At 43.4% G+C, this 144,179-nt stretch overlaps 1 protein-coding gene across 2 annotated transcripts; it reads right to left on the bottom strand.

Moving 5' to 3' along the window:
• Nucleotides 1-52,089: 52,089 nt before the first annotated feature.
• Nucleotides 52,090-120,505, bottom strand: MFGE8 (milk fat globule EGF and factor V/VIII domain containing). 2 transcript variants are annotated; one of them, XM_088452653.1, is made up of 10 exons: nt 120,207-120,505; nt 108,851-108,973; nt 88,033-88,164; nt 79,055-79,168; nt 77,110-77,291; nt 73,545-73,700; nt 69,744-69,888; nt 67,028-67,230; nt 62,566-62,721; nt 52,090-58,789 (listed from the first exon to the last, which is right to left on the bottom strand). In XM_088452653.1, the coding sequence occupies exons 1-10, from the start codon at nt 120,277-120,279 to the stop codon at nt 58,646-58,648; spliced, it is 1,428 nt and encodes a 475-aa protein (XP_088308779.1). In that variant the 5' UTR covers nt 120,280-120,505; the 3' UTR covers nt 52,090-58,645. The 2 variants fall into 2 exon arrangements, with proteins under 2 accessions (XP_088308779.1, XP_088308780.1); XM_088452654.1 differs by having other exon boundaries at nt 67,028-67,212.
• Between the last annotated feature and the right edge of the window lie 23,674 nt (nt 120,506-144,179).

Here is a 144,179-nt window from a genome sequence, read left to right as displayed (position 1 = left end):
ACCCGGATAAGATTTAGTAAGGCAACTTCCACACCTATGGAAGTTTGTATATCGGCCACTTCCACGCACCTCTCTACAACAAAGACAACATGTACACCTGCTACTGTGTATAGAACGGTAAAGCTGCTTACTGAGCGACTAGCACTTAGCCCTTAAAGGTCATACGGTACCTTTAACTGTAGGGAACAAGTTACCCCTACCAACAAACACTCACTGTTACACACTTTTTTTCCTGCGCAGAAAAATACACGTTAACCCAGATATTGATAATAATTGAAAAATGTAAACCTCCAACGGCTTTATTTAAACACGTGGCAGCACAACCGGAAGTACGTATACGTTATTGTGCGACCAGTCGCATACACAATAATGCGACTACCACACAACCGTATGACAACCTATAGCTGCGTACACAAAAGTGCGTCTTTGCTGTGCGCAAACCTGCGACTCAGCCGCATACTCAGTACTGCGGCACCCCTTTAAACGTAAGGTTCTATCAACAGAGGAAAACAAACTTTTTCCTCTCTTGTCCCTGGATTCTAGTCAGCTTCCTTGATTCACACGGAGATAGATAGCGATCTTTCAGCACAAAGCGGTTGCAGGTAAACCCTGCATGTGGCCACTCCACCCTTTGCTGAAATATCGATAGTATGTACCGTGTGAGCAGGTAAGTGACTTCACTACGAGCCCCCAACTAACGATACTGGATCAGAACCTCTATATACCCTTGCCTATACCTTCTAATATCCTACCTATAAACCTCTAAGGATGACGCTAATTTGCGTACGCAGTCATTCAGTAAATAAAGACTTAAGACCTGGAATCTGTGAAATGTTAGGCATCAGCAAGAAACCCCTCGTCTATCAGCATTCAGCACGAAGACTAAAGACCCAGTGTTGGAGCACACATATTTATACCCCCCAGGAATAGACAAAACAATTGAGACGTTTGTTGCTGATGCTATTGGTTCCCAAGGGGGATCCATCTGTTACAGAGCATTTAACAGGCTGATTCAAATAGACACAACCCAGCCTCCGACAACTGAGGGTCCCTAGATTCCCGCCACCTGCAACATCCTAACAGTTATTCATATCATATACATTTTGTTGCTTGAAGTCTCTGCGGTCCATAAGTCGAGAATGCATGATGCGATCTTCCCACCGATAATACCGGAATGGTGTGGAAAGAGTACGCATCAGTACAAAACCAAGCACGGCTTACTTATCATATATAATACCTTAGTTACCAAACAATCTTTATTTCATAGCATTTATACTAAATGAACAAACTTAAATCTTATACCTTAAAGCTTATGAAACCTTGCATGGGAATATGTAATGTGTGAGTATGCGGGGTTTGATATAAAGACGCTGGTTAACTTGGTGCGGGTGCGTGCGCATTTAGCTACTAAACGGTGTTTTCATATAGGAATTTAGGCATTTGCTAAAACGCGACTAGTTAACAGCGCAATTGTGAGTATTACTGTGTATATGAGAAATGATGAAAGATGCAATCGCATGGTGCTAATAGTAATATTGCCATATGTACTTAAATGTGAGTTTATCTAAAATGGCTCTTGGGCGGCCATTCGCAAAATGGCGTCTTGCGATCTAATTTCCAAGATGGCGTCTTGCGGCCAGTCGCAAGATGGCGTCGCCGCGATTCAATTTTAAACTGATCTTGTCTCAGCCAATTATCCAGCTTCGACAATAGATAGATAGAATTGGTAAACTGCAGGTAGGATGTGATTTATAACCTCAATTAGTGGCGTCGCCAGGTCTGCTGACACCCAATGCGCACTCTGGCTAACCACCAAGCGCAACTGAAAAAGGTGCGTGATCTAAATAAAGGGGTCATGGCCTCATGGGGCATCCCAAAACATCACTCTGGGGGCAACCCAGCATCACCGGAGATGCTGGGCTGCCCCTGGACACTGGACTGTCAGCATTGTCGGCTCCTCTTCTATGACAGGAGCTGGGTGCTGTAGTAGATTGTCACACGGTAGCACCCGGCTCCTGTCATTGCAGAGGAGCTGGCATTTTTGTGTCACCCCCTCTGAGGGTGACACACAGTGCGACTCGCACCCCCCGCATCTCCCTCATGACGCCACTGACCTCAATAGGCTGATCATGAGACTTGCTATAAAGCTGTCAGTTATCAACTGTAACTGTTATTATGCCTGCTGACTGTGTAGTGTAAGCTTATTTTAACATGATAGATAGATAGATAGATAGATAGATAGATAGATAGATAGATAGATAGATAGATAGATAGATAACCCTAACCTTCCCCCGCTGAAGCCTAACCCTCCCCCTAGTGCCCTACCGTAACCCTAAACTGAGCCCTCCCCCTAACCCTAATACTTACCGTGGAGATGGATTCTGGAGCTGGGATTCCGAATGTTGTTGGGATTCAGGCGCCAGTATTCTGAGCGCCGACTACCTCCCATTTTATTTTATGCTTAATGAATAATGACAATGTAATACCTGTTATTTATCACATGAGATTAGATTTATGAAATGTTAGGACTAGATGATTGTTATGTCCTGATATATAAAAATACAGATTTGGAAAGTTGGGGGACCTTCTTTTTCACGTGACTCTATGCAGGGCCATCAAGAATAATATGGTGGGCCCAAGTGATACTGAGGGGGTGTTGCCAAATTAAGTAAACATGACCACGCCCCTCCACAAAATCAATTCATACAAGAGCATTTGTCCCTTTTTACTCCCCCACCACTCAGTGCCCCTAACTGTATGTGGCCATTCCACAAATCCAGGCTTATATATGTGATACTATATAGTATAATAAATGATAGTGCCTATATTAAATATGATACTAAACTTAATATTACTGAAAGATTGCACTTAATCTGGTTCAGCTAACTATGAGAGGATATATTTAATTTTCCCATGAATGGCCAACATACTGTAGCACAGACATTTCCAGCTGCTGCCAACAAACTTAGGGGACTATTTTTGCAATGGGAGAAGATCCCAAAACCTGGCAATAATAGTGTGACTATTTAGTGATGTTCTACTCTTATCGTACACACTAGAGTCACGCAACTTCATTCCACATTTTTGTCATAAGTTGTAAAAAATAGGGAATAACCTAATACAGTATGTGATACAGTACTGTGCAGCTTCCCCAGATAGGACATCTAAGGAATGACACAGAGAAGATTCCATATTGCACCACATTGAGAGCACAGGATACCACGTTTCGCACAGCTGGTTCCATGGAAGTCTGCTTTTTTGTCCATTGTAGTATCCTGTGCATTCAACAACTACCAGCAGCTGGTGCTGTGAGTTTATGAACCTTAGATGCATGTTATAGCATATAGACATTACTTCAGTTTCCTGCTTGTAACCAGTTTTATAGATTTAGCTTTGTGAGGTGTAATCAGTGAGGTCACGGTAGGGCTATAGTCTTATACAGCAGTTGCACATTTTCCTTGCGTTAAAAGCTTTGGACAGTGGGCCTGATTCAGAGCCGGACGCCATTTGCGCTCGCTCGTTCAGAAAAAGGGGCCGGATATTTAAATTGAGCGCTCGCTCTTTGCGGTCTGTTGACGCCTCTATGTCTGAGCTAGCGAACGAAACATGCGCTCGCTATTTTGTAAAGACGCCCCCTGGCCGTTCGCATCATACGTCATCTCCGCTATTTATTAGATTAATCGAGTACATCGAAAGGCGTCTGAACTGCTTGCAGTGCTTGTGGTTGGATTTTCCTACCGCAATCATGCGAACAGTTCAGGCTAAGAGACAACCAAGTGACATGGTCGATGACGCTGCTTTGTTAATTATGCACACCCTTAAAATGGCAGTTTTGACCGTTTGGCACACCTGCGTTCGGATCTCCACTCCCCGTTTTCAAGCACCTTCCCCTGTTACCACCCACAAGCGCCTCATCCTGTCACTCAAATTAGCAGGCACTTGCTATTTTGCGAATACACGATTTCCGACCGCACTGACTGGTTGGCGCATGCGCATTACGACCCATACGCATGCGCAGATGTGCGAACATCGCTCGGAGCGAACGAGCAGCCGCTTACGAGCGGCTCTGAATCAGGCCCAGTGATTGGTTCAGGCCAGAGCAAGTCTGAAATAAAGAAAAGCACTGAATGGTCAGAGAAATTAAATTTGGAAAATTACATAAAAGGCAAAACAAAGTTATAATCAAGTCTAGCAGCTTTGTAGTTTGTCACTTGGGAATTGCTGCTTAAAAACCAAAACAAAGTTTATTTTCTAATGGTATCTGTTAAAATGTTCCTCATTATGCAGAAGTATGATATGAATTAAAATCCATGTTTTAAAGTCAGTTTTTACTTCGCACACTGTGGCGAGATGTATTAAGCCTTGGGGCTCTATTTACTACAATCCGCATACTGAATGCAGATTGTAGTGTGATATTACAGAGTGAATTCGCATTGCGAATTCCGGCAATATCACAGGGATTTACTACAAATCCCTTACAGGGACAGAGCTTGCGATAAAGCTCTGTCCCTGCAAATCCCACAAAAAATACCGTGATTAAGTGCCCGCGCATGCGCCGACCGATCGCCGCTGCTACCCCCCCGGCGCTAAGCCCTGCCCCCGGTGCTAAGCCCCGCCTCCGCGATCACGGAACCCCCCCACGCGACCCCCCTCCCTTAATAGCACTTACCTGTATGCTCCGGGCCTCCGGTGATGTTCTCCATTCCTCCGGTCAGGTGATCTCCCATACTGCACTGGGGCCCGATCACCTGATGACCGGGCCGCAGTGCACTATGGGAGACCAGCTGACCGGAGGGGAGACATCACCGGAGCTCCGATCACCAATTCCTGGAGTCAGGTAAGTAAATTTTTTTTTTACTCTTTTTTTTTTCTTTTTTTTTAAAGTAATCAGCTTGCGGTCTGATTACTGGGACCGACTCCCGGCTCTGCTCTCCCTGTTAGAGCAGGCCAGGAGTCCGGTAACCGGGGGAGACCCTGGATAACGCCACCTCCAGGTGGCGTTATCACAGGGCTTTCCCCGATATTTTTTCACATTTTATTTTTAGTTACTCTGGTCGGCTAACGTTTCCAATTACAGTTATGGGAAATGCGATCTGCTTTACTAAAAATACGTGATACTTAGGGGTTGGAGTAGAATTTTACGAATTCTACTCCAATTGCCCTGTAAAAACTATAGGTGACACTAAAATATTGTGAAAAGGGTGTGAAAACACCCTTTTTCACATTAATTTAGTAAAAATAATGTTGATAAATAGAGCCCTTGGAGAGAGATAAAGTGGAAAGAGATAAACTACCAACCAGCTCCTAACTGTCATTTTTCAAACACAGCCTGTAAAGTGACAGTTAGGAGCTGATTGGTTGGTACTATATTTATCTTCACTTTAGCTCCCTCCAGGTTTTGATACATCTCCCTCACTGACTGAAATTATTTTTGCAAAGACAACAGTTGCCCGTTGCTAATACCTGGTTACGGGTGACTTTCCACATTAGCAGGGGAATGGTTTTTGGAAAAGAACGTGTGGTTCCTTGAAGAAATAAGTGAGATTAATTATACTGTGCCTCAGTCAGGCTTTGTCAGCAATTCTGACCTCACCAGGACTGCTTTATGCATGTTTATTGGAAGAATGTGCCACACATGCAAAATCACTTTCACATTTTTTTCTGCTACTAAGACAGAACTAATTGCAGAATGTGACAGAATTTGCTCTTAAACCAGAGCCGTGACCACCGTTATGAGAGCTCAGGAACTCACTGACATTTAGCTGGTCCAGAATAGGCCTTTTGTCATTCAGAGGAACCAGGAAACTGTACAGGAGACCAATCAAGTTAAGTCTCAGAAATTTGAAAAATAAATAAAAGTTAGATACTTTGAATGTGGAACTGCCATGGTTATTTTTACTTGTCAAAGCGTAGATGACATATAGTATACTTTTCCCATTTAAAATGCTTCTGCTGTTTAGATTGAATAAATAAGAAAAAGAAAATAATTTACTATGTTGATTCCAGCTCATGCATACTGTACCTGTCATTAATCGTGATTTCCTCAGGAAATTCCCACCTTTGGTGTTACCAATGGGAGCAGCCTACCAGCCGGGGGTGTGTGGTCTCACATGACATTGGTGTGATTTGGGGAGATCTGGATATGATTTGTGTTATTCTGGAAGTGACTTGTGTTGATCAGGGTGTGTGACCTACTTTCCGATAGGGAATCCTAGGCAAGTGTGGATTATGACACTACACTCTTTCAGGCTGGGGAATTTGTTCTGAACAGCTAACATCCCATGGGGTTATGTGGTGACTTTTATGTTGGTGTTATAAAATGAAAACAATAAATACTCAATATTGGCATTATACCAGAGCCAGGTGAAGAAGGGAGGGGGCACAGGGGACTTGAACCCTGGTTCCCCTCCCTCAGAGGGTCCCTTGGCACATTAAATACAGCTATACAGTTGGACTAGTGTTGATCATTGACGATTGAAAGTACTTATTTTCTCCTTTGCACATGCACAGTAATGGTCTGGGCATGCACAGTTGAGAATGATCAATGATTTTCAGACAATGGCTGTTAACTGTTGACTATCAATGGCATAATATTCGATGGACAACCCTATGCTGGACTGCCCTGTGAGCAGGAAATGGAAGGAGGGGTGGTGTCTGAGTAAGGGGGAAGGGCTACAAGGTAGGAATAGCATCCACCATCAATAGTTAACAACTATCAATGGTGTGTCACCGATTAGAATGCCATCGATGGTGGAGATTTGATGTTTATACACCATTGATAGCAGATAGGATGCCAATGATTTTTTTCCTCTCAATGCAAGGAGCAAAAGAGATTAGCTCCAACCTTGACAGCCCATGTTGAAGTCTGTTTGCTTGTGAGAATATGTGTGTGATCCTGTTTATGGGTGCACTGCTATAGACCATCAGCAGAGTTAATTATTAATATAATTTAATAATACACTATCCAGTGCATAAGGAGACCAATATGTACATATATGTCCAGGCAGTGATGTGCGGTGAGGTGAGGCAGGTTTGCAGAGCCTTTCCTGTCATACTCAGGTATACTCTAATTTTTTCTTATAATCTTTGTAGTCAAAACTTTGAAGAAAATATTATAAATATCTTCTTTGTGTCATTCTAATAATTTTTATAGTCAAGACTTTAGAGTAAAAAATCTATGGCAGGTCAGGCACTGCCTCCCCTGTTGATATTTTCCGCACATCCCTGATCAAAACTCACCAAATTTCCAGCACTATATAGTGCTGCACCTTTGTATAATGCCCACATGAACCCTCAGGTTCATATATGTATGTTTAAATCTGGCTCTGATACTAGCCAGTGCAACCCAGCCATTTACCTGGCTGGGGAGGCACCACACGTCACTGTGTCCAGGGCAGTGCTAGGTTCTGCTGCTCCTCCACCAGACTCCCGGACTAGCTCCAATGCTCTGGAATGGTGTCAACATCTGAAATAAAAACATTCTGCTCAGGCAGGATGGCCCTACTGCTGCATTTAATGGCTTACTTTGATCACTGGTCCTGTATATGCTGGAATTATAACACACAATACACTTTGTATGACGCATATTGAAGCTGGATAAGTGCTAATTATGTCCTTTTCATGGACTGGCCACACTCTCTTTAAAATTAAGCATTTGGAAACCCCCCTCTAGAAATCCTGCATTTTACACCGATTATGCAAGCCCCCTCCATGATTTGGCCATAACCCTTCTGGCAGAACACATTGGGCCACTTGGGTGGACTTTTCCCCTATGATAAAAGTTGACAACTAAAGTAAGTAGCAGCAGTGCTAAAGTAACATTAAAACTGTTACTTTTGCACTATTGTGTTTCAATATGAGTTAATAAATATATATTATATGATTTAATTAAAATTTAAAGCCTCTTTAATATTCCAAACGTACTAACAACTTTAGCCAGATCTGAGCTATACAGAGTCCCAGGCAGTGGCGTAACTATGGAGGGTGCAGGGGGTGCGGTTGCTATGGGGCCCGGCGGCTTAAGGGGCCCGCTGGCCCAGTGATCGCACCCCCTACACCCTCCATATGCCGGGCGCCCGCTGAGACTGTGTTACCAGCGGACTCCCGGCTCCTACTCAGACCCCCGGCGGCAGTCGGAGGACGGAGCTCACTCCGTCTTCCGGGTCCCGCAGTGCACTATGGGAGTGACGTCATGACGTCACTCCCATAGTGCCGAGGAGCGGGCGACGGGGCGGACGGCGGCTTCACAGGAGCGGGGATAAAGGTAAGTGGTTTTTTTTGTTTGTGTGTGTGTGTGTGCGCACGCGGGGGGAGGGGAGGCAGCTACTGGGATCTCACTACTGGGGGCAGCTACTGGGATCTCACTACTGGGGGCAGCTACTGGGATCTCACTACTGGGGGCAGCTACTGGGATCTCACTACTGGGGGCAGCTACTGGGATCTCACTACTGGGGGCAGCTACTGGGATCTCACTACTGGGAGCAGCTACTGGGATCTCACTACTGGGGGCAGCTACAGGGGGCTCACTACTGGGGGCAGCTACAGGGGGTCACTACTGAGGGCAGCTACTGGGATCTCACTACTGGGGGCAGCTACTGGGATCTCACTACTGGGGGCAGCTACAGGGGGTCACTACTGGGGGCAGCTACTGGGATCTCACTACTGGGGGCAGCTACAAGGGGTCACTACTGGGGGCAGCTACTGGGATCTCACTACTGGGGGCAGCTACAGGGGGCTCACTACTGGGGGCAGCTACAGGGGGTTCACTACTGGGGGCAGCTACAGGGGGTGACTACTGGGGGCAGCTACTGGGATCTCACTACTGGGGGCAGCTACCGGGGGCTCACTACTGGGGGCAGCTATTGGGATCTCACTACTGGGGGCAGCTATTGGGATCTCACTACTGGGGGCAGCTACTGGGATCTCACTACTGGGGGCAGCTACAGGGGGCTCACTACTGGGGGCAGCTACAGGGGGTCACTACTGGGGGCAGCTACTGGGGCAGCTACAGGGGGCTCATGACTGGGGGCAGCTACAGGGGGCTCACTACTGGGAGCAGCTACAAGGGGCTCACTACTGGGAGCAGCTACAAGGGGCTCACTACTGGGGGCAATTACAAGGGGCTCACTACTGGGGGCATTACAGGGGGCTCACTACTGGGAGCAGCTACAAGGGGCTCACTACTGGGGGCACTTACAAGGGGTTCACTACTGGGGGCAATTACAAGTGGTTCACTACTGGGAGCACTACAGGAGGCTCATAACTGGGGGCAACTACTGGGGGCTCACTACTGGGGGCACTGCGTAACTGGTACCATTTCAGTGGGCATTGCATAAGGGGCACCATTACAGTGGGCATTTAATGTTTTAGGGGAACTACTGTGGTTATTGTGTAAGACCTAAGTAAGGGGGGCCCCTTTAAAAATGTTGGGGCCCAATAAGTTCTAGTTACGCCCCTGGTCCCAGGAGCATAGAATCCACACATACAGGTTTCATGAGCATGATTTTCCTCTATGATATCTACCCATGAAGACATTAATATCAATGTAGGAATTTTGGTTATCTGGTAGAATTGCTCGGAACAATTACCTATAAAAACTGATGATAAATAATGTTTTAGGTATTTCTGTAAAATGATTTGCACCTACTTTGCATGATTTGTTGTTCCGATGCGTCAAAATCGCCAAATCGTGCAAAATATCTGACAGTGTGTGGGCACCTTAAGATGGTGCAATTTCAATGACCTTGAATAGCCTGCTTGAAAATCACTCTGTATCAAAGCTTTCCTGTAGCCTCTTCCAACTCATAGAGGGTTTGAGCCCTATTCAGAGGGGGAGGCCGCAGCCAAGTCTTTTGGCTGTTGCCCATCTGCGACTTTATACAAATGCCGCTACAAAGTCCTTCCCTGGCGAGACGCTCACTTTCAGCAACTGTATACGCTGTTATACCACCTGATGCGAATGTAGGTGCCAACATCGATCGCACAATCGAAACTTGCACTAGCCCTGTTAGATGCAGATTTACCACCTGAGTACGGCTTCCAAAGTGAACGATTGAGCATCTGAGTAGGCAAACACTTCAGTGATTAACCTGCGACACTCTTATAACACATCCATTAGACAGACCAGCTCCATGCATCTGTTTAGCTACTTCCCAGTCACCGTCCAGGAAAGCCCAGTACTCTTCTAAGACATCTGTGATATTGTGCATCTCAATCTCAACAGCGCCTTTGTGCACACACTCTGTAACGCATTCACCATAGGGATTTTCGCGAACCACAGTAGAAAAAAAATCACTCAACTCTGTGAACATTGGCAATGCATGCGGCTCTGAATCAGGCCCTTTGTGTCACTGGTTATCATATGGAGGAAATAAAATGTATACAGTCTCTAAGATCTATGATAACCATATACAGCACAGATATATCATCTTCATGGTCTATTGTGACCAAATACAGCACAGATATATCATCTACATGGTCTATTGTGACCATATATAGCACAGATATATCATCTACATGGTCTATTATTACCATATACAGCACAGATATATCATCTACATGGTCTATTGTGACCATATACAGCACAGATATATCAACTATATGGTCTATGATTACCATATAAAGCACAGATATGAGTATTCAATCTACATGGTCTATTGTGACCACATACAGTACAGATATATCATTTACATGGTCTATTGTGACCATATACAGCACAGATATATCATCTACATGGTCTATTGTGACCATATAAAGCACATATATATCACTACATGGTCTATTGTGACCATATACAGTACAGATATATCAACTATATGGTCTATGATTACCATATAAAGCACAGATATGAGTATTCTATCTACATGGTCTATTGTGACCACATACAGTACAGATATATAATTTACATGGTCTATTGTGACCATATACAGCACAGATATATCATCTACATGGTCTATTGTGACCATATAAAGCACATATATATCACTACATGGTCTATTGTGACCATATACAGTACAGATATATCATCTACATGGTCTATTGTGACCATATACAGCACAGATATATCAACTACATGGTCTATTGTGACCATATAAAGCACATATATATCACTACATGGTCTATTGTGACCATATACAGTACAGATATATCATCTACATGGTCTATTGTGACCATATACAGCACAGATATATCATCTACATGGTCTATTGTGACCATATAAAGCACATATATATCACTACATGGTCTATTGTGACCATATACAGCACAGATATATCATCTACATGGTCTATTGTGACCATATGCAGCACAGATATATCATCTACATGGTCTATTGTGACCATATACAGCACAGATATATCAACTACATGGTCTATTATTATCATACACTGTACATATATATATAATCTACATGGTCTATTGTGACTATTTACAGCACAGATATATAATCTACATGGTCTATTGTGACTATTTACAGCACAGATATATCATCTACATGGTCTATTGTGACCATATAGAGCACAGATATATGAACTACAATAACAAGTACTGTAATCATTTAAGGTGCTTGCATTCTTACGATGGGGTAAATTTACTCATGAGCAGTTTTTCAAAGCTGCTGATCATCACCCTATTCAACATCCAAACATACATTATCCACATTTAACCTCTGCTTTGATCAGTGTGCACTATTCCTCTCTCCTCATTTTGAGCGTCTGAGTGCATTATACATACTTGCTCAGTTGGGCAAGTGTTTTAAGTACACACAAGTCCTCTATTATACCGATCTCAGGGGACTTGCAATAATACAGTAAGCTTGCGAGCATGGGCTCTCTTACCACTTTGTCTGTCTGTTATTACCCAGTCTTGAGTTATTAATGTTTTGTTCCCAATTGTAAAGCGCAACAGAATATGCTGTCGCTATATAAGTAACTGTTAATAAATACATAAGATAATTTCTAGTTAATATAGAGCTCCATCCCTTGTACACTACACATTCCCTCACACCTCCCTGCCCTCTTATGTGGGGTACACACTTAGCCAATGGATCATCTGGCCCACCGACTGACTGGCCGACCAACCTATTTGGTAAGTATGCGGCTGTACATACTGCACATACACACTTACCAATTGGCCAACTGATAAGTCTGGCTGCAGGAACCAGTTGTGACGTCATTGTCGCTGGTTCCTGTCGACAGCATATGGGTTAGTAGGTCAGTCCTCGTACACACAGGCAGATGTGCATCCACCATGCTGCACAGCCAATGCAATATATCTGAACAACGTAGTTCACAGATATATCGTGTGTACACACCGGCCGAAAGTCAGGATGATATATCGTTCATCGGCTGTACGAACTATATATCATCCAGTGTGTACTCAGCATTACTCAGCTATATTCTGGGAATGTTTGTAAAGAAAGTCATCCTTGTACACAGCAGAGGGGTTGTAGTGGTGGGTGATCCTTAGACAACAGAAGAGAGCTACCACTCTCAGCATGGGTTTGTGAAATAGGTAACATTATATGAATGAAGGAACTTGTGACCACAAATGTCTGGTACAGTCAAAGAACCTAATGTAGCTTCCATATCTAACCCTTAGACTAATACAGGTGTCAGGGATTGGCCAGTGGTAAATTCTTTCCCTCCCAATAGTCACTGCAATAGCCAATTGACATCAGTAGAACATTTTTAGTCATTCTTAAGTTGCCCACTCTCCCGAAATTTCCATGAGACTCCTGAATTTGAGAAAGTTCTCCTGACTCCCAGGTTAGTAAGCAAATCTGCAACCAGCCCACTTCTACCATGTGGGGTGGGGCTGTGATTACTGTGTCACACCCCGTCCCTTCCACCTTGATGCCATAGCCTTTGATGGTCAATGATTCTACCCCATAGTCCAAGAACCATGCACAGCACATGCAGAGATGAAAGGAGCAGAGGCCGGGTATGCGTAAAGTACTGGTACTTCAATCATTGGACTTCCACCATCAACTTGCAATTTTGTTTTTTTGGAGGAGAGCTGAAGCAAGATTATTGAAATGAAATTAAATGGTGGAGAAGGAACATCTTTAGGACCAATCTTTAGGACCATTCCTTAATGTACAAAGCTGATCATAACCATTTCAACTACTCATAAAGACTTGATTTCCGCACCAACTCATTGCTGGCAGTGATAAGTTCTTGTGTTATACTTTTAGTGAGACAAATTTTGTGCCTTTTAGTAACACGTCAACAGAGAAACGTATTTATAGAAGAACCAATGTAAATAAAGGAAAAGCTTAGTTTAAGGGAAGGGGTGGTTATAAAGTAGAAGGAGGTTGAACGTGGATGTGGCATTTACACTTTTGCATAGTGAGTGTGTGTGGGAGCGGTTAGTAGGCAGTGATATGTGGTGAGGTGAGGCAGAGCCTTTCCTGTCATACTTATGTATACCCCACAGTTTTCACTATAAAAATTATTATAAATATCTTCTTTGTATTAATCTAATCATTTTTATAGTCAAAACTCTGGAGTAAAAAGTGTATGGCAGGTGAGGCACTGCCTCCCCTGACTACTTTTTCCACACATCCCTGATCACAACTCAGTGAATTTCCAGCACTATATACTGCTGCACCTTTGTATAATGCCCACGTGAACTGTCAAGTTCATATATGTATGTGTAAATCTGGCTCTGATACTAGCCAGTTCCTCACCAGCCATTTACCTCACCGCACGTCACTGGTGACAGGAAATATAGATTGTAAGCTACACTGGGGCCTGATTGTCTGGTACTTTATCTCCATCTACTTTATCACTCTCCAAGGCTAAGTACATCTTGTCCATACTGTGAAATCATTCAGTTGCCTGCGTCAGCACTAAAGTACAGTCTCCACGTACAACAGAAAACTCCCTATCAATAGAACGTTCTCTAAGCAAACCGTAATTATCTACCAAATCTATCCCAACCTCCAGTATTTGTCCCATGCTCAAATCTCCCAAACTACTCTTGGGCTAGCTATTTCCAAGGAAAGCTCAAGATCTAAGACAGTGTATATAACCTATTGTTAATCTAAAAACATATCCCAGTATTCACTATGGTCAAGTTGTCTCATCAAGTGTACCAACATCAATTGCGAAGACAGAATCTTCAGTCAAGGACTCAGAGTAAAATAATGTGATATAAACTGTTTTTATAGAGCACAACTACAGGTACATAGTAAACACAAGTGTGAGACTGGTTTACTGATGTTGATAGCCAGCCATATATGGCAAACAAAGAAGATAACATTTGACTTCAGAGTGTATGTACATAGTTATTTCCGACAAAATATAAGTAATATTATTAGGAGAAAATATATTGTTATATGTATTAGTATTACTAGAAAACAGAATAGTAGTACAAAAGAGACACTGTTGTATTTTGTTCTTGTATACTGCATGACTTTGTGATTGTGAATATAATAAATTGTAAAGCTAATTGTTGTTTTCTGAAAAGGAGAGAAGCATAGAAGCAAAATACGTGATTCCCGACTACTGCTTTAAGGGAAATTCCCCAGGTCATCACCAAAATAATAAAGGAAACCTTGGCTTCATTTCTTTGTTTTGAGGTGTGGAAACTCTTGCCTCTCTACTGTGATATGGGAACAGAGCCGGCCCTAGCCAAGTTACTGCCCTAGGCAAGATTTTGGGTGGTGCCCCCCGTGGGATCCTGAAATGGGGTGTGGCCTCATGGAAGGGGTGTGGCCTCACTGTGCTGTGGCCCCTTCCCCCACTGTGCTGTGCTCCCAGAACAGCACATTTCACCCCTCTCCCAGCATAGCACATATCACAGCACCCCTTTCCCAGTACAGATCACAGCACCCAGCACACCTCTCCCAGAACAGCACAGCACAGATAACAGCATCCATCACCCTTCTCCAAGCACAGCACCCCTTTCCCAGTACAGATCACAGCACCCAGCACAGCACCAATATAGCACACCACCCATTACCCCTCTCCCAGCACAGCACAAATCACAGCATCCACCACCCCTCTCCCAGCACAACACCCCTCACCCAGAACCCCAGCCCTCACCAGCACAGAACCCCTCAAACCTCCGCTGGCCCTAGGTGGGCTTGGATGCCCCTAGGCATTTGCTTAGTTTGCCTATGCCTAGGGCCGGCTCTGTATGGGAAAGAAGAAAGAGATGACTGCAGGGGTGTATCTAGGGGTCCAAGCGCCCCTGGCAAAATAAGGGACTAGCACCCCCCCTCAGATATAATACATTATTCCTAAACAATATAATGTATAAAGTTTCATATAGCCCACAAGGGAAAATGGTGCCTTCACATTGCTGTTAATAAATAACACACATTCTAGAGACAGGAAAGGTAACAGAGTTGTTTTGGCATGCAGTTGTGTGGGGTTCGGTATGTGATGCCAGGGTAGGGATCCCGGCAGTCACAGTCCTGACGCTCGCATCCTGACAGGGTTGGGGTATCCTAATCCCTCCCATAAACCTAACCCTTCCTCCCCGCAGCCTTAACCTAACCTCCCCCCTGCAACCTGGGCCTAACTGTAACCCTCCCCCTAGTGCTTAACCCTAACCCCTAACACTTAAGGTAATCGTGCACAAATTGTGCAGTAATCGTGCACAAATTGTGCACTTTTATGTCAGAAACGACCAGCGATGCGCGCTCCCGCTGGTCGCTTCCGACATTGTCCATTGCCTGCACATGCAGCCCAATCTGCCGATAACAACAGATTGGCATGTTCAGGAATGATGGACTGTGCCTGCACTGACTGACTAATCGTTCAGTGCAGACACTACAAGTGATCAGGAACGACGGTTCGATTATGATGTCGTAATCGTACTGTTTTTCCTGATCGCCCAGTGTGTACGACCTTTACCATCGTGATGCTGGCGGTTGGTATGCTGGTGCCGGGATTCTGACTGGTGTCGGGATTCTGGCACCAGCATCCTGACAGCCGGGATTTAAACTACATCCTATTGTATGGTGATACTGGAAATTACACACTGCGCAGGGCTTGGAAGTCCCGGCGGTGCATGCGATCATGGTGTTCAGTGCTTACTGATCAGTCATTTCACATGTTCTATTCTGGGAAAAACATAATCAGTGTTGATCCCATGTATCCATCTCCAATAAGTAAATAAACCTTCCATCCCTTAAAGCTTATAATTAGCATTAATATTTAATAAATTACCCTTCACCCCATCTTAAATTAATAGACATTGCCAAGATGCTACTATTATATTATTAAATATCCCTTCTCATTAAATATTTAGTTGCCACCCACAGTTAAATGATTTACCCCACCACATTAATAAATTAATAGCCCAGCCCCCACCCCATTACATAAATTATTAACCCTCACCACACTAATAAATGGTCAACCCACAAAATAATAATTAAATTTATAGCTCAGTCCCCTCCCTATTACATTATGATTCACCCCCACTATACTAATAAATTAATAGAACAGCCCCATTACATTAATAAGTTCCCCTCACCATCATCTCCTCCACACTTACTTTGTTTGATCCTCTTCAAGCTTTTTACAGTACAGTGCCAGCTGCAGCCTCTACAGACATCTGGGGACGGAGTCCAGGGCGGAGTCATAGAGATCCGGGGGCGGAGTCACTCTGTGTGGCTGCCTGTGAGGGGAGGAGCAGGAGCGTGCCAGCGTCTGTCCAACTGATACACAGCTAAGGACGGCTGGCTGCTGCAATTAATGATTGATCTTTGATGCCGATGCTGCTGTAATTAAACTCCGTGGGCTGCGGCTGTCGCTATTGTTAAATTAACAGCCGGGTATGCACTGTGGGAGCAGAGAGTCATGCATTCAGTTAGGTGTGTATCTACCCACTGTCCGTGGGTGGCACCGCTGGGTAGCACCCCCCCTCAGCCGGCGCCCCTGGCGAGTGCCATCCTGGCCAATGGGTAGATACGCCCCTGGATGACTGTGTAGCAGAGCATGGACTTTTTTAGAAAAAGCGGATGGTTCCATAACCTGCCACCACCAGGTAACATAAGGGGTAAATTTACTAAAGTGAGAGTTTTTAGAAGTGGAGATGTTGCCCATAGCAACCAATAAGATTCTACTTAACATTTAACTAGCTAGATAATAGCTAGAATCTGATTGGTTGCTATGGGCAACATCTCCATTTCTAAAAACTCTAATTTTAGTAAATTTACCCCTAGAAGTGAAGAAGATCCAAATCCACAACCACATACACTCACACACACAAGCTTGTATGAGATGAATATTAAATGTACCTATAACCGTCTATAGTAAACAAAATATTGTGTCAAGATGTATAACATTTTGTAGCTTGGCAGACACTTTCTCAGAACATCCCAGGGGAGCTCATCAATTCATAAATCTTACATGCTTATGTATTCTCTTTTTGCATTAATCATTTATGACACTGGGGATTGTATACTTAATAACACATTCATAAATCTTCATAAAAAGTCTTCTTCAAAAGCTTGAAAAATTAGACCTTGTCCTATACATGACATATTAATTCTCCATTGAGTATCACTGGTGCATTTTAGCATGTGTCAGTGTCAGATTCAGACTGTCCTACATTTACCTGGGGAATGGGTTTTTCAATTAATGATCTGAAAGCTCTTATAACTGATTGTAAACGTCATTCAGAAATAGGAACAAGGAGTTTGAAGGATATACCATACGAAAATCCATTGCTTTACTTATTGAAGCAAATATTGGAAGATTTAGGGGCAAAGTATTTAACCTGAGTTTACTATATATACAGTAAATGCTGGCATTGTAGCTATAACAATTATTATTAGATATTTTATGGTGAAAAAATATTTCTATACCAATAATGTGGCTGCACTTACTAGCGCTGCAAGCTGACTCGCAGCTAAATGAAATGAGCCCATATTTAGGGTTGCTATATTTAAAAAATAAAAAACCGGGACACAATAGGGGCATGGCTAAATCAGGGAGGCATGGCCAAATCTGGGAGGCGTGGTCATGTCCCTCACACAAAAAGTGAATAAAACTACAATGTGTGGAGGGGTATTCAATATGAAACGTAAACTTCGCTGTCGAAGTTTACGTTTCATATTGGAGCTTTTACCTGCGTTAAAGTATCAGGCGCGCGCCCGCTTATCCCCGTATTCAATATGAAACTAACGAAAACGGGAGCCTGCGAAGTGGGATTTGCGTAAAGTTACGAAATTTTCCTTAAAAGAAACTTTAAAAAATTGTAGGACCCCCTAAAGTTGTAAAAACATGGGGGATCACTATGGGTACCCCCGTTTTAGCCTGTAATTGAAAGTCGGGGATTTAAATAGCCGCAGCAGGTGTTTTTTCCTGACATTGAAGAAATGATGCAGAAGAGCACTTAGGTTATTTTTTTGTTTTTTTAAGTGGTCCCATCAAATTTGGGGTACATGAAAATGGGTACTAGCATATTTTGATGTCCCTAAAGTAAGTTTTAAAAAATTCTGCAATTGTGCACCTGCCGCTATAATTCTATTCTAGAATACACCTGCCGCATACTTGCAGAATAGCCCTGAACCTATTTCCCTATTATTAAACAATTTTTTCCCATTTTTTTTTTTCACCCCAATTTTTAAATAAATTTTTTGGGGTGTCCCTATACTTTTTTTGACACAGTTCTTTTTTAAATGTCATTCCCAGGGGTGCAGGCTATTTTTTTTTAATACTGCACCCCTAAACCACAATTGTGCACTTTTTTTCGACACCTATTCAATGGTGAAAAGTTATCCCCGTTTTTTATCAAAGACTTTTCGAACTTGCAAAAAGTCTTTGAAATTGTATACGGTGTAAAACTAAAACCTGCAATAATGACATCATAGGTGCGATATTAACGCAAAAACGATGTTTTCGCTCCCATATTGAATACCCCTGGTGGTGTCCTAAGCTCAGCACAGGAGCGGCTCCGGGGCCCCTTTGCAAGCTCTCAGAGCAACAGAACAGCAGTAGTGCCCTTTATAGACACAGTATGCCACACAGTAGTAGTGTCCTTTATACACAGTATGCCACACAGTAGTAGTGTCCTTTATACACAGTATGCCACACAGTAGTAGTGCCCATTCAGGGCCGTAACTAGGGTAGTGCGACCTGTGCCATGACACAGGGCACCGCAGGGCAGGGGTAACTGTTCGGGCCTGTCAATTTTCTGTTTATTATTATTCTCACTTGTAGCTTTCTCTTTTATCCCCAGCATCTCCTGGCCTCCCCTATCTCCTCCCTGGCCGATCCCCATAAGGCTAGGGCCCTTTTTCGGATGCGCGTCTTATGTCCCTATTTGAAAAATAGGGGAGGGGGGCGCCAATGCTCTTTCTGGCACAGGACACCGAAAAGTCTAGTTACGGCTCTGTGCCCATTATACACAGTATGCCACACAGTAGTAGTGCCCATTATACACAGTATGGCTCCTTATTCACATTAAAGTGCAGATAGGTAGAGGAGGCCTACTGTGTGCCATAATGTGATTAAGGAGCAGTAGAGACACCCCCTTTACTTATCTACCATTAAAGAGCAGACTGCACTCACCAGGTGCTCAGGCAATTGTCTGCCTGCCTGCCTGCCTGCCTGCCTGCCTGCTTACCATAGGGCATATAAAGTGACCTGGGCCTAATGCCCAGAGTCACTTATACTTGTGACATGGGCCCTCTGCCCGCCTAACTTGACCCACAGGCCTGATTGCGGCCATGGGCATAATGCCCGATACTTGGTGGGCTGGGGGGGGGTAAATTACAGGTGGCCAAGGCCACTTACCTGTAAGCTGGGCGAGGCTGCAGTGGGAGGCTTCGTTTAGCTCTTTTATTCCCACCACCACGTGCAGCACTCTCAGGTCCTCATCTTCTCTCTTCTGCCACTGGGCCAGCGCCACTAATCTTCCTTCTGCATCCTGCGCAGCCAATTTTCTTTCTTCATCAGCCGTCTTCTTTGCTTGACCACCACCGCAGAACTGAAGGCTCCACTTGGCCACGTCTGATGTCAGACGCTGATAGAGGGCGGAACTATGATGCTTCAAGCCGTCATTGGCTCATTGCATCTGCTTCTCATTGACTGTCAGCTCACGACTGGTGCCAAATTTAAACTGACACAGCCACCGCCAATAATATAATATGCTGCTTGTTTGACACCTTTATTTCAAGTGGCTAGTATTTTAATTTCCTTTTTTAAAATCATTTCTTTTTTGGTTACATATTTTGTATGATATTTTATTTATTTTCTTTTGGTATTTGTCCAATGTAAATATTAAGAGATTAATGTATACAATATTTTGTTAAAGGGAGGGATGGTTTAGAGAGGAGAGGGTCTGTGTGCTGGCTCCGTGAGAGCCCCCTCCTCTTGGGCAGTGCAGCAGACACTGGCTTTGTGCCATAGTCTACTGCACGTCTCCTTCTCTCTCTGGGAAAATGCCACAGCACCATTTTCCTAGTGATTTCCGGGACACCAGAGAGCACAGTATAATTATATGGGTGCACCCATTATAGATGTGCCAATGGTTAGAGGTCATGATGTTGCTAGTAAGTCTTCTACCAGAGCTCACTGGGCCTGATTCAGACCCGCTCGTAAACGTCCGCACGCTCGCTCTGAGTGATGGTCGCACAACTGCGCATGCGTATGGTTCGCAATGCGCGTGCGCAAACCAGTCATTGCAGTCAGAAATCGTGCGCTCGTAAAACACAGAGGGTCTGCTATTTTGAGTGACAGAATGTGCCGTTTGTGGGTGGTAACAGGGGAAGGTGCTTGAAAACGGGGGAGTGGTTGTGCGAACACAGGTGTGCCCAACGGTCAAAACGGCATATAATAGGAGTGCATAATTAGCAAAGGAGCATCATCGATCACGTCACTTGGTTGTCTTTTAGCCTGAACTGCTCGCAGTGATTACGGGAAGTAATTCCTACCTCAAGCGCTGCGAGCAGTTCAGATGCCGTTCAATGTTCCTGATTAATCTAATAAAAACAGGAGATGACGTGATTTGCGAACGGCAAAGGGGCGTCTTGAAAAAATAGTGAGCGCATTTAGCGGACGCTCGCACAGACATAGAGGCGTTCTCACACCGCAAAGAGCGAGCGCTCAATTTAAATTATCGGCCCCTTTTTGAGAGCGATCGGCCGCAAATAGCGTCCGGGTCTGAATCAGGCCCACTATTCACTACTATTCTTTCTCTCCTTTTCCATGCAAGTCCTTTAACTCCTCCCAGAGCTTTCCTGTTAATCTTACTGAGAGTTGACATACAATAAAATAACCTGAGAGTCTAATATGGTGTAGTTGCAAGGGATATGTGTGACATCACTTGGTGAGGTATGAAATCATCAGTGACATGGCAGTGTCCATAAAAGAATACAAAACATGACACAATCCTTCAAGAACCAAAAATATCCAGACCTGCAATGCTTGCAGAGACCTTTTCATGGTGAGCGCCCAATTCGTGGTCTTCAAATACACTAACATTAAATTATTTTGTGCTTATTTTGCAATTTGACAGACAGACCTGAGAAGGGACCGGGCGGGAACAGTATAAACATCATAGTCTATCCTAGTGGTCCCCAAACTTTTTTGAATCACTAGGCCGTAGAGTATCAGCATTGTTTTCACGCACCCCTAAGTTTAAGTTTGTTATTGAGAAATTATGAAAAAAATGAAGTAAAGTGAAGTAAATTGTGCTTAACCGTCATCCTTAGGTTCAATTATGTGGTGGTGGTGGACAGGTTTGAACTTCTGTTTGCCCAGATATTTACATAGAATTGACCATAAATAATTTGATGTGGTGCTGGACCACCAACCTGAGGCACCTCTGCAAGTGTTCCCAGACACCCCAGGGTGCCATGGTGCACAGTTTGGGAATCACTGGTCTATCCTAATTCACAATTGTGTACGCATCTGAAACTGGCCCTATATCGTGTGTTTTGGGATGAAGGGAAATTGGAGCGACCATCACGTCTTTTGTATGTTGTTCTGCTGTGTACCCGGCCTCAGACTATATTCTTGGGGGAATTATAGAAAATTAAATAATTCCTTAATTTTTCACTAAATGTGTTCATATTTCCTATTACACAACTGATTAGAAAAACTGAGTCTGTGAGCCCTTCAGTTATTGTAGCTCCCTAATGGACAATACCTGATTACACTCCATCATTTTGACATTGTTGCATTAGTCAGTGACAGCTAAAACTTATGTTATGGCAAAACTTTATTAAGAACTTCCCTCTACTAATAGACCAGTCTCAGTGTGTGTGTTTGCGACATGTGAGAGATACAGAGCTATCAATTTAGATACTTTTTAATACTAATTAGTAAAATAAAAAGAACATTAAATGTTATCACTTTGTATTTCTGTTTTTGTATTTCATTAAATAGCATTAAAAAGCATGTAAAAATTGGGCTAACATTAATTTAAACCTATCAAAATCCCGAAAGCTTTGGAGGCTAGTTAACCCCCGGCCTTTTAGGTACATTTACTATTCTGACACCTCTAGGTTCTCACTTCAGCCACTAGCTGTAATATGGTGCTCCTATGTACTGGGCTTGTACAGCTATGCTTGGTGTAAGAGCGTAATTCCATTGAACTCAATTTTACTTATCCGTGTTATATTTTATACCAAAGATAAGTTACATTATCAATCTCAGCAGTGCATTATGTGACATACAGGAGGGATTTTGCTATTGTGGATACTTAGCTTTAGTAGATCATACTAAGCTGTGCATTCAAGCTGTGTAATTATATCTCCATAATTACATGATCCGCTGTGTCTCATTGCATGCATATCATGTTTCACATTGGTTTTCCAGACTTATTTTTTCTTGCTGCGAGACTGAATATGTTATTAGTTGAAGACATTCCACAGAACATATTGTCTTTGCATGGAGTAGAAAAACAAAAAAATAAAATTGATTACGGACGCAGGAGTAATTGTTTGCCATCGCACATGTGTATAAGCCGCACTGCGCGTGCACAGCGATTGCATTGCGATTACGGACACGCAGAAGAAGTCATCACAAAGTGAGAGACAGGCTGTCAGCATTAGGGGGCGGTGCGTTCTGTGCGATATCGCAGCTGCGATTGCATTAGCGTCTGCTATTAAATCAGGCCCATAGACCATACACACTATGCAATCTTCCAAGTGACAATGCTCATGTTAGGACATTGTATCCAATAAATCTTTTCTCCTATACACACTATGCAATCATTGTATAGATCACTGGTAGTTAATTTCCCATATAGAAAATGATTATACCATAAATAAATACAAGGTTAACAGACACTTTTATTTTAAGTAGAAAAGTGGTAAATAAATGTTTCTTCTTTTTGTTCTATTTTAAACTGCATGCTGAGGCCAGCCTGGCCTGGAGGAGTTAGTTTCCCTTTCTTTCCTTTGTGAACCAGAGTGAAATGTAATTTGCATATTTAGGGGTATATTTACTAAAGTGCAGATTTCTAAAAGTGGAGATGTTGCCCATAGTAACCAATCAGATTCTAGCTATTATCTTCTAGAATGTGCTAGATGTTAAGTAGAATCTGATTGGTTGCTATGGGCAACATCTCCACTTCTAAAAACCCTAAAAAAAAAAGTTGGTGAGTAGCAGTGAATCCATCTCCTAGGGTATTAGACAACCGTAACTTGCAGCACTTAAATGACATGTCTTCAGAATAAAGAAAATATTTCCATTATTTAGCAAAAAAGGCAATATGATGAAAGCACTACTGCTACAAATCTCAATTCTCATCTTATGTCAGACTTAACAGGGCTGCAGTTACCAGTCTACGCCTGGTGGTCTGTTTCCTTTATAGTTTCAAATATATGACATTTTGCAGACACTTAAAAATATAATCTCTATTATGCATTTATGTGTATAGTGTAATGAATAGTTGTACATTGACAAGTATCCAGAATATAATAAAATAATAGCTCTTTCTTCTTGTTGAGTTTTGTGTTTCCACTGCACACATATCTGCATGAAAAGGGTTGTCTGTATTCTAAAGCTAGCATGACAAGTAATTATCTCTTCTGAGAACGGTATAAAGAGATGGTTGTTGGAATGTCAGAAGAATCTTTATACATGTATTTAAATGGAAGCTGGTATAATAAAGGCTCTATTCACTTGTTTAATATGACTTATCTTATTCATAATACATAACACATAACTGTTCATATTGTTATATAGTTGCATACCAACTAACCTGCAAGGTTATCACTGGATTTTGAAGCATGACAATTAAATCATCAAATCTTCATTAAAGCATTACGTGAGTTGTAGTGTATGAGTTTAGAAAATAAACATGAGACTAATCCTGTATGTTGTTTACAGAACAGAAAAGTGATATAGATGAGTTTATTGGCTAAATCAGAGGTTCACAAACTTTTTTGAATCACGGCGCCCTAGAGTATTAGCATTGTTTTCACGGCACCCCTAAGCCAAAAGTTTGTTATTGAGAAATTCGGACAAAATGTAGTAAAGTGAAGTAAATTGTGCTTACCTGTCATCCTTAGGGTCAGTTATGTGGTGTTGGACAGGTTTGTGCTTTTTTTTGTCCACATATTTACATTACATTGACAATAAATAATTTGATTTGGTGCTGGACAACCAACCTGAGGCACCCCTGCAAGTGTCCCGAGGCACCCCAGGGTGCCATGGAGCACAGTTTGGGAACCACTGGGCTAAATATAAACAAAAACAAGTTAAAGCTTTGTATCTGATGTACAGGGTGTCCCATAATGATGGGACACATTTTATTTTTAATTTACAAGAGCGTAGGCACTCGCCCATCTTTAAAATGTATTGTATTTCAAAGTCTGACTTTGGGAGTTAATGTTGGTCTCCTTTCCAGGACACTGATCCTTAATGTTAAGGCCAAGCAGAGAAGCTCTCACCAAGTGGCTGACTGGTCTAGTTGTGGACACACACAGACACAAACACACACACGCACGCACATTGTTCTCTTCGAGGTGGTGACCATCTAAAGCCCCTATGTATTACACATAGGGGCTGATTCAGCAGTGCACGCAAGTGCAGTGCTGAACGAAGATTCACTATTATCGGGAATCTGCGCGTGCGCAGGACCCATTCTGTGAGTGTGCAGAATGGGTCCTGCATAATCGCACACAGCCCTTCTATGCCTCTGACTGATTGACAGGCAGAGGCATTTAAGGGGTGAGGGTGGCTGGCGTTCGCCCCGTTTTCTGGGAGTGGCAAGGTCAGGCACTGCGTCGACGGGCGCAGTTTCCTGGCCTCGCAAGCTGGCCAGCCTCAGCAAGCTGAGGCTTACTCAGCTGGCCGGAGGCCAGGCGCTGTCCACCATCGCGGCCATCGACCACCGATGGCCGTGATAGTGATCCCAGCCTGCGACCTCGGTTGCAGTGCTGGGATCGCAAATGCATCAGGGTGTGTCATATTTGCAAGGACATGCAGCTTTGCAATTCCGTCCGATGCTGAATCACCCCCACAGTGCCTTATAAATGTGCTTGTTCCAGTCCTAGATACAGTACTTGCATTTAAAATATGTCCCATCATTATGGGACAGCCTGTATAATTTTATTCTGGCTGATCTTTCTTGCTTTGAAACTTTTGGTGCCTTTTATTTGGTTTGTGCACCAATGTCTTAAAGGGATGAGAGATGAGGCAGGAAGAACTCTGCCTCGCCTCTGATAGCCAGACACTGCTTGGAGCTGGGGGCTGGGTCACGAAGCAGCCAATAAAACAGAGAAAAAGAGCTACTGAAGGCATGCCTCAGTGTGGGGAGGGCGTGCCTTGAGCTCTGGTGGGCACCACTGACGATCAGGTGGCCAGTCCAAGAAGGTTTAGGTCTGAAGTGAAGTGGGCTTGTCCAGGAAGTACTCACACAATGGAGCTCAGCAGTAGCACTGAGGAGGTATACACGACAAGGAGATAAATCTAGGGTAATATATGTGACAAATATATGCTCCTCCACCATTCTTCTATTATCACGTGTGTTATGTGACAATGGGAGGGACAATGGGATGGTAGCTGGCCTTCAAATGTGTGACAAGGGGTGGAAGGGGTGTGACAAGGACAGAATAGAGGACTTGTGTGAGAAAGGGAGGAAGGTTGGATCCAAAACATGTGATAAGGTGACATTGGAGGCATAATGTGACTCAGGATGAGTCTGGGGAGAGGGCCTAAGAAGTATGTTCAGTTCAGGACACAACTGCTCCCAGAGCAATGGCACTGATACCTTGGGTCTCTGATGATAAAAAAGGGTTGAGCATTATGGATCTAAACTGCATTAAAAACATTTTCAATATGTAAATAATAAGGTTTATACAATTCTAGGGCAATTGTAAATGTTCTTGTTTTTACTAGGTAACTATCAGCTAACACACTACATATCTTTGTGTTAGCAATATATGTGTAAATTATGGTACAAAAAAACCCAATAAACAGCACATTATGAGCTAAGAAACTCTGTAAATGTAAATATGTACAGAACACTTGTCTTCATGTACTGCACATCCTGCTCGCTGAAACTTGACCTGGAATCAAACTGGTGACTTCATCTCTCATTTCTAATGGACAAGTGGAGCAGATGTCTGATATCTGCCTGTAACCTAGCACAGAAAGATGACATAACATGATAAGGGTGTCAGGATTTCTTCACAAATGAATCCAACGTAGTCAACACTAGATAATATATATTACATAATATATTATGTGGCATGTTTTCATATATATACAGGACCTCTGACCTCTAGTGACAGGATTATTATTATTATTATTATTATTATTATCATGCACGTTTCTTATATAGCGACTACATATCCCGCAAGAGTTGTACAAACAGAGAACATTATTGAGGAACATATATTTGCAATATTGTTACTCACAAGCAGTGGGGGACTGCCTTATAAAAGGCCTATTAGGGAAAGCCAGAGCTGAGGACCACTAGTGCCACTGAAGGAGACATTGGGGGAAACATTCTAAAGAGTTCAAGTGGAGAAGCTGCTTATAGCAACTAAGCTTCTAGCTAGCATTTTATAGAATGTACTTGATAAATGATAGCTAAAAGATGCTTGGGCTGCAACTTCTCCACTTGAACTCTTTAGAAAGTTTGATACATCTCCCTCCCATAGCCAGTTAATAGGGCGTGGCTAGGCCACAGAGGGTGTGTCATCATTATACCAAGCCAAGATCTTGCAGGCAGTGGCGTCACTAGAGGGGTGCAGTGGATGTGGGATACACCAGATGACACCATCCGAGGGATGACACCCAAATAGCAGAGCTGCTCTACTATTTGGGTGTCACCCCCTTGGATGGTGTCACTGAGCAGCTAGTAGCAGTAATGCGCGCATCATCCATTAGTGACTGGAGAGGCTGGGGGCTTCCCAGCAGCGTGTATGCAGGCATTGTATGGGCGGACAGTGGGTCGCCCATACACGCAACCAGTTGCACCAATATATATTTCCACTATATTGGCATTGGCTGTGCTGCAGGGCCGACCTGTTATGTCTGTGAATGACGTCATTCACAGACATATCAAGTGTACACACCTGCCGATGTACTCGCAATATATCATTTGTCGATTGAACAAACGATATATCGACAAGTGTGTACCTAACTTTAGTCTTAGGGTTACTGTGCCGACTGCAAGCCTGGCACTGACTCTAACATATTTTAGGAATTTGTTTAGCTTTACATGAATGTAATCTTGGTTACTTTAAATGACTATCCTAGTACCTAAATAGCAGTGTAATGTAGTAATTTGTGTTTAGAAGCCATAACTCATTGTTATCCTTGATGTGGTTTTGTTGCTCTTTAGCAAACAGCATATTATGAAGTACAGAATTATCAAAGCCTGTTTCTTAACCTCTTTCTAACCATGAACTGGGAGTACACTGTATGTACATCCATTCATAAACAATAATAATAAAAATCAACTCCTAAAATGCTTTGATGTTGATTGCTCTAGTAAAGCCCTGTTCCAATTTTCATGGAGTTATATGGATATACACAGGGGCTGGCTGGCAACTTTTAGCCTGGGGGACAAATGCATGCAGACGACCCTGGCAGAGGAGTAGCGTGTAGCCAGGGTGCCCGAAAGAACATGCGTGCTACGGCCCCCCCCCTTCAGGAGAGTACACCCTTATGCAGGCCTCGAGTAGTGCCCCCAGTAGTGATCCCCCCTATGCAGTGCCCCTTGTGCCCCCAGTAGTAAGCCCCTTATATAGTGCCCCCAGTAGTGGTAACCCTTATGCAGTGCCCCTTAAATAGTGGCCCCAGTTGTAGTCTTCCCCCTATGCAGTACCCCCACTATTGCCCTTAATATAGAGCCCCCAGCAGTGGTCCCTGAATGCAGTGCCCCCAGTGGTAGTCCCCTCCCCCCTATGTAGTGCCCCTAGTAGTAGTCCCCCCCTATGCAATGCCCCTAGTAGTAGTCCCCTTGTAGTGCCCCCAGTAGTTAGTCCCCCCCAGTAGTAGTACCCCCCTTGTAGTGCCCCCAGTAGTAGTAGTTCCCCCTTGTAGTGCCCCCAGTAGTAGTAGTCCCCCCCCTGTAGTGCCCCCAGTAGTAGTAGTCCCCCCCCTTGTAGTGCCCCCAGTAGTAGCAGTCCCCCCCTTGTAGTGCACCCAGTAGTAGTAGTCCCCCCCCCTTGTAGCGCCCCCAGTAGTAATAGTCCCCCCCCTTTGTAGTGCCCCCAGTAGTGGTCTCCTCCTTATAGTGCCAAACCCCCCGCAGTGGACACACATAATATAAAAAACAAACAAACACTTACCTGACACATGCTCCTGCTCCTGTTCCTGCCGCCGAGATCAGCTCCTCCGTCCGCCGCTTTGCATTATGGGAGTGACGCGTCATGGGAGTGACGCGTCACTCCCATTACCCACTGCGGGAGCCGGAAGATGTCCAGCTCTGGTAGTGGGAGCAGCAGCCGATGAGAGTCTGTCTGACTCTCATCGGCTGCTAAAGCAAACACACAGCTGCTGGCTCCGGTCAGCGCTACACACGCGGTGCAGTCTGTGTCACAGTGACACAGAGTGCCCGCGGCCCGCATGACGCTGTGGCCCGGGGGGCACATGGCACCCTGCCCCCCGGCCCAGCCCGCCACTGGATATACAGTACTGTATGTGTCAAACCATAGCTTCATATTTCTGGTCTGGTCAATTGAGCTGTAAATTAATTTGGTATATTTTATTGGACATGGAGATAATTGTGGGATGCCATATTTATTATGACAAATGTCATCCACATCGTGCAAACTACCTTGCTGAACTGTGATTATTTAATTATTTATTAGTGCCAATACTGACTTAGGGTGCGTATCCACTTGCAGATAGTGGAACGACAGTCATGACGTCACCCGCGCAATGAATCACTGGGAACGCTGGCCTCTGAAGCGCTCAGAGGCCAGCGTTCCCAGTTAGTTGGTCACGATCTACATGCAGGAGCTCCGCGAGCTTCTAGTAGATCGCGACCAACCTTAGCCGGACCTGACCTGAGGCATGTGGCCAGGGGTCGATGACAGTGTGTGGGGGCCCCCTATGTGTGGGGGCCCCTGAACGACCGCCCCTGTCGCCCTGCCTTTAATCCGGCCCTGTACAGTGCTGTGGGAATTGATGATTGCCTTAACAATGGCTTCCTGGTGGCCCTTGATGTTCAGTGTGGGTGAAGGTGCAGTTGATAGTATTTAATGGGCTGTGACGTGGACTTGTTTGGAGTAGAAATCTATGACCACCAAAAGTATAATTAATAATAAACATTATTAGGACAAGTAACTCATGGTATTCCATGTTGTGGATGTGAATAATCTAGAAAAGAAAGTTAAGCTGACTGGAATGAGGGTAGTGTAGAATTGGTGACGACATGAACAAAGCCTTTATTGTATTATATACTTTTTGTGCTTGGAACATCCAGTAGTTTTTGGGAAATCACTGATTGGTCAAGGCAGTAAGGATTCTAGGAACTTGGAAATGTATTTCTCCTTCAGTAGCTGAAACCCACATAACTCTGAGTGGGCTTGACCCCTCTAAAGAACCCCTGCATCGGTTAGAATCATGGGTATCTCAGATTTATGTGGCACTTTATGATGTTAATGGCATTAAGGGTGAGGGTTGGCCAGTATTGAAAAAGTAACAGAGTACTTCAGAGAAGTCCATAGGTCAGTAATTCAGTACAATGCTTTAACTTTAAACAAAACAACACTGGATTTCAAACCTTGCTCCTGTAATGTTTGCCTGGCAGTGATGGCTATATAAAGGCTAAGGAGTAGTACTGAGCCCTGATTGCTGTTGCTAGAAGTCATGTTGTGTAGTGCTTCACAATCAGGATGAGCTCCCCAGTTTTTTGCAATGTTTTTTGTCATCCCAGGAACTGAGCGTTTATGGTATGTGCAGTACTGCCATCTGTTGAAAATCGCAAGTATGACATCGATTGCTTACAAAAATATTGAATAGATGGGTTTAAAAGTTTGTGCCTCAAATATAGATGTAAAATGCATCCAAAAAAAATTGAGGACACCACACGTGTATGCTGAGCTCCATGATAAAGTACCAACCAACCAGCTTCTAACTGTCATTTTTCAAATACAGCCTGTAAAATGGCAGTTAGAAGCGGATTGGTACTTTATCTCTCTCCAAGTTTGATACATCTCCCCTTTAGTGATAAGAAAGGTTAATAAGGGGGGAGATAATTTCTGTTGGAAAACTAATGACAAATAGGCTGGAAATCACAAGAGAGGAGAGAAGTGGTGGTTTCTATGGATTATCTATGGCAAAATAGTTTCTTAGGGGTAGATGTACTAAGCCTTGAAAAGTGATGAAGTGGAGAGTGATAAAGTACCAACAAATCAGCTTCTACCTGTCAGTTAGAGGCTGTATTTGAAAAATTGCAGTTAGGAGCTGATTGGCTGGTACTTTATCGCTTTTCAAGGCTTAGTACATATCCATCTTTGAAGGCCATTCGTCAAACTGAAACATTCCTTATGAGACATCTTCTCAGTGTTTAAATACTTGTGATGTAGTTCATTTTGTGACCAACAGATGGCAAAGCAGAGACAAATCATTATTCCAAAGTGACATTTTTTAAAACATTTGTGGATTGCAGATAATTTCAGAGGAGGAAGAATACAGACCTTATTTATGTACTTGTATTACATTTACACTATGTACATGTAAAAATTAAGAAATTGTAAACAAGGATTCCCCTATGAAAACTATTTGCACTAAACAATACATTTGTGAAACATTGACATTTGCTTCATGGGTGGTTTGTGCTTCCTTCCTGGGAATCTGGGATCAACACAATCAGAATTTGTTCACTTCGTGCAACAGTATGTTAATTGTTGTAACATGTTCTTATTTGTCAGGTTCTCGTCATTGATTTTCAGACTATATAAATATAATGTGAATATCATGTTTCTCATTGTTTATCTGAAACGTACATATTGTGGAAAGTAAACTCACAAACTATATGTATTGCTTAACAAAGGAACTCACTGTCTCAGCACTACAGTTACGCTGTTCAATCATTACCGAGCAATTAGGCATCAGAAAGTATCACATTGCAAACGTTATTAATTTGTGTGAGAGAAAGAACAGTGGTCATACTGTGACTCTGGAATGTCCACGAGAATGCACTAAGGATCTGGAACACGTGACAGAAGGTGTCAACTGATGGAGACAGTACTCTGAGTGACGTGTTATGTATTATCATTATTACTGAAGTCATTTGTTTCTTTATTTAATAGCTATTGCACATCAAACTACACTTACTGTAACAAGCAGTTTTATGGTCCAAATCTGGTAATCTTATCTCAATGTATCTCAATGTATGCTTTACCCAGCTGTTTGTTGTCAGTAAAAATATGTGAATTTATATTACAGCAAAGATTTTTAACTTTTAAATGACACCAGTGCCTTTTAGGGAGCTAGTTTTCCTGTTAAGGAAAATGCCCACGGTCCGCCTAAAGTATCCATCACCAAAATTCAAGGGTGTGTACATTTCATGGTGCATACTTCTAAGCAGATAGCCAACACTCCAGAAATGACTACATACTAGACAATGTCAAATCCTTGCCATATAGCATACATTCATTTGAGATAAATACCGTAACATTGCATTCTAAATACTGTATACAGGACACATTACGGGTTAAATTAACCATCAGCAGGCATTGCAGTAAGCTTTAAAGTCCAGAATTTTTCTCAGACATGTAAATATAGTAAAAAATAAAACAAATGAAACGGTTTGAATAAACACAGCAAATGTCAGGTTAAAAAAATGTATACAGCACATGGGGGAATTTACTTTAGTAAGCAGATTTCTTTAACATCCTGGTTAAATAATTTACATTTCTGTAATTTTTTTCCTTGCTAAACTGATCAGTGTATTATTTCCTTTTTGCTCAAACAGCTGTTGAGGGTTCTGCGCTGTGACCTTAAGATCTGAAATTGTCAGTCAGCCCTGTGTTGCCAGGAAGCCCTGGCTCTGTTTATGATTAATACTTACATACACATTTTTTTAGATCACAAACTGTTCCAGATCTGAACTAGTACCTGGGGCGCAATGCCCATATAAACACAAATGTGGAGATCAATTACCCCAAGCATAAACCTTTGCAGGCATGTGTGAATATAAATGTACATGGAGGAGAACACGAGTGAAGTTATTGAAAACAATAATGCACTTTTTGTTACACTAAAGCAGCTATCAGTTACTCCAGACGGCACAATATCTATGAAACTAGCTATTTATTAAAGAACCGGATCTGATACTAGATTTTCACATGTGTTTTTGTTAAATGATACACTAAACTGGTGGGGGGTGGGGTTATATATTGTGTGGATCTTGCTATTGTTGTTACTGCTGAAACTAAGGGCCTGATTCAGACCCACTCGCAAGCGGCTGTCCACTCGCAAGTGGGTCGATGTTGTGCACTGCGCATGCGCACGACGGCGGGAGCTCCGTCGTGCGCATGCGTCAAACACGACGAGCGAAGGAAAGTCCATCGCTCGTTGGGTCTGATCAAAGGGGGCGTGCTGTTGATGTTGAATGACAGCACGCCCCCTTTGGTGGGCGTGCCGGGGGCGTGCCTCCCTGACGGGGGCGTTCCCAAGGGAACGCCCCCGTCTGATAGAGCCAAAATCACTCCGGGCCCTGCGGTTGAAAACCTCAACCGCAGGCACCGGCTCGCAGTTTCGATGGTCGCGATGGTCACGACCATCGCGGCCATCAAACTGCACGCTCGTATAGGCTGTGGGTGGTGACCCACAGCTATACGAGCGTCCAGGAGGACGCTCCAGAATTATGGAGGGCGGCCCTCATTCAGAGCGTGCGCTCTGCTCAGAGCGTACGGCTCTGAATGAGGGCCTAAGTGTATGCCAATAAGAGATGCAATATGTATAGCTATGTCATAGTGGGGGAGTAAAGGTGCCCATCCACAAGATGATTTAGTTGAGCGATTGAACGATATAGTTATCGTTCAATCGTTCATAAATCGTTTGCAAAAATGTCTAAAAACGACCAGCGATGCCCACTCCCGCTGGTTGTTTAGACATCTATCATCAGGCAAACATGCTGGACAACCTGACGATAACATCAGGTTGAGCATGTTTGCATATGATTGATGAGCCTGCACTGAATGACTGCTCGTTCAGTGCAGGTTCATCACAGACTGACAGACGACTCCACGATTACAATGTCGTAATCGTGCAGTCGTTTTCATGTCTGCTAGTGGATGGGCACCTTAAGTGTACCTAGTTTGTTAGTAGTACAGTCATTTGCAAGTTGTGAAGTAGGAAACAAAGAAATTAGACCTGTGGATAAATTAACTAAAAGTTTTTTTTATTTTAACGTTTTGTAACAGTACAGTGCCATCCAAAGCTTGGAGGGCGAACAGTCAAACTGCTGGCCATGTGTCCGACACGAGTGTCAGTTTTGCTCAATCCACATGGATGTGAACCTTCAGATTTTATCACTTCCATTAACATGCAGCCCAGGGTACTCAGTTTTGGATCACAAAAACGTATCGAGCAGCACTGGGTCCCTCCCTTTACCCCTGTCCAGTGGCTTCCAGGGCGAATAGGACAAAATGTTGTACAAACACTTGTTGCATTACAAGTGTCGGTATGCACTGAAATCACATGACATGCATGCTTACAGTTGTAGAACTATAAGGAGCAGCATACAAACGTTCCAATATATCAGAGATTCCTAAACCCGGTCCTCAATGCACGCCAACAGTTCAGGTTTTAGAGATATCCATGGTTGACCACAGGTGGTTAAATCAAATTAACTGAGGTACTAATTAAGTCACCTGTGGTCAAGCATGAATATCAATAAAACCTGGAGTGTAAAGCTGGCTACACACATAAAGATTTTCTGTCAACCATCCAACTAGTTGATTGGTTGTAATGAAAATCTGGTAACGTATGGGAGTAAATGATCAGTAATTTGCTCCTAAATGCCAGAAAACAGATGAAAATGGTGGTCAGACAAGTTTGTTAAATGTTTGAGTGAAATAATTTGTTCAAACAACAGTTTTTGTCCATTTTCCGGCGTTTGGGAGCAAATTGCTGATTGTCATTTGCTTTCATACCTTACCAGATTTTCATTCCAACCAATTAACTAGTTGGATGGTTGGACAGAAAATCTTTACGTGTGTACCCAGCTTTAGGGTGTCTTGAGGACTGAGTTTGGGAACCTCTGCAATATATGCTAGTGGTCAAAACTTTTAGAACACCTATATTTTTTTTTTTATTGAAATGTAAGCAATTCAAGTCCATTGAATAAGGAGCATTGATACAAAAGTAATCAGTAAACTGCTAGAGGTTAAAAAAAAAGTTTAGGTTAGCAAAAATAGAAAACAAAAAGTAAACTATACAGTTATAAAAAAAGGAATACGTAATGATAGACAGACCATTATAACTCTTAAAAGTGTAGATCTTTCCTTTGCTAAGAAAGCCGAGGTGTCATTGAGTAGTTTCTTTCACCATCAATAGGCACTTGGAAACTGGAGGAAAGTATGACAAGAAGCCGTCTGGCAGACCCAAATCCACAAAATAATAGTTTCTGAGGGACAAATTTACTAAAAAGTGAGTGACGTCACACTCTAGTGACTGGCCTCCGTGGAAGTAGAGTCTGTGTTATATGTATCTGCTCTCCTGGTCTTCGCCGTCACTACAGATGCCTGGTGTAGATAGTGGCTGGGTGACAGGTGTTTTTTTTTCTCTCTCTCCCCCCTCCCTCTCATACAGGGGCTTCTCTTACCTACTGCCTCTCACCAGGGAATGGGGGGGGGGCCTTAAAGAATGTGTTTTCTGTTGCCGGCCCTGTTCATCGCCCAAACATGCAGGCCAACCTGACGATATTTTCAGGTTGTAGCATGTTCAGGGATGAGGGAGGGTGTCCGGCACCGAATGATATAATTCAGTGTGTGTGCCCAATTGTCGTTAACAACATTGAGCACACCCATGGCGGGGCACGCTAGACCTTTACAGTTGAAACTGAGACTTGCTTACTTTGACCAGTGTTAAGATGTGCTTGAGCCGCCTAAACGCAAGGGGTTAATTTACTAAAGTGAGAGTTTTTAGAAGTGGAGATGTTGTCCATAGCAACCAATTAGATTCTAGCTATTATTTTCTAGGAAGGTGCTAGTTAAAGGTTAAGTAGAATCTGATTGGTTGCTATGGGCAACATCTCCACTTCTAAAAACTCTCACTTTAGTAAGTATACCCTTATGTCTGAACTAACTTTGATGAAAAGAACAAGACGGTTGACTTCAAATCATAAAATGTCCAGCACAGTCTCCAGGCTTAAGCCTCATTAAGCTTGTTTGGAATGATCTCGACAGAAGGGTAAAAGCAAATCAACCAAGTGCAACGTATTTGTGGTAACTTCTGCACCAGTGTTGGGAAGATTTTCCCAAAAACAATATTTTATTTCATTTCCATTGTATAAAGAATGCCACAAATGAGGAGTCAAAAATCTAGATTCAATTTTGTTAAACAAAATTATTCTATGACAAAAAGATTAGCCTATTCCAGATTACTCTTCAAAAATCCTGATTTTCTTTACATTATTTTAGGTTTTTGCCTGTAAGCTTGAGGTAAAATAGATGAATTACAGATCTTTTCAAGCCATGCCATATAGAAAAATGTGAAAACATGCCACTACATGTGAGGAACAAAGGATACCCAGAAGCCTTTGCTTTGGAGATTGTGAGATTTATGTGTATTACAGCTTTCCTGCTGTGGAAAATGTGGAAATATTAAGAACAATATCAATCACTGATCTTGATTATAACTCAGCTGAGCAATGCATTCTATTAAACCTGACCTAAATCTTTCATAGCATATCCTCATCTCACCAATATTACAGGAGAGCATGTGACCAACATCTGTGAGGTCAGGAAACAAACTTGATGGCCTCCACATATGCCTACAGGTGTAATTTCCTCTTACAGCCAAACACTATAACTGGAAAATCTTCTGCAGCTGAGGAAAATTCCTGGACATTGACCTGTTTGGCAGACTTGATGTTAGCAGGGGTATGTCTTGGCCAAAACAAACACTTTGCTCTAATAGAAAAAAAAACTGACTATATTAAGTATCCCGAAATTATGTTCTGCCAACAGCTAATGGTCTGTGACTGTCTCCTCGGTATTAACAGGTGTCCATTGGGTTGCTAACCTGGAAATATAAACCAGACACATGACAAATGGATTAGGGGAAACTCTGATGTAAGTTATTAAATAAATGATGCAGTCATATAGCATGATATATTCCTCTGAGAATGAGGTAGATACAATGTTTATTTTATTGCTTTTATAGTAGACGCTCATGTTCTGCCTTTCAGTAATGCATCATCATGTGAAACTGAACACCTGGCACACAGCAAGAAATTATTGCCTGCTGGTTAATTAAAGGTGCCTACAGACTTGGCGATGTGCTCACGATCTGACATCGTGTACGATTTTCCTTGAACTCTCCCCGGCAGTCCTGCACACGATTTGGTGCAAAAAGCCGCCAATTTGATACTTGATCTCACGATCTATCGTGCATCGTGTTGGATGTCCAAATCGTAAGATCGTGCATTATAAATCATGAGCTTACCAAACAACACACGAGGAATGTCACGATTGCATAGAAATTTAAATAGTCTAGCTAGGGGGTATAAAAAGCAGGCGCCATTTTAACTCTGTGCACATTCTGCTGTGCTACTAGTGAGGCTAGGTGTATACCTGCTGAACACTGTACATTGCTACTGTGCTCTGCTTTGTATTTGACTTGCATTTTACAAAGTGTCTTCTACCTGCAAGTGTGTGCTACCTGCATTCTATCCTGTTCCTGAATTCTGTGCAGATAGATCCCTATCGGTATAGAGTGTTGGTCCCCTATGCTGGGGTCAAGGTGATGAAGGAGAGGGCCCAGTGAAGGAGGAGAGCATGCTGGACCAAGGAGTGGCTGCTGCAAAGGGATACTCGCTCTCACATGTCCCTGCTGATGGAGATCAAGGAGAACAACCCGGACGACTACCGCAACTACCTGCGCATGGATGACGACACCTTCCAGAAGGTGCTGAGTATGGTGACCCCCACATCAGGAGGCAGGACACAAGGCTGCGGAGGGCAATCCCTGCTGAAGAGAGGCTGGTGGCTACCCTGAGGTACCTGGCTACAGGAAGGTCACTGGAAGACCTGAAGTTTGGGACCCTCATCTCCCCTCAGTCCTTGGGCGTCATCTTCCCGGAGACCTGCAAGGCTATTGTTAAAGTGCTGCAGTACCAGTATTGCAAGGTAAAAAAACAAACACACTACACATTTGTTTCTTGTGAAAGAAATACTTTTTATCTTTTTTTTTCACTCTTTAAATAACAATATTGTCATCGAATAAGGCTGCATTAACAATCCTGTACCAACAACACTGCACAGTAATAAATAACAGTATTTGGTGGGGTTTTTTTTAATATATAAATTTTAAAGTATGCATATAAAATGTAGAAAACAGCATTATCACTAAATGTTATCAGTCCCAATAGCTAGGCTGCTGTATGGTATACGGTGGGTCAGGTGCCAGATTGAACAGGCCAGTATACACATGGCACAAGTACAGATTGTGGCCCCGGCTTCCATCAATCTGTACTTGCACCATGTGTGTAGTGACCTTGTCCAATCAGCGTCATCACCACCGTATACCATACAGTAGCTATTGGGAGTGATAGAATTTGGTGATAGTACAGGAAACAATAGTAAAAAAAAAGACATTACATATTAAAAAAATGGGGCAAATCATGTTCTGCCTCCAGCATGGCACTGTAAATTGCCCGGTTTGTGGATGGGGTACTGGGTGGGGGAGTAGCCTCCAACTGGGCTGGGGTGGCCTCACAGAAGCGGTTGGGGCAGGTGAGCACATAAGACGGTCTGCTATATATGCAGAAATATGCAGATTTGAATTTAGAGCCCTAATCAGAAGCTCATAGACCAGCCTCTGGAACTCCTTCTGTGTTTGGCCTATCATTTGGCGCATTGCACTATTTATATGTGACGTAAAGTCATCAATGTGATCAGGTTTGCAGTGGAGGATTTGTTCCGCCTGCTGCAGGAATATGTCCTAAACCTCGGTGGGTTGCTGCTGATGCTGCTGCTTTCTCCCCTGCAGTTTTTTTTTCCTTTGGGCAGGTGTGGAAGATGCTGGGGGCGGTTCAATGGTTGGTGGGCATGGGGATGAGGTATCCACCTCGCTGTCCCTGATCAGACTGATGTCCGGAGTTGTGGACAAATCATGGTCTTGGGTGGGAGTCTGTATAGGAAAAAAATGGAGAAAAAATATTATGGTCATGTTTTCACCCCTTTTTTACAATTCTTCTAGTTTCCAAACACCATGGATGAGTGGAAGACCATAGCTGAAGAGTTTGAACAACGTTGGAATTTCCCTAACTGCCGAGGATCCATCGATGGAAAACATATATGCATCAACCCATCTGCCAACACCGGATCATATTACTACAACTATAAAGGCTTCTTCAGCATCGTTCTCATGGCAGTGGTGAATGCAAACTATGAATGTTTGTTTGTGGATGTTGGCAAGAATTGCCATGCTTCGGATGGTGGGTCCTTCAAACAGACGACATTCTACCAGAGACTCACCAACAAAACCCTCAACTTGCCGTCACTGGACGAGACAAAGCACGGCCTAAATTAAGTTTTCGTCTCAGACGAGGCTTTTGCATTACATGAACATGTGATGAAGCCATTTGCACAGAGGGGCCTGACCAGAGAGAAGAGGATCTTCAACTATCGTCTATCCCAGGCACGGAGCATTGTGTAAAATGCGTTTGGAATACTGAGTAACCGGTTTTGCATTTTCCACACCACCATAAACCTACGTGTGGACAAGATAGACTGGGTCGTGATGGCGTGCAGCATAACTTTTTGCAAAGAAAAACTACACAACGGGGACCAGTCACAGCTAGGCCAGAAGATGCAGGACATCCGGAGGAGATTGCCAAGTTTACATCAGTGTCTGCTCCACCAATTCAAACAACATTGACAGCATGTGCCAAAGAAGTGAGAGAGGAGTATATGGTCTATTTCAATGGACCAGGTGCGGTGCCATGGCAGGAGGACTGTCTGAGATAACTGACTAAAGTGGACATTTCTGACTTTTCTAAAATGTTTTGTTTTAAAATAAAAGGTTTTGGTGTATGAACTATGTCTCTACTTACCAAAACAGCTTCAGGCGGTCCATTCACTTCTGACGCCTCCTCTTCTCCCTCTCGCTCGGCCATCAACACCAGAGACTGCCGTTGTGGCTCCTGCTCGCTTTTGAAGGTCATCAGGGGCGGGATGCAGTAAACGAAAAATGCGGTAAACTCCCCGTTTACCGCATTTTTCGTATGCATCATTCTGCTAGCCGCCGGGCTCTGATGCGGAGGGTAACGCCAGCTTTTGCTGGAGTTACCTTATAGAAGCCTGAGGGCTTCTGCCGCATCGCGCTGCTATGAGGGATCCTCCCAGCATGCCCCGCGGCCGTCGCATCACTCTGCGCATGCGCAGATGGACTCCCGGGTCATAAACCCGGAAGTTCACTGTGCTGCAGAGATCGGAAAGGACAGCTCTTCTTGGAAGAGCTGTCCTTTGCTAAACTGATCACATATGTTAGTGCATATGCGATCAGTACTAATGCGATGTCCGGCGGTAAGTGTTAGTGCATGCTGCCCCGGGTGTTAGTACCACAGTGTGGGCTGATAGATATCATCGGTGGCCACTCCTCTATCTTCTTCCATTCCTTCACGTACACTGTCCGCAAATTCTAGATTTTGGTGCGGACCATTTTTATGGTAGCATTAGAGCGAAACTTCTTGCTCTACAATTCCTCCAACGCTACCATTTTTGTTTACCTTATTGGAGTATTCTCTACAGCTTATCTGCCATAGACATTCTTTGGACTCCAGAATCTCCAGGAATCCAGTGACGAATTCTATCTCCTTATCAATAGACATTCCTAGGAAGAAGAAAAATAAGGACATAAAACTATTTACAATTATTGCTAAAACTGTATGTGATTTTTAATGTTGATATGTTTGGTTGTATTGTAATGTATATATTTTAATTTTTAGGTACATTTTTAAGTGTGTTTGTTCATATTATAGTGTTGTAATATGTTTGTTATGGTGTTTTAATTTGTTTTTTTACAGTGTTTTAATATGTTTTTACAGTGTTTTAATATGTTTGTTATGGTGTTTTAATATGTTTAGTATGGTGTGTTAATATGTTTGGTATGGTGTTTTAATATGTTCGTTATGGTGTTTTAATATGGTTTTTTATGGTGGTATGGTGTTTTAAGATTTTCTAGGTAATTAATAGATGGCTCGTGACATTGGTGGACAGGTGGTAGGTGGGTGGCTCACATTGGTGGACAGGGTGTATAATGCATGACCCAGCCACCGACAGTGGTTATAGGTGCACCAATGCAGCAGCAATACTCACCAAAACACACAAGTACAGACTTCAGGTGTGCAGGCTGAATTGCATCCTTCTCCTTCAAATCACAATGCTGCAAAAGATGGCAATTGGGCATGTACAGGGATCTGTCAGTCAAGTTACAAGACATGCGATAGATCGTGAGTAAAAAGTACTCACGATCTGCATCACTTCGTGTACGAGATTGGCAAATCTGCTCTACAGCACGGCAGATCTGAAGATGCGATGTACGACCTGCGGAGACGCACATCGGCATCGTGATCGTGAGTGGCATTTGGGCATATTTTACACTATTTGTCATCACGATGCATCGGAATCGGGCAAATCGTGTAAAATATCGCCAAGTGTGTAGGCACCTTTAGAGAGCTCTAAATTTCAATTGCTTACTGTAAACTGAATCAGTGTGCCTAATATTTACTCAATATAGATTAAGCCTCCTCAGGCAACTGCAAATTGCCACTACCGAACCTGTGATGAAGCTCTGCACACAAGAAATACTTTCTCCTGCGATGTCTCTCATACTCCTTTCAGACATTAGACCTGTAAAATACATGGGTCTATCAACCCTGGAAATTCCCAGGTCTTATGGTACATGCACACGGTACGACTTGAACAACCATCGATATCGCTGATAGATTTCCCTCCAACTTTCTGTAGTGCAGGGCAAACAATTTTGGTTGTACACACTGATAGATATTTATGATAAATATCTATGATAGATATTTCTGTGAAGCTATCTTTTTATAGGCAAATCTTTACAAAATGGTCTAAGTTGACCTGCATGTACGGTTGAACATAAACATCGTTATCGTGCATGCGGGAACGTGCATCGATGGTCGTTGTCAGGTTGTTGACTGCAAAAAAATGAACAATATCGTTATCGTTCATATTTCACAAGAAAGTCGTACCGTGTGTACGCACCGTAAGTCTGAGACCCCCATTCACACTACACCAAAACCCAGGAAATTCCAGGGTCGGATACGGTCACACTGAACCCGGGTCTGCCCTGGAAGTTGGTGTGGATTTAAAAGGGGATACTTTTTTTTTTTTTGTCACAGTAATGACATAATATAAAAATTTGCATTTTAAGAGTAAAAGCCACAAAATTTGTTTGTTTCCAATGTTTTTTTTTATTGAAAACCAATAAATGTTTACATTACAATATCAGAAAATAATGAATATAGGCCCTCATTCAGAGCCACTCGCTAGCGGCAGTACGCTCGTTCCGAGCGATGTTCGCACATCTGCGCATGCGTACGGTTTTTAGTACGCATGCGCGAACCAGTCAGTGCGGCCGAAAATCGTTGGTACGCAATATAGCGAATGCCTGCTATTTTGAGTGACAGAATGAGGCGTATGTGGGTGGTAACAGGGGAAGGTGCTTGAAAACGGGGAGTGGAGATCCGAACGCAGGCGTGCTTAAAGGTCAAAACGGGTGTTTTAAGGGAGTGCATAATTAATACAGCAGCGTCATTGACCACGTCACTTGGTTTTTTTTAACTCAGAACTGCTCGCAAAATAGCGGTTGAAAACACCAACCACAAGAATAGCGAGCAGTTCATACGCTGTACGATGTACTCAATTAATCTAATAAATAGCGGACATGACGTATGGTGCGTGCGGCCAGGGGGCGTTTTTATCAAAAAAACGAGCGTATGTTTTGCTCGCTCGTTCAGACTTAGAGGTGGGAACAGACTGCAATTTGCGAACGGATCATTTGAATAGCCACCCCTTGTTTTTGAACGAACGACCACAAATAGCGAACGGCTCTGAATCAGGCCCATAGTCTCTAGAAAGTTTTGGTCTATACAAAGACAAAGTTTTCACATAAAAAAGTTAAACATAAAATAATACACACTTAAATTTGTTTGCTGCTTGCAGTTGATGTCATCTGCAGGTGCACAGAACAGCCAATGAGAAAGTTTTCTTAAAACCCGGGTCTAAAATACTGGGTTGGATGCATTCACACTAGAGGCTACACGGGTTGCACCCAGGAAAAACTCTGGTATAGAGCAGGGTCATGGACCCGTGACTTCGACCCGGGTCATTCCTGTTCACACATAGCAAAAACCCAGGTTGATGCACGTTCACGACCGAAAACCTGGGTTTTTGCTGTATGTCTGTTACTGCTTTTATACCTTAATTCCGGATCTGACCCGGGGGTTGGAACAGGGTTCCAAACCAGATCAGACCCGGAATTTAGCCGGCACCGACCCAGGAAATTCCTGAGTTGGCGCCGTCTGCAGTGACCCTGCTCTTCCGGTGTGGAAGTGGATGCTTGGAGATGATGTCGTCTTCAAGTGCCACTGAAGCCGGCCATGCGGCGCACTCTAGGTCATCGTGACCCGGATCGCGCCATTTACACTGCTGTCACAAGCCGCCGCACTGCGAATACTATCCGAAGCGAACGCCGGACAAGTGTATGCTGAAGTCTCCTCCTTCCTCCTGTTTGAACCTGTGGTTAGCAGCATATTGTGTGCAGTTCCAGTCTTGGTTGTTGTTGAGCCTCTGCACTAATTACTGCCTGTCTGTGTGCACTATCAGGTGCACACTGATTGATTCTCTAGTCTCTGCACAGCCCAGGTGCTCACTGGTCTGTCATTAGGGAGACTTGCTCTGGTTGGGCCCTGTTTCTGTTAAATTTCAGCCAGCCCTTCACTTCATGCCGGTGATAGAGTTTGTCTTTTGGTTTGTGAATGTGTCTCCTGTATGCCAATAGAGTTCCAGCCTCTCCATTGATCCAGTCGTGATAAATTACCTTGGCTGCTGTGTTCCATCCAGATGGCACGATCTGCATTCCACCTGTTGTGTGCTTCTCGAGTCATCCAGGCAGCACAGCATGCATCTATGCGCTCAGCCGCGTGTGCCATCCTAGCAGTACAGAGTGCACCCCCGGGCGCATGTTAGCGTCTGGCGGCTTGTGTCAACTTGGCGACATTAGCTGCACTTTAGCGACCTCAGAGCGCTATTCTGCACACCCTCGCCAGCGTCAACCCGGCAACATTGGCCGCACTCCAGCATCCTCAGAACATTATTCAGTATACCAACGCCAGTGTGAACGTGGCGACATTGGCCTCACTTTAGCGTCCCAAGGGTGTAATACAGTATTGTTACACCAGTGTCTACCCGGCAACATTGGTCGCACTCCAGTGTCCTTGTTGCACAATTCAGTGTGTCTGCGCCAGTGTGAACCCGGCGACACATCATCTCTTTGTATTCATCCCATCAGAGACTTACCAGCCCTCAAGGCTGCTTCCACAGCCTAAAGGCTGCATCTCACTTCCGGCCCTCAGGCCGCAACTAGCCAAGGCCAACCATCCCTCAAGGCTGCTTCCACAGCCCAAAGGCTGCACCTCACCTCCGGCCCTCAGGCCGCAACTAGCCAAGGCCGACCAGCCCTCAAGGCTGCTGCACGCCCCAAAGGCCGCCTCATCTTCACGGCCTTTAGGCCCATCCTGCCAAGACATTGTCCAGCTCCCAAAGCTGAAGCACGGCCGCATCCTGCCAAGAACTACCCGCCATCAAGGCGATAATCAGTTTACACCCTCAGAGTCACCCCCATGGCTTAACAACTGCAAGGTTTCACGGGTCATTCACTCGACCTGGGAATCCAACCGTCCCCTTTTACTCCAAGGAGCTACCCAGGTTAACCCTGCGTTAACCCAGGTTTTAGCTCTGGTGTAAAAGAGGTATGAAAGGGGTATTACAGGTATACACTCACCTGCAGTGTGCTGCTATATGGACAGCCAGATTAACAGTGGGGAGAATGGGACTACAGCCCCAGGTCTCCACAGAACAATAGGCCCATCACATGACAGCATGATGATGACCAGCCGCCAACACAGTCGGAAATAAATCATAAGCATTAGAATTCTATTCTGTACAAACTTATGCCATTTCTTTACTTTCACATATGTAGGGTGGCAGAGGGCCTGATCGTGTAGGTGGTGTACACCCCACATGGCACTGCCCATACCCACTCAGCAGTGATTACAGCTCCTCTGCTTCTCACAATGGGGCCTATTTATCAACAAATATTTGCAGGATATCCCCCAAAAGCCCCCATTCTCTGGGGGGGTACCTGATAATATTATATGTCACCTGGATGTATGTAAAGGGTACCATAGATCTTGTTTAAATCCACAAAAGCAGCCTCCATAGGTCTCTATGGGGGTTGCTTAATTGCTAAATTTACCAAGATTTTCAGATGGCGTTAGCCATTGTGACCTATGGGAACTCTGTTTTTTGCTTTAAGCTGTTTCTGCAAACTCTATTCTTTGTTCACTGATCCGGCTCGGCCCCATTACTATCAGGGGTCGTGACCTAATCACAGGAGGCATAGCCACGCCCTCTTAGAAAAAATATAAACCCTATTTGCATTGGGGATGGGGCGCTGTGAGCCCCTCAGCACAGCACAAAACCAGGGGGAGCGTGATCAGTGTGAGGAGAGGAGACTGCTGCTGGTCACCCACTGCAGCGTGTACTGGGCTGCTGACAGGTAAGAGGGAGGGCCCCCACCAGGCCCCTCCAACAAGCTCTGGCATGGGTTTTTAGTACCCACTCCGCCTCTCTGCGCCCCTGTATGTAATCCCACTGCTAAGTCCTGGAGCTGTATTTCTCCCTCTCACCTTGATGTGCAGATCACCCAGCACCTCCCTGTGCTATTTAAATGTGTGCATTCACATTGCGATCGCAGCCTGACATAAGGACGCCCACTTCCCCTTGCTCACATCCGTATACTACGGCAAGGTAGCGAAACAATTGGTAACAACAATCAGTAACATAGAGTAACATCGGACACATACGCACAGTTAAGGCAGGTCAGACCTCACTCAGGAATTGCTAACTTCAGCGCACGCTATGAGACATCAGGTGGTGTCTGGTATCGCAGTGGCTAATTTATGCATGCCCATGCAACGGCGTTGAAATGTACTGGCACACCTGCGTTCGCCCGACCACCCCATCACCACCCACAAACGGCACTTCCTGCCAATCACTCTACTCTGGGTCTGCGAAGCCTCTACAAATGCAGTTCCCATCGCAATGGCTAGTACGCGTACTGTCGACCGATTGCGTGCGTATTAGCAACTGCGGTCCTTGCTGAATCAGGCCCTTAAATCTCTTGGCTCTCCTTCAGCTAAGGGTGTACATAACCTCTTTTGATGTTCTAAAGGTCTGGTTACTGGAGTATAAAGGCTCTACTTGATTGCAGGCCCTTTCTATATTACCGCTTCTATTGCATTGCCTACATATATGCCATTCTTGTGAGTCAAATTGGTTGAAGGGTCTTCTTCCCATACTATGAGGTGGGTTTCACCAATCCTTATTACGTTGACTTTTCTCATAGAGCCAACTCTGGGTCTGGCATTTCATAATGTTCTGGAGCTCTTTGCACATTTCAGAAAATTCCAAAGTCAAATCTTCAATCTGCCTCTACGGGGCATGGATGGGATCCGGTGCCTGGGTTTGCACACTTTGGACAGCAGTCTCTTTCATCAGTGAAGTAGTCTGAAGCGGGGCTGCCATCAGAAATTGTGGGGCCCGGGACTGGCAAAATCGGTAGGGCCTCCCTTCCCCCACTACCTTATTCCTACAAAAACAAATTTGGCCAAAAAATATCAAGCATACCCTCTTATGTGCGTCCAGCCGGTGCCCCTTTATGTGCATACAGCCAGACCCCTCTTATGTGTATACAGCCAGGCCCCTCTTATGTGTATACAGCCAGGCACCCCTATGTGCATCCAGCCAGATCTCCAGTATGTGTCTAATCAGCCCCCCTTCTGTTTGTGTCCAACCAGCCCCTCTTCTGTGTGTGTCCAGCTCCCCCTTCTCCCCCGCTTTCACAGGCACGGCACAGCACATTTAAACTTACCGTCTGCTGCTGTGCCGTCTCCTCTGCTGAGTCCCGGCCCCCGGGCATTGAAGCGCCTGCACGTGTTCCTGGGCAGCCGGAGAAAGACCGAGACTGTTAGAGCTGCAGCAGGCCCTAGTGCCCGCTGGCTCAACTTAATCTAACGGAGACAGCAGCAACACTGCTGCTGCCCTCCATAAATAAATAAAAAATTGTCAGAAACTGCAAGGGGGAAATCCCGACGCCTTTCATTTTACCTACGCCGGGAGCCCGTTGCCCGGCATCCCGATCGAAGGTATGCCGGGGGCGGACACCCATCAGGTTAGGTTAGGCACCCCCCCGGGAGGGTTAGGCTAGGGGAAGGTGGGTTTAGGATTAGGCACCCCCAGGGGAAGGTTACGGTTAGGCATCCCCCCCCCAAGAGGGTTAGGGTTAGGCACCCTAAGGAAAGGTTAGGGTTAGGGGGGGGGGGGTTTGGTTAGTTTGTACTTACCTTAGCTGCTGTCGGGATCTTCACTGGTGCCAGTCTTCTGGACATGCGTCCGTAAGTAAATCATACCGATCCCCTTAGAAGGGGCAGGAAGTGACCTCTGAGTGCCAGGCCTTTTAGCTATCCAATCAGAATCTCCACTGTTGCTGGTTAGTGAGTGGATACAAACGGATAACATTGATCGCATCTTTGTGTGCCAGTGTGTTTGAACGCCGTTGCATGGGCATGCATAAATTAGCCACTGCGATGCCATACGCAGTGCGATGAAGTTAGCAATTTAGGAGTAAGGTCAGAGCTTGTGAAAGTGTGCGTGAGGCTGCAGTGGTGCTCATTTATACCAATGTTTTTGCAGCCTTGCTGAACATTACGGATGTGTGCAAGGTAAAGTGGGCATCCGTGTGTAGTGCTGCGGCAGCATTGCGAGAGCAATAAATTAGCATACTATCGCCGTTGAACTGCGTGTGTAATCGTTATTGCATTCGCAGTTGCGATCAGTAGTGAATCATGCTCTCTGTTCACTGATCTCTCCTTTATTTCTTACTCTCAGTGGCTGTGTGTAATCCCACTGCCAAGTCCTGGAGCTGTCTTTCTCCCTCTCACCTTGATGTGCAGATCACCTAGCACCTCCTTGGCCAGCTCTGCCTCACAGTCACTAACTATCCTCACTGTAACTGTCACAGGTGCCCTAGATAAGCCTGGTGAATTGTGGGGCAGTAGTTCATTACAGCTGTAGCGGCCTGAGCAGAGCCGACAAAACAATTAATTGGTAACCCACAGTTGCAGGATACTACAGGCCCACACCAGGGACGGGATGTGCACCCCGCGATGCACACCTGGTTGGAACATACCAGTCCAATAGTACTTGATGCGGCCGTGCCATTGGCCGCCAAGAGAGGGGAGCAGATTCTGCGTCAGTCAGGAGTCTTGCACAGTCAGTAACAAAACAGCGAGCAGGCAAACTGCAACTACCAGCATGCTCACCATTCATTACATTATGTCCCACCTCCTCTGGTCCCCCAGTACTACAATTCCCATGAAGGAGTGCAGTAGCCGGGGGTCAGCCAGGTGACAAGGGATTGGACACACGTGGATATGTAGGGGGGTTTCTGTAACTCTATGGGTTTAAGATATACCCCTTCCAGGTATATGCAGGAGTGGTCATTATGTTATCCCGGTGTCTGCACAGCATGATCCAGGTAAGTGACTGCTCAGTGTGTAAGACCCCAGGCAGCATGACTGTACAGAAGGGCTAATGTATGGTAGAGGAGGAGCTGTATGGAAGTGCCCATGCAGGATGGTAAACTCTTTCAGTGAGTAAGATGGGTCATGACTATATATAAGGTAATAATAGAACTGTCTCAGTGAGTAGGATTATGGAAATATACATGTCTGGCAGAGGATGAGAGGTCTCAGGGAGTAGCTGGATCAGAGAGTAAGATGTCATTTTGGAGTCACATAATACTACTAACAAAATAAGCTGACTTGCCATGCTGGTAATTGTTGTTCAATAACAGCTGGACGGCCACATGTCGCCTACTTGACATTACAATGGGCAACAAACTTAAGCTCTCTGTATTCCTTTCAGCACAGTGACGTTTATACCCCTTTCTCACTTCCAGCAATAACCCAGGTTATTTCACGTGAACGCGCAGCAATCTGGGTTCATATGCAGTGTGAAAGGACCCAGTTGAAATATCCTGGATTGAGCTAGCTGGTTTAATGAGCAGGGTTGAACACAGGCTCAACCCGGCTCGCGGTGCAGTGTGAATGGGTAACCCGGGTTGATGCGACCAGGGACCCGTTCACAGCACAGGAAGAGCCGGAGCTTGGAGATGATCTCATCTCCAAGTGCCGGCTCAGCACGTGATTGTCGGTGAGGTTATCGACCCGGCAAAGCCAGGTCAGGCCGCCAGTCTGAAAGGGGTCTCACCCGTGATGGACCAGTCTACAAAATCCTGCGTGCGACCTGGATTTGCAGTGTGAAAGTGGTATTAATAATACCTTATGCTAAATCCTACTGGTCATCATTATCGTATAATGTGTGGATAAACTATACCAAAATGTACCATTTATATTCATATTATTCCTGCATGCGATTCTTCCAGTGATTAGCGTTATCGGTGTGTATTTATTTATCAAGTTATTTATATAGCGCACATAGGGCCTGATTCATTACAGATCACTATAGTGATCGAAGCTGCGATTACGCACGCACACCCACTGCAAAAATATGCGGTTTGCAATCGCATTGCCGTCGCAGGCCAACAAAGACATCCACTTCCCCTTACTCACATCCATAATACCTTGCAAGTCTGCAAAACCATTGGTAGCATCAAGTATCATCGGAGCCTCACGCACAATTACAACAGGTCTGACCTTACTAAGAATTTGCTAACCTCATCGCACATAGTGAAAGCTCAAGCTGCATATGGCATCACAGTGACTAATTTATGCATGCCCCTGTAACGGCGTTCAAACACACTGGTAGACCTGTGTTTCCCCAACTGCTCACTACTTGCCATCACTCTGCGATGGCTCTGTGTGGTCACTGTACGATCATAGTGATGCCTTCGTGCGCTGAGATGCATACCCAGTACGCAACAATTGTCTGTCCGCGTGCGTAATCGCAATAGCTATCCTTGCTGAATCAGGCCCATATTCCACAGTGCTTTACAGAGAATATTTTAATCACTAGTATTTTGGACCTGTCGTTTGCCAGGTCGCTAGCTATTGTACCTGATGCAGCGCTGGAGGCTATTTTTTTCCCTATGTCTTCCTCCACCTTCTCATCGCTCTTGCCCCTGATCTCCCTGTGCTTGTTCCTCCCGTCGCTATCCCCATCTCGTCCTGTTCCTCCCAACGGAAATAGTGTCCATGACTCAATTAATGTGCTCATTAATGTCCGACTGCTTCTACACATGCGCACAGTATAGCCATCGCTTAGACCAGAAGACATTTGGTGCCTAAAATACTAAAGTTAAAGTCTTATTTTTTTTTTCTACCTACCTAACAGAACCTAGAGGAAGGCTCTGCTATTTATAGTAACGTGATTATATTTGTGGTACAGCACAATACTTTTTTTTTTTTTTTTTTTTTTAACCTTTTTGTGTGTTAGGTCCAGATACTGACATGCTCTGACTTCTGTTGGTGTAACTCCACCTACTATTGCTTGTTGCTTTAGTTTGCCTAACCCTGATATCTCCAGGTATAGTGATGTACTATCTCCACTTACATAGATATTGGTTTCAGTTGTTTTGGTACCGCTCACTTTAAGTTCCCAATATGCCCCTGTCCAGGACCATGTGCCCCTTATTCTGGCCCTGTGAATGGCCACTGCCATACTGAGGTTGACTAGACAGCAATAGATCAACTGGAAACCATGGCACTCACTTAATCATGACTGAGAATGTATAATTTACAGTTTATTGTTTTCTTGTGCAGCAGATAAAACCCACAAAATATATTCTAAGCAGCTATAATGCATTTAGTTAAGGTATATACAGTATATATCTCACAAACTATATGCTGTTTGTGAATGTTACATCAAAGCGACGCAGAATAGGTAAATATAAATAACTTAATAAATTTCAAAAACAATATTTTATACTGTAGCGTCTCCAATAAAACATGGTGAGTGAGGTGGTTTTCACTTTCATCCTACTGCAGTGCAGACAAATACAGGGGTATTCAATATGGGAGCGAAAACATCGTTTTTGCGTTAATATCGGAGGTATGACGTCATTATCGCAGGTTTTACAATTTCAAAGACTTATCGCAGTTTCGAAAAGTCTTTGATAAAAAATGGGGATAACTTTTCACCATTGAATAGGTGTCGAAAAAAAGTGCAGAATTGGGGTTTAGGGGTGCAGGCTTAAAAAAAAAAAATAGCCTGCACCCCTGGGAATGACATTTAAAAAAGAACGGTGTCAAAAAATTTTTTTTTTTTAAAAATAGGGACACCCCAAAAAATTATTTTAAAAATTGGGGTGAAAAAAAAAAAAATTGGGAAAAAAATGTATAACAATAGGGAAATAGGTTCAGGGCTATTCTGCATGTATGCGGCAGGTGTTTTGAAGAATATAATTATAGCGGCAGGTGCACAAATGCAGAATTTTTAAAAATTTACTTTAGGGACTTAAAAATATGCTAGTACCCATTTTCATGTACCCCAAATTTGATGGGACCACTTAAAAAAAAGAAAAAAATAACCTAAGTGCTCTTCTGCATCACTTCTTCAATGTCGGGAAAAAACACCTGCTGCGGCTATTTAAATCCCCGACTTTCAATTAAAGGCTAAAACGGGGGTACCCATAGTGTTCCCCCATGTTTTTACAACTTTAGGGGGGTCTGCAAATCCAACTTCGGAGTTTCCCTTTTTCGTTAATTTTATATTGAATACGGGGATAAGCGGGAGCGCGCCTGATACTTTAACGCAGGTAAAAACTCCGATATGAAACGTTAACTTCGACAGTGAAGTTAACATTTCATATTGAATACCCCTCATGGTCTGTTATATCACATGTGCACCAAAGCTTCTATTGTACAGACTGTCTTTCTAACCACTTATTTGCATTGTTCCACCAGCCCCCTGATGTGTGTATCCTGAAGTGGTTTGTGTGGAGGATCTGCTTTCCCTAGTGATTTCTTTATGTAGCTACTCTGTGTGAATAATTCTACAGATGATACTGTTTATAGTCTGCATATGCACTTTACTGCTCTACTGGACTTTACATTTACTAAAAGTGTGACTGCAATGGAGTCCTCCAATAGCCACTAAAAAGTAGCAGTGTAAAATTTTGATCAAACGCAATAAAAAGAGAGAAACAGTTTCATTTGTCAGTGATTTTATTATAAGAAAACCTAATAAAGGTGGCATGTGCATCTTGTATCATAAATAGTAAATGATTACTTTCAGAGTATTCAGCTAAAACAGGATACTCTCCCTTGCTCGGTCTTCTAGATTGGGCCCAGTGATTTACTTTTACATAATGATACTGTAGGTGCATTTTTATGAGCACTTGTACATTTCTCTTTGTCAGCAAGGTACTTTAGTGACTGCATTCTCTCTCCCCAAAATGTGTGCGTCACATTTAAGAGAAAAAAAATTAAATAAGTTAATTGACACTATTTAGTATTCACCTGTATAGTGGGAGGCTGGGAGCCCTTACTTACATGTACCAGGAAATAGGAAAACCCCTGTTGAGAGTGTGCCCATTGCTAGGCATAACTAAGACCCAGTGTGCAAGGCTTCCCACAGCACAGACCCAAGTCCCATGGCATCATATCATTGTTTCAGTCAGCCAAGTTAACAATATTCGAAACTCCAAGCTCCATCGTTTTCAAAAATATTATCATCACGTGGGTGGAACGAGAGGGCAGAATGATGTGTTGGGAAGTGGCCCGGACATTACGTTGTGCTACAACAAGCTCTGAACATTCGGAACTGGCTTGCTCGAGACGATTACATCACAAATCCCCTACTCCAAAGGAAGGGAGCCTCACTAGTCTTATACAGACAATGGTTAATCATTATTTAAAAAACAAATGTAATTACAAACCCATTATAGATTTTTCTCAATCGATCGCACAATGCAACTCTTTGTGTCATTTGTTTAACTTTAACTAAAAACCTTAGATGATTTAATGATGTTCTGCTATTAAAAAAACCCCAAAACCACTGTAGGTAATAGCTAGTAGACCAGATGTGAAATCAGCCATGCTGTAATATATTTGCATTGTAAACCAAACAAAAAACACATTGGAACATCACCATAATCAGGGAAACTAGATCCTCATCAGCAGAACAATCCTACCGCTAACACAAAACTGTCTTATTAGCTACGTACAATATATCTGACAAACATTACTGCAATGAAAGCATTTATACCCAAGAGGAATTATCATCATTGTAGCACTGTTATAAAATACTACGTCCAGCACTGGCCTGACAACCAATAAAAGTTAGTTTATTGAGAGTCACTAAACTGTACCGATCCCATTCATGAGCATTGCAAAGTAACAAATGACTTTACAAAGGATAGTGGTTGTACCAGAAATTGATAGCAGGTTTACCAGATATGATCTACAAAGTCTCAATAATAGACTCATGTTTCCACCTGCGATTGTTAGAGGATTATAAGCAGATTCCAAGGAGTTCTAGTACTGAAATATGTGCAATGAAAATATTAATGTATAGAAATATGGGGTGATGTGTGTATAAGATGAATAAAAATAAAATATATGCTTCAGAATTCTTTACAGCACCCAATCTTTATACCACCAGCTCAGGACACAGATCAAAACGTTATGAAATGGGCAACGTATAAAGGAACTAATTCATTTTTAAATCCTTGGTGCTAAACTGGAAAGTATAGATTTGATTTGGTGTAAAAAGCTAGTTCAATCCTTGCATTGTTTTATATATGAACTGAATTCTGGTGAATTAGTGGAGATCCTACCAAGCGCTCATTCCCAGACCACATCCTTTGGGGTTCCATAGCAATGCTACACTTATGCCGCGTATCCACTAGGCGATTTAAATGAGTGATTGAACAATTACGACATCGTAATCATTCAATCGCTCATTAACCGTGCACTTTAATGTCGGAAACGACCAGCGATGCGCGCTCCCGCTGGTAGTTTCCGACATCAATCATTACCTGAACATGCCGGTCAATCTGCTGATAACGACACATTGGGCATGTTCGGGGATGAAGGAGGGTGCCTGCACTGAACGACATATCGTTCAGTGTAGGCACTGCACATTATGAGGAACAACTGTAAGATTACAATGTTGTTGTAATTGTACGGTCGTTCCTCTATCTGCTAGTGGATATGAACCTTTATGATCCCAGCTCAAATATGGTTGAGCACCATTGCTTATTACTGGGTCATAAAAAAGCAGGTCTAACCTTAATATGAAACTAAACTTCCCTAAAAACACAGCTTCCATAGTACTGACAGATACATAATTATTCTGTCAGCGTTCTCTCAATGAGTCCAAGAAAAGGGAACAGCTCTGTGTTCTAGAGGAATTATTTGCAAAGGGAATGCTGAGAATTCATATAGAACATTAACTTTTCTCCAATGTATCACGCATGTGGTTATTGGAACACAGTGGAGTTTGTCCTTATATGACCTTGTCATTAAACAATCAGGTAAATATTAAAGTATGCCAGAACACCACATTATCACAGCCCTGCTGTTCTGTTATTCAAATAGCAGCTCCGTAAACACAGAACGGGGATCTCTACAGTCTCATTAGTGTATCAAATTGTAAATAAATAAAATGTCTAATCTGGCTGGAGCTAACCTGGTGAGATCTGTAAAAGAACGTAAAAGGAGCAATCTCGCACCAAAGGGGGCGTGCTGTCGATGTTGAGTGACAGCGTGCCGGGGGCGTGGCTGCCAGACGGAGGCGTTCTGATAGAGCCAAAATCACTCCAGGGCTTGCGGTCACCGAGACCCTACCGCAGGGTCTCGTCGCAAGCCTGATGGTCGCGATGGTCTTGACCATCGCGACCATCATCATGGACGCTCGCATTAGCTGTGGGTGGTAACCCACAGCTATGCGAGCGTCCAGGAGGACGCTCCCAAAAAAAACAACGCCCTGATTCAGAGCGGGCGCTCGTTCAGAGCATCCGGCTCTGAATCAGGCCCAGAGTCCTAAAATACATCTGCAGGTGATTAAATGACCCTTAGAGGTACTCTTATGTTGTACTGTAATCCCAAATTATACCATGCATGCTTTGGCAATAATCTAAGCCATACCCCAAAAGACCAAAAGGCTGAATTGTGTGTCACTCTGGGGCTAGAGAAGTTAAAGTAAATACACAAAAAGCCAATGGCTCTGGAACCAGCACTACTGCTCATCTGGAAACCCTTGCAGCATATCACTTCAGCTCTTCCTATCCTTCCTGATCTGCAAATGTTTTAAATTATCAGCAGAGTAAATACAAGTCATGTTGCCGACACAGGTCCTCACCTAGTAAACGTAATATTAAATAAAAGAAAACATTTTTCATGTAGTTTTACTAATGCCTTACAGAGAGTTGTAGAGTATCTGCAGGGAGTAGAGAGCTGTAGGTCCCTACAGTGCTGCAGGGAGTAGAGTGCTGTATATTCCCACAGTCCTGCAGGGAGTAGAGAGCTGTATATCCCTATAGTGCCACACAGATTAGAAAGCTATACTATGCCTATCATGCTAGAGAGAACTATAGTGTCACTATTGTGCTGCACAGAGTATAGCTGCAGGCAGTAGAGCATTGTAGTGTCCCTATAGTGTAGCAGGAAGTAGAGAGCTGTAGTACTGTATCCCTATAGTGCTGCAGGGAGTAGAGAGTTGCAGTGTACCTACAGTGCTGCAGGGAGTATAGTGTTGCAGTGTACCTACAGTGCTGCAGGGAGTAGAGTGTTGCAGTGTACCTATAGTGCTGCAGGGAGTAGAGTGTTGCAGTGTACCTACAGTGCTGCATGGAGTAGAGTGTTGCAGTGTACCTACAGTGCTGCAGGGAGTAGAGTGTTGCAGTGTACCTACAGTGCTGCAGGGAGTAGAGTGTTGCAGTGTACCTACAGTGCTGCAGTGTACCTACAGTGCTGCAGGGAGTAGAGTGTTGCAGTGTACCTATAGTGCTGCAGGGAGTAGAGTGTTGCAGTGTACCTACAGTGCTGCAGGGAGTAGAGTGTTGCAGTGTACCTACAGTGCTGCAGTGTACCTACAGTGCTGCAGGGAGTAGAGTGTTGCAGTGTACCTATAGTGCTGCAGGGAGTAGAGTGTTGCAGTGTACCTATAGTGCTGCAGGGAGTAGAGTGTTGCAGTGTACCTACAGTGCTGCAGGGAGTAGAGTGTTGCAGTGTACCTATAGTGCTGCAGGGAGTAGAGTGTTGCAGTGTACCTACAGTGCTGCAGGAAGTATAGTGTTGCAGTGTACCTACAGTGCTGCAGGGAGTAGAGTGTTGCAGTGTACCTACAGTGCTGCAGGGAGTAGAGTGTTGCAGTGTACCTATAGTGCTGCAGGGAGTAGAGGTATATTATCTGTTTGCCTGGTCATACTGTACATTTCAGATACTGCAGCTATGAACGCTCAGCCCGGACACGGGAATACAGCATATCACATCTTTTTGACCGGTTTCATAATATTTTTAATGTTATACCTGAGCTTATGTCCCAGGACATTAGGTGATTTACAGGCAGAAATATATAAGTCTTGATGGATAAATGGGTTCCACATCTTCATGTGTGTGTATAATATATATATATATATATATATAGCGCCTTACCAATTATAAACAGCTACTGCACTACACACTAAATTACAATTACTTCGACAATGCAGCTGTAAACCTATTTACATTCAGTTATTATTTGTACATTGTCAATACCTGGGCAATAAGTCGTATATTACCATTTTGAAGATTTTCTTCTTACATTTTACATATATTCCACAGCCTTAAGAAATATTAAATCACATAAAAAAAAAACATGTAAACTGAGATCCTTTACAATCCACAAATATTATTTTTACATACAGACATGGTGTCTGAAAGGGGTTTCTGGATAATGGGGTTTTCCATAATTATTGTTTAAAATTAACTAAATTACATTTAACATGTACCAGTCTTTACTTTTCATACTTTCTGGTTTTCTGAACTTTGCGTATAACAGGAGGGCAGATAAAAGATCCCATATTTAATCTTGTAAAAGATAGTCTCTTAGGGGTAAATTTACTAAAGTGAGAGTTTTCAGAAATGGAGATGTTGTCCATAGCAACCAATCAGATTCTAGCTATTATCTTCTAGAAGGTGTTCATTAAATGTTAAGTAGAATCTGATTGGTTGTTATGGGCAACATCTCCATTTCTAAAAAACACTCACTTTAGTAAGTATACCCCTTACAGTGGACAATAAACAGTGAATCTAGCCAATTTAGATTTAAAAAAAAAAAAAAAGAGATACATAATCTGTGTAATGAATTGCACACATTATACAAAATATGTGTCAAGGAAATTACTTTAAAAAAGTAGCAGGAAGAAAAATCCTTTTGCTTTATTAAGAGGGTCATTACCTTCTTCTGCAACTATATAATGTAAGAGAACTGAAGATGTAGTTTGTGGGAGATTGCATGGAGTGTAGGGACAATAGTGATTTTCCAGCAGTCGGGGGAAAGCCCCTGGCTACATATCACAGAGTGCATGGGGTAAAGAGTAATTATAACAAGAGTGCTGGTTACCACCGCTTTACAAATCAAAAGATATGCACCCAGAATGTGCAGTGGGACTTAATAGTGAAATTAAAAAGGACTGTATGCTGCTCTTCCAGTGGTTAGTGCAGCAGCTTAGTGTTTGATAAACAGTGCATGTTACAACTTCAAAATACTGAACTGGTTAAGCTGGAAAAATAACAAAAACATAAAATAAGCATCCCCCCCCCATCATTTATTAAAGCACTCACAAATATCATAGAGTGGGCAATTAAATCTACATGTTAGAGCAGCTATTTTGGGAATAATGATTTAATTACAATGACTTTAGTTGAGCAGTGATAAAGCCCAAGTAGGAAGCCAAATGATGTGTGGTATAGAGATCTGCTCCACTTCAGCCCACATTATAAAATGCTTATCCAGGTTACACTGATCCTCTCTGCTACACAGACAGCCTTTCAGAGTAATTGGTGCAATGACTGGGGAGAATGGTCACTTTGGGCCTCATTTACAGTTAAGTCAGGTACACCCAAACAATGTCTAGTGTGTCCAACCTCAGCATCGGCAAGTTCATATGGACTTACCGATGCCGGCAGCGACAGAGCAACGACGAGGGCCATGTTGCATTCGGCAGCATGGCCCTCGCTAACGACATCCCCCGTCAGACCTGCATGTAGGGCCAACGGAGGATGACGCCGCCAATGCACAGGAGGGCGCATAGTCAGCGTCATAGTGGGTACACATTAGACAATGTGCCAGATATGTTGCTCTGATCCGCCGAATCAGATGACATATCGTCTAGTGATAACCCAGCTTTAGGAGTATCTAGAATAGGGGTGGGCAATAAACTGCCCTCCAGCTGTTGTAGAACTACACATCCCAGCATGCCCTGCCACATTTTTGCTATTTGGTCATGCTAAAACTGTTGCAAAGCATGCTGGGATTTGTAGTTCAACAGCTGGAGGACCACTTATTGCACACCCCTGATCTAGAAGGTGCAATCCTGGAGTTGGGGATCGGGGAGGAGAGGGAGTTGTGCACGTCCTATCTCAGAGCTATATTGCATTGTTACTATACAGTATGCATGGTTTGCCCAAGTGTAAATTTACAACCATTAGCTGTATTTACTCCTAACTATGAATGATGCCCTTTGACTACAATGCTTATGGTCACCCAGTTAGCCAATTAATTGTCACAACCGAGTAGCTCCATTCGCAGTGTGATTCGTTCATGCCAGGACTGAGGAAGAATGCGCACATAACGAGCTGTAAATGGCGGACTGAAGATGTTCTTTTTGTGGGAGTAGTTGTCATTATTTCCAAGGAACACCTGCAAGGAGGACAAAAAAAAAAAAACATATCAAGTGATGTATGCATATCAGACTTATGGAATATGGCCTTACAATGTGAAATAATCAGGTTTGTGTTTTCAAAATGGTTAAGATAGAAATATTGTGCTTGCCTCAGCCAAATGTCTGTCCATATGACCGTAAACAAGACTATACTCATATTTGGGATATCACTCGAACTGAACATTTACGACTAGCAGTCAGTTATTACGCTCACTTACACGTGATTTTTATTTGCAGAACAAATTATGCTTTCAGCATTCAGTATAACAAACAGGAATTATTCAGATTTTTCTCTTTCAGTGCACTACCAATTTCTAGCCATTTATAAAATTGGTAACATATCAAGTAAGATAAAGACAGGATACTATAAATGCATACATACAAAAGGCTATATTTAACCCAAAACTAAAATCATCCTTACTGTCCATTAATTAAACTTTATACATAGAAACAAGTTGAATTTTACAGAATTATGTAGCTTCTGGAAGAAAATATGGGGGTACAAAGTGGGCACATGTACCGTGCCCCGGGCTTTCAAACCAGTACCTTGCTTGTAGTACCTTGCTGCAAGTGTCGTGGAGCTAAAACTCAACTATCGCCTACAAGAGAGACACAGGACCTCATTCAGAGTCGGTCGTTGCGGCCGCACAGGGTCGCACACCACCGATGTTCGCTAAACTGCACATGCGTAAAATTCGCAATGCGCGTGCGCAAACTAGCTATTGCAATCAGAAATTGCTCTTTCCTTCAACTTGGCCAGGTCGTTAGTTTGAGTGACAGGATGAGGCGTTTGTGGGTGGTAACAGGGGAAGGTGCTTGTGAACGGGGGAGTGGAGATTCGAACGCAGGCGTGCCTGACTATGCAAACGGCGTTTTATGGGAGTGCATAATTAACTAAGTCGTGTCATGGCACATGTGACATGGGAGGTTTTTTCACTGACTTGATCGTAGTGCTTAAGAGAGGGTATGGTCAACCTTAAGCTCTGCGACCAGCTCCGATGATTCCCGATGGTCTCGATTAATCCTTATATGCCCGGAGATGACGTGTAATGGGAACGAAAAGGGGGCATATTTTTAGTCTTACGGCCGCATCCTCCCCTCGCTCGCCCAGCTAACGATCTCATCTTAACGACGCAACTTGCGAGCGCTTCATTTGCATATCCGGACCCTTTTACCTTACGACCGTGCGGCCGCAACGACAGACTCTGAATGAGGTCCACAGTCCTTGAAAGCCCAGTCCCAGGAGGGAGCCACCTGCTGCCATCTAAGGTAAGTGAAAATGGGTTTGGGTGGCTGTGAAACCACAAGGTGCGATTAAAGCATGAAGGCACTTGTGGTCCAGCACCCCTTTTGGTTTACTCTGAACTGTCATTGTATGGATGCTTTTCAGTTTATATATATTTGTTGTTTCTATTTGTTCATGTTATTTTATGCCGTGCGTATTTATGTTAATTGTTCTATAAATTAGACAAGTTATTCTTAAATGTAGCCAGGTGGCGTGTTTATTCAGATATAAGTTAAAGCAAAGTAATTGTGTGCTGGTGCCCTGGATTGTACTCCTATGCACCTGCTCCACAGGAGCCAACAGTCAAAAACTGCATCATTTTTCCCACCTATCACAATCTGACTATTGCGCTTAATCCAACACAGTGGTAATATTTAAAGGGATATAATCTATGTTTCCAACTGCATTGGTGTGTTCATGGATAGGGGATTGAGAACTGCAGCTCCATTGCTTGTGTATGCTGTGCATGCAAAGAAGAGCATTTGTCTGATAATTCTGCAGGTCTGTATTGCCATCTATAGAATAAACTGGGTTTTGATAACACTCTTCCTAGGTGATTTACTCGTTTGTTCCTCAAATTTTGGTGGCAGCGGTGGGATGTTGAACTTCATTATGAGTTTGGTCAGCTCGGCTGTGTAAGCCCGCCAACGATGAGTCTGTCTGTTGGGCATGTCTAAATTCTACTCGTCCATCTCCCCAAAGTTCCCTTTTGTCAAAGTCAAGTTTGAATCAGGCATATTTACCGGTGATGAATCAGGGCCTGAACGACGTATTCTGCATCAGTGGGTGTTAGAGCCATTGCTTCTGCATATCGGGTTGCATAATCAACTACGGTTAGAATAAATCGGATTCCGGATTTGCTAGGTTTTGAAAGGGGCCCTACAATGTCCATGGCTACTCTCCTGAAACTCTCCCAGTAGCTGGGCATTTAGGGATTAAGAAAACCAGAGCCCGTTTATTGCGCAGCTGTTACTGGCCAGGTTTGTTACAGGATGTGCTTAAATATCACAACTCTTGCGAAGTATGTCAGAGACTTCGTGGAGCTCTTAGTAAAGCCCAATTAATGTCTATGCCCATCATGGGGGAGACTTTCAAGAGTGTAGCCATGGACATTTTAGGTTCCCTTTCAAAACCTAGCAAATCCGGTAAGCAATTCATTCTAACCATAGTTAATTATGCAACCCGGTATCCTGAAGCAGTGGCTCTAACAGCCACCGATGCAGAACACATCGCTCAGGCCCCGAATCTTCACAAGTAAATATGCCTTATTCAAACATGACTTTGACACAAGGGGCCTTGGGGGAGGTTGACAGATTAATTTAGTCTATTCTATAGATGACAATACAGAATCTTATAATCATCTGAGAGATCTACTATTAGTTCCAACAAGGTGGGAATATTTAAGGGTATATTATCTATGTTTCCAACTGCATTGGTGTGTTTATGGATTGATGATTAGGAACTGTACTTCCATCACTTGCGCTTCTTTACAGACACACCATACACATCTGTCTGATGATTATGAGTATTGCAATCTATAGAATAAACTGCGTTATGATAACAACAATCTGCCTAGGTGATTTAAAAGAACTCACTAGGACGTGCGGTCCGCACAGTGGCATTTTAGGAACTGGAGGCACTTGTAATGGGGCAATTTAGGAACTGGGGGAAAAACATATGTGTACCAGTTCCTAAAATGCCACCCAAACCCATTGTCACTTACCTTAGATGGCAGTGCAAAGAGAAGGGGGAGACAGGGAGGAGGTGCGGGCAGGGAGTGGAGACATGGGAAAAGGAGGTGCAAACAGGGAGCGGAGACATGGGGAGGAGGTGCGGGCAGGGAAAGGGAGACATGGGGAGAGGGAGACATGGGGAGAGGAGGAGCGGGCTAGGAGCAGGGACATGGGGAGAGGAGGTGCGGGTTGGGAGCAGAGACTGCGGGCAGGGAGAGGGAAGAGACACTGGGAGAGATTTCAGGAAGGGAGTGGGGAGACACGGGAAGGAGATGCGGGCTGGGAGAGGAAAGACACGGCAGGGGCTGCGGGGCTGGGAGTGGGGACATGGCTGAGGTTGTGGGCTGGAAGCGGATACAGCATACATTAAAAAGGGAAAAGTATCACAATTCCGAAAAGCTGACCCCTGCCGAAAGTGCAGTTTTTCAGAAGGGATACTTTAGTTAATGAGGCATGATGAATGCCTACAAACAGTTCTTTGAATTCACAGCGAGTACAAAACATAATTATCACCATCGATAATTATGTAATGATAAATAGGGCCCAAAAACAAACACCTTAGATTCAGCGATGGTAAGGCTACTTTTACATGATGTATTCATACAGGTTTAACTTACATTTTAGGTATTGTTTATGAAACGCTATGGAATATGCTGATGCTATATAAATACATTTTAATAGGAATTATATATATTTATTTTGCATTCTATAATATGAAGCAACAGGAAAGGGGTACCTTGTCAGTTTTTGTCCTGCTATCTTGGTATACAATCCAGGCGGAGCCATTGTCACTGTAGGCTACTTTAAATGCTTCCACATACTGAATATTTCCAAAGTCTTTGGCACCCTGTGTCACAATTCCTGTGATCTTCTTAGGAATCCATAAGTCAATCTATTGAGGAGCAGATAATGTGTTTTTTCTTCTTTAAAGAAAGGTCTTTGTTCTGCGCACACGCACACACACGCCTAAAGATAGCCTTTCCGGGTCCTGGCCTGGGGCAGTTGTTACAATATCTGGACATAAACACATTTACACCCACCTGCAAGCCCGGAATGGAAAGATGGCCATTTTTAAGATGAAGATGTCAATTCCTTACCTGATTTTCTCTTTTTCAGAGTGTGCTAAAAGTGTGGTTCTTTTCCACTTCAACTGAACCAAATTATTATTATTATTATTAGACAATTAACTCATTCAGGCCAGGTTATTACAACTACTAAAATAAGTAATAAAACCAAACGCTGCTATCGTCCTGTGAAAAGGAGTCAGAATGGCAGGTATGTAACTAATCACACTTCTATATATTACTATTCCAAAATTTGTCTGTGTGTCAGATTCTGTTACTTTATGGTTGTAAAGCAGTACAGCAAAAAAAAAAAAAAAAAAAGATAAACAAATAAAATGAAGAGGAAGCATGTAAACTGTTCTTCCAGCATCTAGGAGATTAGGGTTTGGAGAAGGCCAGTATAGAACCAAGTTGCCATAGACCATAACACAATAAACCAAGTGCCACCGAGATAACATCTGTTTTCAAGCTGAAACAGCATTTCAAACATCACAGTGATCACTTATTTACACAGGATTGCTTCCGGCCACGGAAAGAATTAAAACACAGGGAAAATGCCATAGAGGGGTCTCTATATCAAAGACTCTCTAACGTTCAACAAAGAAAGAGATATCATCAAATTTATTTTTGAATGACTTCAGTTGTGTTTCCTTCTCCAATATAAATGCCATTATTTATTGTCACGGTTGTGTAGCTGGTTGACTTCCATGCGTGACTTCTATGATATAATGAGCTCTCTTGATGTTCTCAAACTGAACTAACAAACGCTCAGCAGCTCCTTCAATCAGCTGTAACATTTGTGTATGTAGCATTTTAATGATTTGCATATTTACTTCAGGAGGTAACAGTTCACTGCTAGTAGGATATACTGTTTGCTGATAGAGAACTCAATGAAAAGTGCCTAATAATAGCGGTCAGTGTGCTGACATCTGTCCTCCTATGGAATACTCAAATATACGGATTCTAAACTGTACATGATTTTTATCTAAAAGTCACAAGTTGTTCTGTTTGGAGAAAAAAAAAATAAGCATAAAAAGAATATTTTCCTCTGCCCTTATGTTAAACTACAATATTGGACAACGGATTTGAGAATCAAAAGCGGATAGAATGCATTTGTAATGAAACGTGTACTTGTTATTGAAGAAATAATGATGGGGTCCTTTGTTGTAGTGTTGCTTTGGTACACTTTATTTCAAATTGAATGTTGACTATGATGTAATATTTGTGAAAAAGTGAACTCGAGGAGGTAAATCGAAATGTTAATGTTAGATTTGGATTAGAAGTTAAGGAGTACAGTTTTGCATATGTTGGGTACCTTCCTTCTCTACAGCTCCTTCACTGTATATTAAATGTTTAAGTGTTTTTTTTTATTTTAAATATTTAATTTGATTTTTCACCCCTCCCCACTTTTCCTACACTACCTTTCTGCTTCACACAACTTTTGCTCTATCACCTCATACTCAGCAACACAAAGCGTTTTCTTCACACTCCTCCCCACGCACAACACCTTCCTCCTGCAACCTATTACTCCTACACCTCCAGAAACTTTCAAATCTTTTATGAACAGCTGCCAAATTTTTAAACAGTATCTGAGCTGTGTCCATCCACCTCCGGTCGATCAACCACACTGTCACCAACCGTTTTTTTTAGAACCCTGCAAACAATGAGCTGTAGTGATGGATGTATGTGCCACGTGAGCACGCCACCATGACCCAGGCAAGGCATGCAACAGGAAGCACCTCATGTGTATGTGTTTGCTTAGGAGAAGACTATGCCACAGAAAGTAGGTGTGTGGGTGGATTGGTGATTGGGTGGCTGGAGAGAGGGGACATATATTGGATCTTCAAGATGAATTGGACAGCAGTTCTCACTGCGCAACTTTTAAACGGCCTTTAGCAAAGTTGTGGTGTTGAGGTGGTCCTACGTTTGCAAGTCCTTTAAATCATACAAGTTGACTCTTCTATAAACTTTGTGTCTGCCAGGAACTTGTTGCCATCTGGTTGACACAATATTCCACCAACTGAAGATTTCCGGTTGAGGGGATTATTCACCAGAATAAAGATCAGGAAGTCTGAGAAAATCTTTTTCCCAGTTGCCTACATTTGAAATTAAAATTGTCATGATGGCTGGAGTGTTTTGCTCTGCCCACACTTAATCCGATTGACATATCATGACAAGAGGACCCTTTTCCAAACCTGACCTGTCGCCCATTTAGTAATGCATAAAGCAACTCCCTTAGATCAAGTCACTGATCAAAAGTTTGATCCAAAAACCCTGCAAGTAAGAAGGAAGCATGCCCCCTGCCCAACATCAAAAGCTGTAGCGCACGGTCAACAGCATCCATATCCCTCCTCAAGCACCAATCAAGACACTGACAAACTCATAAGGAGAGGCTGATCACCTGAATGGACAGATGATGGAGAAACTTGTTCCACTTCAAAATGTGTTTGATCTGGAACTCCCTTGAGTAAAACAAAATGTTGGGACCACCTGGAAGGTTGAGACTGTTTACTCCAAAACCCTCATGCAAAAATGCACAGACATCGGTTTGTGATCCTCCAGCAGAAACACCAGAAAGATTATACGTTGGGAAGGAGTTAAGTTGGACTTCTTGTAATGAACAATCCACCTGTGGATTTCCAGTGTCTGCACTGTTTCAAGCACATGGGTTTGAAGCAAAGACTTGGAACATGCTTAAATCAAAAGATGGTCCAGGAAGGGAATTATGGTCACCACAATACCATAGAAGAACTACAATCACAGCCACAATCTTCATGAACACTCACAGTGATGTTGCCAGGTCTAATGAAAGTGCTCTGAATAGTTAATGCTGGTCCTAATCTACAAACCGTAAAAGGCCCCGATGTCTCTTCCCATATGGAGGATGTGAAAATATGCATCCTTGATGCACACAGACACCAGGAACTCTCCTTGCTCCATACTGTTGATGACATACCCCAGACTCCATTCCAAATCGGTCTACCCTGAGCTGGATGTTCAAAGACTTCAAGTTCAGAATGAGACCAAAAGACTAATCTGATTTCTGTCAGGAAGCAGAACAACAACCCCTGAGAAGAGTATAGGCTGAATAATTTTCTGCAGAGCAAGACATGTTGCCTTGGAACCCAGAGAAACCTATGACATCACTGACTCACCTCTTTCCTAGGCATCTGTAGTTGAATCAAACTATTGGTCCTGCAAAAGTAGACTGGTTGGGATTGGTACCCATCAAGCTGAACAGTGGGATGTCTAAGCCCATATGCGCCTCTGCTGACTTTCACAAGAAATGAGGGCTGACCTCAAAGGAACAGACTAATGCCATGTGAGGTGAAAAAGGACCAAATCTTGGATTTTTAGGTCTAGGCACATTAGCTGGAAATAAGGAACCTTTGTGCACCCCTGGTCCGTTCAAAGATCTTATCATGCTCAGGAGTGAGTAAGACCCTACCTGGGAAAGGAAGAGATTCCAGTCTTCTTAGATATCAGATCTCTGACTTAGGCAACAGATTCCAACGCACAAGACTGTGAATGCAGAAATCATCACCATGACATAACTGGCATCCAAAGCCGCATTACCCAGGTACCTTAAGGCAATCAGACAATGTCCCACCAAGTAAACATTTATGTTCTTGGTACATTGGATGGTAAGCCCTTGTAGAGTTCTACCACCTGTTTGTCCACCTCCTAAAATTCAAATCTGGAGGCCATAGTAAGCCAAATGGAAGTTCCTGCCTTGACAGAAAACAAGCAGTTATAGCGGCCCTGGGCCCTGAAGCCCAGTGCACCTACACAGAAAGCCACTTACAGAAAAATAGGGGGATTTACTCATCTTCTTCCATGCTTCAGGTGTGTGGTGGTACACTCTGTGCATAGGATTACATTACGCGACACTCCATTCACCATAATGTACATTTGACATCCGTCCATCTAGTATATATTTTTCTTAGTGTTAGGTAAAATAAAGCAACGTGTTAGGCAACTGTATTTTTAAAAGGGGCATCCTGTTATAAGGAGTCCCTCTTCTTTCCTATCTGTTACACCCATGTTGCAGATAAATGCCTAAAATATAATTACATCACATAATATAAAAAATGTTCCCTGCAGGTTATAGATAAGCAGCCCATCATCACCTACCTGCAGCCATTCTGACTGGTCATTCTCAAGCGCAGTCCAGGCATTGGATTTCCCAATCTTGTCTAGACGCGCATAGTGTGGGTGCCAGGTAAATGCATCAATCCCCCATGTCTTGAAGACGCTGGATGCTGTTATTTGCTTATCAGAAATCAGATGGGATTTCATTCCAAGTGGAGCAGAGCAACCTACCATGTTGAAATACACTGTAATACAATGGTTTACAAAAGGACGGGAAAAGGAGTGCTCAGAATTACAAGCTCAACGCAAGCGTGGCATGTTAAGTAAAAGCATTAGAAGCGTGAAAAAGCAGCTTTCTGTAACAAGCTAAAGCATGATTATAATATATATATATATATATATATATACATATACATACATATATATATATACATACACACACACACACACACACACACACACACTAGTTCTGTGGGAGCTACTGCCAATTATAAATACACAGCGACGCCTGTGGCTACCATTCTCATGGAATTCCTGATAGTCATCAAAATCCATGGAATTGTTAGGCGAGCCATTTTCCTATTTGGCAGGGCCGGATTAAGGGCCACATGTGCCTGGAGCTAGAACTCATCAAGGCCCTATTGTTAGAAGGAAGAGCGGTGACTAGTGCTGTGTATTCAGCTGTATACATCTAGTGATCAGCTCATGGGCCAAGTGGCAGGATGGCAGTTTATGTGGCCAGCTTATGCAACCGCATCCATGTGTCCTCCTACACCACTGCCACATTCATGCAAAACAGCCCTTCTCGGAACTCAGGGTCCCGTACAACTCCTTGCGCCAAGTGTATTCTTTTTGCCTTTTCCGCTCAAATGTGCGCCTTGGTCGCAAAGACTTCACCGATTAATTTGATATGCGACATTGTATATCTATGTGCCACAGAGGGGTCTAGTTACTAAGCAGTGTTAGGAGACAGAGTGAAAAGTGATAAGGTACCAGCCAATCAGCTCGCAACTGTCATCTTTCAAACAAACAGAGCCTGTGAGATGGCAGTTGGGAGCTGATTGGCTGGCACCTTATCACTTTTCACTCTGTCTCCTAACACTGCTTAGTAACTAGACCCCTAAGTCTGAATCTGTATAGGAAGTGCCAAGATGCAGCAGCCGCAGCTCTCCACTCCAAGTTCCGTTGCATAGATTTACATTCAGTCAAACACTGATATACAAGTGTCACATATCAAATTAATCAGTGCAGCCGAGTGTTGCATCCCTATTGAGACTAAAAACCACTTTTGAGTAAAAAAAAAAAAAAAAAAGGAAAATGATGCTACACCGCTCGGGACAGCTCACTTGTGCCGCATGGTGTACTGAGGCCAGTGCTAGGAGGACACCACTGTAGTACTCCACAACTGTCCAGAAAAATGCAGTTCTTATGCTGGAGGCCAAAAAATAAAAGGCCGCCAGTACAGCAGTTTGGATGGTCAATTTGGTGACTTTAGATTGAACTGACCCTAAATAAGAAAACCTAGATCAGAAACTGTTTTGGATCAATCAGATGTGGATTAGGACTGGAGAAAATTTCAGTTAGCGGACAAGCAGGGTTTGCTAGTTTCAGTCACTGGTTGACCCCATTATTAAGCTCCCATGTTACTTGCCTGAGTGCAGGGCGATAAGATTGGTCTAATGCAGACACCTACTTGGATAACCAGTATTGACACAAATCACACAGCTCAGCCTTAAAATCCGGCTGAATTTTACCATCCACAGTGATCCGGATACTAAACTCTTTGACCAAGTGGATTAATGGAAGCATGGTTGACCAGCATGGGGCTAAAAGTAAAGCTTAGAACTTCAGTGACAAGATTCTGCACAAGAAAAATTATATCCATTATTACAAGGGGTGATGCTACTCTCCTGGGAGATGATTAGTAATATGTTTGGAATACACAATATTGATTTGCCAATGCACCACCTGCAAGTAGCTGGTTTAACAGGCTACCACACTATGGTGTGAGTTAACAGGCAACTACAGTATAACCCTGTCATAAATAAGTATTCAGTTAAAAAGTATGACTAAGCCTCCACCCTGTGTGAATCACCTTTTCGTAGAATACAGTGTGTGCGATTCCTGAATAAGGGAGTTTTACACAAAAACATATCACCACACTGACTCAGCAAGCACCACACTGGCTCACGATGCAATAACATGTTTACAATTAAGCTACAGTGGCATGTAATTTCACTCTGTGCCATTAGGTGGAGACACTCAGAAAAGGAATAGCAGCTAACCAAGCCGATATAAGCAGAATATTGAATTGTTTTTCCCCATTCTTTAAGCTTTCAGAGATTGTGACAAAGAAGAAGAAAACAAGTTTGTAATATTTAGATCTGTTTGGTCTTCACTGTGTTTTTATGCATTCTATCATAGAACATTTTCGCAGCAACTGAGGTTATCAGGGGACATATGGACAGACAGACAGGTCAGGCAAGCACAACAAATGGTTCTTGCCTTTGGTAACACACCTAAAATAAATTATGCATAAATTTATTGCAGTGAATAATTGCATGTCACCAATTTTCAGGTCCTCAAATTTAAGATCCTCATAATAAATAAATTATCGAACAATAAACCATATAATTTGGGAATCTTTAATGCTTGGGATGGAGAAATGAGTGACATTTATGCTGTTAATACCATAGGACATGGAGAGTATGAAGCCCATTATAAAAAAAATAATAATAAAAAAAATGGTATACATTACCATTCAATTCACAGCCGAAGAGCTCAAAACGCAGGGTGCAAGCTCTGTGGCAGGTCACAGGGTAGATACGGATGTACTGTGCAGAGAATGGAGGACTAAATATATTGGCCTTCCTGTTTTCATTGTCTAGGTTTCCACGGAAAATCTAGAGGGTTAAAGTAAAAAAAAAAAAAAAAAAAAAAGGAACATAAAACCACACTTCTTTTAGCGGTTCTCCAATTACATTATCTATGTAGTGATCACAAGTATATTAAATATACAATTAAGACATACTGTACAATGAAACAAAAGAGGTAAGGAGATTAAACATATGGAAAGCATGCATGTTTTGTACACTCGACTAGAAGACCAGGGCCTTACCGCCGCGGTCTAGGCTCTGAATATGCAGCGGTGACTTGATCGGGTTTCTTTAAATAAACTTAACGGCAAAAAAAAATTTTTCACGTTAAGACCGTCATTAAACTCCCGCGATGCTACTGTATTGTTTACATACACAGCCGATGGGACAAGCGGCTGCGCGTATGTAACAAGGGAGGCAACGGGAGTGTGGAAGTACTTTTCACATTAACTTTATTTAAAGAAACCTGATCAAGTCACCGCTGCAAATACAGAGCCTAGACCGCGGCGGTAAGCATTAATACATCCCGCCCCGGGGCCCAGAATTTCCAGAGTGGGAACTCACCTTGTCCTTTCTGCATAATATTCAATACAGTAAATATATAAATGTTATGTATGTATTAGGAGTGGAAGTAGAAAGACCAACAAGGTAAGGATTATATATATCTGTTTTAGACCAGAGAATGAAATATGTTGTGAATTAGTGATGGAAAGTGGAGTGACTGAGGAAATGAACAAAAAAAAAAAAAGCATAGAAATGTAATACACAGCACACCAATCCTGGAGAGCTATACAAAGGCTAGAAAAAAACAAAAAAACATAGGACAGAAGGTACAAAAATGTGAAGGGCTGAAATTCTAGGACATACAATTGTATCCTAGAGGAAACAAGGCATTCTGTGCAATGACTGGTACAAAGTTGGAGCACTAGTAAAAGTGTTCACTCATGGTCCTTTATCAGATCTTTAGCTAAAATTACAAAAGCTCATTAACAAACTCCAATCTTTTGTGCCTGCAAGGTGTGCATACTTGTCTACTGCAGTTTATGGTGCACGACAACATCACACAGTTGTATAAATCAATCTGTGCCTAGATTTTCCAGTTGGCGGATGTTCTTGCCAATGTCCATTACGTGAACAATAATGAATTTAAGTCCAACGCTCATTAATTTCAATTTCAAATGTAATTTTTCATCTAAACTACTGTCCAGACTATCTAATTTATGACTAAAATGAATCATGAGAGAGAAGTAACATTAGGACTTAGTATTCATTATACTGATGTGGACAAATTTGTTGATACCCTTCCATGAAAAAATAAGGACCCATATTTTCATCTGAAATAACTTAAAACTGACAAAAGTAAATGCCATCCATTATTCCATATGTAACATAGATCAGACATTGCATTTGATTCAAAAGCATTTCAAAAGAATAAAACAAATGAAAATGCCATGGACAAAAATGATGAAACCCTTAACCAAACATTTTGTTGACTTCAGTACTGTAAACTCTTCCTGAGCAACTGGTCCAGCTTTCTCAGGCTTGGTGGGTGCCTTCTCCAGGCTGCATGTTTCAGCTCTTTCCATAGATGTTCAATAGGTTTCAGATCAGGGCTCATAGAAGGCCATTTCATAATAGTCTAATGCGTTGTTCTTATTCATTCTTGTGTGCTTTTATATGTACGTTTTGGGTCATTATTCTATCAGAGGACCCATAATCTGCAACTGAGACAGAGCTTTCCGACACTGGGCAGAATGGTTCCCTCCGGAGTGCCTCAATAGTCTTGAGATTACATTTTGCCCTGCACAGAGTCAAAGGCAGCCCATTCCAGACTCAGCAAAGCACCCCCAAAACTAGTAGCCATCTATGGTGTTCATTTTCTTTTCTTTGAAAGCTTCATTTTTTTGTCTGTGATGTGACCTCAGTTTTGAATCATCTGTCCAATGGACCATTTCCCAGGAGCATTGTGGCCTGTCAAAATGTATATCATAAAATTCCAGTCTTGCTTTTTTATGGTTTTTCAAAAGTGGAGTCCTGATGTGTTTTCTCACATGTAGCCCACTGTTACTCGAAAGCGATGGATGGTGCGATCAGACATGGACATACCAAAGAGGTGAAGTATCCTTCTGTTTAATCTGGGGTCGGTTTTCCTCTTGTGGCCAAAGCCAGGAAGGTTGGCTACAGTCCCATGGATATTAAACTTCTTATTATCTGCAACTGTAGTCAGAGGACCATGAAACTGCTTAGAGATGTTCTTGCAGCCTTTAAACATGCTTGTCTAGAATTGTCTTTCTGATCTCCTCAGACAACTCTCTCCTTTGCTTACTCTGGTCCATGGTCAGTGTGGAGCACACGGTGATACCAAACAGCAGAATGACTACGTTTATCCATTTAAAATAGGCCAAATGGCTGATTATAAGATCGAAGGCATGTATGATGCTAATTCAATAAAGCAATTTGTTTGAAATATCACTATAATCTAATTATATATCTTTTCTAAGGGGTAACAACAGATCTTTTAAGGCTATTGCAGAATATATTTTGAAGAATAAACAATCTTTATCTCTTTTCACAGTTTCTATGCTTTATTCTATAACATACCAAAAGGCATGCAGGTATACCTGAGACGATAGTTTTTAATTTCATCACTCATAAAGAGGCAAGAAGCACTATTCTAATCAGCTGTTCGGGTACCAACAAATTTCTCCACATCTGTGTGTGTCACTTTTGTGTGTTTATTACATTGGTTAAGTGTGGATAGATATGCCCTTTCCAACACAAGTGCTACTGAAATGTGATAACTGCGTTCCATCATAGGTATAGAGTCAAAACGTGATATGTAAGACTTCAGAGGTGTTGGAAAATTAACTCAAATATATTAAACAGTACTAACTAAGTAATACTGGAACAAACAAAGTAGTGTTTCAATAAATTGAAAGTGAATGTAACATTTGTGAATTCAGTCAAACAGTAATATCACTTGCAGGTGTATGAGATCAGAGATGTGTAATACAAGGGAAGCCCATTATAACATAGCAACAAGAAGATAGTGCTATATAGTGCACATCTTGCCGATAGGTCATTTTGAAGTTATTAGCCGGTTTGTTAAGTAATGAATTACAAGGAAATGAACAAATGAATTAAAAAGCTTAGAAGAACAAATCTACTGGGGATGTAATATGTGTAATGTGGAAATGACTGAGGGGTAAGTCCAAGAATCTAAGATACAACTATATGTAAGGAAGGGGCCTCTATAGTGAGGAATACAGCGTGCCTCTGCATTAACAGATACCATTCACCAACACGGTGATCACTTCTCCTGAACAGGACAAAAGGATTATTATTTATACAACATCACATCTTGCTGAAACTTGCAAACTAAACTTTATGAGGGTGAGAGGAAAGTAAGGTAATGAGAAGAGGAAAGCTGGAAATAATGGAGCAGAAACCATGAGAAGAAGCAGAAAATAAGCCTTGCTAGGGGACAATACGGAGAGTACAACCTGCACACAATAGAAGAAATGAGAATCACCCATACAAACAGGAGGTTGTCAGCTTAAAAAAAAAAAAAAAAAACAAACACGACACCAAACATACGTTACGCTATCTTCATGCTCTCCTACAGATTTAGTTATCTCTATTCACTCCAGTCATAAGCAAATATAAGTCACATAGACTCGCACCTTGTCTTTTTCCTGCCCATCACCCTTATAAACGGTGAACTCGTGCCCATCAACGCTGTACGCCACCTTAAATTCCTTCAGGTACTCTGCGTTACCCATCCGACTGGCTCCCTGGGTGAGGATTCCAGACACCTTCACCTGCCTTAACAGGTTAACCTGTGGAGAGAAGATAACAATACTAATATTATATATATATATATATATATATACACACATACATACATATATACACACACACACACACACACACACACACACATACATACATACAGGTTGAGTCTCCCATATCCAGATATTCCGAAATACGGAATATTTTCAGCATGACTGAGATAATGAAACCTTTGATTTTTGATGGTTTCATGTACATAAACTTTGTCTAAGGCACAAATTATCAAAAAGATTGTATAAAATAACCTTCAGGCTGTGTGTATAAGGTGTATATGAAAAATAAATGAATTTCATGTATGTACACAAACTTTTTTTGATGCACAAAATTATAAAAAATATTGTCTAAAATGACCTGCAGGCTGTGTGTATAAGGTGTATATAACACATAAATGCATTCTGTGTGTATATTTGGGTCCCATTTCCAAGACATTTCATTATAATATGCAATTATTCCAAAATATGGAATATTCCGATATCCAAAATACCCCTGGTCCCAAGCATTTTGGATATGGGAGACTCAACCTGTATATACATATACATACATACATACATACATACAGGTTGAGTCTCCCATAACCAAATATTCCGAAATACGGAATTATTTTGGCATGACTGAGATAATGAAACCTTTGATTTTTGATGGTTCAATGTACACAAACTTTGTCTAAGGCACAAATTATTAAAAATATTGTATAAAATGACCTTCAGGCTGTGTGTATAAGGTGTATATGAAACATAAATGAATTTCATTTATGTACACAAACTTTGCTTGAGCCACAAAATTATTGAAAATATTGTATACAATTACCTGCAGGCTGTGTGTATAAGGTGTACATAACACATAAATGCATTCTGTGTGTATATTTGGGTCCCATTCACAATATCTTTCATTATGTTATGTAAATATTCAAAAATACGGAATATTCCGTTATCCAAAATACCCCTGGTCCCACTGTGTTGAAGCAGCTGCCCGGGTGCAAGTGTACAGGTTGAGTCTCCCATATCCAAATATTCCGAAATACGGAATATTTTCAGCATGACTGAGATAATGAAACCTTTGATTTTTGATGGTTTAATGTACACAAACTTTGTCTAAGGCACAAATTATTAAAAAGATTGTATAAAATAACCTTCAGGCTGTGTGTATAAGATGTATATGAAACATAAATGAATTTCATGTATGTTCACAAACTTTTTTTGATGCACAAAATTATAAAAAATATTGTCTAAAATGACCTGCAGGCTATGTGTATAAGGTGTATATAACACATAAATGCATTCTGTGTGTATATTTGGGTCCCATTTCCAAGACATTTCATTATAATATGCAATTATTCCAAAATACGGAATATTCCGATATCCAAAATACCCCTGGTCCCAAGCATTTTGGATATGGAAGACTCAACCTGTATAACAATTAAAATATCATGGATGTAGATGCCATAAGTGCATACTGCACCACACTGCACTCCAGGACTTGAGTATGAAAAACGTATATGACAATCACGACGTTTCGAAGCGACTAGCGCCCAATCTTCAGGCATACATAAATATGGCTGAGAGAAGTCATCTCCCGTCTCTCAGCCAATGAACGGCTCCCTCCATTGTAGTAAATGGTGGGAACCGCAGGGTAAACTTTAATAACCCTGCGGCTCCCACCATTGACTACTATGGAGGGAGCAGTTCATTGGCTGAGAGACGGGAGATGACCTCTCTCAGCCAATGAACGCTTAGCAGCGGGGTTTCCATGGTGATATCCCGCCGCTAAGCTCTCATTCGGGAAGTAGCGTTCTATAGAACAGTACTAAGTTCGTGGATCGGGTTTTAGGGTTTTTTTTTGCCAAGTCCCGGGGATGCCTACTTTGGAACGAAGAGGACAGAACCTCGCATAGGAGATGGTATGTTTTTTTTTTCACAGGTCCCCTATGGATACTTTACAAGTGGACCGATACTACAGGGTTACATAGGGGAGTATGTGTACATGTGTGTGTGTGTGTATGTATGTTTAATAAACTTATACTGTCACGGTGTGTGTGTCCTGTGTTTTTTTTACAGGTGAACTACAGGTACTAGTGGGCCCTTAATGCCCTGCATGCTGGTACTTGTGGTTCTCCAAGTACCAGCATGCGGGGCAGGCTTGCTGAGACCTGCAGTTCTACTTGTAAAGACAATGTTTGATATTCTTTATTTACACCACACTATCAACCCGCCACCCACCGCCACCAGGGGTGGCGGGGATAGCCCCGGGCTATCAGCCTGGGCCTGGGGTGCCCTGGAGAGGGTGACCCCTTTATTGGGGGGTCCCCAGCTCTCCAGGGATCCCCGGCCTGGGCTGACTAGTGGTCAGGGCTGATGCTACTGCTGGGGGGCCCGGTGAAAGGGCTCCCCTGGCTGTGGCATCAGCCCGCCGCTAGAAAAAGTCCAGTGCTGGTTCTGGAACATACAGGGGAACCCTACTCATTTTTTTCCCCTGTATTTCAAGAACCAGGACCAGATCAGAGCCCAGAGCTGGTTGCGCAGAATACGGGGGACCCCTACGTCGTTTGTCCCCCGTATTTTGGCAACCAGCGCTGGTTCTGACTAGCCCGGTGCTGCTTGTGCTTAAGTACAGGGGACCCCTATATCGTTTGTGCCCTGTATTTAAGCACACCCAGCACTTGGTCACTAATGCCCGGGACTGGTTACTCTTTTTTTTTTGGGGGGGGGGGGGGGGGGCACGCCATTTTTCCCTTTTTTTACACTGTTTTTTTTTTTTTTTTTACCACAGCAGCACAGACGGGTCTCACGGACCCGTCATTGCTCTGTGCCAATCACACAGATGCATGTAGCACGGATCTCCCGGGTCCGTGCTACATGCAAATGGGCACCATAACGCTGATTGGCTTCCTGTCTGCCACTGCAGTGCCACTCCTAGATGGGCCATGTGTTTGTGCCGCCCACTTGTGTCGCTTAGCATAGTCATCCAGCTACCTCGGTGCAACCTTTTGGCCTAAAAACAATATTGTGAGGTGTGAGGTGTTCAGAATAGAGTGGAAATGAGTGAAAATGAATGTTATTGGGGTTATTAATAGCGTAGGAACAAAAAAAAGACCCATTTTATGTGATTTTAGCGTTTTTTTTAATATTTAAAAAAAAAAATCCATATCCAAAACACGGAAGGGTGGTTTTGGCAAAACCAATGGCCGGTGTATATATATATATCCAGTTCCCTACACCACAGAAGATGCAGCAGCTCTGTGGATTTCAATAAGAAAACTGCTACTAGGAGAAAAAATGCTGTTGCAAAATCAATCAACATAAAATAAGTCCATTGGTTAAGAATGTTTTATTATTATTATATGTACAAATTAAGACAAAAACAAAACATGCAGGGGAGAAAAGCAGCATTAGCAATTACCTGAATCCATGGGTGTCTGTCATAGCTATTAGCAGTCCAGGCATTAACCAAACCTTTGTTGTTCAGCCGGGCAAGGTTTGGACCCCAACGCTGCAGACCAAGGAAACCATGATACAAGGAGGATGATGTAATCTGGGCATCGGATATGGCACCGCCTTCCATTCCCAATGCATTCGCACAACCTTGGTAAATAAATAAATGTACGTTAGTGGTTACATAAAGTAACCTCATAATACAACAGCTTAAAAAAATATATATTCATTGTATGAATAAATATACTCTATTTTGCTAATATGAACATCAGGGCTTGACCTTAGCGACAGGTAACCATTCAAATGTCCAAGTTACGCAGTACTTAAGAAAAAAAAATAGCGCTAAATGTACTATTGAAGGTAACAAAATCAGCTGTGATCCCACCAAGTTTCTAGATTTCCGCCAGGCATTTCCAATAAAGCAGAAGTCTGTGGGAGGTTGGAGCCAAGCTAGTGTGCTCCTGGTACTGTATGGAGAAGATTTACTGCTTTGCATTGTTTCGTGGAGCAGAGCAAAAGGCATTTTGCAAAGTGTGATCATCAAAGTAGAGTGAACATTTTTTTTTTTTTTTTTTTTTTTTTAGAGGCCCTCGTGGCTCTATTTTGGGAGCACTGACATGTTTATATATAACCAATCACATAAATCATATTTAGGTCTACAAACTGGGCAAATTTAAAATTGCTCTAACCCTAATTGCTATTAAAGTATTTATCACTTTGTCCACCTGTGTCTAACGTACACACATTACTTGGTCAAAAACAGTCTGAACCATATTGGTTAATGTAGCAAACCCCAAATTAAAAGAGGTTCCTTTTGCAGGAGCATTAGAGACATCTTATCTTAATGAGGTCTCCTACCTAATCCAATGCGATAATGGAAATACCACTGGCCTCCTCATAATCATCATCATCATATCTGCCCATAATTATCTTGTACAAGACACGGATCACTTTGTGATGTTATTTGCTGAATTACAGTACTGCTCTAGGTTAGCACTAAGTTAAGCTTGGTAGGTACACACTACATAATTATGGGGCAGATTTGTAGAGTGTGTACGAAACTCTCCTGCAAGGGTAGGATCAGGATTTTATTTTCTGCTTAAAAACTGCGATCCCCGAACTCCCTACCCCATTGAAGAAAGCACACACTGAGATAAATATAGCCCAGTATGTACAGGGTGCATACTGATCAGATAATCGCTCTAAGGTTGGAGCATTTATCTGATCTGAAGAGTTGATCTTCAAGAGTGCACCCAGCTTTAAACGCACATTAACACAAATCTAAACAGATGCTCTACTGTCAGGGCCACTGGCTGATATAATCTGGGTCTAGTAAAATCTCTTTCATTCAGGGAACTTTAGTGATCCCTTCACCAGATTTTCCCGTCATCATTGGAGGCACCATCATGTAGTGTAGGGATAGTGATCAGAAAGACAAGTAATCACTATATACATGTGAGCTTAGTTGTGACCAATTAAGAGTGAGACGGATTAAGAGGTTCAGCCTACATCACTGGTAGTGAAAGTGTTAATGCAACTACAAAAAAAACACAATGGTATTTGAATGCACATCTATGCCAGCTTATTTTTAAAGAAGTATAATGATATAAAAAATAAAAAAAACATGGGAGTTGGGACTTCCCAAAGCCTTTCACATAATGTATTGCCATAAGCTGTGAAATAACACAGTATGATATGTTCTTTGGCAAAGATAACATCACAGCACTGGATGCAGGGCTGTAAGGTGACATTCATCTCTCTTTTGCCATGGAAGACTTGCTGCTAAGTATCTTTCCAGTTGAATAATAGGATTGGCCAGGAAGAGGACAGTGGGGGAAAGGGGGCCTCAACCCCTGTAATAGCTCTGTAATATGTTGGTACTGTATAAATACAATAATAATGATAATACTCACGAACTTGACAGGATTTCCCTATATATGGCGAGGCACATTGACAGCTGTAATCATCCTCCAGGTGGCTGCAGATGCCTCCATTTTTACAAGGGCCTGAAGAGCAGCGATTCCGATCTATGAAAAACAGAGATAGTATTGAAGTCAAATGCAAATGTAACGCCGCCTCTTAGCAAATGGGGGGTTTCAGTTTAGAAAAAAGAAATCCAGACCACGAGGATTTCTAGTGCTTATTGACGAATCTCAATAACACATACTTAGATACTTTTTCATGCTGTCTCCCTGGAAGTACCGCAGTAGGTCTGTCCTTGGTCCCAAAACCTCGTCATTACACAGCTTGGAGTGGGAACATGATAGCGCTATTCACAGCCAAGCGCATCATCACTGGCCACTCCCACATCACTGCAGAAGGGTGCAAGATATAAAAAGAAGCCTCTATTACCGTGTGCACAAGACTTGTACACAACGGAGTACCGGAGATCACGTTCATCTCCAAGGGAAGGGAAGCTATGGCGAGGCAGGTTCAATCTAGAGGTCTCCTCCGGGAATTTGGTACAGTATATTGGATGACCATAACATTTAGAATTACCAAGGCCTGTATATAACAAGATAATAAGCCTAAAAGAAATGAACTATTAAGCTTTTGTAAAATGCTCTTTTTACACTGCACAGAAAAAAAGGGAAAAGGACAGAGCATAAATATAGCTGGACTTTGCTCCATAGTCAGGCCACTCAATGCACTATTGTTAAGCTGGGTACACACCATACGGTGGTGCAACACAATGTAACAATGCATTGTGCGCGCCGTACATACCGCACGATCCGGTGTACAGCAGCAGAATGAGCCAATACATGCTGCATTGACCCAACTGCTGTACAGAACACCAGATGGGACAGATCAGGCGTACACACTATACAATGTACGATATATTGTTCTGATCCGCATCGGAACGATATATCGTACAACATATCATATAGTGTGTATCCAGCTTTAGTGTCAGGCAGCTACCACATTGTAGTAGGAAACATATCAAATCTTTAAAAGGGTGGACCAGTGGAGAAGCTCCCTATAGCAACCAATCAGGTTCTGTCTATCATTTTATAGAATGTACTTGATGCATGCTAGCTAGTTGCCGATTGGTTGCTATGGCCAACTTCTCCAATTGTCCACATCTACACTATTTAGAAGGTTTATTCCATTTCCCCCTATGTCACAGCTTCCCTCCTTAATGAAGCAGGGCAACTATATGAAAAAAGAGCTGGCAAAGAGCATAATGAAGTATACTTGCATACAGTGTTTGCATACAGTGTACCATGTATGCTCAGTTAACCAGAGCACAAGGCACAATGTAAGGAGACAATTTATAAAAAGGTTATTTCCGTAACTAAATCTGTTCAGCGTGCCGTCTGCTCCATCCCTTTGCTGAATGCAAACTGCTATCTGTTTTGCATCACTCTGGAATAAGGAAAGAAAGGAAGAGTACCGACACCTGAAGGTGGAGGGGCCTTTATACCTATACACTGTGAGCAAAACAAGAAAACAGTGGCTCACAGTACAATACAACACAAGACAAGGACATGGTTTATACACATTGCTGTGTCCGTAATCCTAACACTCAAATAAGCAGCAGGGCGGAAACAACCAAAGGTTAGGTGCAGTTGTAGGCAGTATAAGATAGTGTAAGTAAGGGAAAGGAGAAGCACATGAGGGAAGAAGGTCCTTGTCGGGAGAGCTTACATTCTAAAGGGGAAGGGCAGACAGACAGCCAGAAAACGTCTGAAAACAACATTAGTCTGTCTAATTCTAGACTGAAAAGTATACAATAACCTTTGCAAGATCACCAGGTATAGCAACAAAATAGTGAGTATAACGGGCTAATACATTTATAGAAATTAGCACACGGTTATTTTACACTAAAACATTTTAAACATGTTGTAGATAGACAGTGGTAGTTGAGACTACAAATAATTATGCCAAGAGGAAGTAAGAGCCTTGTAGGCCGAAACAAATAGCCACAAGCGGCCACGCCCTGCTTGCACACCCCCACAAGCGGCCACGCCCTGCTTGCACACCCCCACAAGCGGCCACGCCCTGCTTGCACATCCCCACAAGCGGCCACGCCCTGCTTGCACATCCCCACAAGCGGCCACGCCCTGCTTGCACATCCCCACAAGCGGCCACACATTGCTCAAGGGGGGTGGATTGCAAAAAAAACCCAACACACTTATTAGATCATGTGATTAGATCATTAGGGGAAAGAAAGGAGAGGGACTACAATGCAGAAAAAAGTGCATAGCCATGTGCTTTGTATTTGTTTTGGATAGATGTTTAATGCTGAAGCAAGAACCTCAAAGTATTTTTTGGTGGTATTTACTAAATAAATCAAATTAAAAACATATGCTTTTAGTTCACTTTCTCAAATTAAATAAAAGAAAATTTGCCCATTTTGGCCACATTTTCCGCCTCAACACTAATAAGTAAATTAATGCTATCTTGATCATTCAGGTGTGAGAAAATCCTCAGTGGCAAAGGGGTTAATAGTATACATACAAGCCATACTTGCCTACTTTTGAAAAAGCATTTCAGGGAGATTGTAAAAGCGGCACCTATGAGTGCGGTGGTAAAGTGGGCGTGTACTGGGAGACGTGTCATAAAACTGATTTGCATCCAAATGTAAACGAGCCCTAAAGCAGTTAGGTCTATTTTTCAATAAAAACACACTGATATATTACAGAAAATGTATGTAGCCATAGGGATCACTGTGCCTTATAAACAATGCAGGGAAAGGATACTAGGGATCCCATTTGAATATGTGTATATATATATATATATATATATATATATATCTGTTTATTTTTATATATACATAATGGGTGTAAGGTAGAATCAGACAGATTGCTAGGCTCTTCAGGGAGATTGCTACTGTTTCAGGAAGTCTCCCTGACAATCAGGGAGAGTTGGCATGTATGATACAAGCTGTGTTATGCTAGTAACTAAGGAAATCAGATTTGTAACTTACTGGAACAATAGCTTTAAACACTGGAATCCCGAATATGGAAGATGTATTACAAAAAAAGTTTTGCCTTAAGTAGGGATGTGCAGGCTCGGATAGGTTCGAGTTTGCACGTGGAGTTCGGATTTTTCCCTCCAAAAAAACGGAACTCAGAACGAGGCAAAACGTCATCTTACATGGACGAACATCATCATTCCTGGACAAAAGACCAGGAATGATGATGTTCGTCCATGTAAGATGACGTTTTGCCTCGTTCTGAGTTCCGTTTTTTTGGAGGGAAAAATCCGAACTCCACGTGCAAACTCGAACCTATCCGAGCCTGCACATCCCTAGCCTTAAGTAATAAAATCAATCTCAGTTAAATGATATAATATAAGAAGGGAGTATAAAGATTAAAAAAAAGTGGTTTGTTTTCCAAGGATTGTGTTCTTTAATTCCTAACGGATTTTTTAAGTCACACATTTTGTTCAATGAGATTGTCCTCCCATGGCCCCCAGCACATACTGTAATCATTTAACATCATTACCGGCCCCAGGAAAAGCCTTAAAGAGTTTATGTTTGGAGAGATTTTTCTTCACATTCCTTTCCTAAAGCCCTCTGAAGTTTGTCACATGGGAGGAAAAGTAAACTAAGAAAAGAGTGCAATCGGCAGCTCGGCTTTTGAAGTGCAATGTCACCGGTTGTCAGTGATTTCCGGAGACAGTCCCCATATATATATATATCTTATATATAAAATGCATTGGTCTGTGTTTGTTTATCTCTCTGCCCGGTTATGTAATCGGACACCCCTGCACCAATTGGGATGAAACCAACACAAGGTGGTCCTGTTGGATCCTGGCTAGATTTTAGTTGGGTTAGGGTTCCAGTCGTACCTACCGTTGGTGTTTGCTGGGCAGAACTTTGACCCGGGGAGCCTGTTCTGGGCCTTCCACTGGATGGATGTGGACGAAAGCTTCACAGAGTGGTAACATTGGATCCCAGGAGATATACTAGGGGGTTGAGGTCCCAGTCGGACCTCCCACTGGTGTACGCTGGGCAGAACAGATGCCTTATGGTGTGGTTGGGATCCCCAGTCAGACCCCACGACAGAGTGTGTTGAGCAGAACTTTGACCCACAGAGCCTGTTCTGGGCCTTCCACTGGATAGATTTGGTCGACATCACATCATTTGGACGAAAACTTTACAGAGTGGTAACATTGGATCCCAGGAGACATACTAGGGGGTTGGGGTCCCAGTCGGACCTCACAACAGAGTGCGCTGAGCAGAACTTTGACTGGAAGACGCTGTGCAGAAACAGAGTTTGATGGCAGATAAGAACCACTTGGCCCATCTAGTCTGCCTTTTCATTTCTCCTTTTGACAATTTCAACCCTATTTGCTCCTTAGTTCTCTTTTAAGGATATGCTTAACCCAAGCATGTATAAATTGTTCCACCTACTTAGCTTCAACCACCTCTAATGAAAGGCTATTCCACTTATCCACCACCCTTTCTGTGAAGTAATTTTTCCTCATATTTCCTCTGAGCCTACCTCTCTCCAGTTTCAGTGCATGTCCTTGTACATCTCTTCTTTTGAAGAATGCTTCCCGTCTGTACCTTGATGTATTTGAAAGTTTCTATCATGTCCCCATTTCCCTTCTCTGCTCCAAACTATACATATTAAGATCTTTTAGTCTTTCCGGGTAAGTTCTGTGCTGTAGGCCAGAGGTTCCCAAACGCGGTCCTCAAGGCTCCCCAACAGTTCAGGTTTTAGAGATATCCATGGCTGAGCACAGGTGACTTAATTAGTGCCTCAGTCAATTTGATTTAACCATATGTGCTCAACCATGGATCTCTCTAAAACCTGCACTGTTGGGGAGCCTTGAGGACCGCGTTTGGGAACCTCTGCTGTAGGCCATGCACTATTTTATTTGCCCTTCTTTGTACCATCTCTAATGTATTTATATCCCTCTGGAGATATGGCCTCCAGCGCTGAACACAGTATTCTAGATGAGGCCGTACCAATGAACTATACAGTAGAATTATTACTTCTTTTTTCCTGCTACTGATTCCTCTCCATATGCAACCAAGCATCTGACTTGCCTTCCTCAATGCTTTGGTGCATTGCTTGCCTGCCTTCAAGTCATCTGAAATGGTGACTCCTAAATCCCTTTACTCCTTGATACTATATTAAGCCTTTGGGTTATTGAGACAAGTGCATGATCTTGCATTTTTTTTTTTTTACATTAAACTGTAGTTGCCATGTTCTTGCCCATTCCTCTAGTCTACCCAGATCCTCAGTCATTTGTTTTACCTCTCCTGGTATGTCTACCCTGTTGCATACTTTTGTGTCATCTGCAAAAAGACATACTTTCCCTTCAATACCATTTGCAATATCACCAACAGATATTAAAAAGCACTGGCCCAAGTATAGATCCCTGGGGTACTCCACTGGCAACCTTTCCCTCCCGTGATGCACTCCATTTACTACAACTCTGTTTCCTATCCTGCAACCAAGATCTTATCCACAGTCATAGAATCCAATCCCAAGCATTCCAGTTTGTTTAACATTCTGTGATGCGGGACCGTGTCAAAAGCCTTACTAAAGTAGATAAGCTACATCTACAGCCTTCTCTTGATCTATTACTTTTGTCACCCAGTCAAAAAAGTCAATAAGATTTGTTTGGCATGATCTACCCCGAGTAAATCCATGCTGTTTGGCATCCTGTAAATTGTTGGATTTGAGATATTCCACAACTCTTTCTTTTAATAGTGTTTCCATTATTTTTCCCACTACTGATGTAATGCTCACTGGTCTGCAGTTACTTGCTTATTTACTTCCACTTTTGTACAGTGGTATTACATTTGCTCTTTTCCAGTCCTCTGGAATCACTCCTGATACTAGCGACTGGTTGAATAATTCTGTTAATGTTATCAGAACCCCATTAAGCTCTTTTATGTATCCAATCCGGCCCCATTTATCCACTTTCAGTTTTGAGACTTCTGTTAGGACCCTCTCCTCTGTATATGTACTTCCATGTACCTAATTTTTGTTAATGCATCTGCAACTTAACTGTGGCCCCTTTCCCTCCCCTTCTGTAGTGAATACATGTCGGACCGTTTAAACGCGTACATAAATTAGCCACTGCGCACATGCATGCAGGAGAGCCCTCTGTGTGTCTGGAGTCACGCTGTGTCTGCGGCATCTTAGACTTACTCAGAAGGCTGATGGCCGTCTGATCTGCATTTTGAGGTTTCCGATTTTGTGCATGAGTGGCGGATGCGAGATGCTTTATGTGGGCGTCTCTAAGCACTGGACAGCGAGCGAGTCATTAGCATATTTTCACAGCTGCGTTCCGTGAGAAATTGCAGCTGCGATTGCATACGCGTCCACATGTGGATCAGGCCCTCGATCCCAATTACCTCCCATATGCCCAGAACATTGGTTTAGGTCACTGCCCAGAGGAATAAGCAATGTTTTCACACCTTCTTGTCGTCTTGACTTATTTCTTTTTGTAAATCAGCACTACTACATTATAATCAATTCAGTTCAAAAGTGTTATTACAATTAAATAAATAGGATTATTAAAATGGTTACTAGATATGTACGTACACTTAAAACATTTGCAATCCCTTGTTAATGATAGGGAACATTAGGTATATGATAAGTTTAAACAGGCATATGTATAAATCACTATGCAGCACAAAGGGTTACTAGTCAATCTTTCTAATAAAAGTTGTTGTTTTTTTGCTAGGGGTATAATACTGAAATACTATACTAAATAGTATGGGATAGATGGTTGGATTCTCCATGTGGCCGGTCTGGTGTGGTATCTCCCTGCCCATATATTGGATAGTTCCAAAGTATAAAAATAGTTGTACAGTAATTTAACTATAGAGATGTATGTGTTATCATTACTATAGGTGTTCGAGACAGTAAAATGTATTTCCTGTTAGTTTCATATGCGGTGGAGTTGTGTTGCACAATGCTACTTGTATAGACAGAAGAGAAACCACACATATATTTAATTGTAAAAAAAAAAATTAAATTTTTTTTTTGTATTCTTGTTTTAGTATTTAATAGTAGTATTGAAATGTTCACAATTGCTTTAATGTCGTAACTTTTCATGTACAAAAAGTAAAATACAATAAAAATGTATTGGATTAAAAAACAAAAAAAAAATTTTTTGTCTTCTCCATATACAAAGTAATTAATACATAAAACTACGCTTCCTGTACTGTGATGTTACAAATACTGCTTATGCATTTCATTTCTTATCTCAAATGGTCTGTACAAACTGTACAACTTCCCCCTTAGAGGAGTTTCCTCTGTAACAAGCAAATTGTGGCCTTGATAACGATCAATCCAATGTAATTATATTTTGGTGTAATGAAATTATGTAAACCCATGTCTGGGGCTCTTCTCCTCCATCTGGGGGAGAAGTCGCTGCTACTTAAGTACATTTTCATAGCTCTTTTTAAAACTAACAGAACCAGGGCCTGCTTTATCATTAGTCCGTCATAGCAGCTAGAGTACATCCAGACAGACACCATCTTGGTATACATTCCTAAAATACACTTCCACTTTCTTAAATATATTATGGACCACACTAGATATAGGCATGAAAAGGAGAACTGCCTCTGGGAAAGTTCCTTGCAACACTTTTAAAAGAGAAATACTGTAATGTCCACCTGGTTTTACAGTACCCTTAATATAAAGGCACAACAGTTAAGGACAGAGGTTGGCAAAATAGTCTTCTGGAAATTTCATTTTGCCAGTAAAGGGTAAAGAATGCACGCAGTGCCCATAAATCCAGCCTGGAGGTATTTCCGGAAAGCTTTTTACCATGAGTCACACAAAGCCAAAAACCTGCTCGAGATTCTTGTTCCCAGCTTGTTTATGTCTGAAATCCAAAAATACTTTCATCCCACTTATTAAAGTGTAGTTTGTGTCTAAGCATAGCTAATTTTCTGCTGCATTTCTGTCTTGTATATGTTAAAGAAAAAAAAAAAAAAGAAAAAAAACTATTTGAATGACCTTACTCTTTGTACCAGTCATTTCTACATCAAAAATAGGAACCTGCGGCTTTTGGATCATCAACCAGAAAACCACCAACCTTCACTCATGTTCCCCTGGTTTCCACTGCACCACAGGCCATTTCTCTACAGTCTGACATAACACCAGGACTATTATTAAATCCAGACAGTCAAAAAAAAAATTCTATTACGATCACCCATATTTGCCAACTTTGGCATGATGCGATCCAGTAGATCCATGCAGAGGACATGGAACTGCGAAACTGACCCGATAATCACTAATCACTCCGAGGATCTGAGAATTTATCTGAGTGACCAGCACAGTGTGTACCAGGCTTAAAAGTACTGCACTCATTAAAATGACAATCTAAATTTTATTTCGTTTTACAAGATGTTACCAGTACTCCCCATTTTCATTAGGACTGGGGTCGACTTGCAGGTATTTGGCATTGTCTGGGGAGCATTAAGTTGTGGACTGGTCACCTACTTTGTTCCAGCATTAGATGTAAGCACACCTTGGTATTTTATCATTTAAATGAGTGTTCCCCTCAGTTCACAAAAATAATGTTTAAATGTATAATGGTTAAAATGCTTTAAGTAGCATTACAACCATGTCAGGATAACAGGGATGTGCGGTCAGGGGAGGCAGGGGAGGCTGTCATACTCCCTCCCCTATCACACTACTGTACCTGTCATGCTCCAGAGTTCTGACCTCACAGCACATCACTGCAGGATACTGGCACCAGCCTTCTCGTGTGGACATACAGTAGTATTGTCTACATAACGTATATATCTCCCAACAGACTATTGAGGCTGCTGTTTTGTAACCTGAACCAATACTTGTGGGACAGAAGTTTTATCTCACTGAGGCACTTTGTGACTGGTTTTAAATAGGATCAAGAAGATAGCAATACGTATAATAATATTATTATACATTTACATAATAATACTCACTGTTTTCACATTTATCGCCATCATAGCCAGGAAGACACTTGCAGGCATACTGTGCAAAGGTATCTCCTCTGCGAGAGTGGGGCAGCACCTGACACTCTCCATTGTTGTAGCAAGGATTTGGCTGACAAGGGCCTGTAAAGGAACACATGAGGAAAATGAGTGAATACATCAAACAGCTGAGCCTAGTTATTATAAATGTATGACATTTTTGTGGTTTTGTTTTCACCCACATTTATGAATCTTTCACACTTAGATGATCAAGAACAAGTCTTCCACCGAACACATTGCCAGCTACTGTATATTGTAAATGTCGACATTCTGACTGTCGACATATCATAACTAACCCTTGTAATTATATATTGAACCAGCAAATCTTCAAAAAAGTGGTGGGGCCAACATCTACTTAGTTTAATGTAATTAAAAGATCTATAAAAAAAATGTAAGTCATTATTCGTGTCTACAACTGCAGAAACAAAATTTATTTAAAACAAAAAAGTTGTCTTATTGTCAGAAACAGGTACGGAATGTGTTTTTTTATAGTACATGAAAAACAAACATTAGTGCAGTGGTTCCAAAGTCCAGTCCTCATGTACCTCCAACAGGTCATGTTTTGTGGATGTTTCTAATCATGCCCAGGTGAGTTATTCTATTTTGCTGGGTCAGTAATTATCCGACCAACTTCCACAGACAGAAAACCTCAAAAGATGACTAGTCGGGAACCACTGCATTAAAGCAAAACTAACCGTAGGTTGGGAAGAAAGAACCATTTTTTTTGTGGTACTTGATTCTTAGAAATGAAATATATCTGGTTATGAAACACCTCTTTTGGGGTTAAAGAACAATGGCACACTGACATTTGGGTCGCAGTAAGAGGAGATCGTTACACACCACTGCACTGAAGAACAGAAATAAAAGTGCTCTACAAATGTAAGTAAAAAGGGGGCATACAACCACAATTATATAGACATGTGACACTTTGGCTGACATAACACTATAGTGTGTAGTAAAATTAAATATATATACATAATAAAGCAAAATGTCAATTTATGAGGAAAAGAAGATTATTCACTTACTGGTAACTATTTCTGTTATGCAGATAGAGGTATGCTGATAAGGGTTTGCACCATTCTCTATGCACAGTTTGCATAGAAAACTATTCTGTTTCCTTATAACCCTCCATTGCCCTAGTCCCTCTCCAGTTCTTCAATAGCCAAGCCAAAGCAAAGAAAAGGATGGGCCCACTGGCTGCATTCCTGGCCAGGAGCCTGTTTCTCCCTACATGTGCCAGACAAAGATAAATGCATTTCTCAAAGTCACCCAGAAGGGTGGCAGGAATGCTCAATTTGCAAATAAAACAATGTTAAAGATTGAGCAAGAATTGGATGAAGAAGACCAAGTTATCAACCTACACACATGCTCCACTGATGCCCCATAATGTGCAGTCAAAGCGGATGGAATTGATTTGCTAGTCTACGCATAAACAGCAGACAGCAAAAAGGTAAGCAAAATAGTCTTTGCCTAGGAAAGATAAATTCATAGACAACACATTCAGTATGTAATTCTGCCTCTTCTGCATTGCTAGTACACAAACCCCCTAAACTAGGTTGAGATTCCACAATGGAATCAGACAATCTAATCAATGTCTAACAGGACAAACTACTTAAAGGAACAATCTCACCTCAGAATTAACTGCCTAGTGGAAGCTGCAGAAGAATTGAAAGGACGACACCTGAACATCCAGAGCTAGACCAGTCTTCAGTCTGCATTGAAGCACTAGAATGACCCTAATGAGAGTGAACCATTCTGGATCCCAATTATTGCCCCTGCATTGTCCCCATCAGAACCTGTACCTTTCCTTCTAATGCGTCATAGTTTCAACTGCAATGTCAAAGTAAAGACCTTTAGGTACTGGCAAAGGGATACCATGGTCTTCAAGGCCAACATGAGGCATTAAAATAGTTCAAGTCACATCTACCCAAACAGTTTTGAGAACTCTTGGAAGCAATGGATGAAAAAGGAAACAGATACAGAAACTTAAAGTTCCATGAAATGGGCATGACCTAACTACTGGATTTCTAGAGTATCTTAATGTTTCTTGCTGAAAATGACCATTGGGGAGATGTATCAAAACTTCTAAAGAGAAAAAGTTGAGAATTTGCTTACCAATCAGCTTATTGCAACCATTCAGATTTTAGCTGTCATTTATTTAGCACCTTCTAGAAGGTTTGATACATCTCACCCTAAACATGATTTGCATTGGTCATTCATGTTTGCACTGTTGTGTTGTTTTATTGATCTCTGTTTGTAACCAAGACACTAACACCAGAACATTCATAAGACACGTCCCTGAGTCCTGTGTTCTTTTGAAAAGTTTCTGACCTAAAAACACACTTTCCTAGAACCAGCATTTGGCGATTGAGGAATTCTGCCTTGTAATTCTCCTGGCACACCCGAAACACTGCACTTTGCCCGAGTCTTTCATTGCCAGCTGACTAGGAGTCCCACCCCCTTGATGGTTGATATATTCCACAGCTTTGGAATTGTGTAACTGAACCTTAACTGTCAATCTTTAAGGAATTGGAGCCCATTTCATTGTCACGACATTGGGGTTTTGTAGATTCAAGTCTGAAACCCTGGGGCTCTAGCTACACTTGTAGCATGGGATGCGGTTATGAGACCGCCAGTCTCAATCCCTACAACGTAATCCCGCCAAGGCTGGAGCGATCATCCTCTCTGCCGGGTAATTATATACACAGAGCCCGGGGATGGGGGGGGGTTAGGGACCCCCAGGGGGATTTAGGGTTAGGCACCCCCCGGGGAAGGTTAGGGTTAGGCTAGGGGAAGCAGGGGATGTTAGGGTTTGGTTTAGGGTGTGGGGAGGGGGTGTTAGGTTTAGGCACCCACGGGGGGGATTGTTAGGGTTAGGCACCCCTAAGAGAGGGTAACGATGGGAGAGAGGGGAGGGTTAGCATACTTACCACCGGGGGTCGGGACCTTCACCTGTCGGCCTGTCTCTTGAGCCGCCGGTATTTCAATCCCATTCCTTGTAGCATAGTACACAAAGCTTGAGGCCTTGATAATGTTACAGGACAGATATGGGTCACTGGATATGGGTCACAGCGATAAAAGTACATTGGAACAGTCCGTGGATACACTGAGAAGAGTGCCAGCAGCACAATGTAGTCAGACTGTGAGTAATGCTGGACTGAGACTGTAGTAAAGCAGAAGCAGGCTGCAGGTGATGTTGGAACAGTGTGCTGTGCACAATAGAAGCAGGCTGCAGGTGATGTTGGAACAGTGTGCTGTGCACAATAGAAGCAGGCTGCAGGTGATGTTGGAACAGTGTGCTGTGCACAATAGAAGCAGGCTGCAGGTGATGTTGGAACAGTGTGCTGTGCACAATAGAAGCAGGCTGCAGGTGATGTTGGAACAGTGGGCCTGATTCAGACCCGCTCGCGAGTGCTGAGCGCTCGCAAGCGGGTCGATGGTGGCCCAGTGCGCATGCACGGAGCCGGCTCTGTCGTGCGCATGCGCAAGACCCGGATAGCGACGGGCAAACAGTCGCTCCGGGTCTCGTACCAAAGGGGGCGTGCTGTCGATGTTGAGTGACAGCACGCCCCCTTTGGTGGGCGGGCCGGGGGAGTGGCTGCCAGACGGAGGCGTTCCCATGGGAATGCCAACCATCTGGGGCCGGTCCCACTGACATCACAAGTGATGTCAGTGGGAGTTCTTTCGGCTCTGTTTGAGCCGAAAGCACTCTAGGGCTTGCGGCAACGAGACCCTACCACAAGGGTCTCATCGCAAGACCGATGGTCGTGATGATCTTGACCATCGCGACCAACTTCCTGGCCGCTCGCTATAGCTGTGGGTGGTCACCCACAGCTATGCGAGTGGCCAGGAGGCCGCTCTAAAAAAACAGAAGGCCGGCCCTGATTCAGAGCGAGTGCTCTGTCAGAGCTTCCGGCTCTGAATCAGGCCCAGTGTGCTGTGCACAATAGAAGCAGGCTGCAGGTGATGTTGGAACAGTGTGCTGTGCACAATAGAAGAAGGCTGCAGGTGATGTTGGAACAGTGTGCTGTGCACAATAGAAGCAGGCTGCAGGTGATGTTGGAACAGTGTGCTGTGCACAATAGAAGCAGGCTGCAGGTGATGTTGGAACGGTGTGCTGTGTACAATAGAAGTAGGCTGTGAAGCAATACTGAAGCACGTTTTCTGGATAGCAATGAACAGAACACCGAGAAGCAATTTTGTTCCAGGTTTTCTGAATAGCACAGAAGCTGAAAGCTGTGAAGAAATTACTGGAGTAGGTGGAACACTCTGAGGCAGAATGTTTGTGAAGTAATTACTGGAGCATGTGTGCTGGAAAACACTGAGGCAGAATGCTTATGAAGCAAATACTGGAGCCTGATAACTGGAACAAGCACCTAATGCTGTTAGCAATACTGGAGAATGATGACTGTAACAGAAGCAGGATGCAAATGGAACCAGGATCCAGGGTACCATGTCATGGGTGAGAAGCTGTTTTGGAAATTAAGAGTCAGCAGTTACTGGTTTAAATAGGGTGTTCTTAGAACTGACTGGATGAATCATGTGAATGAGATCCTACAAACATTTACTATGTCTATAGACTGTTATATGTTGCTATAACCTGCTGCTTCACCATACAAAATAGCTGTTTGATCATCAATTGAATCACCGCAAACCACCAATGAAGTTATTAAAATTGTCTGTAGCAAGATAATTGGCTTAAACAGATGGTGAAAAAGACCTGTTCCACACAGCAGAGGTATGATGTGAAACTGAGTAAATAGCATCGCTGCCATGTCAGAACCATTTTTACCACCAATCTCGCGCAATACGTCACTGGGGTCAATGGGTTAGATAACAGACGGAGGACAAGATTCTTCAGTGTATACACAAATCTTCCACTCACATCAGTAAAAACAAAATGTTTGACATTCTGGGGCAAATGTAATAGGTTCCAATTTGGTAAAGGTGCAAATTATGTTTTTAAAGAAAAAATAAAAGATACAGCACCTTTGACAAATCGGAATCTATTACATTTGCCACTCTGACTTGAAAAGTAATCCAAGACAAACCAGGGAAGCCTGTGAACAATGAAGCAGCAAAGATTTGTGACTTGATTGATGATCTGTCCATGGTATTCTAAAAGCAGAATGGTATGCGAATAGCTATACCTATTGTTCTTCACCAACATGTCATCCAGATAAGAGTCACGATTCTCCAGACTCACAGTACCCTGACATAATATAAGTACCTTCCCAATGTGACACGGACACACCAAAGAATGGAGCGCAGAACAAAAACCTAACCCTTTAAAAAATAAAAAGGAGATAACAGTTATCGTCTCTGTTTGGAATGTGGAGATAATCATCCCTGATGTATAAAACTGGTAAGAATGTATCAGCCCTTCTAATTTACATATTGTAGATAACTTCTCTGTCCATTTCTATGTTGATGCATTCTGAATGTAGAAGCCCCATGAGGACTTTAGATACCACCACTAGTTGAAAGCAAGTCTTAAATGAAAGGATCTTCTGAGCACAGAACTCATGAGAAATATAAATAATAATAATGGGTCAATGTGGGGAAATGAATCCATCAACTCTGTGACAGTATTTTCAAAACCCAGGAGTCCAAAATTGAAGCAGCCCATAATTGCCACAAGTTCAGCAGTCTACTAATTTAACATCTTCTTTTCTTCTTGAGAATATAAGCTAATGAGAATCTAAAACAAACTGCTGCAAGACAGTTCTCCCCAAGTGGAGGACGGGGTGAGAGGGCGGGGGGGAGACACTATAAGAAAACTTGGGCAGTTAGGACATAACCTATTGTATAGCATCTTTGGTAATCCTAATCAAGCACATTACCACATAGTACCCTGCAGGAAAAGTGCCAGGGACTTGATGACGATGACATTAGCTACAGGCTGTGAGATGTACCAAGCCTTGGAAAATGAGAAATTGGAAAGTGATAAACCACCAGCCAATCAGCTCCTAACAATCATATGACAGGCTGTGTTTGAAAAATGTCAGTTAGGAGCCGTTTGGTTAGCAGTTTATCACTCTCCAAAGCTTAGTATATCTGCCACAGGGTCCGATGTGCCATCACAGTATTCACCGAAAATGTTGCTGCTATCTCACCAGAATTAATGGCTGTTTAGCTAGGTAGGAACCCGCCTTCTTCTTTTCAGACATAGCCACTCATGCAGCCACAAACACCGTTCTAAAGGTGCCCATTCACTAGACGACATGAAAACGACTGCACGATTAAGAGATTGTACTTGTGCAGTTGTTTATCGGTCTGTGATGTGCGCACACTGAACGAGCAGTCGTTCAGTGTAGGCACATCAATCATCTGCAAACAAGCTGAACCTGACGTTATCGTCAAGTTGTCCAGCATGTTTGCCTGATGATAGATGTCTAAACAACCAGCGGGAGCGTGCATCGCTAGTCATTTTAGACATATTTGCAAACGATTGAACGATATTGTTATCGTTCAATCGCTCAATTTAAACTTCTAGTGGATGGGCGCCTTAAGAGAAATCACAAAAAGCTTCCAGGGAAGTATTCCTAAATGGGACTGAATCAGGTATGGGAATACGAGGCGTGCTATTAAATAACAAGACTGAACTTGTAAAAAATAAACTATACTGCGCGAGTTAAAAGAGTGGGGAATATCCCAAAAAGGTTTTGCAAGTTTCTCACGTGGTTTGTGGTCACGCAGCATTCAAAGAAGTTGTGTTTTTCCCGTGCGTCGTGGAAATGCCTAGTTCAAAAGTAGCGCAACGTAATTTAAAATTTTTGTTAAAATTTAACAAACGCCCAGCAAATATTTCTATATACTTCCGGTGGGGAGGCTTACGGGGCAGATTGTATGTCACATGCACATGTGTTTGAGTGGCACAAAAGATTTAGTGGTGGTTATGAGTATGTTGAAGATGAACGTCCCGGAAAGGCCATGCATAACAAAAACAAAGAAAGATGTTGAAACAATTGAGAAAACTGTTCAAATTGACAGTCGACTCAGCATCCGAATGATAGCAGAAATGGTAAACATTGACAAAGAAACTGTTAGGCAAGTTTTGCATTAAGATCTTAACGTGACAAAAGTTTATGCTAAGACGGTTCCAAGGCTTCTTACCAGGGCCGGCTCTAGGCATGTTCCACCTGAGCAGCCGCACAAGCGTGCCACCCACAGTAGGCGTGCAGATTTCCTGCTGCCATTTTCCCTCTCTGACTGGCACTTTAAAGCTTTAACTGTCTGTCACTGTCTGTCACTGTCTGTCACTGTCTGTCTGAATCCCCGCCCCGCTTCCTGGCTTGAAGACACACCCACCTATTGTCAGCCAGCCAGGATTGGGCATCGCTGGGTGGGCCGGGCTTGACATGACTCCTTAAGAGAGAGCATGTGAAGTCACACGCCATCCCTGCCCGCGCAGTCTCTGACTTCACACCAGCTCCGGTGACATTGGTTACTGTGTCTGCTAGCGGTGGCCGGGTGCGGTGCGGCCCATGACGCCGGGACCAGCGGAGGACTGAGGACCAGAGGAAAGACATAACATCACGGTTGGTCACTGGTGAGTACTACTAGCCTCAGCATCTGACTACTACTAGTCCACTCCTGACTGACAGCTAAGCTGCTGGAGCCTGGCTGGAGAGGACCCAGCCAGGAGGAGTCAGCAGTCTTAAGCATCGTACACACTTGTCGTAATTGTACTGTCTTTCCTAATCGCCATCGTAATCGTACAGTCATTCCTGATCCCCTGTAGTGCCTACACTGAACGATATAAGAATGAGCACCTTAGTGTAGTAATTTTAAAAAGATGAATAATTTACTTTATCAATTGCAGGTACATCAGAGATTATAGAAGCTGGCATATCAGGGAAACAAGTCAGTATAAAGTTGGTGTCAATGCTTTATTTCCTGAACCAAGGACCTCATTCAGACCCGCTCGCAAGTTGGTCGATGGTGAGGCCCTGCGCACGCGCAGCGGCCGCAGTGCGCTAGCCCCGGAGCGAGTGACAAATTAACTCGCTCCGGGGATCGCTGCAAAAGGGGCGGCTGTCGATGTTGACTGACAGCTCGAGCGCTCGCATTTTGCGAGCGGCTCTGAATGAGGTCCCAAGTCCTAGCTTTACAGATCCTTTAAGCCAGCTCCAAGTGCCTTACCTGGCCAATGACAATTATGTCTGCGTCTCCAAACGGAGGCTACCACAGGGATCTCGGTTAAGGAAATTGAGTGTTTGGTGCCAATTTCATACAGGCCTAATATGCTAGCTTTTATTATTTCTGATCTACCTGCAATTGATAAAGTTAATCTTTAATTAATTGTTTTAAAATACAGAATTATGGTATAGCATACCTTTGATAATTATTTTTCCTCGAGGTCCATAGGGTCCACAGGAATTACCTTGGGATATATAGTTGGACAGCGTCCATTGCACCAAACAGCAAAGCTTTGGAGCTCCCAGTATGCACTGGTTGTCCTCTCTATATACCACGTCCCCAGCCACAGGCATTCAGTTTGTGACTAAGCCTCGCAGCAAGAGACGAAGAATGGAGAAGGAAGAAACATTTCACAAGAAAACACTCAACAAGCGAAGAGGGAATCTGTGATATAAAGCTTTAAGAACAGTTCCATCTGAGGCCAGGTGCGTTAGGGTGGGTGCCCTGTGGACCCTATGGACCTTGAATAAAAATAATTATCAAAAGGTATGTTATACCATAATTCTGCATTTCTTCTTCGGGTTCCATAGGGTCCACAGGAATTACCTTGGGATGTCCTAAAGCAGCTCCCTTAGGGATGGGGACACTCCTGAGAAGATCGGAGAATCCGCCGCCCAAAGGAAGCATCCCGGGAGGCATACGTATCAAAAGCATAGCACTTTATGAATGTACTCACGGAAGACCAGGTGGCTGCCTTGCAGAGCTGTTCAGCAGAGGCACCCTGCCTTACCGCCCACGATGGTCCGACAGACCGAGTGGAATGGGCTGTCATCCTGTTAGGAACAGTGAGATTAGCCTGAGTATAGACCTGAGAAATGGTCAAACGGAACCAGCGGGACAAAGTCTGTTTATTTGCTGGCCAATCACTTTTGTGGAATTCATACAACACAAATAGAGACTTTGTCTTCCTGATGGACTTGGTCCGATCCACATAGATCCTGAGGGCTCGAACCACATCAAGGGAAGCTTCACCTGTAGACATTTCTGAACACTGAAAAGCCGGGACTATAATTTCCTCATTAATATGGAAATGGAAAACCACCTTTGGAAGGTAGCCCGCCTTGGTATGGAGGACAGCTCTATTCTGATGAAACACCAAATAGGGAGAGCAACATGACAGAGCTGCCAGGTCAGACACTCTGCGAGCTGAAGAGATAGCCAGTCAGCCATCTCAAGTCCACCTTATCCAAGGGTTCAAAGGGATGCGTCTGCAGTGCCCTGAGAACCAGACAAATCCCACGGTGCTACCGGTGGGAGGAATGGAGGTTGAAGTTGCAGTACTCCCTGCATAAATGTTCTAACATCCGACAGAGGAGCAATCTTTCATTGAAACCAAATGGTCAAAGCCGAAACTTGAACTCTCAAGATAGCCAAGCGAAGACCCAAGTCTAATCCAGCCTGGAGAAAACCAAGTGCCCTGGTCACCTTGAAAATCTTAAGATCATATTTCCTGCTGTAACACAACAGAAAAAATGACCGCCAAATCCTGTGATAGACGCGAGCAGAAGCAGGCTTCCTCGCTCTTATCACTGACGGAGAAAACCCCCTGGCCTTAAAAACGGAAGACAAGAGCCAAGCCGTCAAAGCCAGCCGAGATAAATCCTGGTAAAGACACGGGCCCTGCATTAACAGGTCCTGTCGCAGAGGCAGTGGAAATGGACTGTCTATTGATAGAAGTGTCAGATCCGAAAACAAACGCCTCCTGGGCCAGACAGGAGCTATTAGAATAACCCTGCTGCCTTCCTGTTTGAATTTCCTGACAACCCTTGAGAGGAGGGAGATTGGAGGAAACAGGTATGCTAACCTGAAGTTCCATCTCACCGCCAGGGCGTCCACAAAGGCTGCTGAGGGGTCCCTTGTCCTGGACCCGTACCTGGGGACCTTGTGTTGTGACGTGACGCCATAACGTCTATGTCTGGTAACCCCCACTTGTCCACCAAAATTTGAAACGCCTCCGGATGAAGAGCTCATTCTCCAGCGTGTATGTCCTGGCGACTTAGGAAGTCCGCTTCCCAGTTGTGAACACCTGGGATAAAAATTGCAGAGATCGCAGGAAGATTGTTCTTTGCCCACAGCAGAATTTTTGCTACCTCCTTCATGGCTGCCGGACTTCGTTTGCCTCCTTGATGGTTTATATAGGCCACTGCCGTCACATTGTCGGACTGAACCTGGACAGGCCTGCCCTGAAGACGGTCCTGCGCCAGGAGAAGTGCCCTGTGCACTGCCCAGAGCTCCAATATATTTATTCGTAGATGGCTTTCTTGGTCTGTCCACCTTCCCTGAAAGGTGTGCTGACCGATCACTGCTCCCCATCCTCTTAGACTTGAGTACCCATCCGGAATCCATAACAGAGAGTTGTCTCCAGCCACCAAGCCAGAGAGAGCCGAACCTCTGCCGAGACATAAATCATCTAACTATTTATCCGATTATGTTGACCATCCCACTGGGCCAGGATCCACAGCTGTATGGCCCTGGAGTGGAACTGGGCATAAAATGTTGAATGAGGCTACCATGGAGCCCAGAATCTGCATAGCAAAGTGGGCTGACACTACTTGCTTGCATGATAAACTGTTCACCAGAGACTGTAGTGCCACAATCTTGCCCTACGGCAGAAAGATCCTCTGTTGCATAGAGTCTAGCCGTGCCCCCAGGTGCACCATTCGCTGAGTCGGTGACAGGAAAGAATTCTTCCAGTTGATCACCCAGCCGTGCTCCTGAAAGTAAACAATAGTCATTCGTAGATGTCATTGGAACATCTCCTGAGACTGGGCCAATATCAGGAGGTCGTCTAGATATGGCAGTATCCTGACTCTCTGTCGCCTGAGATGAGCAGTCATGACTGCCATTATCTTTGTAAATACCCGAGGGTCTGTGGCCAGACCTAAGGCTAGAGCCTGAAATTTAAAATGTTGCTTATCCACTGCAAACCTGAGAAAGGTCTGGTGGGATTCTGCAATTGGGACAAGCAGATATGCATCCTGAATCTCCAGCGAAACCATTAAGTCTCCCGGCTCGATTGCCAGCATAATTGACCGTAGAATCTCCATACGGAACTTCGGTACCCTGACAAATCTGTTGAAAGATTTTAGATTCAGGATAGGACGGTGCGACCCATTGGGTTTTAGGATCAAAAATAAATTTGAGTAGTAACCACTTCCCTGTTGCATCACAGGAACTGACTCCTGAGTCCAGAGGGCCCCAAAAGATTCCCAATAGGCAGAGACTCTGACTGGGTCCGCAGAAAGATTTGTAACCACATACCTCTGAGGGGGATTGCCTTCGGAATGTTATGGCATAACTGTGAACAACCAGTTCTCGCACACAGGCATCCGTAGTTGTCTGATGCCAAGCCTGGGAGAACTGTAACAGTTGGCCTCCAACCCTGACATCCTCTAGGGGGAGGCTCGCCCCATCAGACAGTAGGCTTACCGTCTGACTTGGATGCTGGGCGCTTGGTTAACCAAGACTTCCTGGGTGGTCCTCTAGGAGACTGACCCTGTCTGGCCGAGGACTGTTTCTTAGTCTTATTTTGTGGACGAAATGACCGGGATGACAACTGCCTTCTAGAAGTAGATGTAGATGGTAACTCCACAGACCTCGGTGTAGCCAACGAAGTAATGTCGTCATCTAATCCTGGTCCAAACAGCACCTTGCCTGCGAAAGGTAAAGATTCTAGAGCCTTTTTAGACCCTGGATCTGGCTTACAGTTCCTTAGCCAAAGGGTTCTCCAGGCTGCCACAGTTAGCCGAAACCCTAGACACCATGATGCCTGCGTCAATACCTGCTTCATCCAGGTACACAGCCTCCTCCTGTATCTGGTCCAGAAGGAACGTCTGCTCTCTTGTTGGGTCGACTATAGTCTCCCTCAGAGACTTTGTTCAATCTTCCAAGCCTTTGCCACCCAAACTACAGCCGTAGCAGGTCTGGTGATGGCCGCAGATAAAGAAAACATTGATTTAAAATAAGTATCAAGTTTCTTATCCGTACTCTCCTTTAATGAGGATGCTGCCGGAATAGGCAATGTAGCGCTCCAAATTAATTTAGTGACATGAGCGTCTACTGTGGGTGAGACCTCCCATTTATTACACGCTCCTGGTGCAAATGGGTACCGAGAGGTCCTAGTGGGCGTAAAATGCTTGCGAGGAGTTTCCCATGCCTCAGACATTAAATGTCTATCCCGAGATAGACTTTAGCCACCGCCTGATGTCTAAAGACCACCTCCTTAACGGTCTGCGACCTCCAACTCCTGAATATTGGAGACAGACCAGAGAGGGAACATCCACCAAGAATTGATGATCCTCCTTTAGTGAGACTAACCCAGAAGTCTGAGAATCCTCGTCTGCCGAGAAGGTTGTCCGACTCTTGAGGCAACAGATAGCAAGAGCCCATTCTATGCCCCTGCGTCCTTACTACCACCGGTCTTTCCACTTGCGGTGAGGCTGAAGACGGTAGTATACTCTAGCTAGAGTGAGCAGCTATGTCAGCCCAACAGGTATTCATGGGGGGCAAACACATAGGATGTACATGCTATGAGAACAGCAATATGGACTAAATCAACTACACCGGCCCGGCCGGTAGGATATAGAGTACGCTATATGCCAAACCCAAGGGAGAGGTATATAGAGAGACAGACCAAACCTCTGAGACCAACTGCTACAGCCGTGGACAAATGCTAAACTGCGCGCGTCTCACACATGAGGTGGTCATTTATACCAGACGCAGAAATCCATACCCAGAAGTTGGCGTCTGGGGGGAGGAGCGGCCGGAGGAGCGCCTTATCTCCCCTAAGCTGCGATATTGATGGCCGGGTACACTGCACTACAAGGTAATAAGATGTTGACTGGTGCGCTCTAGTGCGTCTTACTATCCCAGCCGCCTTAGTGAGGAATCGCAGAGCGTCTTTCACCCGCAGCGGTCTTTGACGCGTCTCAACACCAGAGGCTAGGGACTGCTTTGTGCATGATTCCCCGAGGGGAATCCTTACCTAACATCTCCATTTACCCGACCACAGTCCCGGACCTCAACATCTTTAGGCCGCCAGCTAAGCCACGCTGAGGCCTGCCGAGGGATTACAGCGATACTGGTGTTTCGGCGTTGGCGGAGGTAGATGGAGCTGAGATGGAGTAGAGTGTCATTACTGGCGCTAATACAGCTAAACTCTTGAATTCTCAGAAGCTTAAGGTAAAACATAAAAGAAAAAAGCCTAGGACTGCCTATCAGTCCCGCTGTTATAACAGGTGCGTCTTGCCGCGCACCAAACAAAAAAACTGAATGCCTGTGGCTGGGTGCGGGGTATACAGGGAGGAGGACCAGTGCATGCTGAGAGCTCCAAAGCTTTGCTGTTTGGTGCAATGGACACTGTCCAACTATATATCCCAAGGTAACTCCTGTGGACTCTATGGAATCCGAAGAAGAAAATACTATACTATCTGAACCACCAGTTCTTTTTGTTTTAAATTATCCATTTGCTGCCATCGAGGAAGGGTAAACAGGTTTTGCGATTGGCCTTAACAATTTTTTCACTACAGAACGCTATTGACATGCAATGTAGCTTACTCTGGTGCCCTCCTAGGGCTATTTTGCTTTGTAGTTATATTACAAGCTTTACCTGATTATGAGTAACAGTCATATACTGACAAATATTTGGATGTATATACAAGTTCCAACTTGTTATTTGAAACAGGCACTCAAACTAAATCAGAAAAAATAAAGGTGCTTGTGCCAAGCCCAATGTAATATAGAGAGAGCAAAAAATAGACGGCATTCTAAAATAGTTGCCATGAACAAGGGGCCTGATTCAGACCCACTCGCAAGCGGCTGTCCGCTCGCAAGTGGGTCAATGTTGTGCACCGCGCATGCGCACGACGGCGGGAGCTCCGTCGTGCGCATGCGCCAGACGCGACGAGCGAAGGACTTTCCTTCGTTCGTTGTGTCTGATCAAAGGGGGCGTGCTGTCGATGTTGATTGACAGCACGCCCCCTTTGGTGGGCGTGCCGGGGGCGTGCCTCCCAGACGGGGGCGTTCCCAAGGGAACGCCTACCGTCAGAAGCCGGCCTACTGACATCACTAGTGATGTCAGTGGGAGTGATTTTGGCTCTGATTAAGCCAAAATCACTCCGGGCCTTGCGGTTGAAAAACTCAACCGCAGGCTCCGGCTCGCAGTGGCGATGGTCGCGATGGTCAAGACCATTGCGGCCATCAAACTGCATGCTCGTATAGGCTGTGGGTGGTGACCCACAGCTAGACGAGCGTCCAGGAGGGCGCTCCATAATTATGGAGGGCGGCCCTCATTCAGAGCGTGCGCTCTGCTCAGAGCGTACGGCTCTGAATGAGGGCCAAGGTGTGTTTATTGTGCAAGTCAGCAACATTTCGGGCATAATTGGCCCTTTCCTAAGCTGCTACAGCCTGAGGAAGGGTCAACTGTACCGGAAATGTTGCTGACTTTCACAGTAAACACATCTTGGGCACGATTCATTTCAGCGCAAATTGAATAGTGCCGGGAATGAGCTCCCGAAGCTATTCAATTCAGTGCGCTGTTATGTCGGAGAAAGCCCGTTCTCGCACCTTAATCATGGTCTTTAGTCGCGAGAATATATAAAATTCTCGCACAGGGTGCTAGTAGACCTGGGGCCGGCCCTGCTTCTCACTGCCAAGCAGAAAGAAAGAATTTGTACAGACATTTTGGAACAAATTCAAGCGAATTTGCATATTAAAAGTTATTACCGGTGGTGAAATATGGCTCTTCAAGTACGATCCTGAGACAAAACGCCAGTCCATGCATTGGCAAACACCATTATCACCAAGAATAAAGAAAGCACGTCAAAGCAAATCCAAATTCAAAGCCATGTTAATTGTTTTCTTTGATATCAAGGGTGTTATTTTGGAAGTGCAACAGTGAATCAACATTACTACAAAAATGTTCTGGCTACTTTGCGGGAAAGAGTCCAGATTTCTGGAAAAATGGTTTCATCCTCCATCAGGACAACGCACCAGCCCACACAATTTTCTCTGTGAAGCAGTTTATGGCCGAGAAACAGATTGTAGTGCTAGAACATCCTCCATACAAATGTGGTATTGAGGACTGGGGACTCACTTTTTCTGAATAGGTGGGCCCCCAGGGACGCTCTTTGCTGCGGCCAAAGCCTGGCTCCTTGATGACCTGACCCGGCTGCATACTATAAAAAGCGGGGGTGGAGTCAGACCTCATTGGCGCCTAACTGGGCCATGTAGCGGCGTTACAGTGACATGTGGCTCCATGACGACTGCCCCTGCACCCAGAGTGAAGGCAGCCTCCGGTAAGTGTAAGCGGGTGGTGGATTGGGGGTGACTGGTGTTTGGGGCATGTAATATGACAGGATGAATAGACAAACTCCTCTGCACACTTGCAGCAATTAAATGACCTCATAAATGTTATTGAACTTATGAACCAAGTCTGTTTTAGCCTAATGTCCTATTTACACAGATCGGCTGCACAAGGGTGCCTCCACATAGTGGATGAGGTGCTGTGCGGCGGCCGCCGGGACCCGCATCCATGGCCCCCATCAGGTGTAAGGGGCCTGGAGTGTTTGGGGGGGGGGGGGGGGTGCCGCTAATGTCTGCATCAGGGGAGGGGTAGATGCCCAACGGCTTCCGAGCAGCTGTCAATACTTACTGGCCCGGCAACACTGGGTGACATTTGTGATTAGGGTTAGGGGGGACTTAGGTTCAGGCAGTGGGGAAGGGGGTATAGGCACTCAGAGGGGGGGGAGGGATCAGGTTTAGGCACTTGGGGGGGAGGTTAGTGTTAGGCACCCCTAAGGAGGGTTAGGAGGTTAGGTTAGTTTTTACTTACCTTTAGGACGATCGGGATTTCCAGCGCTGACGGGCTTCCGCTGCGGGGAACTCTGCTTCTGTCGGCCTGCTGCTCCCAGGATTCGAACTGCCGGCCAGAGGGCCGGCGGTATTTCATACCGATCCCGGTGAATATATAGTGCTGCCCCAACAAACTCCCTCCCGTTGGTTGTATATAAAATATGTATCTGCAGTTCTATGACCCCCCCCTCATCCTCACCACCAGGTAGGTCTGTCAACAGCTAGTGTAATATATATATATATATATATATATATATTTTATACAGTCTTGCCGGCACTCCTCAATACAAGATAAAATACTGCGCCCGGTGCCTTCCTTATTACCTCTCTCAGTTTGGAGAGGAAAATACAAAATGCTGGAACAGGCGTACAAAAAAAAATAAAAAATCCTGGCGAAGGGACCAATAAAGAGTCCTGAAACGTTGATTCAAACAACGAGTATGTGAAGTTTGATTATCATAGACGCCGCGAGTGACGCCTGTTCCAGCACTTAGATATCTATCTAAATATATATATATATATATATATATATATATATATATATATATATCACACATCTGTGTCTCAGATTGGGGAGGACAAGTTTAATTTGTACAGGGCACACAAATACTGAAGCAACCCTGCCTGCACCCACTGTGCTGCATCCTTGTAGCCTGGCAGCGCTGGACTTTTCCAGGTGGCTCACATGCAGCACGATCCTGGTATGACCCAGAAACGGAGATGCGTCGACATGACGTCAGGTAGCTGCATGCTACCTCCCGCTACAGTGATGCAGCGACACACCAGGGCAGGCTGCAGGGCAATGATCATTGTATTTCATTTTTTTTCTCCTGTGGGGGCAAACTTTTCTCCTGTGGGGGCAAACTTTTCTCCTGTGGGGGCCAGTGTTTGTTTTTTTTCCTGTGGGGGCAAATGCGTTTTTTTTTCCCCTTATGGGGCCAATGTGTTTGTTTTTTTCCTACCAGGGCCAATTTCATCTGCTACATACTTCATGGACTGTAGCTGCTAAATTGTTACATTTACAGAAAACCTTCCTTTAGATGAGACCCAGAAAAAGTCACATAGGGACCCACATTTTTTTGGGCTCAGCGCGATCACTGTACACGCATGACCTAGCACCGTGTGACTACTTTATTTTCCCTAAAGTCAAATCTGTACTCGAAGGAACCCAATCTGCATCAGTTATGCTTGGCATACACCATACAATTATTGGGACTATGCGCCCGATATCGGCAGATCGCCCCGATTATTGTACTTTGTGTGTGGCCGACCAATGCTAAAATATAGATTTGTCAGGTATACCAGATCGTTCAACATGCTCGTCCAATGCGATATTTTGAAGTTAAATGTCGGCCACATCAGGCAGTGCATGCCCAGCTGCGGTTGACTGACAGACATTTCCCCTGTTCCCTCACTGGGAAGGAACGGGGAAATGTCTCCTCCCCAGGGGAGGAGCGCAGATAACGGGGCCAATACACTGAGATATCTCACAGTGCATGCCAGTGATATCTGCAGGGTGTCAGGCTGACAAATAATGTCTGTTGGTCTGACAGGCATTTTATCTGGCAGTGTATGCCCAGCTTTACTGAGGTAAAGAAGAAAACGACAGAGCTTTTAAGACAGCAACCAGATAATGAGCTACAGCTTTGACCAATGGAAAATAAGAATGCAGCAGTCTGTGGGTGCAGAACTCTCAATATAATTAAACAAATTATAGCATCAGTCTCATTATTTAATAGCCACACCTTGTATTAGTGTATTTTGACAAACACAACACCTGTACAAATACACTAATGGAGCATACACACGGTCAGATTTGTCAGATGAACGATTTGAATGATCAGATCGTTCAGAACGATTTGATGAACGATTTGACCAACGATTTGAACTATGAACGATTTTCGACTGCATTAAAGAGAATGGAATCGTCCGAATCTGACTGCAAACACATCAGATGTCAGACATCATTATCTGACCATCGGGAACGCGCATCGTTAATCGTTCAGATATGCCAGATTTTCCTTCAGATATGAACAATTTTTTAAATAGTTATCGTTCAGATCTGAAGAAAAATCTGACCGTGTGTATGCACCATTAAGAGCTGTGTACTAAAACATGGTGAAAAGTTGTAGCCGACACCTCACATCTCACTAAGGGGGAGATGTATTATGCCTTGGAGAGAGATAAAGTGGAGAATCTGCCCAAAGCACCAATCAGCTTCTGTCATTTAACTAGCACAGTCTTTAAAATGAAAGTTAAAAGCAGATTGGTTACTTTGGGCAACTACTCCACATTATCCATCTCCAAGGCTAATTCCCTTACTGAAAATAGAGTCTAGAACAAAATAAATAGGTTAAGGTGTTTCTTGTAAGAGGTAATATATAGTGTGTTTCTCATAAAGTGAAATCCTAACATTGAGTACCAGCAGTATTTTCCTAACAAAAGAATCTACCAATGTGGAAGTTGGGAAAACATTAGCAACTTCTAAAACGGAATCTGGTATCTCTTCTCTCCCCTCGGACACTTTGGCTTTTAATTCTACGTAAATAGATAGCACAGCCTTCACCTCATATCTGGTGGAGACTTTAAAGCAAAACAAATAATACAAATCACGCCCAGACCTCAAAATGTATAATGCCATTGGTCATAGCAAGGACAAAGGATTTAGCAAGTAGAACAAGAACTAGGAGAAGGGAGTGTCAGTCATACAACCTGCAATGCCAGAAATACTTCCCAAACTAGAGGCTCAATAAGAAAAACTGGAAAAGAGCACAGACTAAAGGAGGATTACAGGGATACAGATAGACCCCTTAGAAAAGGAAGAACTTATGTATCAAGTGGAGGTTGCTCATAGCAACCAATCAGCTCCTACCTATTATTTTACAGACTGTACTTAATAAATGCTGCTTCAAAGCCGACTGGTTGCTATGGGCAGCTTCTCCACTTGCCATTTCTCCAGGCTTTTCACTGCATGGGTCTATTCACTAAGCCTTGCAGAGAAATAAAATGGAGAAAGATAAGTCCCAGCCAATCAGCTGCTAACTGCCATGTCACAGGCTGTGTTTGAAAAATGACAGTTAGGAGCTGATTGGATGGGACTTCATTTTCTCCACTTTATCTCTCTCCAAGGCTAAGTGACTAACTCCTATAGAGGGGACCTAACCCATGGTCAATTGTCCCTTACTGCTGATGGAGAAAGTAGGATTTATTTCCTGAAACCATGCAACATGTATGGAATAAATGAATTGTATTTCCAATATTAAACACAAATCAAAATGCCATTCTACTTTATTTTAAGTAGTATGTCCCATCCCCTGCAGCCTAACCCTAACCTATCCCTTAGTGCCTAAATCTAACCCTAACCCCAATACTTACCGTAGGGATACCGGCAGTCAGGATGCAGGCACCGGGATTCTGAGCGTCAGAATCCCGACAGCCGGGATCTCAACTACTACTCCAGGTAGTGCTACATTAATAGTATAAAAAGTAAATATTTTCAAGATTTCAGATTTATTCTAAATAAGTTAACTACTTTTCTGTCATTTATTTGTGTGGGGTCACACAGCCCAGCTTGCCCTTCCTACTGTACCTTGCTGGAAGTTGACAAAATGGTATGACTCCCAAATTTGTAATCATACTTTTTAGCAGCTCTTTAATTACAGCTTAATTATGGGGTTTTTCTCTTAGCCCCGTCTTTAATTTCCCTCTTACCGCCTATAGGATAACACACAGAAAGCCTGGCAATTTGCCATGAAGCAGCTTATTAATGATTCCTCATTGGTTTTCCCACATTATCAGAACACCTTGGAGCCAGAATGCAGGGCTTTTTATAATAGAATAAAAACATTAGAAGGCACAGCTCCTGAGGGCCCTCTTCTAGTATTTGATGAGTTAAGTAGTACATTTCAACAGCTGAATAACATGTTATTTAGATTTCCCTAGGTCAGGCATGCTATGACAGCGGACTTTGCTGGACTCCCTCTGGGACGTGTATCTTATCCTCTAGTGGGGCTTTTGATAAGAGGAAATAAAACTAAACCTACTTCTGCGATTTACTGGCCAATAGTAATTTAACACCAAGATCTTGGGAAAAGGAAGAGTGACATACTGCCATGTACAGTATTAGAACTGAATAAGTGCAGAGCTACAGCCTTATGGCATGTTTACTGCACAACTCCCCTGCGGTTATGAAATTAAAAAGCCAGCAGAAGATGGAAAAACAGTTTCACACTGAAGATTGTTCTGTAAAGCCCAGCAACTAGCAAAGAGGACAGGCAGACATGTGTGTACAGGGTATTCTGCAGCCTTAAAGGCCCAGTAAACCTTCACTATGGGCTAGTTGTGCAAAAATGACTCACAGACACAAAGCTAACTGAATAAATATAGGTGGGAATCAGTTGCACCATCCATAAAAGGGAGATTCACTTTTGGAAAAGTATTTTAGTTCTAAATCTAAGTTTCCCCCACTTAAATTCCAATCATCAGATGCAATAGTCTCCTGGTTGTGCTGTATCGGATGACATGTAGTGATGAGAAGATTCAGCAGACAACCAACAGCCAGGCTAAGGGAGTGCACTGCCACAGCTTCTGCCCAATCAGATGCCCCAGTTTCAGAATCTACAGCAAGTCAAGGTTACATAGTCCGTATTATTAGTCTTTATAGCTGGTAATAACTAGTAAGAATGGCATTATTATAGATATACATTGGCTGGTTTACCTTTCTCGGTTATGTTGCAGTATGCACCAGTAAAACCATCAAGGCAGATACAGAAGGGTTCTTTATTTGCACTGGTAAAACAGGATCCCCCGTTGAAACATATGTTTGAATCGCAGTTTTCACCTGAAAACAAAATCAAAAGTTATCAAATCACAGTCGAGTAACATGTCAAATAGCAAAATCATTCTATTCTAATGGGATCCACTTAGTCTATTGTAATAACATGTTCAAATCCCGGCTACAGGGAGTCGGCAAACTCTTGTTCAAGGCATTTCTGTTTTAAGATGACCTTACTTTAGTGTACAGGAGAGGAACTGCAAACGAAACACTGTTACCCAGCCTGATAATGGTGGCCTTGATTCTCCTGGACTGTAATATGAGAGAACAGAGATAAAAATGTCCTATTCAGCCTGGTACACACTGGAGCCACGTCGGTCCGATTTAACATTTCATATTGACAATCTCAGTGTGTACGACCAATAAGCGCGCTCCCACGCCACGTCATTAGGTTTGATGTGCTGCAAACCTGATGGCTTCGCTAGCGATCTGTGGTATGACAATAAAGTAAGGAACAGTGATCGTTCCATCCCTCATTAACTCGTTTTAGTGTGTACGGGCAACCCCCGCTTAAGGGCATTCGTTCTAACGTCGGAACAAATGCCAGTCACCGGAGTGTGTACCCAGCTTTACATACAAAACTATTTCTGCAAAACATAAGTTTAAAACATAACAAATACAGATGTGTCCTCAAACATCTATCCTTTTTGCTGGCATGGCGTGACTTAGACGCTCCGCCACGAGTAGAGAATTTCGTGCTTGAGTACCTTTTCCCAAATTTTGCGTCCAATTCACTAATAGTGTACTAAATTATTTTTAATCTGCTACTTTACATTAATTCCTTTGGGACACAAAATACTAATCTTAAACACAGTACTTAGTACATGCTTAGTTACTTCGTATACTATTAGTAAATTAAGATGCAAAATTCAGGAAAAAGTAAGTAATCTGGGTGAAAAAGACAGAGGTCCCACTGAATTTTGAACCAGTTCACTAATGGTGTACTAGGTCACTAATAGTGTAATAAGGGGGTGATTCAGCAGATTCCCGACAGATAGTCAGGAATCTGCGCATGCACAGGACCCGTTCTGCACATGTGCAGAATGGGTCCTGCATGATTGGACGCAGAACAGCAGCAGGCTAAGTGATTGACAGTCTGCTGCCATTTGGGGGCGGCAACGGCCTATGTTTTCCAAAACGGAGGCGTGTCGTCGCCGTTGGGGGGAGGGAAGAGGCCATAATGCCTCCTGCTGCATTAACAGAATAGCAAGGACAGAAATACAAAGTTGCTTGTGTGCAGCTTTGCAATTCCATCCAGTGTTGAATCACCCCCTATGTACATAGTCTTAGTATAGCACATGAAGATGTAAATTTTTAAATAAAGTTACATTGCGCGGCTATGTCGTAAGGTCTGTAGTGCGCCAAACGGGGCTATTTGGTGTGATTTAAGGATAGGGGTGTATGTAGAGTGCACAAAATGGCAAGGAAAGAAACGTGATTGAAAGTATAATGGAAACAATCCTAAGCAATAATTGGCTAATGCTAATGGAAGTGAGGCCACAAATTACTTTGGAAAAGCAAACATCAAACTCAAACATTATTAATAGTAGTTGTAGGCTTTCCATAACTAAATTGAAATTAAAAAAAAAAAGCAAAAAATTAAAATCACAAAAAGTAGCGTTCTAAAAAGTGTTACCATAATATGACGTAACTAGAAAGCAAATTATTATTTTCACACTGAAATTTTTTTTAGGGTCGTATTCAATTAGCCGAGAAAAGTGGCGTTTGGAGAAACGTTTTCAAGGATTTGTACTTTTCGCCTGTTTTCAAAGCATCTCCGTATTCAATTCCAGGAGTTTTCACCTATGCAGAAAAAAAAAAAAAAAAAAACAGGCGAAAAGTTCTCTCTATATATAGGCAGGCGAATTGGAAGTGCAAAATCTATATTTTGCAGTGCAAATGTTGGGATTTGGTCCAGAACCCTTTGGACACCCTCCCCTAATGACTAATCAGTCCAAAAAAAAAAATATCTTTAAAAAAAAAAAAATATCTTTAAAAAAAAAAAAAATTTGAGAAGACCCCAAAAATGACATATTCTTTGGGCGAAAAAAAATTAAAAAAGTGTTAGAAAATGGGTAAAAAGTGGGGGGCCTGGTACTTTGGGGGTCTATATGGATGGGACAGGTGTTTTTGGGATTGCACGAGGCTGCTGCAGGTATAGCTTTAAGATTTTTTTTTTTAAATCTTCATTTTAGAGACACCAAAATATGCTAGCACCCATTTTCATTTACCCCAAATTTGACCTCGGTACCTATTTTTTCCAAAAGAAATTGCTTTCTATAATTTTTCACCACTTATGCATATAAGCATATAACAGCCATTTCTGACACAAAACACTTTCATTAGGGCTATTAGGACACTTCTATACTGATTTCTAATGTTAGTGCAGCTTTTTCAGGGGTACAGACTAATTTCCCCAAAATCTTAGGGACTTTTTGCCAGTTTCGCTTTCCAACGATTTTGCCTGCCTTTTCGCGTCTTATAGAATTGAAAACGGAGATAAGCGGGAGCGCACAAGGAATAAGTTTTGCCTCAAAACAGGCGAAGGCGGCGATAACATCGCGGTTCGAATTTTCGCGGCTAATTGAATACGGGCCTTAGGGTCAAAACAATTTCACATAGAAGAAAAAAAAAATGGAATATCCATATACAACAAAATGAAAGAATGCCTGTAGGTAAATGGCCTATAGTAGAAAAACTACTAACATGCAGGAAGTCAGAGGAAATAATTTTTACGGTAAGAGGTTATAAAAGAGGGAAGCAGCGAAAAGGAAAGAGAAGCTTGCTAAGATGTATCACAAGGTACTGCACAAGCACCGTATATGGATGTTGTCACATGAAGAGTTAGAGGACATAAAGCATCTAGAACAGGCCTGGCCAACCTGTGGCTCTCAAGCTGTTGTAAGTCTACAAGTCTCAGCATGCTTTACTAGCTGTTCTGTGCGAGGGTATGATGGGACTTGTAGTTTCACAACAGCTGGTCAGTCCTGATCTGGAAAGTGACAGGATATTAGGCGCAGGTTGTGGTTTGGTGTACAATTTATAAATACATTGGAGATGTTGGCTATTTTGATTAAGATGTTCATGTAGACTGGTAAATTGAGTAGGCCATGTTTTATTTAGCAAACAAATGACATAAGCACCAGTAACAAAGTTCCTCTATTGCACCTAGTCTTTTCTTATGGCTACTAACAGCCTTCTATATGGCCCTGCTATCTCAGTTGTCACTTTTTTGGAATCCAGGGTGGTTTCCCCACTTTTTCATGCACTTCTCCCAGGCCATATTTTATACAAACGTTGCACAGCATTTCCGCGACTGCAGTGAACTGGCATTTCTAATTGGATCTTGCATTTCTCGTATGTGCGCATTCACACAAAAAAAGCATGTTTCATGAAACAAACTCCCTTTCGCAAACTCACTTCTAATTGTCTGAGCCCAAAGCGTTCTCATCTCTGGTGCTGTAGCATGGCATGACAGATGGCAGGTTACAATTACAATATTTTATGGAGTCAGCTGCCTGAAATTTCTCATTCATGTGGTTACATGACACATGCAACCATTACACAGAAACCCCTCAGGCACCTACAGTAAATTGTCTATTAAACACTTTCCATGGATATTTCGCATAACTGAAGGCCATCTAAATGTACTTTCCCATCCCTTGTACAGCTCTACAAATCAGTGTCAAGTAGAACTCATTGCCAGTATCAAAGCGAAGAGAAATGTTGGTGGACATTAACAAATACCCAGTCACTTGAAAAGGGAGGTTTAAACTTGCGTTTGCCAACTCCAAAGCTCAGGGACCTCAAACCATGCAGGTTTAGAGGTTTAGGTGTATTCATTACTCGCTGACATGTACAGATTCCCTTTAGATGTGCAGCAGCTTTATTTATCAAAGGCCCCTGAAGAGAAACACCAGCAACCAATCAGCTGTCATTTTACTAGCAGGATTTAGAAAAATGAAAGCAAAAATCTGATAGCTGTGGACAATGGCAGCTCCAGGGGTGTGGCTGCAGCGCAGTCTAAAATTCAAATAGGGGAGCCACAACAACTGTCAGTAAGTCCCAGCCATCTATGTTTGTCAGTGTGTGAAATGGCAGTTGGTGTGGCTCCTCTATTGAATTTTGAACTGCGCTGCAGCCCCACCTTTGGAGCCACCACTGGCTGTGGTTCAGATTAAGGGGTTTATTTATTAAGCAGTGAAAAACTTAGTGAAGTGAACCAGTGGAGAAGTTGCCCATGGCAACCAATCAGCTTTGAAGTAACATTTCATTTATTAAGTACAGTCTATAAAATAATAGGTAGGATCTGATTGGTTGCCATGAGCAACTTCTCCACCACTAAGTTTTTCACTGCTTGATAAATGAACTCCTAAGTTTCCCATGCATTAAGATTTCCCAAAGTGTCAGGTGGTCTCTAATTTAACAAAGTGTCAGTATTTTTGTTTGAATAGACGTCCCTACAAGCTTGTATCTCAGTTCTTATCCTGGCAGAATTACTCCCTCACTCCCACAGAGCTGGAAAAGGAAAAATTGGCTACTCTGTGACTGCTGCTTGCAGCAAGAACTTTTATTAATTTCTTGACCTGATGGAGCTAACAATGTAACTTCCCTAGAACGGCATACAAACTAGGGGCCATTATAGACAGAAATGAATCAGTCTACTAATAGTCCTTTAGAACTGTGTGGAAGCCATGAGCACCTAACAGTGACAGCCCACACAAACTCAAGGCACTTGAGAGGAAATGCATCAAACATTGAGTGGAGAAGTGGACAAATGGAGAAGTTGCCCATAGCAACCAATCAGCTTTGAGATAGCATTCATCAAGTACATTCAATAAAATGATAGGTAGAAGCTAAGTGGTTGCCAAGGCCAACGTCTCCGCTTATCCACTCTTTACAAGGTCTGCTACATCTCCCCCATAGTCAGAAGTGAACCAATCCCAGTGCGGAAAGCAATGTGTCAAATTTCAGTGTGTACCGCCTGCCCTTTTATAGCACCTGCAATTATCTCATCCACTGAGTTATTGTAATGTGTTGTACACTCCAAAACTACTAAGCTATTTACTATAACAACATTCATCATATCACTGTAGATCAACAGTTATTATGAATTTAAAGTAATTTTAATATAGATAACTACCCTGTAAAGACACCTGTTCTGCTAAACAGTGATCCGACAGCTCCAGACAATTACACTGTAGCCAGCTAATTGAGGATGCTCATGCAGAGCAAGCAACAAAAGTACATAACAAATATCTGAAGTTCCTATACATGTTCAGATGCTTACACCACTTCTAAAAACACTTCAGTACTAGCATCTTGTCTAGTCTTGTTGCTCTCAAACTCAACTCTCATATTTTCCCAAAGCTCATGTTTTCAGGATTTCGGGCTGTGGAAAAAGGTGGGATAATCACTGCCCCTGTGTATGATTAAAGAAATCCAAAACACCTGTTGGTGGTACCAGAGTGCTGGAGTTGAGAACCCCTGATCTAGTCAGACAATAATACAATTAGGGACATCTTTTCAGTGACACAACAGCATTGCATAGTGTTAAATGGGAAAATCATTCACATGTGCAACTTTAAAGCTGAAAAGTTGGGGTTGGGTATGATATGTCGAGGCTGACCATGTCAATATTCATCATGTAGACAGTGATGAAATGATGACATATTCGACTAATAACATGTCGTCCATGGCTTAAATTAAGGTGGGTACACACTTCACAGATATATCTGCAGACGATGGTTGTTCATACACACTGTCAATCTTCATCTGTCTTCTGGCTGCTGTTCCCACTGGCCAAGGGGTGTGTCGTGCCCCCCTCCCCACTTCCTCTGCAGCAAGTGTACAGGCATTCGCCAGACGGCCCATACACACTGCACAATATATATCAGCCAACGGCCGTGCAGCCAACACGATATGTCTGTGAACGACGTTGTTCACAGATATATCGCTGGTACACACTGCCGACAGGCACCCGATATATTGGCCAATCAGTTGATCGGCCAATATATCTGCCAGTGTGTACCCAGCATTAGTGGTAAGGTAATGTACATATAATTAACAGTTATGAGGTGAAAAGGTGGCATTTATGCTATTATAGATCAGCAACTTTCATTAGATTTAATAAAGCTTGGAGAGATACAATTGGAGGTAAATAGCACCAACCAATCAGCTCCTAACTGTCACTTTACAGGCTGTGTTTGAAAAATGACAGTTAGAAGCTGATTGGTTGGTGCTATTTACCTTCAGTTTTATCTCTCTCCAAGCTTTATTAAATCGCCCCCATAATTACTAAACCAATAAGAAATGCTGCTTTAGTAAACCTGAAGAGCACTTGCACTGAAAAATATAATTTAAAACAGGTGAAGTTAGAATCGTTCATGGTAAAGCTAGGTACACACTGTCCGATCGGGCCAACAAACAGGGCAATTTTTCTGCAAATCGAAAGCCCTATTATCTATGCTACACATTATGTAATTTTTTTTTATTAGAAGTTACCGATTTCCAGCCACACCACACTGATTTGGCATATGTCCGCCGAGAAGTAGGATGACGTAGTCACAGGAAAACGCTGAAAATATATGCAGATTATCGAGAAGCCACAGACACTGCTCGATATTGGGAGATTGAGCCAGAGCTTTTCTGTCTTGGCCAACCGATCGGAGGAACGCAAGGAATGCGTTTGTGGACGTTTTCTGAACCTTTTTATAGGCGAAACGCTCATGCCTACACAAACTAGTGCCATAAATCAGACCAATCATCCAATAATTGTATAGTTTGTACCTAGCTTTATAGTAGCGGCACCTGAAACGAGTCAGAGTTTGGGGCTCGGTTTGTTTACTATAAATACAAGATAGTACATGAGATAATGAGCCACTGAGAAAAGATGATAAAAGGTAATAACATCACAAAGCTGACTGATCAAAGATGAACATTTGACTTCACACAGGAAATGCATCATAACTTCACAGTTTATGAACAAACTACTGGTTATGAGATTTTGTAGAAAACACTTGAAAGACACTGTTTATTTGCCAAGTAAAACATTTTACTGCCTACTAGGAAAGTCCCGACTAAGAAAATCCCCAATTTTCTGCACCACACACACACACACACTATAAAATATATAAAAGTGGGAGAGCACACGTGCAGAAAGATTTTTCTTCAATCAGGACTTTGAGGACTTTCCAGGTAGGCAGTAAAAATGATTTACCTGGAAAACAGTAAAACAGTTTAAAGTGTCCTGAAGTCCTTATCAACCTCACAGGTGTTGGTAGGTGCAGTCTGGTTGTCTGCTTAACGCGTTTTGCTGGAATAGCCTCCAGCTTCATCAGAAGCATAGTGTAGTATGCTTCTGATGAAGCTGGAGGCTATTGATCCAGCGAAACGCGTTAAGCAGACAACCAGACTGCACCAACCAACACCTGTGAGGTTGATAAGGACTTCAGGACACTTTGAACTCTCCTTTGGATAACATCATTTTTTGGACAATTAAACAAGCTTCCATCTTGGACTTTGGACCAGCAACCACAAGTGGACTAATATATACAGCCCCAGGAATTTGCACAGGACATGCTAAGAGGACTGTTATCACTTCAATCCATCAATTGGTAATTATCGTTGGGTTCAGATATTCAGTCAGTTTGTGAGCCAGTCCTAATACCATCTATCAGAGCCGTAACTAGACTTTTTGGTGCCCTGTGCCAGAAAGAGCATTGGCGCCCCCTCATTTTTCAAAGGGACATAATGCACCCAATAAAGGGCCATGGCTTCATGGGGAAGGGCCAGGGAAGGGATAGGAGTGGCCAGGAGATGCTGGGGATGAAATAAGAGGAAGCTACAAGCAAGAATTATAATAAACAGAAATTTGACAGGCCCAAACAGCGCCCCCTGACCTGTGGTGCCCTGTGCGATGGCACCGGCCGCACTACCCTAGCTACGGCCCTGCCATCTATATATAGGAGAGACATTAATTACCCACAGGATGTATGGATTCGATTGAATTTTTTACTTCTAAAAGCTTTTATACTAATGTCTTTTTAAAGGTTTAATAAAACAATAATTTTCTGACACATTTGTTTGTATATAAATAGCTATATTTTCTTTATATTATTTGACTAGCGCTGGCTATACTATATTATTATCGTTTCTATTATTAGGGATTGACAATCCCCTAACCAGCTGCTACGTAGTAGCGCACTGTACCAATTATATATTGTTTCTGTAGTTAAGATTCCAGTTGTCAGGATGCCAGCGCTCAGAATGCCAGCGCCGGAATCCGGGCACAAGCATTCCGACCGCTGACATCCTGGCGGTAAGTATTGGGGTTAAAGGAAGGGTTAGGGGTTAGGCACTAGGGCAGGGATGGGGAACCTCAGCCCCGGGGGCCGTACAAGGCCCACAGAATCATTTGGTCTGGCCCTCTGAGCTTTTTTCTGTTAGCCTCAACTGGCTTACATGGTGCCTAGAATGGTACCCTGCAGCCAGAATCTATGCAGCAGTGCCGCCTGGAGTGTCCTTATGTCGCTTCAGACAGTCACACCGCTGCTCTTACAGCATTGCTGTAATCACAGGCATTTGTGGCCCCTCCCCGTGTAATGTCACATTAAGGGGGCGTGGCCTGCACCAGACCCGCAAATAATGTTATATATATTAAAATGGCCCTGGGCAGAAAAAATGGTTCCCCATCCCTGCACTAGGGCGAGGGCTAGGTTTAGGCTGCGGAGGGGGGGGGGGGTTAGGTTTAGGCTGCAGAGAGGGAGTGTTAGCCTACTTACTGGTAGGCGTCAAGTTTGTAACCTAGTCGAAATGCCGCTGTTGGGATTCTGAGCATCGGCGTCCCGCACACAACCCAGACAGACTACGCACGGATGCTGTATTTATATTTGCTGAACAATTCACTGCGAGCCATTGATCTGTCATTTAGGAAGGCCTGGTGGAAGACTCCCTGTTGATTTCTTCAATAGCATTACAGACTCAAGTGTGGTCCTAATAGTGTTTCCCTTATAACTTTATTATTAACACCTTATATTTTAAACCTTTCACATGTATATTTGTAAATTCTCCCAAAGGATCCCAAATTGCCTCTTCTGTTGGCTTTTATGCTCTCAGAGTGATTAAACACTTATCAGACTTTACTGCTCTTAACACATAAAATGCAATAGTTACTGACTACAGTACAGTCTATTATGTCTGTGTGCACTTATCTGCTGTTCACACTAACTAATCTAATTGTATGTCTAATCTGGTCAAATGGCTGAACCTTATATACAAAAAAAGAACAGTGAGTGTGTGTAAGGGGCCCCCCTTACACACACTCACTGTTCTTTTTTTGTATATAAGGTTCAGCCATTTGACCAGATTAGACATACAATTAGATTAGTTAGTGTGAACAGCAGATAAGTGCACACAGACATAATAGACTGTACTGTAGTACAATCTATTGTAATTAATTCCTATTCCCCGTTAATTCCTATTATTTAATGGGATCATCAGACTGGAATTGTAGAAAACAAAATGAACTGTGACACACACGTATATTAGGGATAAATGTTCCGTAAATAGATCTCTTAAGTGAATTGCAAACCTGTAATACCAATGAAAACACTTGCAGTCTAGACATGTTTATCTGTGCTATTAAAATCTACAGCTTCTTTATGAAAGATATTATAGATAATATGTATAATAATTGAGAAACAATAGGTGACTTGGAAACATAAGAGGAGAAACATTGGCATTTTGCCTGAATGATATCTATGCACTCTCCCAGCATGTTGCTATTGGTTCCTGAGTGCTTAGAATTAGAAAACACAGATCCATCATATATCAGTGTATTACTAAGCAGAATATCAGGTTTCTGCTATCTCTTTGCTCCTATAGGCCAGTTGGTTTCCAGCATGATCTCATTCTCTCTCACACACACAACGCCCAGTAGATGTCGGTGATGCTAGAAAATAAGCTTTAGCTGAAACCTCCCACTCCCACTGGTGAAAACTCCCTCTTCTACCAGTGATAAAGAAATATATATATATATATTTTTTTTTATTTTTTTTTTTTAAAACTCCACCAGCCAAGTGTTATGTCTTATTGTTATTAAAATAATAATGTCAATTATTTTATTGAGTATTAACAATTGTTCAGAAGAACAATGAAATATAAATGATGACAATTAGATAAAAACATATTGTCCACACACTGTAACATTATGCAATACTGTTTGCTTCATCTAAATCCAGTTGTCACTTAACGGATTGTGGCATTCATTATACTGTGGAACACTTTCACTACAAGTAAAACTCAAGCTGCAAGTGGGCAGGTTTTTTTATTCTTTATATACAGACAGAGCAATATGTATTCCTTGCATTTGGAAAAAACAATCTGTAATCACTGTATGGAATGCTGGGTACACACTACATGATGTGTGTACCCAGCGACGGCACAATGCATTGTGCCATCCGAACACACCGTATGATGCAGTGGACGACGGCGCAATGTGTAGTTCCATGCTGCAATCAGCAGCATGGCATCATTTAAAGCATCGTCGCATCTGCTGTGCTGCACAGCAGATGGGACAACGCAATGAATGACCAGCAGGACAGCCAATCGGGCATGTACACACTATGCCATCCGCACGATATATCGTTCAGATCCGATCGTGCACTGGATCGCGTAGCTGCTTGAACTTCCATCTCTTGCGCTCTAAAGTAATTTTATGAACCTTGTTACCTTTCCTGTCACATATGGCATATTTAACAGCAACATAGACCCCACCGATGTACCAAGGAGTTAAATAATTAATAAACACTGATTCTGAAAAGTGTGATATAGAGTAACCTGATCAGAAGAGCTTACAGTCTTCCAGAAGTGATAACATATTGTAGTAAGGGGAAGATGTATCAAACCTTGGAGAGAGATCAAGTACCAATCAGAGTCTGTCATTTTTTTTTCCCCAAACACAGCCTGTAAAATAGCAGTTAGAAGCTGATTGGTTGGTACATTATATCCCTGCAAGGTTTGATACATCTCCCCCCCTATGGCACATTTATAATTCCAGAAGGATGCCTCGTCTAATCAGTATTTTGAACCATTGAAAATTGGGCTATAATTGTTATAGATCTATAGACATACTCCAGCAGTGAAGTAACTACTCTGGAGTCCTGCCAAGTGGTGACAACTGGTCTGTAAAGTACTGTAGCCCTCTTCCCAAAAATAAAGTTAGATCTCCACCACTTACCTTCCACAATGAGAAGGAGCCAGAAAGTCAGCAAAGTGACAGTGAGTGACTGCAAGGCGCTGGGCCCCTGCATGGTGCTCACCTGGGATCGCACCGGCCTTTTACCTTGCACTGAGCTGGTAGTGTCAGGATCCCCTGGTGAGTGGCTTGGAAGGAGCGGGCAGGATTTTGGCTGTTCCGGGGAGATCTCACGCTGAAGACTGTTCCTTAAACCTCAGATTGCGGATTACAGTGACGTGATCCCTTGGCCCCACCAATCACAGCGGCCTGCGAGGCAGAGACAACTCAGCTCTGGATACAGAGGGAGTGGGGAGGGATCAGGCCGGGCGGGGAGTGTTGTTGTGTCTGCAGACAGCTGACTGTGCCGGGCAACAGAAGAACACGCTGTACCGCTACTGTCTGTCTCTCTCACGTTTGCAAAACAATTTACCGAGCTGTAAAACTTCCAGCCATGAGAGAACAACTAAACAGGCTTATCCACTGCAGACGTAGGCTTCTCTCCCTGGGTGTATTGTACTATTCATTAAATGCTTTGGTTCTGTTTAGTTTTGCTTAATTATTAGAAATTAGGGGTCGATTTACTAAGCGTTGCATGGAGATAAAGTGAACGGAGATAAATTACCAGCCAATCAGCTCCTAACTGCCATGTCACAGGCTGTGTATAAAAAATGACAGGAGCTGCTTGGTTGGTACTTTATCTCCGTCCACTTTATTTCCATCCAAGGCTTAGTAAATAGACCCCTTATGTTGGTTACACACTAGACGATTTTTATGAACAATAATGTTATCGTTCATATCGTCCAGTGTGTATGCACTGAATGACCAACGATGCAGCTCAATCTGGGGATATCGTTAACGACACAATGCTGTTGAAAGCCGCGCTAGTGTCTGATCCCAGCATCGGCACAGCTGCAGGTGATGCGTCCCCAGCAAGACACATCGGCGACCGGCGCTGGGTGAGGCTTGGCTCCGGGTGCAAGCTTACTGTAGCCCGCCGCCCGGAAGCCTTGATGCAGCGGCGGGTGTTTGGCCCTGGCCGTGAGCCAATCACGGCTCATGGTCCAGCAGCCAATAGCAGGCTGCTGCAATTTGCTCACCAGGGCCGCCTCCGATTGGCTGTTGGACCGCCCCACCCACACACTGTTAGAGCAGGAAAGGGCCCTGCACGGCGTTATTGTTGTCTCCCTACAGGGACTTGTGAGGGATCGAGCAGGACGAAGTTAAAACGGTGCCACTGGTGAGAACCTCTGTATTGGTCTGTTGTCTTTTCTGTCTTTATTTCCTTCTGGGCAGACAGTGGGCCTTGCACTCCGGTGCAAGGTCGAGTCTTCACCTGGTGCGCGAGTACCTATAGGTGAATCCTGGGCTCTGAGGCCAAAAGTGCCAGTGATGATCTTCACTTAAAACCCAAATTCCTGTTTTGTGTGGTCCTCATTCCGGTAGGCCGTGTCGGTCGACATTGATGAAGCACGTTTCTCACATCATCTCCTTCCTCCTAGGTCATCGTGTCTAGTCCGGTGTACCAGGACCGTCTGTTCATCATACAGCCTGAAGGTGAGAGGGTGCAACCCAAGGTAAGATACGGAAGTACACCTGCACGGCTGCAGGCACCGCACCCCTCTTACTATGCTGCCGAATGCAGCATGACCCCACACCCCCCACTGTCGTTCGTTGTGGCTGACACCCTCGCGTGGTCCTGCCACAGACGATATCGCACAGCTTTAGTCTGGCTTGCATTATTGCCAGTTGCGGAACGACAAGTCTCATTAGAGCTTTTGTATGTAGTACTTGTATGTTGTTTAGGAATCTGTGTTTTCTTTTTGTGGACTAGGCAATAAAGAGATTGCTTGATAAACTAAAACAAAATATTCTTGATTATGAAACACTGATGGGTCTATTTAATAAACAAAAATATGGCGTTTCTCCAGCATTTTAGCTGGAGAAAGACATACTTTTGTTGTCTGTGCATTTAGTTACATAACCTTTTAATTTCTCCTATCACATTCCAGCAGCCCCTATTGTATATAATAAGGTGCAGGAATGGTACTCAGGGCCTTATCTCAGAGATGGACGCAGCATGTGAAACTATGCTGCAGTTAGGGGATGCTGCGACTGTTGTCATAGAGATCTGCGCATGCGCAGATCGACAAACATGGGAATTGTACGTAAAGTATCGGGGTTTGCGTACCTCTCTGAATCAGGCCCATAGATGAGAGAGGCTCATAGCTTCTCTCATCTTTTTTGAGAAATATTTGATGTGTCTTTTTACCTGCAGAAACGGAGAAAAGCAGGAAGGAGGTACTCCCTTTCTGCTCACTCTTCTCTGCTCCCCCTGGCCGGATGTGCAGACGTGCGTCTGTCTGACGTCACCAATGCTGATTGGCACATGTGCAGAGGATACAAGCATCTTTCGTAAAAGATGTGTGAAAATTACTCTCCTTTCCTGCAAGGGCTGTCCCGGCACTTAAAAATAATATTCTTGTACCGCTTTTCACTTTGATTTTTAAATAGACCCCATAACCTGTTGTAGTAATAATCAGATTACGAGTTTGCCAACGTCCCGAGTTATCTGCAGAATATTGGTGCCATATTCTATCTACAACATATTCATATACAGAGTTGGGTGTACATCTGGGGGTTTTTTCCACAAAATTTATTTTACGCTTCCTTCTCCGTAAAGCTGGAGAGACAGAAAGTCGGGCTCCTGTTGAAAAATACAATCTGTACAGAAACGCGTTGAGCAGTAGCATATGCTCTTTTACAAGTGCCTGCAGACCATGGGAGATTGCTCTTTGCCTGGCATATCAAATCCTTTGCCACACTGTGACCATTTTAACCAAGTATCCGGTTGACCGGCTTTGAGGCATTCAAGCACCACACTGCAACCAGTGTAACTGATTACAATCGTAGGCGCCGACTACGAGGTCTTGCCATAGATCTCTGCTTACAACAAAGCTCCCCAGGAAGCTGAACTATACAGCCAACAGCCATCATTCCCCCGGAAGGTGAGCTCCTTTGCTGACACCCAGAACGGGATCTTACCAATGACTGATACATGTTCATAAGTGCGGGAACACATAAGGACATAAAGACTCCCGGTAAAACATTGCTCTTTCTTAAATATGTAGCCAAGGCATGGGTTAGTTCTGTATAGTGTGGATGAAGCAGTGTCAGAATTCTTACTAGGCACATGCTTAGGGGCGCCACCTGCTGGGGGTGGCACGGCAGCCCCCCCACCCCATAGCCCCCCACAGATAAATCCACCTTTACATGCTGCCTGCACTGCTGCAGTGTTCTGCTGGGTGCAGGCATATACAGTTGTCACCAATGCAATAAATATTTTGTTTATTGCGATGCAGCGCAAGTGATACCACGCCACACCTTTGTACTTGAAAGCAGAGGAGCTGTGGCGCAAAAAGCAGCAACCAGAAAAGCAGCACAAAAAGCTAAGTGACTTGGGCTGGAGCTGGAGCATATGGGGACTGGGGCTGGAGAGACAGAAATTGGCTAGAGAGACACAAGGGGCTAGAGAGTCACAAGAGGGCTGAAGCTGGATAGGCACAAGTGGGCTGGATCTGGGGAGACACAAGGGGGCTGGAGTTGCGGATACAGGAATGAGGCTGGAAAGACACGGGGTTGGAGCTTGAGAGACATTGGAGTGCTGGAGAGGCACAGGGGGGCTGGAGAGACACGAGGGGCTGGAGCTGCAGAGAAACGGGAGATTGAGCCTGGAGAGATGAGGTTGGAGAGACACAAGGTGGATGAGACTGGAGATTATCCACAACTGGTAGGATTAGAAGGAAAAGGGTCAGGGACAGTAATCTTCACTAAGGAACCAATTCTAAAGAGACATTACTGAAATTAGGAAATACAGTTTAATAATATAAAATTGTTTGATCAGGAAAGTTCACATTTTGCCCTGCACCAAAACTTCTGTTACTATGTATGATCTGGTTGAACCTTAGCTATCTGATGCTGACTTTGGTTATATCACTACGGAAACAGGCGTCTTCTGGACCATGTAATCTCTTATGTGAATAGTGAATACCGACTGAAATCACCATGCAGAGAAACTACATATAGGTAAGAAAGACTCTCAAGCAACTGGCCTGTACCTGCCGGGGACCCAGGAATGGGGATGCCCCAAAAACGCCATTTCTGATGTTGGCCCTGCCTGAATCAGAGCAGCTGCTGATCCTTTTTTTAATGTAGCAGCACCTGCTGGGAGATGGGTGGGGGGGTCACGGTCGGAAACTGATTGGGAGGTGGCTAGAAATGCACGCAAACATGGGAGGATTATGGGAGTGTTGCGGGCGTGTCAATGCAAGCGGCTGCATTCCCAGATGCACAACCGCAAGCATAGAAGGCCATGATCAGATGGAGGCACTGCACCTGCCATAGGTCTAGTTCAAGTTTCGATGGTGCGACCGATGGTGGCGTACAAGGATGCACCAACTGATATTACAGTGTGCACAGACGCTAAAAGGTGGCATCTCCGTTTTTACACATTCGGCTCCATGGATGTACAAGAGGGAAGAGTTTCTAGCAGCATTTTCATAAAGTCGCAAACGGGCGACCAATAGACACTACTGTGTGTGCTTCTGCGTGCGACTCAAAATTAGTCCCTCTGTGTCTGATACATACCACTGACATCTGATCATGCAGCCTGATATTTATATTAGCTCATACTGCGGGCACCTTTATAGCTCCATCAAATAAAGTGTTGCTTCTTCAACAATAAATTATTATTGAGTCCGTACTTTAACACAAATTTTTGTCCACCCCGAATATATTCATAAAGTAATTTTATACCATAAGAAAAATATTTATTCTTGTTGACCCCGTAATCAATAAATATTGATTGGCATTTATTTCCTAGATGTATTGTGCTTGCTCATGTTTTGATGGGTATGAGGTCAGGAGGTTGGCACTCACAGTGGGTCTGATTCATAGATGAACACAGTGCCAATGTATACGCAGTTGAGCGATGTTTTGCTAGTGCAAAGTCACAGAATCCTTTACTGCGCACGTAAGAACACAAGTGTGACTAACACTTGAGAAGGGGTTTGCATTAGAGATGAGCGGGTTCAGATCTCAGAGATCCGAACCCACCCGAACTTAGGGGATCCGAGTCAGTTTGGGTTTTCCCGCCTGGCTCGGATCTGAAAACGAGGCAAAATGTCATTATCCTGCTGTCGGATTCTCACGGGTTTTGGATTCTATAAAAGGTCCTGCGATCGCCGCCATTTTTCTCTCCGGCTGTGCAGCGTGCACAGAGAGGGAGCTAGGATCTGTTGCTGACTGAAGCTGACCATAGGGGCCGGCTAGCTACTGTTGTCTTGTCAATAAACTCAATATAGGGGCTGGGCTGGCTGTTGTTCTGTCCATAGGAGCTCGCTGTTGTTCTGTCCATAGGGGCTGGCTGGCTGTAGTGCTGTGTTCAGGGGGTGCTATGTCCTTCAGGGATGCTCTGTGTCTTCACCCACCCCCAGTGTGAAAACAAAATATATATATTTTTTCTGTGTGTGCGTTAGCCACACCTGAGGTTGTCATCAGCGTAGGTGCGCTGGGGTGCTGTGCTGCCCAAAATAATAAAAAAAATTGTGTGCGTGTTAGCCACACCTGTCATCGGCTTATGTGCGCAGGGGTGCTGTGCTCCTGTCTGTCGAGGGACTGCTGCCCAAAAAATAAAAATGAAACCAACTATTTTGTGGTTGTGTGCATAGTGAGTATGCAGGACAGTCACATGACCAGAGAGCAGGATCCACATACCAGTCTTGTAGCTGCCAGCAGCAGTCAGGACCATGCAAGGCCGTCAACGTCATCTATGAAGGCCGATGTACCATGGCTTAAGTCAGGCCAAAAAGTCAGGCTAAAAAAATCAACTTTTACCCTGTTAAAGCAAAATATTGGCAATATACCATTCACTATACGAAGTAGTAAGGAAAGGATAAGGCCTTGGCCCTTGTTTATGACTGATGGTTCTAGTGATAATTTAAGCCCCTCTGCTTGTAGGAGAGGTACAAAAAAATTTAAATTGTTAAGACAAGTAAGACACCGGAACCAACTGTAAAAATACAGCAGTTACACGCTATGATCCTCATATAATCTTAGCGCAAAGAAATTATACAGACCCAAGTACAGTTATACATACGCAGCGCTCTCTGGTCCAGATGTAGGCATCAGCAAGAAACCCCCGTCAATCAGCATTCAGCACGAAGACTAGGAACCCAGGGTCAGAGCACACATATTTATACCCCTCAGGAATAAACAACACAATAGAGAAGTTTGTTGCTAATACCATTGGTCCTAAAGGAGAGGGCATATGTTACAAGGCATTTAACAGGTTGGTTCAAATAGACACAGTCCAGCCTCTAACAACTGGTGGTCTCTGGTTTCCCGCCTCATGCAAATCCTAACAGTTGTTCATATAATGTACATTTTGTTGCTTGAAGTCTCTGCGGTCCATAAGTTGAGAATGCATGTTGCGATCTCTCCATCGATATTACCGGAATACTGTTGAGAGAGTACGCATCAGAACAATACCAAACATGGCTTACTTATCACGTATAACACCTTAGTTACGAAATAATCTTTTTTTCCTATTAATTATAATAAATGTGCATACTTGAATCTTATACCTTAAAGCTTATGGAATCTTGTATGTGAATATGTAATGTGTGAGTAGGTGGGGTTTGATGTAAAGACGCTAGTTAACTTGGGGCAGATGCATGTGCATGAAGCTAATATTCAGCGTTTTCATACAGGATGCATTCGCTAATATGCGACTAGTTAACAGCGCAATTGTGCGTACTACTGTGTGTATGAGAAATGGTGAAAGATGCAATCGCATGATGCTAATAGTAATATCACCACATGCACTAAAGTGAGTTTATCTAAAACGGCGCTTAGGCGGCCATTCGCAAAATGGCGTCTTGCGATCTAATTTCCAAGATGGCGTCTTGCGGCCAGTCGCAAGATGGTGTCGCTGCAATCCAATTTTAAACTGATCTTGTCTCAGCCAATTATCCAGCTTCGACAGGAGGATGATGAGTGATTTATGTAGTTGGCAATAACAACAAGGATGATGAGGATGTTGAAGATAATGAGGATGTTGATGGCGAGGATGTTTGTGTAAAAACTGTAAATCAGGTAACAGCTGTTGCCCATGGTGGGAAAAATCCCACTTTTTCCATGCCTGGGCAAAGGAACAAAAAATCCACTTCCATTATGTGGAATTATTTCCACCCAAATCCGGACAACCTTTGCCAAGCCATTTGTAACCATTGCCATGTAACAGTGAGTAGTGGTAAGGACCATAACCATCTTGGAAACTCCTCCCTGTTACGTCACTTGCAGCGCATTCATGAAATCGGAAAGGTACAGAAACTTTGGGGACAAAAAAACAAACAGCAATCAGTCCAGTGTCACCAAGCTGTTCCCTTCTATCTGGATCCAAGCGCCTGCAATATCCACCACCAACACCTGCATCATCATCGACATCCTCATTTGTGATCGGAAGTAGTCCTGCATCAAATATCTTAAGGACTGAACCTATCCGTTGTTCCTCAGAAGGATCCTTGAGTGCTACGTCTGTTGCTGCTGCTGCAGTTGCTATAAGTGGATCTTCATTCCAGAAGGGGACCAGGAAGAAGACTGCTTTTATTAGTTCAGGAAGTTCAACAAAACAATTGACTATCACACTGTCCCTTGCATTGGCGAACAAGTATGACAGCAAACACCCAGCTGGTCAGCGGATTACTGACGCCATAACAGCTATGCTGGTATTAGAAGTGTGTCCAGTGTCCGCCATTAATGCAGTGGGTTTTACCCAGTTAATGGAGGTCCTGTGTCCCTGCTACAATGTGCCTTCTAGATTCCACTTCTCTAGGATAGCAATTCCCAATCTGTACAAGTGCATTAAAAAAAATCTTATTAATGTCCTCCGAATTGCCGTTGTGCCCACTGTCCACTTAACCACAGATATGTAGACAAGTGGGACAGGGCAAACTAAAGATTACCTGACTGTGACAGCCCACTGGGTAGGTGTATTGCCTCCAACTGTGCAAACAGCAGCAGCATCATCTAACAAAAGCCAGCTCATTCAGAGGCAGGCTACTCTGTGCATCACTGGTTTCACTAAAAGGCATACTGCTGAGCACCTCTTAGAGAAACTCAGGGAAATCATTGGAAAATGGCTCACCCCACTTGGACTCTCCTCGGGATTTGTGATTTCTGACAGTGCCAGCAATATTGTGCGAGCATTACATGTGGGCAAATTCAATCATATCCCATGATTTGCTCACACAATCTGGTGGTGCAACATTTTTTTAAAAAATGATAGGGGCGTGCAGGAGATGCTCTTGGTGGCACAAAAGATTTCTGGACATTTTCGACATTCAGCAACTGCATGTCGAAGTTTTCAGCACCAGCAAGAACTGTTGAATTTGCCCTGCCATCAGCTGAAGCAAGAGGTAGTAACTAGGTGGAATTCTACCCTCTATCTGCTTCAGCGGATGGAGGAGCAGAAAAAGGCCATCCAAGGCTACATTACGGCCTATGACATAGGGAGAGGAGTGGGAATGCACCTTAGTCAAGTGCAGTGGAGAATAATTTCCGTGTTGTGCAAGGTTTTCAAATCCTTTGAACTTGCCACACGTGAAGTTAGTTCAGACACTGCCAGCTTGAGTCAGGTCATTCCCCTCATCAGACTTTTGCAAAAGCAGCTGTAGAAACTGAAGGAGGAGCTAAAACGGAGTGATTGCACTAAGTATGTGGGACTTGTAGATCAAGCTCTTCATTCGCTTTGACAGGATTGAAGGGTCGTCAATCTCTTGAAATCAGATCACTATATTTTGGCGACCATCCTTGATCCTAGGTTTAAGTCATACCTTGTGTCTTTCTTTCCGACGGACATAAATCTGAAAAGATGCAAAGAGCTGGTGGTGAAAAAATTGTCAGCTCAAGCGGAATGTGACACGGCAGCATCTCCTCCTTCAGTTTCTACAGCTGCCAGGAAAAAAATAAATTTTCCTAAGAGACCCACTGCTGGTGGTGATGCAGATCAGTCAGCAAAATCTAATGATATCTGGTTGGGTCTGAAAGAACTGCCTACAATGAGTGACATGTCTACCGTGACTTTGTCTGATACGGTCACCATTCAGAGAATGTTGGATGACTATTTTTGGGATAGCATCCAAATAGGCATGTCAGACAGTCCGTTTCACTACTGGCAGGAAAAAGAGGCAATTTGGAGTCCCTTACACAAACTGGCTTTGCTGTACTTAAGTTGCCCACCCTCCAGTGTGTACTCTGAAAGAGTTTTCAGCACAGCCCAGAACCTTGTAATTGATCGTCGTAGGAGGTTACTTCTCCAAAATGTGGAAAAGATGGTGTTCATCAAAATGAATTACAAATTCCATGAGGAAGACCTTTACAAGCACTTGTCCAAAAAATACACAAGCATCTGACTCTGTAAAGGTGATTTCCAGCGGGGACGAATTCATATTGTGTGAAGAAGAGGAGGATGTACACACTGATGAGGATGACGATGATGACATCTAATGTATTGTAAAGCCAGTTTGTGTATGGGATCATTGCCACCAATGTCCACTGCGCATTGTCAGCTTGTTTTGTGGGGGGTCCAAACAAACCAATCATTTCAGCCGCAAGTGGCAGTCTCTGTCGCTGAAGTGATTGGTTTGTTAAACTGTGAATGTCCTGTTTCATATACAACATAAGGGTGGGTTGGAGGGCCCAAGGACAATTCCATCTTGCACCTTTTTCCTTTCCATTATGTGCTGGTTGGGGCATTGCTGCCTGACATTTTAAATGTTATGGTTTTTGACTGTCCAAAAATTGGAATGGCCACAGACAGCATCTCCTCATGCCCCTTTAATTTTTTTATAAATAAAATTCTGAACCAATTGCTGCTTGTTGTGTCAACCCCCTTAAGGCTGCTACATGGCCCAAAGGCCCCATCCTGCTTCACGGCCTAAAGGCCACCTGTCGTCACTCCTCACCAGCCCTCAAGGCTGTAATGGCGCCGCAACTTGCCAAGAGTTCCAGGCTTCAAGGCTGTTGCAGGACTCGTTCCTTCCTAATCATAGCTCTGTATTCCACTACTACTCAGCCTGGAGGCTGCATCAACAATTAACTATCAATTCTTCAGTCAGTGGCTGCATCACCAGTTATCAAATCATCACCAAGTGGCTGCACCAATTATCAATTCTTCAGCCAGTGGCTGCGACAATTATCAATTCTTCAGTCAGCCAGGGGCTCCATCAATTATCAATTCAGCCAGGGGCCGCACCAATTATCAATTCTTCAGCCTGTGGCTGCACCAATTATCAATTCTTCAGCCAGGGGCTGCACCAATTATCAATTCAGCCAGGGGCTGCACCAATTATCAATTCTTCAGCCAGCGGCTGCACCAATTATCAATTTAGCCAGGGGCTGCACCAATTATCAATTCTTCAGCCAGCCAAGGGCTGCACCAATTATCAATTCATCTTCAGCCAGTGGCTGCACCAATTATTCTTCAGCCAGGGGCTGCACCAATTATCAATTCATCTTCAGCCAGTGGCTGCACCGATTATTAATTTTTCAGCCAGGGGCTGCACCAATCCTCATCTTTGCACAGTCCTCAACTCTATTTATCACTCAGTTTTGAGCCAGCTACCTGGATGCAACCGTTTGACCCTTAACTAGATGAAAAAATCATTATTGTGAGGTGTTCAAACTTGACTGGAAACGAGTGGAAATAAATGTTATTGAGGTTAATAATACAGTAGGAACAAAAAAAATGCCCATTTTATGTGATTTTAGCTGTTTTTATGATTTTTTAAAGAAAAAATCCAGATCCAAAACCGCAAAACAAAACACGGAGGTGAGGTTTTGGCAAATTCCATTCAGATCCAAAACCAGGGGAGATCCAGTTCCCAAACCAAACCACGGGTGTCAGTGCACATCTCTAATTTGCAATACCTGGGTGTATCATGGGGGAGACTGGGAGGTGAGCTAAAGTGGTCGCAAAAAGGGGCTGTTTCATGGGCGTGTTATGGGAGTGCTACAGACATGGCTGGGAATGCTGCTGCGTTCCCAGCCTCAGAGGCCACATTTAAGCTGCCTCTAATGTTGCTGGTGCAGATAATTTTGCATTGATGTGATTACAATCTCTACAAATGCACAGACCACACAGCCTGAAAGTGGGCGTCTCATTGCTCGTACACTCCACATCATCCTGCGCAAAGGGAAAGCTGAGATTAGCATTTGCATATACCCGCAACCGCTTTTGAGAGAGCAGCTGCGAACGCGACTGATTCTCTGAATCAGGACCGATGTCACCAGTAGAGATGTGCACTGACTCCCGTGTTTTGGATCTGGATCTCCCCTGGTTTTGGATCTGGATTGGTTTTGCCAAAACCTCACCTCCGTGTTTTGTTTTTCATTTTTGGATCTGGATTTTTTCTTTAAAAAAAATTATAAAAACCGCTAAAATCATAAAAAATGGGCCTGTTTTTGTTCCTACAGTATTACTAACCTCAATAACATGTATTTCCACTCGTTTCCAGTAAATTTTGACCACCTCACAGCTCACTATATTGTTTTCATCCAGTTTAGGCCCAAAATTTTAACCATGCTAGCTGGCTGGCTAAGCTAAGCGGCAGCAGTGGGCGGCACAAACACGTGGCAGTTCAACTTCAAACATGGCACATCAGGAAACACTTTTATTATTCGAGAGAAGCCTAAGGGAGTTGTATGTACTGTATGTAGTTGAAGGCAGGGCAGGGACAGGAAGGGTTGATTGGTAGTGTATTTATTTTCTTTTTTTGATTCCAAAGAAAATTTATGAGGGAGAAGGGAAAGAGGCATTTACAAAAAAATTTTTATACATTCACATTAGTCCTTGCCACAGAATAATCCTTTAGCATGGCTGCTGCTGCTGGGAGTAGATTTTATCATCCCAGAAGGGGACCAGGAAGACTTCTAGTAGCCCTTTCCACATGAAAAAGCATTTCCCAACCTGTACAGGGGCATTAAAAAAAAACAGTTAGTGGCTTCAAGTGTAAGATCTATAATTTAAGGCAGGGGTAGCCAACCCTGAGAGCTACCAACAGTGCATGTTTTCCAGGTCTTATCACAGAATAATAACTGTAATAATTAACTCCACCTGTGGATCTTTCCAAATGTATTAGTGAGTAATGAATACACCTGTGCACCAGCTAGGTGGTCTGGACAACATTAACTTTTAGTAGCTCTCGAGGACCGAGGTTATCTACCCCTGATTTAGGTTTTACGCTGTGTCTTTCTTGAGAATCCTGCACCTCTTCTGTGGCTAGAAGTGGATTTTCATCCCAGAAGGGGACCAGGAAGAGTGCTTCCAAAAACAATTGATTTAAATAATCCTTTGGATTAACGGAAGTAAAGGCATTTCCCAACTCTTACAGGGACATTAAAAAAAAACGCATACACATGGGATGATTTTCCTGAACGATATGAACAATAATAATATCGTTGAACGATATATCGTTCATAGCATTAATTTTTAGGCAGTGAACAATCGACCAACGATGCGTGTTCCCGCATGGACAATAAAGATGTCATTCATCGTACATGCATGCAGGCCAACTTGGACGATATCGTCAATTTTCCCAGTTCAGAGATTTGGCAGGATGACTCACTGAAAGATATCTTTGAAAGATATCTTTCAAGTCGTTGGTGCTACAGATCGTACTGTGTATGCACCTTTAGTTAGTGTCTTTCAAACTGCCGTTGTTCCCACTGTCAACTTAACCAGATCAGATATATAAACAAGCGGAACAGAGCATTAAATGCAACATTTCAGATTTAAGGTTTAAGTCCTATATTGTGTCTTTCCTGGGAATTCTTGAGCGCCATGCCTGCTTGCTGGGAGTGGATTTTCATCCCAGAAGGGATGAAGACATTCTTTTTTCTTCCCAATGGACACAGATCTGAAGAGAAAGAGATACATGTAAATAACTACTGGCAGGAAAAAGAGGCAATTTGGGGATATTTTAAGTTTCTACTTTCTAACTAAAAATTAAAAATGTTCATGTTGCCACTTGCTATGGGCAACATGAAGAACATTAACGTTCTTTGCTTTACCTGAGCTGCCCACCCACCTTCCAGTGTGTACTTGCTCACAAAGAGTTTTCAGCACAGCCGAGAACCTTGTCAGTGATCGGCCTGAGCCTACTTCCCCAAAATGTGGAAAAGATGATGTCCATCAAAGTGAACTACAAATTCTACGAGAAAGACCTTTACCGTCAATTATATGCAACAATTAGAGAGGCACCTGTAAGATTATACCATCACCCAAGCCTATATCGTCATCCCATCCTGTGTTGTGTATAGATTATAGCCAGTTAGATTGGGCATTCATTGTCCACTTTAGTGGATGTGAGCTCCATTTTAGACCATATCATCACCTCACCCTCTACACATCTTCTGACCTGGGCTATAGGAGGAGCAGCTGCACTCTGGAATACAGCTGCATGGAGTTGCCCCTCTGACTCACTGAAATTCAGGTAGAGGGGCCAGAGCCGGATTTAGACCTGATGGGGCCCTAGGCAAGATACCGATTTTGGGGCCCCCCTCCCTCAAACAATCCATATCACTAAACTTTCAATCCTAATTCATGAACCCCTCTCCCATTTCCCGTCACAGCACCCCTCTACTCACAGCACAGACCCCTTTCCCCTCTGAGCACCCCTCTCTACTCACAGCACATACAGCTGTCCTCTCACAGCACAGAAGCCCTCTCTCCTCAAAGCACAGACCCCACTCAGCACACAACCCTTCCCTCACACAGCACAGATGCCTTTCCCCTCTGAGCACCCCTCTCTCCTCACAGCACAAACAGCTCTCCCCTCTCAGCACAGACCCCCTCTCCCCTCTTAGCACTGACCCCTCTCAGCAATGACCCCTCTCTTCTCTCAGCACAGATCTCCCCTCTCAGCACAGATACCCCTTCTGCCCTTTTAGCACAGTTCCCCCCTCTGCCCTCTCAGCACAGAACCCCCCCCCCTCTGCCTTCACAGCGCTGACCCCACCCTTTAGGTGGCAGGGAATGGGAGGGTTAGGTTTAGGCACTTAGAGGGGGGATTAGGGTTAGGCACTTGGGGGGGAGGTTAGGGATAGGCACCCCTAAGGGAGGGCGAGGGTTAGAATAGGTTAGTTTATACTTACCTGCCGACGTTCGGGATTTCCACCTGTGTCGGACTGCCGCTGCCGGGATTTGTACTGTCGGCCATGCGGCCGGCGTTAAATCATACTGATCCTGATCAGACTGCCCCCTCACTCCTCCCCCCCAGCAGCTCACTGCCCCATCACACCTCACTGCTCCTCCTCACACATCATTGCTCTCCATGCAGCTCACTGCCTCCCTACTGCTCACACTGTCCAGTCACAGTTCACTGCTCCCCTCAGCTCTCTACCCACATCACACCTTATGCTCCCCCCATAGTTCAATGACCCATCACACCCCACTGCCCCATCACACCTCACTGCCCCATCACACCTCACTGCTACCCCTGCAGCTTACTGCCCCACAGCCCCATCACACCTCACTGCCCACATCACACCTCACTGCCCCTTACACCTCACTGTTCCTCTACTGTTCTAAATGCACCCATCACAGCTCACACTGCCACCCTTACATCCACACTGCTCCCCTCATGCCTCTGAAAGCCTTTCACACTATCCAATTCATCCGGCATCTTAACCCACCAACCTCTCACACACATACACACACACACACACACACACACACACACACACACACAGTGCCATTCAGAGGCCCACATGCAAGAGACATAACCCCCTCTCCCACCCCACTCACGTGTTTCCCTCCACTCTCTCTCTTACCTTACACGTAGGTCTCTCTCTGGCTGGCTGGGATCTGCTGCAGCCCCTCCTGCCCCTCTGATTGCAGCACTGGGTGCTGCTGCTGGTGGGTGGCGAGTAGGACGAGTTGCGGGTTGTGGCCAGAGGAAGGGGGAGCAGCTGGGACAGAGCGTCGGCGGGTGAGTCAGTGCGCTGCATGCAGGCAGACAGGCGGCTGCACACACCTCCCAGAGAGCGCTGTAACTGTGCACACCACCGCGCGGGACTCTCTGGGTGAGGGGGCGGGGCCGCGTGACATCATGACGTCACGTGGTACTCGCGCAGTGCTCCTCTGGGAGCGCTGTAACTGTGCAGATTTCTCCGGGCAAAGGGGCCCGTCCACGGGCCCCTTGGGTCCCGCCGGGCCCTAGGCGGACGCCTAGGTTGCCTAGCGGGAAATCCGGCCCTGAGAGGGGCCATGGGTAGGAAGTAGGGATCTATAATCAGAGAACACAGTTTTAGCTGCTTTATTCCATTTTTTAAATCATATGCTCTATTTTCACCTTTGAAAAGATGTATGCAAATCTCATCAGAGGCCTTTGTGATGTCATGGCTAACGCACACACACAGGAAAAAAAAATTGATTGATTAATTTAATTATTTTTTAGGGGGCACTTGGGAGGGAGAGCACAAAAAAAGAGGCAGAAGCAGCCTCTTGATAAATGACACAGGCAGCACAGCACCCCTGCACAGCTATGTTGCTGATAAATGTGGCTTACACACACAACAAAAAAAAATCGTTTTTTGGGGGGCCAGCAGCCCCTTCACAGACAGCAGCACAGCACCCCTGCTCACCTATGCTGATGACAAGTGTGGCTAACATACACACAAAATAAATTGTTGGTATTTACTTTTTTTTATTTTTGGGGGGCAGCAGCCCTTGACAGACAGCAGCACAGCACCCCTGCGCACCTACGCCGATGACAGTGACAGGTGTGGGTAACACGCACACAAAAAAAAATATTTTTTTTCACACTGGGGTGGATGAAGACGAGCACCCCTGAAAGACAGAGCACCACCTGGACAACACAGCACAACAGCCAGCCCCTATATGGACAATAGTAGCCAGCCAGTCCCTATATTGACAACAGTAGCCAGTTAAAACAACACTGGAAACAAACTATACTGGATAGTATAGTTCTGGAGCATCTGTGTAGAACACAACTGATACTTAGGCACTTGAGGAGTGCACTGAGAAGGTTCTTATAGTGGCTAGCTGGTGGGTGATTCCCCGAATGAGTTGTTGGTGCTGGAGGTTAGTGGTAACACCTGAGAGAGTTGTTATGTCATCTCTGGCCTGAGCCCAGGTGGGTCCTTTTAAGGATTCTAATTGAGAAGGCCAGCAATCAGTAACCTGCTAAGTTTTGGAGGCAGGCCAGTGATGTCTATGACTGCTGGTACTGACAATAAGAATAGGGCCGGATTATAGGCAGGGCGACGGGTGGTCATCCCAGGGCCCCTACATATAGAGGGTCTCCACACACTGGACCTTATTCAGAGGCGGCCGTATGGTCTACGACCGCACGGCCGCCTTGATGTTTTGCCAGTGCGCATGCGCACGAGGGAGCCGGCTCCCTCGTGCGCATGTGTGAGACCCGCTGCGACCGACAGCGCTGGTCGTAGCGGGTCTCTTTCCAAAGGGGGCAAGCTGTCGATGTTGATTGACAGCTCGCCCCGTTTGGAAGGCGGGCCGGGGGGTGGCAGCCCAAACGAAGGCATTCCTATGGGAACGCCTGCCGTTTGGGGGAGGCCCCACTGACATCACTAGTGATGTCAGTGGAGAGCTTCCGTCTCTGACAGAGCCAGAAGCTCTCCGGGGCTTACGACAAGTGAGACCCTACCCTAGGGTCTCGTCGTAAGCCCCGATGGTCGTGATGGTCTCTGACCATCGCGACCCTCACCCAAGCAGTCGTTAGAGCTGTGGGTGTTAACCCACAGCCTAACGACCGCAACAGAGGCGGGCGGTCAGGATGCAAGTGGCCGCCCAGTTTCTGAGCGACCGCTTGCATCCTCCGACCGCCTCTGAATGAGGCCCCCTGTCCCTGGCCCCCGGCCACATGCCCCTGATGAACCATGTTTTTTTTCTTTAAACGGACCTGCCTGTCGCGGCCCGTGATTAAGCCCCATTTGGCTCCTCCCCTCTTAAAAGACTCGCGAATCGTGCTGGTACAACTCTCACAGACAGGAGATTATTAGAAAATAGTCCTGACACCATAGGACACTTCCCATCCACCAGCAGCTCTGTGGCAGCTGCTATACTTGTGCCTTTTATAGCTCTCATCATTGCTGGTTTCATCCTATTTCATTCTTTTCAAACACAGGTATGATCCTTATTACAGTCTGTAATCAGCGCAACCACTGCAGAAATAGGGGCAAAATATAGTATTTGAAACAAGTCTGCTTCAACATAAAATTGCTTCTAAAGCCTTACAAAATGCATCTATTTTTTAACAGATTTCTTTTTCCTTTTCTATGATTATATTTTTATTTTAAAAACATTGTACAGAAAACAACATATATGAATGGACAATTAAAGAATTACATATTTCCATTATTTTTCCAAGAACTATATTAAATAGACCCCATGGTATAATTTGCTAATACACTTCTCTGTGTACAGTAGATTATGTCTATGTATACCCTGTCTATCGGTGTGTATCTAACTTATCCCAAATGTGCTGGAATGGAAGAGCCATCTCTCTTATTCATAAGTAAGACCCTTCCACTACAGCAAATTCCAATATATATATATATATATATATATATATATATACACTGTATATGTACATATGTATGTGTATACATGTGTGTGTATATATATATATATATATATATAATCTCCAAAACCAGCATATGGCAGCATTCCTTGCAAGAAAGGACGAGCCTGGTTCATTCTTTCTTGCATAGAATGCTGCTGTATGCTGGTATGTGTATATATATGTCTGTGTGTAAACACAATATATATATATATATATATACTGTATTTATATATATATTCAACTTTTATTGATAGGGGCCTCCAAACGTTTGTTGCCCAGGGCCCCCACAGACCTTAATATGGCCCTGAATAAGCATGTCTATAATTTGCATGTCAACATTTTAATAGGGTCAAAATCTCAACACGCGACATATAGACATGCTTATATTATATTTTGACCATGTCTATATTTTGATACTGTCAAAATTTTCACATTCAAAATACAAACATGCCTATATTAAGAATGTCTGTATGACAAGAAATAGGTAAAGTAAAAAAAAAAATGTATGGAGTCCCCCATCAAAATCCATAACCAGCCATGGACATCTGGTCTGGGCTGGTATTGGAAAATAGGGGGAAAAATGGTGTGGGTTTCCCGCTATTTTCCAATAACCAGCACTAGGCTTAACCAGCTGGAAGGCTGATGCTATAGCAGGGGCACACACAGTGTGAGGTACTCCTGCCACACTGTTAACCAGTGCCAAACTGGTCAGCATCCTTTTGAAAGTATGGGACCCAAAAAATAAAATAGGATCCCCCTCTTCAGGAACAGTTAGCACTGGACTCTTCCCTGCACCCCTGGGCTTTGGGTGCGAGGGTAATGATAAATATATAGTTAATATTTGTTTTTAGAGGCAGTCTACAAGTCCCTGCAAGCCTGCCCTGGCATGATGGCACTTGTAGAACCACAATTGCCAGCATATCTGAACATTATGTGCATGTTGGCGCCTGTATAGAAAATATAAAAAAAATGAAAAGACACACACACACACTGATATACCTTTATTAAAAAAAAACACTCCCCACACATCTCTCATTCACCAATTTAATACTCACAAAATCCTTGGGTCAGAACCACTTCAATCCATGTAGCATCCATGAGTCTTTTCAAAACTAAAAAAGTCAAACTGTACCCTTGCAGGGACCTGTGGCGAATGTGACCGGATCACGGAGAACTCTCTGGCTGATATCGTGGGTGCGGTATGACTATTGTATGATCTGTAGTATGACTGCGTGATATAACGTTCCATGCTGCATTTAGCAGCATGGCGTTGTTTGTTGCATCGTTCCATCTGCTGTGCTGCACATGCGACGATCGACCGTTGTGCTCGATTGGTCATGCATACACACTACATAATTTGCATGATATATAGGTCCAAACAGAGTCTGAATGCTATATTGTGTGAGGGATCGCATTGTGTGTACCCAGCTTAACATGCGAGCAGGTTAAACAGACATTGTGGCAACCAAAATAGCCCATAGGTTTCATAGGTAGCTTTGAAACTCATGGGACTGTTTTGAGACTGCTTAGGCCAGGTAGCTCTTAATGTTTTCTACTGTTTTAAAAAGATGGGGTCTGTTATTAAAATTACAATGTTTGATTAAGTTTTTCCTACATTCTGTTGTTTGTTTTATGCTGTGGTAGGGTTTAGCTTTGCCCCCCCCCCCCTTTCCAAAGTGAATCAAAGAGTGTCTTTTTTTATTTTATGCATAAAGTTACTAGCTCATTGTACTAAATCCTTTGAATATTTACGTTTCATTAAATACTTTTAATTTTTTCAGATTGGATCTCAAAATCTGAATTCAAATTTTATTTTCTCCTGTGTCTTCCCATCTGACTTTTAGGATATTTGACAGATCCATTACAGTGCCCTTTATAGAATAATACATGTTATTATCAGCTGGTTTACAATAGTTTGCTGACATATTAAACCACTTGGAGAGATATTTAAATTGGTTGTGAAACAACAAAAACTGTTTGTGAAAAATAATTACATTTATTTGTGTTCAAATTTGTGCTATATCAGGCTTTTTTTCCCCAGGTAATAATTAAATAATTTATATAATGGCCATAGATTTGCCATGCCTTGCATAAGTGTGCCGATGCTTAAGTAAGTCATTTCCAATGGTTTCACTAATTTCTACCTGTGTCTGAAACTAGTTACAAGAATTAAGAATTAGATCAAAAAAAATCTGCAGGTACTGCATACTCCTGAATACCACCACAAAAAAAACAGTGGGTCTATTCCAAAATTAGGATTCATCAACTTCATCTATGTACATACTGGCAAAGCTTAGGGAGAATGAAGTGCCCATAGCTGTACCCAGTGTCTGTAAATAAAAAGTATTATCCATTAAAAAATAATTATGTGTGAGGATATAAAGAGTACTCCAGGCCTGGGAAGAATGGGATCTCACAGCTTCTACAACCTGTACATGTGGGATATGGGTGAACAGAGCACTCACATTCAATACTTGGACCCAGTACCATGGCTTCCAGATAAAAACACATGTAACACTCATGATAAGACAGAACAATCAAATAAAAAGACAATGAATAATAGATGTTAAATAGGAAAAGTGAACTAGACAAAACACAGACAGAAGACAAATCACTTGGTACTCAATGGCCAACATATAATGCTCCACTAATCTGTGCTCCCCTCAACTTGCTCGGTCTACAACCACTAACTCCTGCAACCTCTATGAACTAATAGTAGGAAGTAAACATACAAAAAAAGATTTACAGATGCACAACTCCAACATTACTCATTATGTATAATACATTTTGCAATAGCATTTTGCAAATAATAAGAGGTTTTGGCATAATCATGGCCATGGTTATGGGCCCACCCACCGCGCCCAGGTAACCTCTGAGGGTGGGTCCCTAACCTACTGGGGTTGATATCCAGAGCGCAGGACACCCCCAAACCAGCCCAGCTGAGCCACCCCAGGGCATCACTCCAATAAGGAAAGGTGAAGTGTAAAAAAGTAGGATAGATAAGAGCAGCAGCTGCTGCATGTAGGGAGGTGAGAAATAAAGATGTGAAAATAATACATATATATCAAACAAACAATGAAAGTGCTAAAAGTGAAAGAAAGGAAAAATGTGTATATAATGCGATGCCCTGAAGCATCCCAACCAAATCAATCCAGGGGACCCACGCCCCAAAAATCAACCCTTAGCTGCACTGCAGTATAAACATTTTTAGGACTTACCTAGATTGTGCCTCTTGTTAAAGTGCAGTCAAAATGCCAGATCCCTGCTTAAAACCAATTAGGGACAGGTGGGAACGGGTGCTAGCCTAGATTGAAGGCGTCTCATACCTTCAAGTGTGCATAAAAACACACTAAATAGAATATGTGGAAAGGGGGGCCCTAGACTGCACACCCTGAAAATATACGTAATGGGAGGTGCTACCTGTGGAGACTATTGTTGCAAACATACAAAAAAAGATTTACAGATGCACAACTCCAACATTACTCATTATGTATAATACATTTTGCAATAGCATTTTGCAAATAATAAGAGGTTTTGGCATAATCATGGCCATGGTTATGGGCCCACCCACCGCGCCCAGGTAACCTCTGAGGGTGGGTCCCTAACCTACTGGGGTTGATATCCAGAGCGCAGTCTAGGGCCCCCCCTTTCCACATATTCTATTTAGTGTGTTTTTATGCACACTTGAAGGTATGAGACGCCTTCAATCTAGGCTAGCACCCCTTCCCACCTGTCCCTAATGGTTTTAAGCAGGGATCTGGCATTTTGACTGCACTTTAACAAGAGGCACAATCTAGGTAAGTCCTAAAAATGTTTATACTGCAGTGCAGCTAAGGGTTGATTTTTGGGGCGTGGGTCCCCTGGATTGATTTGGTTGGGCTGCTTCAGGGCATCGCATTATATACACATTTTTCCTTTCTTTCACTTTTAGCACTTTCATTGTTTGTTTGATATATATGTATTATTTTCACATCTTTATTTCTCACCTCCTTACATGCAGCAGCTGCTGCTCTTATCTATCCTACTTTTTTACACTTCACCTTTCCTTATTGGAGTGATGCCCTGGGGTGGCTCAGCTGGGCTGGTTTGGGGGTGTCCTGCGCTCTGGATATCAACCCCAGTAGGTTAGGGACCCACCCTCAGAGGTTACCTGGGCGCGGTGGGTGGGCCCATAACCATGGCCATGATTATGCCAAAACCTCTTATTATTTGCAAAATGCTATTGCAAAATGTATTATACATAATGAGTAATGTTGGAGTTGTGCATCTGTAAATCTTTTTTTGTATGTTTGCAACAATAGTCTCCACAGGTAGCACCTCCCATTACGTATATTTTCAGGGTGTGCAGTCTAGGGCCCCCCTTTCCACATATTCTATTTAGTGTGTTTTTATGCACACTTGAAGGTATGAGACGCCTTCAATCTAGGCTAGCACTCCTTCCCACCTGTCCCTAATTGGTTTTAAGCAGGGATCTGGCATTTTGACTGCACTTTAACAAGAGGCACAATCTAGGTAAGTCCTAAAAATGTTTATACTGCAGTGCAGCTAAGGGTTGATTTTTGGGGCGTGGGTCCCCTGGATTGATTTGGTTGGGCTGCTTCAGGGCATCGCATTATATACACATTTTTCCTTTCTTTCACTTTTAGCACTTTCATTGTTTGTTTGATATATATGTATTATTTTCACATCTTTATTTCTCACCTCCCTACATGCAGCAGCTGCTGCTCTTATCTATCCTACTTTTTTACACTTCACCTTTCCTTATTGGAGTGATGCCCTGGGGTGGCTCAGCTGGGCTGGTTTGGGGGTGTCCTGCGCTCTGGATATCAACCCCAGTAGGTTAGGGACCCACCCTCAGAGGTTACCTGGGCGCGGTGGGTGGGCCCATAACCATGGCCATGATTATGCCAAAACCTCTTATTATTTGCAAAATGCTATTGCAAAATGTATTATACATAATGAGTAATGTTGGAGTTGTGCATCTGTAAATCTTTTTTTGTATGTTTGCAACAATAGTCTCCACAGGTAGCACCTCCCATTACGTATATTTTCAGGGTGTGCAGTCTAGGGCCCCCCTTTCCACATAATAGTAGGAAGTAGGCAACCTTATATAGTGCAGGAGGGGTAAAAGATATCATGCATGTTTTGAGGGTTTTGAAAGCAGCCAATAACAGAAAAACACTGTTTTAAAAATGCAGTTTTTCATTATTGTTGCTGGCAGCTTTAGAGTGTTTTGGTGAGTTTGAAATCACTGGACATCGGTCATCACCGTCAAATTGGAGGGCAATAAAATGTACATTGATAAATTTACTCCCATTAATTCCTTAAATTCCAAAAAAGACTGCTAATGTGAACTTGCAAGATTGGGGGGGGGGGGGGAGTTAGTGACTAGATGCACACTTCCACAGCTCTGTATTTAAAAGTAGGTCTTTGGTGACAATTTTTGCTTCTACCTGGTGGTCCGTCCCTCCTGAGAAGCTCATGACCCATGGTCCGCCAGTTTTGAACACTTGTCCATTCATGGCTCCATGGCACAACATCTGGCCTACCATGCCATCTCCATTGGCGCCTACAGTTGTGACGGCCGCATTGTTGGGCTGTCACCTCCGGACCTGAGCATCGGACACTGTACCCGCCACTCCAGTTAAGCGCTTACCTGGTCTCCGCGGCTCCTAGTGGTGTGGTCTCCCAACAGATCTCCTGCACTGATGCTTCCAGGCTCCCAGTGGCCTACCGGATGATCCCAGATGCCATTACAGGTACTGCCTCTCCACAGCAGCCTTGGTTAGCCCATCCTTAATGCAGCTTTTCTTGGACAGATCACCTGACCCCTGGCATTTGTGTGCTGCAGAGTCCAAAACTCCTATAGTTTGGGCATTTCCTTCTGTTTCCTGCTAGGTCCTTAAGTGAGTCCCTTTTGTTCATACCAGAGGTGGCTGCCATTATCATTGTTGACTGGATATATTTGGGTGCCCTTTTGCATGTGCTCTATTTTTTTTATTTCTCACCTGAGCTTCCAGTGATATCCCTGACCTATGTGGTGTTGTCCTCCACTGGTTCCTAAACTGCCTTGAATCACAGACACATGGGAGAAGAGAGGTTGTGAGCTCATGTACTGATATCCATCTCCTATCTGGCCTCAATAGCCCTGCTGATACTTAGAACCACTCATAATGCAGACCTCCCTGTGGTTTTAAGTGCCTATGCAGATTATGGTTTCCTAAGCCTACTATGGGGGGAAGCGTCCAGTATCAGCATGTTCCCCTGAAAACATCTGCACACCTCATGTTTGCTTCAGTCAATTTGC

The sequence above is a fragment of the Taudactylus pleione genome, unplaced genomic scaffold (genome assembly GCF_031769625.1).
Source record: "Taudactylus pleione unplaced genomic scaffold, aTauple2 ptg000556l, whole genome shotgun sequence".
Classification (NCBI taxonomy): Eukaryota; Metazoa; Chordata; class Amphibia; order Anura; family Myobatrachidae; genus Taudactylus; species Taudactylus pleione.
The sequence above is the reverse complement of the archived record's forward strand: the minus strand, read 5'-3'. Positions and strand labels throughout refer to the sequence as shown.

What these genes read in the sequence shown, in the direction of transcription:
- MFGE8 (XM_088452653.1), bottom strand. Translation starts at nt 120,279, where the DNA reads ATGCAGGGGCCCAGCGCCTTGCAGTCACTCACTGTCACTTTGCTGACT. An exon ending in CTGCAACATAACCGAGAAAG is followed by an intron (nt 88,165 to 108,850) that starts GTAAACCAGCCA and finishes GTTCCTTTACAG; the next exon opens with GCCCTTGTCAGCCAAATCCT. An exon ending in ACAGACACCCATGGATTCAG is followed by an intron (nt 73,701 to 77,109) that starts GTAATTGCTAAT and finishes TTCTCTCCACAG; the next exon opens with GTTAACCTGTTAAGGCAGGT.